The sequence below is a fragment of the Periplaneta americana genome, chromosome 4 (genome assembly GCF_040183065.1).
Source record: "Periplaneta americana isolate PAMFEO1 chromosome 4, P.americana_PAMFEO1_priV1, whole genome shotgun sequence".
NCBI classification, from domain to species: Eukaryota; Metazoa; Arthropoda; class Insecta; order Blattodea; family Blattidae; genus Periplaneta; species Periplaneta americana.
The window spans coordinates 126,555,961-126,700,139 of NC_091120.1; positions in this window are offsets into that span (position 1 = coordinate 126,555,961).

Genomic DNA, 144,179 nt, shown 5'->3' on the forward strand with positions numbered 1-144,179 from the left:
AACAAAAACAAACAGTGTTACATACCCAAAGAACTACTTGACATGTTGATACCAAATATGAATGGAATCGACCACTTACAACAGAGTTACAGCACAAAGAAAACGGCAGACTCGCAGCACTTGCTGAGTAAGCTTAGCCGTCCACTGGCACCGTGAACGGCCGAATATTTGTTAGGCCCTATACGACCGAATACCGGACAACCGGCAGAAGAGCCGATCGATCGTCCACTGGAGCCGACACTTCGGCCGTCAATTACCAGTTGTACGTCCTCGTGCTACATGCTTACACTTAATACATACATACATACATACATACATACATACATACATACATACAGCCACCGGCGTGGCTCAGTCGGTTAAGGCGCTTGCCTGCCGGTCTGAAGTTGCGCTCGAGCGCGGGTTCGATCCTCGCTTGGGCTGATTACCTGGTTGGGCTTTTTCCGAGGTTTTCCCCAACCGTAAGTTGAATGCCAGGTAATATATGGCGAATCCCCGGCTTATCTCGCCAAATATCATCTCCCTATCACCAATGTCATCGACGCTAAATAACTTCGTAGTTGATACAGCGTCGTTAAATAACCAACTAAAAAGTACAGAGGCTATATACAAATGGATTTTAAGGAACCCACAGGTTCATTGTCGCTATCACATAAGCCCGCCATCGGTCCCTATCCTGTGCAAGATTAATCCAGTCTCTATTCTCAAATCCCACCTCCCTCAAATCCTTCAATATTATTCTCCTATTTACGTCTCGGCCTCCCCAAAGGTCTTTTTCCCTCAGGCCTCTCAACTAACACTCAATTTGCATTTCTGAATTCGCCCATACGTGCTACATGCCCTGCCCATCTCAAACGTCTGGGATTTAATGTTCCTAATTATGTAAGGTAAGGAATACTGCGTGCAGTTCTGCGTTGTGTAACTATCTTCATTTTCCTGTAACTTAATCTCTCTTAGCCCCAAATATTTTCCTAAGAACCTTATTCTCAAACATCCTTAACCTCTGTTCCTTTCTCAAAGTGAGAGTTCAAGTTTCACAACCATACAGAACAACCGGTAATATACCCTAACTACTTGATATATATAGGGTGTTTCAAAAATACGGGGCATAATTTCAGGTATGTATTTCCCACATGTAAACAATCAAAATAGTTCATTACAACATGTGTCCGGAAATGCTTCATTTCCGAGTTATGGCCTTCACAACATTGAAATTCACCGGAACGTTTTTCTTTCCGCAGGTCGTTGTCATTACAGAAGATGTTCAAAATGTCCACCTCCTGCTTGAATACAGACCTCACATCGATGTCTCATTGACCTGCGAACACGATCCCAAACTCCAGGAGTATTGCGCATATCCTCAGAACATGCCACAATTCGATTCCGAAGGGATTCCAAATCAGGCACCGGAGACGAATAAACCAATGATTTTAAATGGCCCCACAAGTAGAAATCGAGAGGGTTCAGATCAGGTGAGCGTGGAGGCCAAGCAATTGGGCCACCTCTACCTATCCATCGATCAGGAAACCTTCGATCCAAGTACCGGCGAGCCGTACGACTGAAGTGTGCAGGAGAGCCATCATGCAAGAAGTGAATGTGTTGACGATTGATCAGTGGAGTGACTGTCTTCTAAAACATGAGGTATGGTGTTTTCCAGGAAGTTTGTGTACGCCTGCCCCGTAAGTCTGTTTACAAGTACATGGGGTCCAACTAATCGATCACCAATGATACCGGCCCACATGTTGAGGGAGAACCGCACCTAGTGATGAGATGGAACAGTTACACGTGGGTTTTCATACGCGCATACATGCTGATTGTGGAAATTTGTTATGCCATCTCGTGTGAACTGTGCTTCATCTGTAAATAATACTAAGGCAGGAAAGTTCGGATTTACACCACACTGCTGCAAGAACCACTGACAGAACCTAACTCGTGCAGGGTAATCTGCTGGTGACAGGGCCTGTACACGTTTCAAATGATAAGGATACAATTGATACTCTTTCAACAGTCTCCAGACAGTCGTATGAGGAACATTGACTTGCAACGCTACCCTTCGTGTGCTGATAGGAGGAGTCATGTTCACAGCCTCCAGAATCTCCTCCTGTACTTCTGGAGTTGTAGATCCTGGTCGTCCCCTTCCCAAACCAGGAGAGTTAAATTTTCCATACTCGCACAGACGGTAATGGAGACGTACAAATATCTTCCGATCTGGACATTGTCGCTGTGGGTACCTCTCCTGGTACAAACGACGAGCCAGCGCAGCACTGCCGTCCGCCTTACCGTACGTGAAGTGTATCTCTGCCAGCTCTTGATTTGAATACATGTCGCACAGTCTAACGCCTACACAACACTGAATGTAACCTTCGCCTCGGAATGAACTGTCAGAGTGCCCTCTTAATGTCTCATTTGACGGTAACGACCTGCGGAACGAAAAACGTTCCGGCGAATTTCAATGTTGTGAAGGCCATAACTCGGAAATAAAGCATTTCCGGACACATATTGTAATGAACTATTTTGATTGTCTACATGTGGGAAATACATACCTGAAATTATGTCCCGTATTTTTAAACACCCTGTATATATATATATATATATATATATATATATATATATATATTCTAAGTTCCAGATTTCTTAAGAGCAGTCTGGATGACAAAAGCTTTTCAACCGAATAATAACAGGCATTTCCCATATTTATTCAGCGTTTAATTACCTCCCGAGTGTCATTTATATTTGTTACTGTTGCCCCAGGATATTTGAATTTTTCCACTTCTTCGAAGGATAAATCTCCAATTTTTATATTTCCATTTCGTACAAAATTCTGGTCACGAGACATATATACTTTGTCTTTTCGGAATTTAATTTCAAGTCTATCGCTTTACTTGCTTCAAGTAAAATTTTCCTGTTTTCTCTAATTGTTTGAGGATTTTCTCTTAACATATGTGGGTGGGTGTCGTTATTGAGTTCCCACGTTGGACGCCATTTGAGGGTGAGTGGTTATTGTGACCACACGTTGGGCGCCATTTGAGGGTGGGTGCGTCTCGATGTTGCGTGAGATTCACTCAGGGTAGCCGAGGTACGGTTGTGGTGTAGGTTGATGTCGGGAATAATCCCAAGCCGGCTACTTATATAAAAGGCAGTGTAAATTCCAAAACTATAAGTTTATTGTCGTATTCACTTGGTAAACCCTAGAGTATGTATTTCCGGCTGATTTATACTTCAATCGTTGGTCGCAATTCTGTATCGACTCAGTTGCAGCTCTGAATAAGCTCTATCCGATACTATAAATTCAATACTCTGTCCCGTACACTACGATCGAAGCTCCTAAAAGTTGGCGAGTAGTATCGCCGATGACAAAGTCCAATCTATCGAGTCTTCGCCTGAAGAAAGACTATTAAGTTGGGCCGACGACACAAAAAAAAAAGATGTCGCGCCGTCTACACGAAGAAAAGTAGTTATCCTGTCGACACGATGTGATCTTGTTTTTTCCGCTCCCCGTCACCCTTATTTATAAAAACCTATCCTACGCTAAAACTAACTATTCTATTGGTTAAAAACTACGTCACTAACTGGCCTAAAATCTATTCCCTATTGGTCCAAAGTGACCTCATAAGCTGGGCCAAGATCTCTTCTTATTGGGCGCGAAATATGTCATCTCTAAATTTAAACTTTGGATTTCCCATAACATCTAATTAGTTTGTATATCTCACAAGAATACCCGTTCTTTGGAAAACCCAAGCTTGGCAGTATCTTTCCCACGGGTCTAGTCCGACTCCGGCTTTTATGCTTCATCGAGTCTATACGAAACCCCGCTCAAGGTGGCCCTAAATCTGTCCGATGCTGACAAGTGACGAAACACCTGTGTGAGGAAGCTAATTCTAACGAAGTCGCCAGAACATCCCCGCGAATACATGTAATAAAAATATGGAGATATCACTTCGCTAATAAATCGGTCTCTCCCTCTCCAAATTACTGCTTCAAATGCCCATCTACATAACCATTGGAAATTCCCGAAAGAGTTTCCAATGTTATGAGATGTCCCCGCTTTCTGCCTATAACTAGCCTCATAGTTCCCCCGCGCGATCAGCCGGTAACACATTATTTACAATACAGTGAGATTATAATGTCACTACAAACAATTACAATAAATATTACATATATCTTCACAAGCCTTTCTATGTACACAACTCTCACACAATAAGCACAACAATGTACAATTTATATCCACATTTACATATGTACAATACCATTCATTCACATATTTACATTTATTTATTAATTGATCAATTACACACTCTGCGTGCTTGGTTGTACCAGCCGCCCTGTACAGGTTCACCTAGCTGTACGCGTGAGACTAACCATCCTACTCTTTCTCATTCCTGCCTCCTAGCCTCTCCTGTTTGAAAGGCCGCAAGAGTTGCTTGTGGTACCTTCCAACAGGTTTACTTTTTCCCCTTTCTACCAATTCGAAAGTATGGTCTCCATATCTACTTTTAATTTCGTAGGGCCCTTTGTACAGTAGCTCCATGCGTGAGTAACGTCCTCTAAGGGCGGAAGATAACTTCACGTCCCTTAGCAATACCAAATCGCCGGGTGAGGGCTCCCATTTGTGGCGATATCTTTTAACTTTACCGAGTCTATACTCAGCCTTTTTCCTGATTCGGTCGAAAGCTAGTTTACACAGTAGTTCATCACTAGGAGGCTCACCCTCCTGTATTGCCTGCGGCAAACTCTTTATCATGGGATCGGGATCGATCCCTAACATAAGTTTGATCGGAGCTATTCCGGTCGTTGGATTGATAGAGTGGTTCATGACTCTCTCAATCACCTCACATTGCCTAAACCAGTCCTTATGGTTTCGGTGACACAGAATACGGAGGTACAATGATATATCCCTAAGCGCTCTTTCGCAGGGATTACCGCTGGGAAAGTATGCGGAGCAATTGTACAGCTTCACGCCCGCATCTTCCAGCCTTTTGCAAAACACTTTCGATTTATGTACCGACACATTGTCACTGAGCACCGCTGTTACCGGGCCGTAAGTCGGTATGTAGTCTCTAACCAGCTTATCAGCACACAACTTGCTAGAGATATTTCTTAAAGGGTAAATCTTTACAAATTTTGTGAAGACATCGTACGTAACAAATATGTACCTGTGTCCGAAGGACGATGTGGGCATTGGACCGTGTTCGTCCACTGCTACAAGTTCATTCTTTTTACCCCTGATAATGACTTGTGGTACATTGTCATACCTTACATTTAGAGGTTTCGCCCTCTGGCAGACCTCGCAACGAGATATTACCCTTCTAACCTTCTTTGACAGTTGCTTAATGTAAAATGATTCTGACATAGTTAAAATAATCCTATCACTCCCAGAGTGACACATAGATAGGTGAAAGTTGTTTATAAGTTCATTCTCCATACTCGCAGGTATGTATATCTTCCACTTCTGGATATCCCTACCATGCAATTTATACAAGATACCAGAGCGCAATCCATACACTTCGTCTTTCACCTGTGAGATTTCTCTAGCTTTGTCCATTAAGGCCCTTATCGTGGAATCCTCCTGCTGCAAATCTGCAATTTTCCGAAATTTTCCCGTCAGAGCTCCATTCCTCGTGGAATCAATTTTCATCACGGCAATTTCGTACGCGGGGGCGGTGATAGTTTCCGGTAGCCCCGATTTGGAATTCAAACGAGAGAGACAATCACCAAAGATATTGTCAGCCCCCGGAATATGTCTAATCGTCACATCATGAGCCAAAACCTCGTGCACATATCTAGATATTCTAGAGTTCGTCAATTTGCATCTACTCAGAAACGCTAGGCTTACATGGTCAGTAAATATGATGATCTGCCTATTAAAGATATACTGACGGAACTTCTGTAGTGCGAAGTACACAGCAGAAATCTCTAGTTCCGTGATTGATGCGTTGCTTTCGGTACGCGACAGTCCCCTAGAAGCTGTGGCAATCACATGTCGCTTATTATCTTCATCTGTCTGACATAGAATTGCTCCATATCCATATGAAGACGCATCCGTATAAATCTGAAAAGGTAGGCTGTCGTTAGGCCTTTCCAACAGAATTGAGTCGGCAAAAAGCAGTTTCGTTCGATCGAATGCTTCCTGCTCTGCCGACCCCCACCTGAAGGGTGTATCCTTCTTCAACAATGCTCTGAGTGGGGCTACATGCTTAGCATAATTGACGAGAAACCGATTCTGGTATTGTAGGATACCTAGATATCTACGAACCTGTTTCCGGTTCCGCGGCGGCGGGATCCTCGCAATGCTCTGAATTCTCTCTTGGTCCGGTCTAATTCCGTCAGACGAAATTACGTAACCCAGGAAAACTGTCTCAGCTTTAAAAAATGCTGTTTTCCCCAGCTTGACTGTCATACCAGCCTCTCTCAACTTAGTGAGTACAAAATCAATATCTCTAATATGCCTACCAACATTATTGCCATATATAAGAAAATCGTCAATGTACTGTGCCAGAAAACCTTTCGTCGAATCACCAAAAATTATGTCAAGTGCTCTTAGCAGCGCAGATCCAGAACTCGCGATGCCGAATGGGCATCGGGTATATTGATAAACTTTCCCGTTATGTAGGAACGCTGTGAATTTTCTCGAGTCCTCGTCCAGCGGAATCTGCCAATACGAACTGGTCAAGTCCAAACTAGTGAATATGGAACAGTCACTGATACGGCCTAACAAAGTGTCCACTGACTCCGTCCTGAAATTATCTTTAACTGAAAACGAGTTAACGTGTCGGGCATCGATCGTTACTCTTAAGCTTCCATTGGGCTTCCTAACCCAGCACAATGCATTTACGTAAGGCGAGTCCGATACTTCTATAACTCCGTCTTTTAACATATCATTTATGACTTCGTCTGCCTGATCCCTTAAAGATAGGGGGATGGGTCTACATTTATGCCGAAATTCCTCCATTCCTACCACCTTAATTTTGTGTGTATACACTCTACACAGACCCGGCGCGTCTGAAAAGACATTTAAATGGCTACCTACAACATCCATTAAGCGTTCTCTTTCACTCTCACTCAGGCCGTGTGCCTGGTTAACTTTATCTCTCACTATTTCGAAAGTATCTGTCTTCCTATTGTTATACGCGTCTACCTGCCTAAGATCGCCCGGCGAAATCTCATTACAATATCTGGCCCTACCGCTAATGAGATTACGTCCTATTTGTCTCGCCTGGACTAATTCGCCGATACACAATTCGCATTCTCCGCAGTCTACTTGACACACTCCCCTAGTTACCTCGTTACCTTCCCACGGATTAACCTCTATAATTACATTCTTACAAATTTTGAGGTGCTCTACAAAAAATAACTCTTCCTGTAATCCTATCTCTTCCGCGGTTCTTTCATCTAACTCCGATCTAGCGCTATTGCTACTGAATGGGACATGGCCTACACTGCCGTTACCTGCCGTACCCCTAGTCTGTTTTCCCTGAAATCTAATAGCGCGTGCCATTCATAAAAGCTTTCTACTCCAATAATGATGTCGGTAGTCAACCTTTGTATCACAAGAAAAATAGCATTTAATTTCACGTCTCCGCACTCTAACTCGAACCATACTTGATATTTTACTTTTTCTTTCTTCCTGCTTAGGGCGCCCGCACAGTACAGTGAACATATCGGTAACGTTTGCAGTTTTATTCCTGAATCCCTAACCTTTTGAAAAAATTCCAAGCAGCACACATTATTTGTGGAGCCCGAGTCCAACAACACACAACACTTAATCCCAAATATTTTAGCATCTATATAAGGCAATACATAAGTCCCATTATTTTCTAACTCTGGGTTAGTAATCTCGCTCTGTCTCTTTACGCTTCCCGCGTTGGTGGATTCTTTGGATAGTGACTTATTGCACTTAGCTACAGAAATCTCCGAACCCTTGAGACTTCTGTCTAGCAGTTTCCCGAGTGCGATGCAGTCGGTTCCACTGCTATCTCGTCTCTATTTCTACTATTTATAGGCTCCCGGCCCATACTCATTCTCACCGGACTTTGCTGACGTCCGTTCATGTCTCTATTCCTACTTTGTCCCACGTTACACTGTGTAGGTGGCCTATGGCACCCTTGTGAGGCCATTTCTTGTAGGACGTCTCGCCTATCTCTCTCCTGCTCCTGTCTCCTCCAATCACCTCGATTTTGCGGTCCCCTGCTAAAATTAGGCTGCCAGAATCCCTGTCTGTAATTTCTGTTCCTAAGCCAGTGTGGTTGGGTTCTAAGCCTATTATTTCCATTTTCTTGTCTTCCCGTGTACCATCTTATGTGGTTAACCCTACGCACGGGACCAACACCTCCTCTATCGTTTCTCATCCTGGTATGACTACTCTGGTTATTCCTACTATTATTGTAAGGACCCCCAAAGGGCGGGTCAATCCTTCTCTCCCTGTTGGGACTTTTCCCTCCGTTATGGCCATTATGGTACCGACTATGTGCATTGTTGGGGCTCCTGTCCCCACCCCAGTTACTCTGATTTTGGGCTCCTGTCCTTGGGGATGAAAAGGCCGTACTTGCCCCCTTCCCCGCTTTCTGGTCGGTGGGGCTTGAACCCTTTCCTTTGCCCTGTTCATAATCTGCCTGTCCACTACATTCATAGTGCGTGGCGTCCGAACCATCCAGCGCCGTCAATAAATCTATTGTTTCCCCGAAGTCTCGGGGCCCTGCTACGATCAGATTATATCTTATGTTCTCGGGATACTGCGAAATCACAGTTTGGATCAGCTCTGAATCCGGTATTGGCGGACTGAGGCTTTTCCCTTTCTTAACAATTTCAAGAAAATAGTCTATCATAGAGACGCCTCTTCCCGCGTCAAACCTGCTCTGATTAATTTCCTTCCTAATTCTTTGTTGTTGTCTTTGTCCCCAGTATCTCTCCGAAAATTTTTCTCTGAATTCCTCATAAGTGACATTATCCCCTAGGGCCACTAGCGCCCAGTTGAGTGGTCGGCTCTTTAGGCTCTTTCGTACGACAGTCATTTTTAAGTCATCCGGCACCCCTCTTACTCTAAAGTACGTTTCTAGCTCACTTATGTAGTTATGCGGGTTTGAAAATTCAACCTCATCAAAAATAGGGTAACCAATCTCATTCAAAATGTGAGTGGGGTACTGGGGACGGCCTAAATATGCCTTGTCGTTTACATTTATCAACTCACTACGCACATCATCCCGTGAGGTCTGACATTCCTCACCAACACTATTGTTAACATGTCTTACATTTATGTTGCTACCTGATGCCGGGCTCTCACTTGTGCCCTCTTGTCTAGAAACTGCACGGTCCGAGCTGCTATGTCCGCTTAAATTTGCGGGACTACCCCCATTTAGTACGTCGTTTATTGAGTTTAGTTTACTTCTTAATTCTTCCAAACATTCGTTATCCGCCCTTTCTTTATTCTTTATGGCTCGCTTGAGACCGTCCACTTCCTGATCCATCTCACCTATTTTCTCTTCCACCGAATTCTGAATTTCCCGAACCTTTTCCACTATCGTTTCCTCCACAGCTGATTTTAGATCGCTATTCTCTCTGGTAGCGCTATCTCTAACTCTAACTTCTAAATCCTTCATACTTTCTGACATCCTATCCATAGCTATCTTCAATTGGTTCTCCATTCCGATCCCATTCTCGGTTAATTTCCCCTCTAGCTTCTCTATTTTGTCCTCCATCTTGTTTCCTCTTTCCGCTAATTTTGCAATATGATCTCTAATCTCTCTCGAACTTTCCCCCAATCTATTTTCCATTTGTTTTATTTGTTCTCTACTTTCCCTTGAATTGTTGTCTAATTTATTTTCCATTTGCTTTATTTGTTCTCTACTTTCCCTCGAGTTATTTTCTAATTTAGTTTCCATTTGTTTTATTTGTTCTCTACCTTCCCTCAGAATCTGCTCTCTACTTTCCCTTGAGTTATTCTCTAATTTAGTTTCCATTTGTTTCATTTGTTCTCTACTTTCCCTTGAATTGTTGTCTAATTTATTTTCCATGAATTGTCTCATCTGCTCCCATAACTGTTCTAGCGTCATTTCCCCTTTGCCACTGTCTCTACTCTGTTGCTTTTCCACCGTTCGCTCTCCCTCTATTTCTTGTCCTGCGTTATTTTCGACCTCCTCCCTAATTTCCATAATTTCCTCGTCCTTCCTTTGCTCCATGGTTCCCTTGTTTCTATTTCCTCGTCTTTCTCGTATTTTCCTAACTACCTTACTCCTATGGCTACGTAGTATCATCTATATGCTACTCTGTCATCTATCCGACGCTTGCTTTCCCAATAATAATCTAACTAGGCCTGTATTTGCACTCTACTCACTTCCAACAAATTACGCAATACACTTATTTCACTCTTTCCCCCAAAATATCACACACAAAAAAAAATACATATATATATACACCCGAAATATCACACCAGAAATTGAAACATATACACTTTATAATTATTCCCCCAAAATATCATATACATATATACACATATATTCATCTTCTATTCATACTTGCCACCGCCTCTCCGAGTCGCCTTCTCTGGTGGTCCCCGTGTTGTCTTCTCTAGTGTTGTCGTGATGGCTTGGTTCTGTTCCCGCCTTCCAGCGTCGTTCCTCGGCTATGCAGGGCTGAAATGCTCCGTCCGGTCCTCCGCGTTGTTTGGTGCTGTGTTCGCACCCGGGGCCGGTCACTGGAACAGCTGTCTTCCTTCGAGCCCCACGTTGGAAAGCGCCATTTGTGGGTGGGTGTCGTTATTGAGTTCCCACGTTGGACGCCATTTGAGGGTGAGTGGTTATTGTGACCACACGTTGGGCGCCATTTGAGGGTGGGTGCGTCTCGATGTTGCGTGAGATTCACTCAGGGTAGCCGAGGTACGGTTGTGGTGTAGGTTGATGTCGGGAATAATCCCAAGCCGGCTACTTATATAAAAGGCAGTGTAAATTCCAAAACTATAAGTTTATTGTCGTATTCACTTGGTAAACCCTAGAGTATGTATTTCCGGCTGATTTATACTTCAATCGTTGGTCGCAATTCTGTATCGACTCAGTTGCAGCTCTGAATAAGCTCTATCCGATACTATAAATTCAATACTCTGTCCCGTACACTACGATCGAAGCTCCTAAAAGTTGGCGAGTAGTATCGCCGATGACAAAGTCCAATCTATCGAGTCTTCGCCTGAAGAAAGACTATTAAGTTGGGCCGACGACACAAAAAAAAAAGATGTCGCGCCGTCTACACGAAGAAAAGTAGTTATCCTGTCGACACGATGTGATCTTGTTTTTTCCGCTCCCCGTCACCCTTATTTATAAAAACCTATCCTACGCTAAAACTAACTATTCTATTGGTTAAAAACTACGTCACTAACTGGCCTAAAATCTATTCCCTATTGGTCCAAAGTGACCTCATAAGCTGGGCCAAGATCTCTTCTTATTGGGCGCGAAATATGTCATCTCTAAATTTAAACTTTGGATTTCCCATAACATCTAATTAGTTTGTATATCTCACAAGAATACCCGTTCTTTGGAAAACCCAAGCTTGGCAGTATCTTTCCCACGGGTCTAGTCCGACTCCGGCTTTTATGCTTCATCGAGTCTATACGAAACCCCGCTCAAGGTGGCCCTAAATCTGTCCGATGCTGACAAGTGACGAAACACCTGTGTGAGGAAGCTAATTCTAACGAAGTCGCCAGAACATCCCCGCGAATACATGTAATAAAAATATGGAGATATCACTTCGCTAATAAATCGGTCTCTCCCTCTCCAAATTACTGCTTCACATATTCACGTCATCAGCTTAGACAATACGCTGATGTAACCCGTTCAATTCCAAACCCTCTCTGCTATCCTGAACTTTCCTAATGGCGTATACGGACTCTGCTGTACGTTTCACTAGACACATTTTAATTAATTGAACTAGTTTCTTGGGAATACCAAATTCAATAAGAATATTATATGAAATTTCTCTCTTAACCGAGTCATAAGCCTTTTTGAAATCCACGAATAACTGATGTACTGTACCCTTATCCTTCCATTTTTTCTCCATTATCTGTCGAATACAAAGAATCTGATCAATAGTCGATCTATTAGTCTAAATCCGCACTGTTGATCCCCAATAATTTCATCTACATATGGAGTTAACTTTCTCAAAAGAATATTGGACAAAATTCTGTACGACGTTATCAAAAGTGGTATTCCTCGAAAGTTACTACAGTTAGTCTTGTGCCCTTCTTGAAAATAGATCAAATTATGGGCTCCTTCCATTGTTCTGGTACAATTTAATTCTGCTTATTATTATTATTATTATTATTATTATTATTATTATTATTATTATTATTATTGTTATTATTATTATTATGAATGTGGAGGAGATATTTCCATTATTGGACAATCCTTACCTTATGAGGAGACGGAGGACGGATGGATGTTGATACATTTCAATATATTTTAAATGTAATTCGTCCATCAATCTCAAAATGGTCAAATTTCAGAGAAATTGTACCACCTGAGAAACGTTTGTCAGTGATATTAAAGTTAGTAGTACATGAACAATAATTTGTTAAGCCTTAAAAGTTTTAGTTCACTTGTTTAATGAAAAAAAAAATACAAGATCTAATTAATTTTTCGGCGTTCATGACGAAATTTATGGAAACAGTGACCACGTGTTGCTCTCTTCGGCCGAATGAGAAACACGTGGTCACTGTTTCCATAAATTTCGCCACGAACGCCGAAAAATTAATTACACAGTCCGCTGATGTCTTTGCATCTTAGTAAGCGGAATTTTGAGATAGTCACAGAGTTTCTTTACGTATATGAAAAACACCGATTTGTGTGGGATCTGAACTCTAATCTTTATTTAAAAAAAAAAAAACAGATAGAGATGCCAGAATAGAGGCTTACGAAAACTTGGCAAGGACAATGAAAAGTGATGGATTCGGAATTGCCGAGGTGAAAGCAAAAATAAAATTCATATGAGATGCGTACACTCCGGAGGTACGGAAAGTAACAACAGCATGAAAATTAACGGTGGTTCAGACGACATCAACAAACTTAAAGTAACATGGTTTCCAGTTGCTGAAAGGATTTTGTACCAAGTGGTGCAAATAAGAGAAAGACAGTCTTCAGAAATTTCGAGAACTTTGTATAAAAACATTACAATCTTAATTTATATACAATTTAAAACTGGAAATTCAAAAGGGGCTAAGTGCCATCTACTGAAACATGAGATTTTGACGTATGTGCGTGCTGTTTATCTATGTAAATACTATACTCATTCATTTATTCATAGTTTTCTATCTAAGGGTTGGTCTTTCACTGGAAACCCATCAATCTTCAGTCTTCATTATTTTCAGCCTTCCTCTTAATCTCCTCATATGATCCATACATGTTAATGATGTCTATCACGTGATTTCTTCTTCTGCTCCGAACTCTTCTCCCGTTCACCATTCCTTCCAGTGCATCCTTCAGTTTCTTCTTAGTCAGTGACAAAGACAAATTATTTTTCTCTTCCTCATCAGTTTCAGGACTATTCTTTCGTCACACGCTCCATCCTTCTCCATATTCAATTCCAGTCGCTTCTCTTCATGTCGTCTTAATGTCGATGTTTCTGCCCCATATAATGCCACATTCCACACAAGGCACTTCACTAGTGTCTTCCCTAGTTCTTTTTCCTGAGGTCAGCAGAAAATACTTAATTATCTGTCAAAACCTTCCTTTGCCTTTTGACTTCTTGGCAGCAGCTCATGTTACTACTCATAGTACACCCCAAGTATTTTAAGCTGTCCGCTTGTTCTACTTAGTACAGTGTAGATGATATCTGAACTTCTGGCTAGAAGTTTGATATTGTAAGTTACACTTTGGAACAGAATACAAATAATAATAATAATAATAATAATAATAATAATAATAATAATAATAATAATAATAATAATAATAAATTTATTTATTCTGGTGGTGATAAGGCCCTTCCACGCCACCAGATATAGGCTATGTATACATACAGCGTAAAAACGAAAATTTTATAATGAAGCAAAATAATTTCCAGGTGCTAAATATACCAATGTAATTTCCGATTTCAATTTTGGAAGTAAAGCATCTCTTATGTCGGTAGCAAGCCTTTGAATATAATGATACTATTAGATGTTGTAGTGGTCTAAGGCATCCTGCTTAGGACTCGCGTTACGGAATGCGCGTTGGTTCGGGTCCTCATGGAGGAAGAAATTTTCTCATGAAATTTCGGCCAGTGGATGGAACCGGTTCCCACCAAGCATCGTGATGCAATTTGGGAGTTACGATAGGTAGCGAAATCCGGTTGCGAAAGCCAGCTATAACGACTGGGGAATGTCGTGCTAACCACATGATACATCCATTCTGGTTGGATGATCGTCCACCTCTGCTTCGGCATGTGAACGTGAGGCCAGCAGCCGACTGGTAGTCTGGGCCCTTCATGGGCTGTCGCCACGGATTATTATTATTATTATTATTATTATTATTATTATTATTATTATTATTATTATTATTATTATTATTATCATTACATGTTGTAGTAAATTATTAGAATTGTCTGTTGCCATCTGCAACATTAGCAGGTATCTGTTGAAAATTCTTGTAGAATTCTTTCAGATATATCTACATTCTCCCTTTGAACAATCCACTTTATCACTCATAATATGCAATCTTTTCTTTATTCCAAGTTAGAAATCATCTCCTCATCCAACAAAGTTATTAGACTATTAGGCAAGCGCTATGAACAAGTTCAATTCACTTGACATGTTATGTCCTCGTGCAACATTCAGGTAGTAGCCTCACTTGAAAATGGCACTGGCGAGGCAAAATAAAGAAACCCGTGTAAACCTTTACTGGCGCAAAAGTACGACTGGAGTGTTAACTGGTGCCAGTCTATCCATGCACGTGTAAACCCACCATTATATTCATTCCTTATCGAGGAAATCTAATCAAAACGTACGCGTGCTACTATCTGTAGTGTGTTCCGCTTCCAAGTAAATAAGCGACGAGCGTTATCTGCGTATACTGTATTAACAGGATACTGTCATGAAAATGATGAACTTAATGTTAGACGTCACTGGGCGAGTCCAAATAGATGTAAGTAAATTGAAAATGAATAGTTTATTATTTATACATAAGGGGATAGACTAAAAAATATATTAACTTAGTTAGCACTATACTCTCATGGACGCAAGACAATCAAGAGCAGATTATATGCGTGAGGATCAATATCAATACAATACAAAACAATAAAACAAAGACGTATGCCCGCAATCATCGGAACCCTGTGAATTTCTGTCACTTTTACCTTCTGTTATTATCATTGAAAATATAAAAATGAAATAATTTATTGCACATGAAAATTTTAACAATGTCCAGTTTTTTACTTTCCTCATTATTGTGCACGAAGATCGTGTCATATAATTCCATAAGTAAGACATCTGACTTCATATATACATTTTACAAATTAAATAATCGTAATTCATTTTGCACAGATTCATATGAAACAAATATTCATACTTTGTAGTAAGTTTTTAACACTTTTAGTTTTATTTAGGAAACAAGAGATTTGAAATTGACAGAAATAGTTATCGTTCCAACGGTTTATATTGGGATTCTAATTATTATTACATTGTTTATGAAGCAGCCAATAAGGGAGATTCTGCTAATTCCGCAATATTAAGAAGCAAATCTATCATATTTTTATCAAAATGTTTATTGAAAAATATTATCAAGGTATGTAGACATGGACGATACCTTTCATTACCAAATGAGATGGAGAGACCTATTAAAATGCAAATATATTTAGTTGTACATACATTACAGTTGAAAAAGAGCAACTCTGGTAATTCCGCAACAGTGCGGATAAATCCGCAATAGGACTTGGCTAATTCCGCAGTAGTAAATAACTATGAAATACATTATGACAGTAACATAAAATCCAATATCCTTGATTTTTTTCTATAGCACTGCAAAGGACATGCCTCCTGTTAACAGCCTCCCAAAACTTACGTTCACGATATTGTAAAGCCGCAGTAAAATCATAAATGCACTACTGCGGAATTACCCGTACTGCGGAATTAGCCGTGTTTCCCCTAGTACTTACTATCGACGCGAATGTCTTTTCTTTTCAACTGTGAGAGAGAAAGTTGTGATATTGTAACTATGGTATCAACTAGACGGTGCTCCCAGCACATTTCAGACTTCCCGTACGCCAATTTTTTAGGTAATTGGATTGGAAGGGGTGGTCCAATTGCCTGGCCAGCCCGGTTCCCAGACCTAACACCATTGGACTTCTTTCTCTGGGGCTGCATGTAGGAGAAAGTGTACCAAACGGAGATAGTAAGCAGGGAAGAGTTCGTTGCAAAGATTAACAAGGCTACAATGGAGATACACCAGCACAGATTGGATAATGTGCAGCGAGAGGTCAGACGGCGTGCTAAAGCGTGTGTTCGTGCGAAAGGGGGACATTTTCAGCATCTGCTCTAGACAACTGAAATTAGCCTAACTTCTCTCAAGCAAACAACTCCATTAGGTGTGGAATCAAATGGGGATAGATACAGTACATTATATTCGTATAACTCGGAAACGGGGATGAATATTGAAAAAGTGTATTAGGATTGTTTGTTGCAAATAAGGTCCTGAATACACCCATATATATTATTCCACACCTGTGGAGTAACGGTCAGCACGTCTGGCCGGGAAACAAAGTGGCCCGGGTTCGAATCTCGGTCGGGGCAAGTTACCTGGTTGAGGTTTTTTCCGGGGTTTTCCCTCAACCCAATACGAGCAAATGCTGGGTAACTTTCAGTGCTGGACCCTGGACTCATTTTACCGGCATTATCACCTTCATTTCATTCAGACGCTAAATAACCTCAGATGTTGACACAGCATCGTAAAATAAAGTTTTATTATAGCCATAAGTCTCCAAATATTACATCATTCACCTGAAACAATTATTGTTCTAAAAATTATATTTGTCACTTCATCTAATTCAAGGAAAAAATCTACATGATTAAGTAGAGCCGATTTTAAGTAAACATGTCTTATTTAAATAACGACTTACAGTACTTATAGATTCAGTCAAAATAGCAGAGCTAATTTCTGTGCAAGACCATACAATTATTTTACTAATAATTTTATCATCTAACATTAATTAAATATTTTGCACTCAAAAAGGAAGTGTACAAATTATTTCTGCACAATTTTATTTAACAGAAAAATGAATTCTTAAGGATATTTCCTGGATTTTTATATTATAATTAACCTTATTTCATTTTGTAATGGACGCTGTTGTATATTTGTACTCTTATATTATCTTAATCTGCTTAATGTATATAATTTTACGTTTCCAAGAACACTCCCCAGCAATAAGCTTTGGTTTTTCGGAAGTCAGCTAATTAAAAATCATACATAATTCTGAATTTTGTGTAAAAGATCTTAATACATTTGGTGGTGTTGGTGGTTGTGGTGGTAGTGGTAGCTTCACAGCTAGAATGTGGAACATGTCAAAATAATCTTAATATTACTATAAAGTCTTAATTATAGTCACAGTCTAGTTGAAATATATACAGAAGAATTTTGTAATATAGTCTACTAGTATAACACAAAGGTTTAGTATCAATACTTAATACAAGACAAATATTAATGCAGCGTTGTTGAATGTTATAAATTCACCTACAGAATAGCAGATGTGAGAAATTTGGTACTTCTTCAACTTGGTCCTAAATAATCTTATATTTTGAGTTCGATTTTTTATATCCATAGGGAGGCTTGCAGATAGACTTCCAGATTTAGTATGAAAATAATTTTTGGTGTGAATTTATGCTGTGAACTGTTAAATAAGTTACAAAGTTTTCATGATTACATACGAGGAAGTTTATTAATGAAAAAATATGACAAGTCATTGGCATCATTTGTAGTTTTTTCAAAATGGTCTTACACGGTTCCCTAGATTTGGCAACTACTATTGTTCTAATTACTATATTTTTAGTAGGAATATACTGATACAATCTGTCGAATTTCCCCAGAATATTATTTCAAACCTCATTATCAAGTGGAAGTATGAAAAGTATATTGTTTTTAAGGTATTGATATTTACTATCGCTAGCAAAGATATAATAACAAAACATACTGAATTTAGTTTGGGAGTAATTTCTTTAATATGATTTTTCCAATTTAACACATTATCGATTTGTAAGCCAAGAAATTTGGTTCTTGTTTTTGTTGTTCTTGTTTCAATTAGGGACCTGTTGTTAATTATTGGGCTTGAAATTTGCGAGCTTGAATTTTGGCAGGATTTAATGACTTGGTGTACATATTATAGCGTGAATAGCCGCTTTGAAAGCTCAATTGTACTTGAGTTCAAATCCCGGCGATGGTAGAGTTGTATTTGTGGTGGACAACACCAAGATTGTGAGGATTTTATAAAAGTTATCCCATTTCATCCTCGTCACTTCACCAACATTCTCCACAATTTTCCTTTCATTATTTCCTCTGTCTCCGAAAATAGGGCGCTACTGTGTATGCGTGACGTCGAATCTATTCGCCATAGTCGGTATTTGTCGAAAGATTGATATACGGCAGTGAGTGGATTCTACACAGATCATAAGAGGCACCGTAATCCTCAGGATCTCACTCTTGATGAGGACATGAGGACTCAAATCTGTGGGATACGGCAGACGAACCCAGAGGTAAGATACCGATACAAGAATCAGATGGCTGGAAGGAATAAGTAGTGTGGCAAATGGTGGAGAATGCACAATCGGCAAGCAATTCATTTCCATCAAGGATGCACAAAAGTTTACACGAGCTGAAGTGCTTAGGGATGCGCCATGTCCCAACCGATAACCACCCCAAAAACTCTTAGCCTATAAGCTGAATTGATTAGTGGTTTCTAAATATGAACAAAATCCGTTCAATAGTTATCACAGATACACAGACATATAGATAGGCCTAAGCTTAGGTATATTCTATGCAGAAAATCTCATTTTTCATCAGGAATGCTAAAATCGTGTATTTCTGAGAAAATATGTCAATAGATTCTTTGCAGCGTCATATTTTGTATCGGAAATTGGAGATGTTGCGTAGTTAAATTCAGAAAAATCGTTTGGAGATGTGCAATAAAAGAGAAACACAGAGAAGGAAAGAAACACAAACATTTCTACCTTTAGCGATTGAAAAATTCAATGCCAAAGCAATTTTTAAAATTACAAAGAAATTGACAGAACAAAAGCTTTTTACCCACACCCACATATTCCTTCAGTTCGACCAATCCTTTACTCTGCTTTAATTTTCGTTCTCCATTTTCTTCCTCTTCCTTCCATACTTCCTATGCTCTTTTTTTTTCTTTCTCCTTTCTTTATTTCTTCCCTCCAGTCCATTGTTTTCTTCCTTTTCCTCTTTGTTTTTGTTGTTTCTTTACTATAACTGAATCTTCATTTCTTTTCTCTCACATTATTTTTTATTATCCTGCTTCCAATTCTTTCTCTTCTTCTCTTCATCTAAGTTCTCATTAACATGTTGGCCATAGTCGTTGATGTTACCAAGAAGAACTCATATTCCGAAACCTTTTTTTAAGAAAGGAATTAATTAACGAGTTCCATGTTTTATTTGGTCGCCCGACATTCCTAACAGGCTTATTGCATAGCGATGTGTAAAAGCTCTTTTCTGTTGTCACTTTTCATTTTCTGTATTCCTTGAAACCTTGAAGTGTATCTACTGGCTGTTCAGTTCAAAGATTAGATTAGATTAGATTTATTTATTTAACCTGGTAGAGATAAGGCCGTCAGGCCTTCTCTGCCCCTCTACCAGGGGATTACAACTATAACATGAACAATAAGATTACAATTAATATTAAATTTACAATTACAATTACAATAAAAATTAAAGTACGACAAGAATACCTGATTAATGAAAGCTAGACATTTTATCATAGAAGTTAAGAACAAAGAATATTTTGTATTTACTAAATTACAAATTAAACCTACAATAACAAAATTCTATAGTGATGAAATTACCGGATATTGAGATATTTTGTGGTAGATTAAAAGAACTATTTACAAGAAACCATGTCTGAACGAGTCTCAATTACTGACTAAGTGCCTAGTAAGTTTGCGTTTGAATTGAATTTTATTTCGACAGTCCCTGATGCTAGCAGGTAGCGAATTCCAGAGTCTTGGCAGGGCTATTGTGAAAGAGGATGAGTATGAGGAGGTGCGATGGGATGGTATTGTTAGTATTGTTTCATGGCGAGAGCGTGTGTTCAGATTGTGGTGGGAAGAAAGGTAAGTGAAGCGAGACGACAGGTACGAAGGAATAGAAGAGTTCAAGATTTCGAAGAGAAAGAGAAGTGAATGTAAATTTCTTTTCTTATCTAGTTTAAGCCAACCTATTGCTTCCAGGGATGGGGTAATATGATCATATTTACGAACATTGCTTACAAAACGTACACACAAATTATGAGCACGTTGAAGTTTCATTTTGTTGTCGCTGGAAAGGTCAGTCAGTAAAATGTCAGCATAGTCAAAATAGGGAAATACAAAGGTCTGCACAAGGGACTTTTTTAAGCAAGAGGGAAGATGAACATTTATCCTTTTTAGCACATGAATAATAGAATATACTTTTCTGCAGGTTTCTGTGATTTGCATGTCCCAGTTGAGATTATTATCCATGTGAATGCCAAGATTTTTTACCGAAAAACTGAAAGGGATATGCACTGTACTTACTTTAACGGGGGAAATGTCGAAGTGCTTTACAGCGTCGGTTTGCCGTTTGTGTCCTAATATGATTGCTTGTGTCTTTCCAGGATTGATATTAAGATGGAATTTCTTTGTCCATGTCACAATCGAGTCAATGTCTTTGTTCAATTTATCTATAGCGTCATTTATTCGATCTAAGCGGGAAGAGATGTAGCATTGAAGGTCGTCAGCATACAAGTGATAGTTACAATGCCTTACATGAGATGTAATATCACTGACATATATTGTGAACAACAATGGTCCGAGTACCGAACCCTGTGGTATACCTGATGTTATGTTAAGCCAGGAAGAGCTTCGATTCCCGGATACAACACATTGTTGTCTTTCCCGTAAGTAGGATTCGAACCAACTCACAGCAGTCTCTGACAAATGCAGATTTCTCAATTTATGGGTGAGCAGGTCGAAATTTACAGAGTTGAAAGCTTTGCTAAGGTCAAGAAGTGTTAGTATTGTTACTTTATTAGAGTCGATTGAAGTGTATCATGAATCGCTGTATGCCGTCATATGGCTAGTCGATGAGCCTAGAGAATTCAATCTTCCTACACTTCCGCACAGGTGTATTACCTATGTATCAGAGAAGTTGCATAGCAAGTACGACGTTCATTCTGAAGAGTACTTACTGATATGTACGGTAACGCCGGTAGTGGCAGGAATGTGAACTGTTTAGAAACATGTACTGAGGTGGGTTTTTTTCTTACTGTCAGAATATGGGGAGAGGGTTAAGACGATTTCTTACATATTTGTTGACATTAACTTCGACGGTCAACATGGACACGGAGCATTTGATTTGTATTGTGGAATGTTGCAGTAAGCAAACGATGATAACAAATACCCTGCGTACGATTTGGCCGCGCAAAACACAGTTCGAAAGAGGTAGGACACAGACAGTATAGACCCCCATCTGTTGCTACGTCGTTCAAGTTATACCGTACACGTTCCCAAGTTCAGATTGAACGCCTTGATTAATGGGCAACTTCTCTGACATAAAAGCTGAAACTCGCTTCAAATCGCGGACTCACAACAGTGACGTCATGACACACTTTGAAATGAACACCCAGTATTTGTATCTATCTACGTATATACAGTCATTGCAAACAAAGTGTTTTAGATTTAGTCCAAAATAAAAAAAATACAAATAAATATATATTAAAATTTGCATTAAAATTTACAAATTCTCATATTCGGTATTAAAAAATTCACTAATATTATAAAAAGACTTATCTATGAGCCCACCAGAGATAATTATTTTAAATTCACTCTTGAAATTCATTAAGTCTCTATTCCTCTTATTATCACTTTCTTACGAATATTTTCTCTATAGTTTCTTCTTTTCGTGCTCTTTTTCCTCCCTGTTCTTGCTGTATAAATAAGAAATATACTCATACATTCTTCACATCTAAATTCCTGGGATCTGCAAGTTAGTTTAGGCTGACCGGACGTCCCCGATTTCCGTGGACAGTCCCCGGTTTTCAGTTGCTGTCCCCGGGGAACAAATGTTCCCGTTTTGTCCCCAGAAGCTTTGAATTTGTTTCAATAAAATTGTACACAGAAATATTTAAGGATCGTGATGGAACTGCTCCGATTCGAGCACATTTCTGAACGGTTCTCAGTATGCGACAGAAGAACCAGCGAGCACAGTATGAGATATTCTGCACTCTTTGAAAAGAACGTAGCATCTTTGTCTTTGGTCATCTTAGTATTCGCGTTGCGTGGAAGCATTAGAACTGCCGCAGGGTCCATTTTTAAGTAGTTCAAAAATGAGAAATTTTGTGACAAACCAACAGGTGAAAAGTGGTATGATATTTTGCAACATCTCAAGACAAAATTAATTCCGTTTGAAAATCTTTTCAAAATAGTGTCATTAATCAGTGTCTTCCAGTCAGTAATTCATCAGTTGAAAGACTTTTCTCCACAGTGAACTCAATCTGGACTGATAAAAAGTCAGAAAAAAAAAGTTGAACAGTTAAAGCTTTGTTAGGTCTACAAGTGAAAAAAAACTCATTTCTCATTTGAAAAACTTAGTGTGAAGCTATATAGCAGGCCTGCACAAACAGCGCTCCTAGCGGTGTTTACCGCTCGCCGAAACGGAAAGGAAGATACTGTACGTCAGAATGACATAGACTTGCTATAGGTAGACGAGAGGGAAACGACCATTCAATTATCTAGTGGAGTGCAGTGTGTAGGCCTATTCTCAGTAACTGTTTCACGTTGGTTACCTACTGCTACAGTACAGTATGGAGGAATCCAAAAGACGGAACATAACATTTAACGATTTACAGCTCGAACTTATTGATCTTCAATGTGACCTAAGAGCTAAAGATCGTTTGAATAATAGCTACTAGCCTGTTTGAGTTTTACAAGACCAAACATTAGCAATAATATCCACGACTACACAGGATGGCTGTGAAAATGATTGCTATGTTTGGCTCAACATTTATATTTGTGAGCAACTGTTTTCTATTATCAACTTTAATAAAGGCAGACATCGAATATCTGTAACTGATGTTTCATTATAATCAGTAGGCTACTTTTCCTTTCAGCTACCAACAGCATAAAACCTCGTTTTGATGTACTGATAAATAAAAATATAACAAAATGATATTGTACATTTAAGTAGCTATACAATTTCTAGTATTTCTGTAAAATAAATATTTCTTTATTAATTAATAATAGTCCAAGATAGTTCTGCAAACACTGAACGGGAATTTATTTCATAAGCACTCGTAATAATACTTCCTTTTTTGTGTACATTTTGTACGAGATCACCCCTTCTTCTAGTCCACCCTTATAACAGAGCGCAGCTAATATCTGCATTCCGCTCATGAGCTGTGAACCGGCTCGGACAGCGCAAACCTTGTGCAGGCCTGGTACAAGGAATGAACAGATCCTTACAAGCACTTGTAAAATGTGTGTGTTAGAATTCAGTGTGTACAATAGGTTTATCATGTGGAAGAATTCCATGCATGCATCAGTACTGAAATTGAATTCTTAGTAACTATAATTATCTATATACAGGAGTTACGTGTGTTTATGCATTTAATTCAAACCTTTAAGATACTCTCTAAATTTAATGTGCAAAGTTCTAGCGTATCTATTGTTACATGTATTTTCTTTAACATTTCAATGGAGTGTGATTAGGTAAGCATTTGTGTTTTTTCTTGAAATTGCCGATGTCCACTGCTGGATCATAAAAAATCTGGTCAGCCTAAGTTAGTTGAAGCTGAACGTTGACTGCAGCGGCATGAAGCGGAACAGAGTCAATCCTGATCACTTCATAGTTATAAAAATAAACCAGATCAGAGGCAATAAAACCCCCGCAAGGCCACATCACTCTTCCCGCTCTGTTACACAAGCGACGAAATATAGTTTTCATATTAAATCTCACATGAAAAGCGTTTGAAAAAGGAGCTATCTCAGGAAAGGGGGAAGCGGATTGCGAAAGAAAATGGGGAACTTGACGTACCAAGTGCACGTGGACAGGGACGATGCGAGGAGAGGGGCATGTCGGCCGGGCAGAGCGCCAGAACGGAAGACGGATTCATCTCGTCAAGCGGAGGAATCAGGTCCATGGAGAATCCGAAAGTGAGAGAGGAAGTGCGTCTCTATACCTATGCAGTACAAAGTGTTTCGAAAGCACCCACTACATGCCAGACTACACCAGAAATCACCCGTTGATGTTACTGATAATAATTTTATGTGAAGGCTGTCTTGCCCACTTTTCGATTTCCAAACATTGACATTCAAATTCTCCTGAAAATGTTCCCCTTGCTAAGCAATATATTTTTAGTTTATTACTTTTGCTAAGTTTTATAATTGTATTGTTTTGATAGTTACAATCATAAAATTTCCTAACTATTCAGCGATTTATCCATATTTACAAGTTTCTAAATACACTACATTACAAAGGTTGTTAAAGTGTAGCCATTGCTTAAACTAACACTAATACGCAGACAAATGAAAATAAAGTAGTAATGTAGACTATATCTGTGGTGGCTGAGTGGTCAGACCGCAGGCCAAGGTTCGATCGACGCCCCCGATATGTATCAGATCTGAAGGCTTGATTGGTGACGTCACAACACATGGCCTACCGTGATAGCTGTCACCTCGAGATTACAAGACGATAAGAAGCAAATTGTCACTCAAATACATGCAAATTGATTATTTATTACATTAAAAAAACTATTATTTGTTAATTCAACTTGTTTGTTATTGGGATATATTTATTTGCCAGAGCTTCCTCAAATTAGAGGCTGCCATTAGACAAAGCATACAAAACAAAAAAAGAACAAATAGATGATGAAAGATAACAGAATAAGAAATATGACAAAAAAGTAAACAAACAAACAAACAAATAAACAAACAATGGCAGTTCACAGAATAAGAAAAGTTACAAATAAGTAAAGAAGCAATGAAAGCTAATAAGAAAAAGAAAAATGATAATGGCGCATCAGTTTTTTAGTACACTGACTTATAGTCCATATAGGTGGTTCCGTAAGAATCTGACTGACTCTCTAATTATGGGAGGGCCAGTTCATTTAGAAAAGATTTGTGCAGTCCTAGGGTCTTACAGAATTGAGAATCGAAGTTAGGTATCATTCGTCTTGCTCCAAACATCAATCCCGTGACACTGATATCGTGAAGTTGGTATTTATCTTTATAATATGGGATGGTTGGAACGTAGATTGCTCGTTTCTCCTCGTGTACGTCTTAAGGCTGTCCTTTATATGTTTCAAACCTGATGGTGGGGCAGATGATATATCCTGAGACAGGGATTCCCTAATGGCGATTATGTCAATGCGTCTGTTACTGCCATTGTCGGCAGTTCCGTGGACTTCTTCATAGACGGTGTATTTTAGATTTCTAAGGGCATCGGCCAATTTAGTTCTAATTGCATGGTGCCTATGTATACGCAATGTTTTACCATAAGGGCAGGCTTCCAGGTTATGTCCAAGGGTTACTATCTCACTGAGGCATCGCCTGCAGTTGTTGTTTTGAGACTTAGCAAATGATACTAATTTTATTCAATAATACTTTGTAAATTGAAAATAATTTTCCCTAATGTAATAATTTTTGAAACTACGAATGGAAATTACTTATGAATTATCTGCACCCTTCCTAATTATAAGTCCGTAATTTCCTCTTCTTTTTTCCTTCACTTAGACTGAAAATTCTTTTTTGTATAGGCCTAGTTGTTCAAAAATGTTTGTCGTCACTTTTACATTTGTTTTCACAAAACGTTTGCTTGCACTACAAACATCACACATACAGAAAATATCTTGTACTTGTACATAACTCTAATTCCAATGAAATAATTAATGATTTTTTACTCCTAATACATTCCTTTTTTCATGAATTTCGGAAATGAGGAATAGAAAAGGATCGTATTTAATGACGGCAACGAAACAAAATATCTTAGCTACCTAACATGCCCTCTATATACCAGTCGTAAATAATGATTACATTCATGAGCTAGGGTTTCTATTTCAAATTCATTTACAAGAAAGAATTTAGTTTTATAATAACAATAGCAATTCAATGATTTGCTTACACATGCAGCTGCATAGCCTGCAACGTAACTTAAAGTAATCCTATGTTGTTGTTGTTCAGTCAACTGTCTGAAGACAGGAATGAACCTCACAAATGATACCAACAAGGCACCACGTATGAGGCAACTAGGTCAGGAGATAATAGGGTAGGGTGGCCAGTTCCTTTCCCCCTTCACTGCACACAAACAAGTGTTCTTCCTCCGACACATATCGTCATGCGAGATATACTGTCTAATAACAGATGTACATATCAGCCAGATCCTCAATCAGAGGTAAGTAATCCTATTTGATCACTAATTTCAACTGCTTGACATTCTGAAATTTCATCGGAAAACTGATGTTTTGAACCAGAGTCCATATCTTCTTCACCATCGGTATAAGTTTCTTCATTACAATATCCGAAATCTCTGATATAAAAATTCAGCATGTTGCCGATTTAATTGATGAAGATTCAGTAATTTAATATTCTTTATAGATTTGAATATCTGAGTGAAAGAAGTATGGTAATTTCCTCACTTAGCTGCCTGTACTGTCCAAATCTAGCCTCTAAATCAGGAGTCGTCATCTCAGTGCACTATGGTGCAGGCACAGTTTGCTCGCTAGCTCAGTTCTATCCCTTGAACATCAACTGTGCAGCAGGAGGTAGGGGGAAGGAATCGGGTGATGGCAGTGGCGTCCGTTCACTTGTTCAACCCTTTTAATCAGTCTCTAATAATCATAATAAACACGGAAGAAGCATGTACTTAATTTATTTTAAGAGGAACTGTGTAATAAGTAAACTACTTTTCAGTTTAACACAAGAAACAATATGTATTTTTCCGTTATGTATTGTATCGGTTTTGAAAGTAAATAGTTTTTTTTATATTAAAGTAATTGAGAACTTACAGACCTATAGGCCTAATCCATTTTCACTATTACGAAATATTAAACAAATCGAATCCATTAGTAATATTTAAATCATGTCATCCTGTTCCTTTGTTCAAGTGTCATCAATAAAATAAAATTAATTATCCACTTTTTATCTGACACTATATATCACAAAACCAATTATTTGTTATTATGTATAACATATGAAACGTATTATCGTTTCTGTTACAAGGCTAAAGTAGGCTAAAATTATTTTATTACAATGTAAATAACAAATTATAAAATTTATTTTCGCCGTTCGTTAGCATTGGTTTTCCTGGATTTTTAAATCACTTTTCAGTTTAAGACAACAAGCAAGTTTTTCTTTTTTGTTATGTATTGCAGCGGTTTTGAAAGCAAACAGTTTTTTTTTTTTTTCATATTAAAGTAATTGAGAACTTACAGACCTATAACGCATTTTCACTGTTACAAAATATTAAACAAATTGAATCCATTACTAATATTTAAATCCTGTCATCCTATTCCTTTGTTTAAGTGTCCTCAATAAAATAAAATAAATTATCTATTTTTTATCTGACACTATACATCACAAAACCAATTATTCGTTATTTTGTATAACATATGAAACATATTGTCGTTTCTGTTACAAGACTGAAGTAGGCCTAAATTATTTTATTACAAAGTAAATAACAAATGATACAAATTATTTTCGCCGATCATTAGCATTGGTTTTCCTGGATTTTTTAATTCGTTTTTCCCTCACTAACTGGTTTATGTCAGGTGTCAATGCTCGTGTAGAACACAATCGAAAAAGACATTGTAAATTATGGTCCGAAAGTAGGCTTCTGTGATGGGATGCGTTGGCTTGGCTCGACACACTGCATAGTACTACCTCCTCAGCCAGCGTCTCGGCGCTCCAAACTAGTATGCAGGCCAGTTGACGATGGCTGCTCTAAATGATCCGTTAGAAATTTACCCAGAGGATTATATTTTAAATCCCATGTCAGATAAAAGACATTTTGCAATTAAAAATTGAAGTTTTTTTTTCTAATATGGTATGGTATAGGGTATCTTTTACATCATTTGAAAGTTTTCACATTTATTTTTCGGCGATTCCTTTGTTTCTAATCCTTCCCATTTTAACCAAATACCAATAATAATGTAACAACTCCATACTTTTAAAATTTGTATAATCTAATGTGTTCTAGAAGTTCTACATTAGTAATTTTCCATCAATCATATACACTGCAAATATGGCACAATTTCTTTAACATAATGTAAGGAAACTCTGAGAGCTGCAACATTTTTATTCGTCGAAAAAGACTCGAGTTTTGTCTAAAGAACAAGAACAATTCCTTTACAGAGTATCCACTTATAGAAATATGTTTTTTTTTTTGTGTGGAACTTGAATGAAAAATTGACTAGTTTTAGTGATATTATGTTCAGAATATACTTAGTTTGTATCAATTTTAACAGTAGGGTATAGTGCATTTCCATTTTCAGTTTTTATGAACTCTTTAATTTCGGCATTATGGATCCTATCTTTGTATTCCTCAAAGCTTCTTTTATCATATCATCTTCGCACCATTTTCTAAAGTTTTCTTCGCCCCTACAAACTGATTTTTCTGATCTCTTCTCCAGGTTTTGATGATGGTTAAAAGGAAAAATGAGTTGATTAAGAAATAAGTAGAGTAAGTACAACAAGCTCATTGACAACGTTCCTTGTAGCACGTTCTTCCCTAATTATAAATTCTTCCGGAAAATTATTGATACAAACTACAGCGGAATTTCCAGGTTAAAAATTATCCCTATGTATCACCTGTCACCACTACTGTTCTACAAGTACTGCGACCATTTTTTCGAATCCAGAACACAGCTACATATATTTTATCTGTTAATGTAGGCCTATCTATTGTGATGTTGTATACCACTATTATACATTTTCCCTTTCCCCGACATCTTTCCGGCAGTTTAGTACTTCAAAATTTGTACGCAGTTTGGCAATAGGCGGAAGTTACGTGATCATTGTGAGGCATAGTTGAGAAAGTTCTAGATCGCAAAGACATAATTTATACATGAACAGAGTTTGGTTATATGGGAATAGATTGATTAGCTGGTTTCATAGTATGGGTATTCTTTCCTCCTCTCATTACTATATGCCAGAATTGTAATAATATACTGTATGGATGTGAGGACATAGTTTATTAATGCCCGAAGTTAAATTGTATATATGACTTTTTTTAGTAGGTTATTTTACGACATTTTATGAACACCTTAGGTTATTTAGCGTCTGAATGAGATGAAGGGATAATATCGGTGAAATGAGTTAGAGGTCCAGCACCGAAAGTTACCCAGCATTTGCTCATATTGGGTTGAGGGAAAACCCCGAAAAAAACCTCAACCAGGTAATTTGCTGCGACCGGGAAACGAACCCGGGCCAGCTGGTTTCGCGGCCAGACGTGATAATCGTTACTCCACAGGTGTGGACTTGTATATATGACATTCTACAGGAAGTAGCCTAAATATTGTAAGAAGAGGCGGCCATTAAGAGTATTAGATTCAGCAACTATTATGTGATGTCATTGTCATTGTTTTTCCATAATAGGGTGAGTCCATGAAAAAGAGGAAATTTTGTCTGTGGAAAATTTTTTTTCTCTCTTTTTAAAACCATGATTAATGTGTTCTTAAAACATCAAAGAATTCAAATTTTGAAGATAAGTTGGTATTTTCAAGTTAATAAGTTGGCAGTATTGCCGTAAACATGGCTGACATCAGCTGCTTTTTACATGGTTACAGTTGTGAATGTTTGAAGACACATTGCTAGTAAGTTCATATTATAATGATGTTTTTTCTCTTATAATGCAATATTTCAGAGTATGATAGTTTAATTCCAGGTAGTTTCAAGATTTCAATCAAATTAAGAATACTTAAAATTGTTTTAAAAAAATGTAGTAGATAATGTCCCGTACGTGACACAAATGAGGTTAAGTTTAATTTTTTCCAGTTTCAGTTGCTTCCATTGTTTAACACTTTGTATGTTAACAGTATTACATGGAATCTTTGCTTTACCACAACTTTCAAATTATTTTAGCTTTTTATAATTTTATTATTAAAAATTACTTACTGTCCCGTACGTGACATCACATATGGGACGGTGTGTGTACCTTACTTACATATAGGAGTACACATGCTTTTAATGTACTGAAATCTATAGATACTTATTTTATCTTGTAACGTTCCTTTGCAGATTTAATCAACTGAAATAAAGGGGATTGCACACAATCTTTGAAGGATAGCAATATCTTAACAAGATAAGTGTAGGTCTTTTTGAAAAATTAAATTAAGATCTTGTTTGAAGTTATTCATTTTGTATTTACTGTTAAACTATGTTACTTGTATTATTATATTAAAATAAGAATGATTTTAAGAGGCAAGATAGGTTCAACAAACTGTATTTTTATAGCGTTATGGAGGAGTCTGCAAAGTCACCCAGTGCGTCGCGTATGGCAAAGATGAGAGCTCGACTGAAGACAGAAGATGCAGCAGGTTTTCTTGAAAAAGAACGCAAAAGAATTTCTGAATTACGAAAAAGGAAAAAGTCAAAATTAACAGCAAACCAAAAAGAACAATGTAGGACATATTAAAGGGACAGGAAAAGGCTGCAAAGATCAAAATTAAAAGAAAAACCAATGAGAAAGGAGAATCAGAATAAAAGTGGCAGTACTAAACCAACCTCAAGTACATCATCAGTATAAAGATGTAAGCAAACCTATGCAAAAGCTATTCATAAAACAGCACATTCACTTCCTAAATCACCAAGGAAACAAAAGGCTGTTGTGGAAGGATTAGCTACACGTGTTGGCGTGGAATTGATGAAGATAAGTGAGGCCAATTTGGATGGAGTAGGTTATTGTGAAGATAACATATTAGTAAACCAGTTTTTCTTTCGTCCAGACATTGTTTACACTTGTCCCGGAATAAAAGATGTGATGACAGTCTGGAAAGATGGAAGGAAGGAAAATCTACAAAAGTATTACTTAACTATGTTTTTGAGAGAAGCATTTCAGATATTCAGAGAGGAATACCCTTGCTTCAAAATTGGTTTTTCTAAGTTTAGAAGCCTACGACCGACAAATGTTCTATTGCTGAAGGACACACCAACAGAGCAGTGTAGGTGTCTGATCCATGAGAATTTCATATTTAAACTTAAAGCTTTGAAATATAACAAATGAATATAACAAATATACAAATGAATTTTGGAAGAGTATTCTATGTGATGACAATCTCAATTCATCATGCTGGCACAACCAATGTGAAAAATGTTCAAATGGAAAATTAATGTTGCTTCCAAGTGAGCCAGCATCCCAGTTAATTGGAAAGAATGGGAAAAAAATGAGGATGGCAGACTTACAATTAAAATGAGAGAAAACTGCCTCGGTGACATCCATGACCGACTGCTGACGGATTTTCCAAAAATTATTAAACATGTCAATACGAAAAGGATTCAACAGAAAGAATTTGAAATGGACAAAGCAAGTGACTCCAAACGCGTTCTTCAAATAGATTTCGCAATGTCCTTCAGTTGTGAATATCAGAATGAGGTACAGAGTGCTCTTTGGTCTCGTGCAAGTGTTTTGTTGTTTACAGGTGCTCTGTTTTATGCTGGTGAGTGTAAAGTATTTATTTCCTCAGACACTGTGAAAAAGGACAAGAATACAGTCTTTTCATTTTTAGATTTGATTTATAGGGACATTGTTAAGGTGAAAAGTACAGATCTCTGTGAGGAGATTATTTGGAGCGATGGACCATCATCTGAATTTAAGAACAAGTTCATGGTGAAAGTTCTCCAAATTCTTTCTGAAAAGTACAATAAGAATTTCACATGGAAGTATTTTGGGACATCCCATGGTAAAGGGATCGTCGATGGTGCTGGTGGAAACATTAAACGACTGGTAAGAAGTAAGATGATGGGCCAAAATGGACTTGTGATACAGTCAGCAAAGGATTTCGCTCAAGTTGCTGCATCTCTGAACATAAGAACCCAAATATGGTATGCTGAAGCAGATCACATTGAAGGGGATATTCTATAAAAAAAATCCATGGCAAAATGTGAAGCCGATTCCAGGGATTACAGAAATGCATGTAATAATGTGTATTTCACATGGTAATATGTTCGGCAAAAAGAATGCTTTGGCCAAATCAATTATTAGGATATGTTAAAAATGCTCATTATGATTGGTCAAAACTTCATGTTTTATTTCTTGTAACAGATAGACAGTCTATTTCCGACTGTGTCGAAAACAGAGATCTTTAAAATTTAATTTCAGTTTCATTCAGAAAATGAAGTGTAAAACTCAATATTTTAGATATTTAAGTATTACTTTCCAATAAAATATTCGCTTAATATATTTCTTAAGTGTTACTTTGTAATAAAACTTTGTTTTCAACCCTAAAGAAATGGTTTTTAATTATATTATAATGACTAAAGTAAACAGCTCATTCATTAAAAGTGTACAAGTCCCATACGTGACAACCCTTATCCCGTACGTGACAGAGATCTTTTTTTCTCTCAAATCTGATAGATGTTTTGGAGAAAAATTGAATACACTTTACTTTAGCTTGGAACTTGTAGTGTATTTGAAAAAAGGTTTAACTGTTTGATATCAATTAGATGAGCTGAATTTTGAAAATTAATTATTCTCTTGCAAGCAATGGTAGACATCTCCTTTCCCGTACGTGACATTTATAATTACTTCGAATCTATCAAAACTTTCGCATTTAGGTATTTACTAAGTACCTCAAAAATAACTAATTTTATGTATATAATACCCAAATAAACCTTTCTTGAGAAATGAGTTTTTCATTTTCATTTACATAAAAAGCTACTTTATTATATTCTGTACAATTGTCCCGTACGAGACAATGGATTTATCAGCCGTAAGTAATAGGCTTAGAAATTATAGCAGGAAAGATTATGTGGTAAATGGTAAAGACGGTATGATGGTAAAATGGTAACGGTAAGTACTACTACTCCTTCCTCGTGTGTCATTCATAATTGATTTATGCCCACAAATTGCTTGCCAAGAATGAGTTCTAATGATTTATGCAGTTTCAATTCAAGAAGCCACTATTTAAATCAAACGGTTTGTTAAAAGTCACTGTTAGGTTGGAAACCTCCTCTATTTTCCACCAGTTACTATCAAAATGTTTTCATTTATAAAAGTTGATATAGAGGATTTTGAATCTATAGGATTCATATAACAAACAAATAAACAACAAACAAAGACTCATTGGACACACTGTATAAGTGGTTCACTGGGAGAAACAAATTAAAAGTAAGCATTTAACAAACCATCCGTGTCACGGGTCAAAGCATTTAGTGGGCGACACCTTCCCGCGCCAAGTTGTGCCAAGTCCTACGTTGTGCAGACGTCGCTACTTTTAATAAACTTGTGGTGGGAGAAGATGGGTTAACAGAGGGCGTTACCGAACAAACAATGAATGTCATTAGAAGCTTTAATACTAGGTACAGTAAGGGCCACAAGGTTCACCGTTGTGGAGTAACGGTTAGCACGTCTGACCATGAAACAAGCGGGCCCGAGTTCAAATCCTAGTTGAGACAAGTTACCTGGCTAGATTTTTTCTGGGATTTTCCCTCAACCAATTGAGGCAGAATTGCTGGGTAACTTTCAGCGTTGGACCTGGGACTCATTTCGCCATCATTAATTCATATTATCATCATCATCCATACCATAGTCCGGGTTAAATTCACGGTGTGACGTGCTATACTTGTACAAAAGCGCGGCCGTTCGGATATGCAATCATTCACATAACAGTAGTGTTAAGCACAATAAGCCTTCACGCTGCAGTGTAAGCCTTCGGTCAATCCGTACAAGAGAAAAAAAAAGCCACAAGAACAAGCATTGGAAGCATAACCATAACTTTAATAGAGCTCTCGCAATTACCTCCAAATCAATAAACTGTCAAACTATCAGATTTTTCTCACAGCTATGAATTAGCTGTTAATCTAGTTATCACCATTTTTTCTATTCTCTTAAATTGTGGTAGCTACCCACGCACCCATGATATTCCTATATATTTAAAGAACTTGGTATACAGGGCTTTAATTTCAAAACTACCCAGTATAAGTAATTATTTATTTCAGTTAAATTTAATTTATTTCAATGAAATTAAATTTAATTTAAATAAACAACATGTCAATTTAGATATTGAGCGGGAAGTTATAACAAGTGTTAATAGCATATTTTTAGGTTTCACACTCTCAACCCTAACCCCTTTGAAATTTCAAATGATATCCACATATTTTGACACATTTGAAAGAGTATTTAATTGTTGCAACATTTCATTCATTTGTTTTACAGTTTTTGTGTTCTATCGACGCCTGACAATCTGGATTGTTGTTATGGTGAATTGGTTGTAGAATGAAAACAGTTTATTTTGGGTAATTTTTTTAAATTTAATTAATTAAATTTACTAGACTGAATGTCCAAAATGTGCTCCATTGTTGGCTAAACAGTAATACAGCCTATTTCGGCACTCTTCTACATAGCATTGCCATAGTATCAAAGGTAAAGGTATCCCCTTCACATGCCTTGAAGACACTTACCATACATAATTTTTTTATGGCTGCTCATTTACAATCTGTTATTTTAAGAACATTCAGTAAATGTGATGAAATGTAAGTCACGTGAAACTAAGAATTAAAACATAAGTTTTCTATTACTGGAAGCGAAATATTAAGTCTAAGAAATGATGACGATGAAGTCGATGTGTTTAGTCGGTGTTGATAACGTTTACTGTAAGAGAAGGTTTCTTCTTTTATGTTTGAAATTTGTAAGTCTGGATGTAATGTGAAGTTAGATAAAAAAAACCATAGTACGTTGGCTATACTGCGAATGAATTTTGATTCAAATCTTCTAAGAATATCAATGTTGGAGCTACTGGCAGAGCTCCACAACTGTATTCCATACGTCCAGATTGGCCTGATGGCTGATTTATATAATAGGATTTTATTCTCCAGAAAGAGTGGAGGGTGCTTGTTTAAGTGTTAATTAAGTTGCAATAATTTGAGTTTGTCTTCCTTTTTTTTTAGTTATAATATGTTGTGTCCAGGCTAGATGTTCATCTAAGTATAGGGGAGAATTGGGCAGTATCGGACATCGGGTAATATCGGATAGTGCGTTTCTTTCATCTACCACAGATGGTAGTACCTGAATGACATGGTTACGTAACTGTATGCGGCATCACAGCAACGTAACGATGTCATTCAGGTATTATCATCTGGTTGTAGATGAAAGAAACTCACTGTCCGATATTACCTGATGTCCGATACTACCCAACTCTCCCCTAGTCCTAGGTATTTCACATGAGTGTCTAGTGGTAATTCTTAATTTATCTTAACGTTAGGGCATTTTTCTCTATGTAACGTAAACGTAATATGTTGACATTTAGATCAGTTTGTCTGGACACCCCATTGCAGTAGCCATTGTTATAAGTAGTCAAGAGAGATTGTAGATATTGCGAAGCCTAACGAAGACATTCATATGAGGCAAGCATAGCAGTGTCACCAGAAAATGTTCCAATAGTGGTGTTATCTATTACTGGCAGATCATATGTATATAGTAGATAGAGAACAGGTCCTTGAGGAACACCTGAGCTAATGCGATGAAGGGACAGAAGTTCATCGTTATACTTCACTTGGAAGTAGCAGTCATTGAGGTAAGATTTAAGCAGAAGATAAAATGAATGAGGAAGCAGCAATTTAATTTTATATAGAAGACCATCATGCCAGACCATTAAACTTGTTTTAAATCAAGAAAAGCAGCTGAGTAGTAGCGTCGTGATTCAGAGTCTTGTGAGATGATGTTGACTATACGATGATCTTGTTCCAATGTTGAATGACCTTCACGGAAACCAAACTGTAAGTCTGGAATTATTTAATTTAATATTGGTTTCAGGCGTTGCAGTAGCAATTTTTTCAAATACCTTAAATAGAATAGGTAACAAACTTACTGAAAGATAACAAGATGGATCAGTAGGTAGCTTCTCTGGCTTAAGTGTGTTAATTATTTCCGCTACTTACTTTCCTCTGGCTTGGAAATTTAGTAACATTTAGAATAGCATTGAAAATTAAAGCAATAAATGCGTACTCTTTTCTGGGTAGTTCTTGTAGCACGTTTCTTGTGATTAAGTCATATCCAAGACTTTTGATTGAGTTACAGTAAGTATGGTTCATAATAGTGATTTTGACTTCAGATGATGAGAAAGATTTTATGGAAGGTGAAGTCTGGAATGGAGTATCCAAATATTTTAGTATTTTTTCTTCAGTTGTACTCCTTTGTTCTATGGGTTCAAAGACAGTAGAAAATATTCTGCAAAACATTCGAATTTTTCTTGAGCACTTCTTGCCCATGTATCGTCTGTTTTTTTCGAATTGGCGGAATATGAGACTGAGGTCTTTTTAACCTCCTTGTTGCGTTCCAAAGTGTACAATATAAAGCAACATCTGGATAGAGAGTTTGAACATACTGAGTAAAAGAATCAGTGGAGTAAATTTTTAATTGCCTTTTCAGCTGCTGAACAGCTCTATTAAACAAATCTTTGTCCTCAGGATATCTCGAGCATTACCATAAGCGATGTAGTCTAAGTTTTCTTCTAATTTTGTCATTATGACAGCCGAATACTTGCTTCTTTTAGTAACATAAAAGGGAGGAGTTGATTCTCATGTCGCAACTAATATGATGTTAAAAATATATAGGTCTGTATATGAACAGAAAATGAGTTGCAATGTATAAAATACGAGCACATCGCTTTCTCCATGGACTAGAACTAGAACACCCTCGCAACCGAGATCATCTCCTTAGCCCACTGTTTAACCAACTGAGATATTTCAGTATGTTGGAAAGTAGTGTGGTATTCACATCTAGTTCTGGTTGACGGCGGGCACTTTAAAAGTAATGCCATAATTACTCGCCTCAAGTTGACCTATTATTTGAAGCGATATTTTATAAACATAGTAATCACGCCTTACGAAATATTCGGCGCTATTGCTGACTTCGCACCATATATATATATATATATATATATATATATATATATATATATATATATTACATGTCACAATGCAGAAACTAAATGTTAGTACAGAGAAGGAACCGAAAGACTAGCAGCAGTTTCTAGTGGGCTTATTGTGTCTTACCGTAACCATAGTTGGAATGATTTCTGAATCCGAACAGTTCGATCTTGTACAGCTGTCAAAAGAAAAAGTGGCCGCTCTCCTGAAACAAAGTTCCCTTCGGGTATCTTCGCTACAATTCGGAGACAGGCGATGTTACATGTTCTTGGACCACGTTGCCTGATATCTACAGTTATAATTGAAGTATACTGTGTGTTATTCGATAGCATAATGGTAGCATTCAGGCCTCTTATTCATGAGGTCCTGCGTTCGACTACCACCTCCTGCTTTTATGTCCTTTTTTGTTCTGTTTTTGAGAGAGACAAACTAGACATAATGGCTCCTTTCTCTTTTATGATTATTTTAGTAATTAACATCAGGTTCATTAATATATTATGCCATGACTTTACCATTATCATTATGATATTGTGGCTGCAAATGGAAAGAAAAAAGATTTTATTCTCAATAAAATATCTTTCGTGGCATAAACATAACAAATTTACTGGCGTCGGCCTTAAAACATTCAAACAATTAAGCGTTCAAAAAACAAAACAAAAAGCCACAATTCAATATTTAGTCTATCTTCCTCTTATCTCGATCATCTTGTAGTCGAGTGGGCATGGAATTGACTAGTCTTTGCAAATAGCGACTGTTCTTAGACACGATATTCCAGGCATTCTGAACATACATACATAAATGTTCTGTCCATGGGCAGGTCTTTCATTGCAAACCCAGCAATCTGCAATCTTTCCTATTTTCTGCCTTCCTCTTAGTCTCCGCACATGATCCACATATCCTAATGTCATCTATTATTCTTTTCAACCAGAGACCCAACCAATTCCTTTTTCTCTTTCTAATCAGTTTCAGCATCATTCTTTCTTCACTCACTTTTTCAAACACAATTTTATTTCTTATTCTGTCTCTCCACTTCACACGCACCGTTCTTCTCCACATCCACATTTCAAATGCTTCAATTCGTTTCCCTTCATTTCGTCGTAATGTCCATGTTCTTTCCCCATACAATGCCACACTCCACACAAAGCACTTCACTAGTCTCTTCCTTAGTTCTTTTTCCAGAGGTCCGCAGAAAATCCTTCTTCTTCTATTAAAAGCTTCCTTTGTTCATGTTTGCAGTTTTCTTGGGAAGGATAGGCCTAAATGCGGTAACATCCCGTTGCTTTCCGCACACCACTATCTCTTTCGCATCTTATTAAATTCCAGGGGGCCCAAGCGTGGAGATGAGGAGAGTGGATTTGACTAATTGGGCCCTCCGGACTTCACCGAAAGTCACGGCAAGGGTTAAATATTAATTCTATCAGGATGTTTGACCCGGTCAGAAACCGGGAAATCTCAATTAGCCTTTGCTCCTCGCATCCTGGACTAGCTTCTACGAATCATCAGAAAATCTTAGAGTGTGATTGGGCCAATTTTTCCGAAAATGTTTCCACACTTTTGCTCTCGTAGCTCAGCGGACGAACGTCGGAATTCAGATGTCAACGTCTCAGGTTCAATTCCTCGTTACTCCTTTTCATTTTATTGTGGTTCAAGATAGTATAATGTAATAATACAAAAAGAAAAACTAATACCAGTATTATGCAACTGGATTTTTCCAAACCTAATATTAAATTTATGTTATTTATATCGCTAAAGAACGATTACAATATAAATAACTTGAATATTATTTATACAGTATCACTAAAGAACGATAACAGAATATAAATGATACATATCGGTTTGTTTAATTAATATATTGGGAAAGAACAATAACAATATAAATAACTTGAATATTGTTTTATAATGCTAATGAAGGAAAACAGAATATAAATGATAACTTGAATATTATTTAAATCGCTAAAGAACGATAACAATATAAAAAACGTGAATATTATTCATATCGGAATTTCACAGATTTATTACAGATGTATTTAAGAAATTGTAGAAGAATAGTAATTAGTAACAGTGTCCTATTTATTCTTCTTGGAGCCAAATTTGCAACTTTTAAAAGTGTGGTTACTATGTTGAAGTGTATGTGTTGTAACGGATGCTTGATTTGTTATGTATGTGAGTCAGTTATGGGATGCTTGATGTCGTCGCAATATCGTAATTATAGTTTGATTGTGTTTGTGTGACTATTGTGTATTAATTTATGATGTATGGTACGGAAAGCTGCATATTTGTGTTATAGAAGTGTTACATATGTGTGTTGTTAATGTTTTTGTATGTTTCAAATTGATACCTGATATTTGTTTTGCAATCGCAATGCCTAATTTACGGATTGTTTATGTTTTGTTTAAATCGCGTAAGCTAATTTAATTTTCTTTTCCATTTCTCTTTATGCTTATCTTTTTTGTGTATAAAACTATAGCCCTAACATACATATGTAAAATAGGGCTAACCCCCATTGGAGATACAATAATAATTATTATTCATATCGTTATAATACGATAACAGAATACAAATGATGACCTGAATTGTATTCATATCTCTAAAGAACGATAACAAAATATAAATAACGTGATATCCATAAAGAACGATAACTGGATATAAATGATAATTTGAATATCACTTACATCGCTAAAGAACGATTAAAAAATAAAATGAAAACTTGAAGAAGGCCCGAACCCACGACCTTTGAATCATTAAACAAGCACTCTACCGCTGGTCTACGAGGCGCAGATATGGAACACTTTCATAGTTCCGGAACTCCTTGTACAAGCACATGCCTCGTCTAACATCGCCGCGACCCGAAGTGGACTTTGAAAATATTCGCTGTTCACGAGTGCGGCCACTTTTTTTTTTTTTTGACAGCTGTACATATCGTGATTCAACTGTGTGAAGCCATTATGTGGATTCAGCCAGCACAACTTACCCCCTAGTCTAGAGTGTACTTCTACCCTCCCTCAAATTGATGCTAGCTGTACGCCAGTAAGAATACATCACGCCACACTGTTTTGGGTAAATACTATTGAAGTGATAATGAAATGGAGAGTGATGGCAGAATGATAGAGGAAAATGGGAGAACCCCAAGATAAAAGCTCAGGAACCTTAGCTTTGACCTCCACAAATACGACTTCACCCTCACCGAGATTCGAGCCGAAGTCTACAGTCATCGAAAACTCGTGCTCTGTACTCTGCCAACTGAGCTACCAAGAAGGCTAAATAACTTATTAAAAAAGTGCATTGCTTGTATGAAAAAAATCTTCCTTCACGAAGACTCGACTTAGAACTCATTCCGTAACGCTAGACCAAGGAATAACGCCTCAGACCACGAAGTTACGATGCGGGACATGAATATATTAGCCATAAGTAATTTTATTCATTACAAATGACACAATATTTAATAGAGATTGAATTACAGTATACTACACTGCCTTCCCTTTAGCGAGAAAAAACAGCTACCAGGCTATTTGATCGAAAGAATGTCTGTTCTGTATTACAAACGTCGATTCGTTCATGACATGAGTACCCGGGAACTGTAGTTTCCTATCTCGCAACAGTTCGTCCCATTAAACTCCTAGCAAGTCATTTCGCATTTTCCTCTGCAGATCATGCACAAGTATTCATTCACGCTTTTATAAATCTCGCCAGTACGACTTGTTCGTGCGGTTTGAGATCGTGCTATGCATGTCTACGGGCTGTGAATTGCAAATGGAATAAATGCTGCATTGGTTTTCGTTTACAGAAGCTTGGGTGTAGTAGGCCTATAAGAATATTTTCAGCACAGTATTGCTCATTTGTAGAAACTGCACAGCCATTTGGTTGAATATTTCAGTAAATTAAATGTACAAAGTGAATCTAAAATAACATTACAATACTTTATGATGTGTTCTCTTTTCTTCTCCTAATTTTTTTAAGTCTATCGGCCTGTGTTACAGAAAAAGCTGCAGAGTGGGCTGGCTGGCTGACTGGCTTTACGAGGACTGGTCCCGGGACGGTTATGATGTGTTCTCTTTTCTTCTCCTAATTTTTTTAAGTCTATCGGCCTGTGTTACAGAAAAAGCTGCAGAGTGGGCTGACTGGCTTTACGAGGACTGGTCCCGGGACGGTTCCCCATTGTGCGCTCAGTGATTGTCCAAGTCCAACATAAGGCTCGGGTGGCATTCGTGAATCTAACGCTGACAGGTGGACCATTATTCCTCAGCCACTGACAGATCCAGGCCTTGTTTCGCGGACGAGTAGCCTTATAAGACCTAGGGGCTCCGAGCCCAAAGCCCTTCCTGATCAGTCGACGCTGACTGGTGGGCCATCCTGCCTCAGCTCCTTATAGAGCCAGGTCCCATCCACATACGAGTAGCCTAATAAGCCCCAGGGACCCGGAGCGCCAAACTCTTTCTATATCTGCATCCCTGACTACTCCCAGACCTCACTCTAGCCTATCTATACTATTGCAGATGATAGGTAAAATAAGGGGGAGATAGAGTGTTGGTGGAATGATACAGGGGAAACATGAATACCCCGAGAAAAACTCCCTGCAACACCTGCTTTGTCCACCATAAATTCCTTCACGATCTCGCCGGGGATCGAACCCAAGCCGCCTGGATGGAAGACCATCGAGCTAGCACTTGAGCCACAGATGCGGCCTACGGAGTGGGCATATAAAGCTTGCGACAGTGGCCCCAACTACGAATACTTTTAGACTTTATAATATGTATTCCATTTTTGTATAAACTCTAATTGCTGTTGTAGGCAAGAACAAAAATCGATTCTTAAAGTATGGGACATACGAGGAAAAAACAACGATTTCGTCCTCCTAATAGTAAAAGTCTGCATTTTAGTTCCCAATGCAGTGATGATCAAAACGGTAGAGAAACTGATGAAGGTAATCATCAATAGGCTACTTAAGCTACAGTTTGTGGTGAAAAAGAGGTCCACACTAGATATAAGAAATTAATCCCAGTGTTGTGAGAAGGCAGATAATTTTTCACGGGGAGCAAAGTGAAAATAAAAATAGATTAAACAAACAATAAAAGCAAATAAGTGGGTGGGTGGATGGGTGGAATTCGTTAGCAGCCATTTCCCTGTGATGAGTTCTGAGTTGATGTAGCCTGTACTATAGTTGAATCCATAGTTTCATAAAATACATTAGTCCAAAGAAGTAAATTTTGCAGGAGAGACGTAAAACAATTTTGACCTAAACTGTGAATGCATGGGTAACACGAAACTGCTATTTTAAAATAAATAATATGATGTGAAAATCGCTTGCCTCAAATTGTGGTTTCAAAAATGACTAAGCCTATCTGCGTCTACATAGTGAACATCGTAATAGTTTAGCATTTTTCTTTGGCGGAAGTTGGATACTCTGTTAAATGCGTTTAGCGGCAGTGTTGCCTACTGTACCGGAATTACTATACTCCGCATTGCCATAATTTGAGCAGTCTTGCTCTTGGCTATATTTTTTCTATACAGAATGGAAGTGAAATAATCTTGCAGATTGAAAGGGACGATAGGGTACACTGAAATGAATAGAAAACCTATATGACGGTTTGTGATTAAATTCACGGTTAATTATAAAATTAAGTTTGAAGTTTCAGCAGTCAGGTATCTTCGCCGCTAACACACTCTACTCGTAAGAGATGTAAGAGGTCGACGAACTCGGTGTCTCGGTAGGTGAGCTGCTCTCTGTCTCGATGTTAATACTTCCTCGCAACGTACAGTGGCTTGAAATTAGAGGTTTTCAAAATTAAATTTACACGAAAACAGTCCATGCTATTGAAATACGTTAGATGAATCAATTATTCTTTATTAGATTTCCTATCGATATGAATAAAAATCACGATCCTACTCGCAATAGTTACCGAATAAGAGTTTGTTAAACATTCGGGAAAAAATATTTTCTTCCGAAAAAAACTATGAACTGTTGACCGATATGATAGAATACATTGACAGGAAAAGAAAAAACGGAACACTCTGAAATCTTTAGCATAAACTAAATCAATTGTACATTCATCAACAGTTGTGGTAAAAAAAATTATCTGAGTCAATTTTAAACTTCTAGAATACAAAAACTTTAAGTTCAACTTTAATACCGATGTTTGCTACGTAATAACATTAAAAACTTGTTTCTGCGCAGATGTTAAATTGAAGATCTATGGAAAAAAATGAATAACGCAAAATTTATGAGTCCATTGTTGCGTTTTCAATTTGATATAAGACAGTCATTTTGTGTTTTTATCAAATATGCCTCTCTCATCTTATGAAGTAGCAGCTGTAGTGGTATTGGTGGAAAACGGCCACAATCTTCGACACGTTGCCCGGACGTTGAATGTATGCTGCATAGGGTACTGCATCGCCTTTGGGAAACTCAGCAGTACACTAGGAGACTGGGCTCAGGCCGTAAGAGAAAAACTTCAGTCAGAGATGATCGATTTTTGGTGCATCAGATCTTGCAGGACCGGCACACTACCGCTGTCGAAGCCCGTCAATTGGCTACGCACATCAACATCAGTGAACGGACAGTTAGAAGAAGGCTTGATGAAGCAAATCTGAGATCTCGGCGGCCCGCAACTGGTTCGCTGCTGTCTGCAGAACAACTCAGAAATCGCCTTGCATTTGCAAGGAACCACCAACATTGAACACATGAAGATTGGAGTCATGTACTCTTTGCATATGAGTCCAGATTCTGTGTAAGAGGACTCGATAGAAGGGAACGAGTATGAAGGAGACCAGGAGAACGCTATCTTGACTGCATGATCTCTAAACGCACACCATTTGGAGGTGGTTCCATTATGGTCTGGGCGGGAATATTTACCAACGAGAAAATGGAGCTTGTCCTCATCGAAAATAGATCTCTGACGGCAGGACGATATATTGATGAGGTTCTTCGTTTTCATGTGGTTCCGTTCTCGATATTTGCAGGATAAAATTTCATCTTTATGTATGATAATGCCCGTCCTCAAGCTGCTCGGTGTGGTCAGATTTTTTGGATGAAGTTAGTATCGTGTCTCTCGGGTGGCCTTCATGCAACCCGGACTTAAATCCGATAGAGCACGTATGGAATAATCTAGGAAGACGTGTTCGAGGCAAAGATCACCCTCCAGAAACAATACAACAATTGAGGGAAGCTTTACGGCAGGAATAAGAAAACATTGGGCAAGAATGCATTAATACTGTGGTAAGGAGCATGCCAAGCCGAATGGAAGCTATCATTAGAGCAAGGTTGTGTCCCTGATGCGGTTTACTCTATCAGCAACAAATTGTTTTAATGTGTGGACAGGTATTAATTCACACTTATTAATTCAAACCTTAATTTTATAATATTTTGTTTTTAATTTTACGATATTTCCTATCATAGACTTATTTAATTTACCTCAAAAATCAATTTCGTTTCATAATAATTCATGAAATTTCCATAATTAAATGTTACATGGAAATATTCAAGGTGTTCCTTTTTTTTTTTTTTTTTTTTTTTTTTTTTTTTGCCAGACAATGTAGTTTTTTGTTACATACAACATGAGCTATTCGCTTTGAAAATCTGCAAGGCTATTTCAATTCCAACCTGTATAGTTGCTAGTCTAGCATTCCTAGTTATTAGAATGAATGTTAACTAATGTTAATCTGGTTTCGCCATTACTAATCGGATTTAACATACGGTTGTAATATGATGTAAGAGTAATGGAACGGAGAAAAATTCTCTCCGGCGCCGGGATTTGAACCCGGGTTTTCAGCTCTACGTGCTGATGCTTTATCCACTAAGCCACACCGGATACCACCCCGGCGTCGGACAGAATCGTCTCAGATTAAGCTCCAACTCTTGGGTTCCCTCTAGTGGCCGCCCTCTGCACTACGTCATAGATGTCTATGAACGTAGGACCGAAGTCCACACATGTGCTGAGGTGCACTCGTTATGAGTGACTAGTTGGCCGGGATCCGACGGAGTAAGCGCCTCTGCATGGAAATATCATATGTACTTCGGTACATTAAAATAATATATATGATATGCGTAAATCACTTCGTGATTTAAGACGGCGCTTATTCCGTCGGATCCCGGCCAACTAGTCACTCATAACGAGTGCACTTCAGCACATGTGTGGACTTCGGTCCTACGTTCATAGACATCTATGACGTCCAGACGTGCAGAGGGCGGCCACTAGAGGGAACCCAAGAGTTGGAGCTTAATCTGAGACGATTCTGTCCGACGCCGGGGTGGTATCCGGTGTGGCTTAGTGGATAAAGCATCAGCACGTAGAGCTGAAAACCCGGGTTCAAATCCCGGCGCCGGAGAGAATTTTTCTCCGTTCCATTACTCTCACATCATATGATGACGCAGAATATCTGCATGGAAATATCATATGTGCTTCGGTACATTAAAATAATATATACGGTTGTAAGCCTACTTTTAGAGTCAATATGACCCGAATTTATATTTCTTGCTAGAAATATATAAATTAATTTCTAAAATGCTTATTTATGTTTACAAGAGTGTAAAAGCATTGTTTATTGCACTTTAATATAAATTAGGATAGTGTCGCATATTTAGGCCTATTTTGCATTTAAAACATTATATACTCAGTGGGAAAATAACACAACAATTAATTAATATCCTACAAGGAAAATTATAAATGTTATTATTTACAATTTCGGCAAAAGTTAAAGGCGTGAACTTTGCAAATATGTTTATGACAATAAAACTTACACATAGTTACTTTTGTTATCATTGCTAGATGGAGAAAATTTGCTTTTGGAGAATGCGATCCCGAAGCTACATATTCATTACGTTGTTGAAGTTTGACAATTCTACTATATCTGGGAGAAAAGTAGGCCTACTAAACTCATTTTCTTCCAATTTTACCAATACTTTTTCCGTAATTTATTATTTCATATAATATTTCAATCTACCGAGGATTTTTTTGTTTCACTTATCCATAATTGTTTTACAGATACCGGTGCGTTATATAAAATATAAAACACTAAAGAAAGGAACTTTCCATAACTTAATCAGAATTGACTTTCAGTCGACTGTTTTATCGTCCACTTTGTATTATTCAGATATCGACACAGGTATCGGCTTGGTTGGCGGAGTTGGTATAGCGCTGGCCTTCTATGCCCGAGGTTGCGGGTTCGATCCCGGGCCAGGTCGATGGCATTTAAGTGTGCTTAAATGCGACAGGCTCATGTCAGTAGATTTACTGGCATGTAAAAAAATTCCTGCGGGACAAAATTCCGGCACACCGGCGAAACTGATATAACTTCGGTAGTTGCGAGCGTCGTTAAATAAAACATAACTTTCAGCTAGGTTGACAACTACAAATAAAATATAAAACAAGAATTTATATTTTCACAGATTATTTTAATAGTTCATTTTTTTTTTGTAATTCAATTCACTATCCATAATTTTCACAAATAATGAGAGCCTCATTGTGATAAAAGACAAAAAAAAAAAAAAATGAACTCAGTCGTCAGGTAAAAGACGCAATAATTGTGTCACTGTCCGTGGGAAACTGGTCACTGTATTGACTGTCACGCGTCTGGCCTTACGTGACTGTTGGGTTTCTTGAGACAGAGTACATCACATGATCTCTGGTCAAATGAAAACATTCTGCCAGAAATGTAGGGTATAAATACATCTTAAGGTAGGATATTTGGCGGGATTGTAAAAATAAGTAATAACAAAGAGTACTGCGAGCGTCGTTAAATAAAACATAACATTTGTTAACAAGTACTAGCGTACTAAATAAATGAAAAAAAGTACTAGACCCAGTACTAACGTACTGGATACCTGAGTGAACATGCTCCAACGTCACAAACTCATAACATGCCTACCACTGTTCTAGAGGGTCAATTTTTTTGTGCGAAATGTTTGTACCATTATGCAACATTTGCGAACCCTGAAATTTAATTTCGAGGGGAAAAAATTTCAGCCTTCTTCGGTACGGCCTACAATATATTCTGCAGCATTTTAAAATTAAAATGTCAACACTAGAAAGCACGTACTGATTATGCCTTTACATATTAAATTACAATACTTACACCGCGCTGACCACATATCGCGGGTCTTATACTATAAGTAGATAAATTGATATTTGTTTTGTTATCTACTTCGGTGGGTTATTTAAATAGTAAGCTTAGATATCCATTATGGTTTCTTAAGTTAAATAATTTATTTTAAAAATCTGCTATACAGCATTAGTACACGAGGAGACAATAGGCTGGATGCGCAAAAGCTATTTCCTAATTATCTCAAAACAATAAATTTGCATTCATCTAGTTATACAGTAATACGAGACCCGCGATATATATAGATATTAGGGTTACGTTTCTAAGATTAAGTATTATGAATTTATGATTGGATTTCCTAGTCACTTCCAAGGAAAGGGGCTAATAAAAATGGTCCACCTCATACCTTTTAAATCTACAAGTTACGGTATTTGTGCATTCAATGCAGTGTGGAAATGTGTGCGGCCACGAACAGATGGGGCGAGGTCTCAGTAAATGGATACCTGTGTAACGACTGAAACTTGCTCTATGGATACAAAACTTGTAATGGAAGCGTCCGCTCTCCACAACCTTGCGAAAGTTTGTTACGGATCGAAGAGCAGTGACCCTCCAAAACAGCTCAATCTCTGAATGCATGTTAAAAGCATACTTCAAAGACCAGGTTAAAGATTAACAAAGCGTTAATGCATAGGATCCCTATCTATGGTCCATACCACTGGTAAAATGACCTTATCTCAATAAGAAAATTTCTCTCGTAACAATCGAATTCCGATAGTAGGCCTACTGGAAGTCAATCTTCCTTAAGAAATGATCGAGTGATGTCATTTATGATTACATAATTAGCTATTTGTTTTTCAATTGTTTCCAACAAAAGTGACCAATGAGGTAAAGGTAAAATGAATTTGACATTGCAAAAGTAAAAGGAACGTTATTGGAGGTCACAAGCGTTCCAATGTGGCGAAATGGTACAACGGGCATTAGTAAAACTCGAATTATCAGTTCTCAATTTCACCCACAAGTAATCCCTAGCATTCCTTTTTGTTAAAGAGGCTGATTGAATCACGGGACACAAAGCCGCAGGATAAATTAGTTCAACTGGGCAAACCTAATGACCCCATTACAAATCGAATCCGCAATCTCCGACTTTGGACGTAGCGCCTTAACCATTTTGTTATCGCTAAGTCCGAAGATTTAGTACGAATGCAGCCCGTAACGTGTAGGAAGAGGTAGCACTGTTTACTGCTACACCGTGCAGGTACTTACAGTCAACTCAAAACACTCATGCAGCTGTCAGTCTAATACGATTTGTCTCTACGTAATAATTACCATGCGTAAAGCAAAAGATTCAAAACATAAATTATATAAGTTGGTGCAAGAATTCGGAAGTGCTGTAAATATTTCACAACAAACGGCGAATATATTGCGCACAGAGTATATGAAATACAGATAAGAGGAAGTAAAACAAATATATGCAACAACACTGCGGCACACAAAAGAAAACAAAATGAAATTATATTTAATTAAACAGGATAACGAAATGTCATTATGCGAAGAGTCTCCTTCAAGCAGCATACAGTCTCAATTTTTTATGGATTTGAGTGATATAATTTACATTAATACAACATTTAATGAGGCAAACAATAGACAGACCTATTTTAAACAATTCTTGGAAACATACACTGGCAAACACGTTCCTAATGATATAACATTGCGCACAACCTATTTACGCACATGCTATGAAAAGATTTTAAATGTTGTAAGATTGTGGCTGAGAATAACATTTGGGTGTCTATGGATGAAACCACCGATGTCTGTGATAGATACACAGCACATGTGACTGTAGAAACTCTACTTCAGAACAGTCCAGGAAAAACATTTTACTTACAAGTTACATCTGAACGTCTCGAGAAAGTAAATTATTCTACAGTTGCAGCCCTATTTTATCATGCAATGCCTATTTGGGTGGCCACAAGCTATACCATCTGAAAACCCCCTTCTGTTTATGACCGATAGTGCTTCCTATATGGTTAAGGCAACCAAAGAATTAAGAACGAAGTATTCAATAACGATACATCTCACTTGTTTAGCACATGGACTGCATAGGCTAGCAGTGGCAGTAAGAACATCTTCCGATGATGTCGACAATTTTGTATCTCAAATGAAAAGGTTATTCCTAAAAGTTCCTCCTACAACTAGAACATTTAGAGATTGCACCTGAACTTCCTCTACCCCCTCAACCTATTTTTACGCGATGGGGAACTTGGCTAGAAGCAGGAAATTATTATGCCAAGCACTACGATCAAGATTGTCAACGTTCTAGCTAATCTTGAAAGCCAAGGCAGTTCTGCCATTAAAATAGCCAAATCTCCTATAGCTGATCAAATTTTAAAAATATGACTATTATTAACAATCTTTGAGTTATTTCTGAAGCTATCACCATTTTAGAATCATCGCAGTTGCCAATGACTGAAGTACCAAAACAAGTCGACAATATCACACATATTCATAATGGATTACCTAATTTTCCAATTATCACAAACTTAAAACAATTTTAATTTTAGTCGGTTATTTAACTACGCTGTATTCCAGACTCCGGAAGCGCTCATAACTTCTTCCAATGTTAGCCTCTATTCCATATCTTTCACCCTTGTCGCAATCCTGACTTCCATTCTCCTATGTTCATCCCGGCTTGCTCGATCCCAGTTCCTCCCTCGAACCCCTCTGCTGTCGAAAAGTCGCGTAGCTAGGTTCGTTGATCCCTCGACAAGTAGAGTGCACCCGTTTCCCTGCTCCTGACGTCGAAAAATCGCGAAGCTAGGCTCGTTTGATCCATAACGCCTATAGAGGTTTTTCTCGCTGTTGAAAAGTCGCTAACCTACGCCAGCTCGATCCCTCGATTGCGAGCAAAGACGTTATAATAGTATACTAGACTCACACAGAGCGCTGGTGTGCTGTCCAAAATTGAAACCAGTCTGCGCACGTTTACGCCGCCATGCTACTGGTAGAAATAGAGCGGTAAACACGATTGTCATACTTGTCCTTTGTTTTATCTCGGGTGTTTTTAGTGAATAGTGTGAAAGTAATGGCAATATAATTTTGAAATATGATATATTATCGCCGCGGACTCATGCTTAACATGTCGGCATCATACAATAACGTGCGGTGTGGTTTAAAAAAATAATTTTGCCGACCGATTGTTGCTCTGTAGGTTTCACTCTAAGCCTCACGTTGTCACGTCTACTTTCTCGATAAGAATAAGCACTAGTTTGTTATATTGTTAAATGGCTATTATTATTATTATTATTATTATTATTATTATTATTATTATTATTATTATTATTATTATTATTTCATATACGAGTACGTTGGCTTTCTTAACTCTTAATAATAACTCTTTAATAATAATTTTTAATCACATACCTTAATGTTCGTCCTCAGCACAAGACATTGCAACCTCGGGTTTAGTCTACGTGGATTAGACAAGTAAGTGTCATTTAATAATAATTGAAGCAGCTTATTGGTTGCATTATTGAAATTGAGGCGAGTGATTGGAGCGGCGACACAAGAAATTGAAAACAATAATACAATTAAATTTCAAAGACCTGCCGAACGCATGAGGCCGCTCAAAGACCTGCCGAATGTTAACCCTGAGAGCGCGGCGATAATACCATCCCTGTTTAATTTTCCAAGCTATTTGCAAAAGGTACGATATAATATTATCTCTGTTGTTACAATATCAATATCATTAAAAATCAATCAGTAGTTTACGATAATAAAGAATACTTAATTGTTAGTACAGGTATATCAGACTAGAGAAATCCCACTGAGTGAATTATTTAGACTTACACATCAGATGTTAAAACATTAGTGGAAAGATAATTTTTTGTTTTTATTATGTAAATGAATTTATCTGCAAGATAATAAACTTTCATTCAAGATCCATATATGGATAAATAAATATACAGATAATAAATAAATAAATAGCTATAATAGCTAAGCCTCCTTTGTGAATTTATGATTCAGAGTTCACCTATAAATAACTCTTTTACATTTTGCCGGATATATTTTATTAACAAAAGCAAGGAATGGCATCTTATTGATATTGCATATGTGCATAAAAATTATGTACCATCACTCCGCAAGCAATGATAATATATCTATTTTATTTATTTAAAATAAAAATACAATATGTAAAAAATCCACACATAAAAAGTATGTGTTTTTTTTATCTTGCATAAAGTGATTGTTTAGTTTTTAGGTCTTCACGTTACCTATTGTTTGCAATGTATTAGGTACCGATACTTTTTATAATTGATAGCATTCCCTTTATTAATTGAAGAATGAATTCAATGTAATTTGGCTACCTTAGCATATTATATTTTGCCAGATTACCTATGTCCTGTGGTCTAAAAGTACCGGTAATATAATTTATTTTTGTTTCTCTAAAACTTAACAACAAGTCTATACTGATTATCGCATATTTATTTCACTTAGGAATTTGATTATAACAAGAACTTGTGTAATCAAGGTGCATATATTTATGTCTTGTGATCTAAGAGTTAGTATGGTAATATAATTTTAGATTCTCTGAAACCTAACAATTTGCTGATTATCGTAAAATTATACAATCTATAATGTGTATTGTGTAGGCCTATTTATGGATGTATCGGTATGTTTTCTATAAATTGCTGCATACGTATTTTCTTTTCTTTAATGTTCTAACACATATCAATGAAAGTTTGAATATGTTTATTTCGTCCTAATTTTACGTTAAACGTCGAAAATGGCCATAATATGTCAATTTTAGATCATCACAGCGTTAAATTGCGTGATTTACGTACTGCTATTATTTGTCTGGTCTCCAACAATATGGCGGCAAGCGCAGCGTTCAATTTGCCCCGGTTTCCTCGTTTCGCGCAGCCGAGACTGTAGGGGCTTGATTGCGAGAACTAACCTCGACCCTAGTTTCCCCTCTCTCTCTCTCTCTCTCTCTCTCTCTCTCTCTCTCTCTCTCTCTCTTGTTTTCCTACCCTACGTCGTATTCTCTAGGCAACTCTTCTATTTAAGCACTTCCGTTACTCCTGTCTCCCTTACACACAAATTCTACGTCATTATCATAACTCTTCACGCATCATCGTCTCAGGATGAACTTCTAAATTACCAATTTAAGCTTCGGCCCTCTTGTCCCATCACTCCCGTTTCTCCTTTCCCCACCTCGACGACACGCCAGAGCGACGTTACCGGAGACCGGCGCACGACAGAAGAAAGGTAGGACTTCTATACATCCTCTCAGCAAGTTAACTACAGTAAATAACGTTATTCTGTTTTACGACACTGAAACAATCTTGGAATTTGCTATACTAACGTACGTAAACAAAACTCTACAACAGTATATGGTGCAGACAGATAATATTTTTTAATTTTCTATTCTCTACTCCGGATGCGCTGTCACAACAGTTCAATTAGTATGACCAGTATAACAGATCGCTGGAAGAAATCCATATTTTGCCAATAGCGAATGTAGTATTGTTAGTTGTCGCAGACGGATAAGACCCATTGTTTCTTGCTTGCTTGCTTCCAAGGTCAACTAAGACCACTCAAAGAAAGGACAGTTGGCAAAACTCGAAAATTGCTTTTTACAACTACTTTTTTATCTCCTATGTACACTTAAAGGCAAAAAAAAAAAAAAAAAAAAAACGAGCCGCCGACAATTCCTAAGTTCTAGATACATAACATTGTGCATGCTTGTCTCCAGTAACACATAAGCAAACCATTTAAATTTGCTGTATTTTGTTCAATAGTCTAAGATATGTTATAAAATCGAATGTAAGGTTGATTTTGGAAACATCAGGGCCTCTGAAGAGTGAACTAATAATAATAATAATAATAATAATAATAATAATAATAATAATAATTATAATAATAATAATAATAATAATAATAATAATAATAATAATAAAATTGATAAATACAAAATGAACCGAAGCTAATATGAAAAGGAAAAGCACGTATTATGCCAAAACAACATTAACTGTCACAGTAGCGTAAGTCGTTACGGGATTGGTTTATTGAACAAGTTGATAGTAGTAGCGCAAGGTTCGAATCTTCCACAGTCCTTTTTTTTTTATTACAAATTTGTCATCATATATGTCTCGCAAAGCTAGAATTATGTGGCGATATTTCTTAGAACATGCCCAAACTCTTATAAATAATAAACCTCCCTCTCTCTTCTGAGCAATACTCCTGTCTGTTAAACGTTCTGTCTCGTCATTACGCTTGAAGATAGCAGAGAGACAACAACTTATTGTCCTGGTTCGCTTAACTTACTCTGTGTCGATGGCGGCCAGAGAGATTGGTGTCCCATTGTCAACTGCTAAGTGGTGAGCTAAATTGTTTATCGAGAATGGTGAAGATGTGAATGAATGTCCCATTCCTGGTCGACCGCGCATCTCTACAAGGGAAGAGGTCGCCATGTTATTGAGTGAAGTTCAGAACCACCCCTTTAGAACTACCTCTCAACTCAAGATGGCGACCAACTTTTCTGGTTTCCCACACACCGTGAGGAGAGGTTTTAGACAGCGTGGCATACGGTGTCGTCGAGCTGTGAGGAGAGAATATTTGACGATAGAGCATGCCGTGGACCGTCTAGGTCTAGCGTATGCTACTCTCCGACAGGACTTCGATTGAAGAAATGTCATTTTCTCCAACGAGGTAATTGGCTCGAGTAGTAACGATGGTCCTGCCTAGTTTATCGTATGGATGGCCACCGATACGATGAACGCTTCGTGAGACAATTTAACAGGTCGTGTCGCGTGAACATCTCATGTTGGGGTGGATGTCATACGGGCAGGACTTCTGGAACGCATCCACAGGCGGTTTACGGCAGAAGTCTACGAACACATTTTGGTAAATGTAATGATCCCTTCCGCCCGAAAACGATATCTAGAAGGACCACTTTTCTTCCAGCAGGATAATCATCCGATACACACCGCCAACGGGATTCAAAGATGGTTTACGAGGAGGCGTGATGTCGACCCAGTCGAATGGCCTCCAAATTCACCAGATATCAACCCGATTCAAATTTTGTGGGCTGCAGTCAAAAGGATCCTACGCTCTAATTGGGCAGAACAACCACCCGTTCGGACACCTGAGGAATTGTGGGACAGAGTTCTAGATGCGTGGGAGGAGATGGCCAAGAATTTAGACCTGTTCCATAATATTGTGGACTCCATGCCTTGCAGAATGAGTGCAGTTGTTGACGCAGGTGGTTTGTGGACGAGATACTTGTCCCCACCACAGGCCTTTTTTTGTTAATATATTAAAAATTGTTTGTTCTTGTTAATTTAATTATTTATTTGTGTTTGATATGCGTCCGGTTTTTAGGATGTGAAACAAGTATTTTTGTTTATACAGGCCAGGTCTCGCCTATTAATAGCCCACAGGTGATGGGCAATAATACGTTAACAAGGCAGGCATACCGAAGTTTATTAACAAATGCCATTTTACATTTAAACTAATAAATTAATTAAAATATAAAATAAAAAAGTTATTTTACTGTAACGGGAGGCGATCTCACAACCTCGGGAACGAATGGCAGACATTTTACCACTGGGCCACACACAGCTCGCAAGATTGGATACATTGTAGACGGATGACTTTCAATGAAGAGACACCACATTAATGCCTTGATACGCTGTGCGTTTGCACGAGTGAACCGCGCGATAGAACTTACTAGTATTTCTATTGACCAAGGGTCGGCCCATTCTTTCTGCCGTTAAGTGTACATATATATTCCAATTTTCCAGAAACGATCGTTCTTGGAGACTTTCGAACTATAACGTTTCACTTGCCATTTTACCATTTGCAAGATAGGAATTTCAAAATAAATTATTTTCAGTAACGAAATTCAAAAGAAAATCGTTTCAGTTACGTTCATATCGCAATTGTAATCGATTATGGCGCCCAAGAATTTAAATTGTTTAACTATTTCAAACGTCATATCTCCTACGGATATGTTTTGAGGACTGTTTCTAGTTTTGGCGGTAGGTATTACCATATAATTAGTTTTCTCTTGATTAATCATTAATCCCATTAGTTAAACTGCATTAGAAAGTTCTGTAGTTAATCGTTTAAGATTTGCCAGGTTCCTAGTGATATAGGTAATATCATCTGTGTATGCACATATTTGACTTGACTTCAGGAATATATTGCCTTTTTGGTCGACTTTTTCTATGGCCTGAGTATTGCCAAGTTAAATAATGTTGTGGATAATTCGTCTCCCTGTTTCACCGCAGCATTAAAAGAGATGCTATTACTGAGTTTGTTCCCGAGACTAACTTTTGCCTCAGTATTACACATGGTCATTTGTATGAGTGTAATTAACTTTCAGGTTCTCAATGAGCAAGCAATCGAGTAAGACGTGATTGACTGCGAGCCTGCTAAGTGCAGTAGTGCAGTAGTATACGGAAGCCGTTTCATAGTGAGTAATAAGTGAGGTGAAAAATCTGTGGAGAATGGATACCACAAGTCTAAAGGCGACCATCGATAGTATTAACAAAAAATTGGAAGATCTACAAAAGGAAAACAATATATTAAAAAAGAAGGTGAAATACTTAGAAGAAGAGAAAAGGAGGAACAACTTAATTTTCTTTGGTATCGAAGAACAGGTGGAAGAACAGTCTATGGACACGTATGAAGTGATAGTAAATGTGTGCTGGGAATGGTTAGGCATTGACATTGGGAATGGTCAAGTGAAAGAGGTGTATAGAATGGGGCATGAGGAAAATAGGTCCATATTGGTCCGACTAGCAAACCATCCGGTTTGGATTGTAAGAAAGCATTGAAAGACTCGACCATTAGTGTAGATGAAGATTTTGAATACGAGGTGAGGTGTAGAAGGAAGGTGTTAGTGCCGTTTACGAAAGCAGCTAGGAATAATGGGCATTATAAAAATTCAATTAAGGACAAATTGAAAATTAACGGGAAGTTATTTGATGTTGAATTTTATTTGGAAAACTTGAATGCGTCGGAAAATGGAGAGAATATTGACGAAAGGAAAAGATTAGAGATAAAGGAGAGAGTTAGAAAGATTGTTAATAATAGTGGAAGAAATAGAAAAGGTAAAGTTGCGCAAGACATGAGGACAGTGACTCAGAAGACTGCGAGGCAAAAATGTCGAAAGAACCCATCGTCAGCAAATTCCACTCAGGCGGTGAACTCTAAGGCAACGGCTGCACCATCTAGTAGACGACCAAGCCCAACCCAGCGGAACAAGCATAGTATCAGATGGCAACAGAATTGGAGAAAGACAGAAGGGGAGAGAGAGTAATGCTGAGACTGGTGAACGAGGAAGCGAGATAAGTGCGGGGAATAGAAGGGAAAGTATTGAGTGTGTAAAGCGTGCCAGGAGTGCGAAAAGATGGGGCAATAGTGGAGAAAAACCTGTCTATAATCTAAGGAAATGGTGCATCAGTGGGTTGAAATAATAGTAGGTTCAGCTAGGTAATGGATAAATGGAAGTGAACTGTTGTACTTTTTTCAGTGTTAAATAGTGTTATAAATAAAGTGTTGCTAGGATACGAGCGCTAATGTGTTGTGTGAGAAGAGTTTAGACAGTGAATATAATAATAGTTCAAGTTTTTAGTGAAATAGTCAACAAGGGTTAGGTCTTATATATTAAATAAGTTATATGTATTGTTATTTAAAGTATTAAGTTACTTATAAAGGTAGGAATGATTTTTAAGGGAAATGAGAATAAGAGAAGGGAAGTAGAATAGTAGTGGATAAAGTAAAAGGATGGTCAAGTGAAAGTGAAGGAACATGAAATACATAGCAAGAAGAGGCTTCGAATGTCAAAATACGTCTTGTTTAAAGTTGTAAATAGTGCAAGTAAGGGAATGCTGGCCCGAATAGAGAAATGTGAAGGCCAGCAGGACCGAAGATTTTGACAAATATGTGTCATGTCATGTCATGTCATATGTCATATCATATCATATCATATCATATCATATCATATCATATCATATCATATCATATCATATCATATCATATCATATCACATCACATCATATCATATCAATTAACTTTCCAGGGATACCTAAGTCTCCTAGTGCTTCGTAGAATGCGTTTCTGCACACTGTCAAATGCTTGTCTAAAATCAATAAACAGCAGATGTAATTCTTTACCCCATTCGTGAAATTTTTCCATTATTTGTCTTATGATGAATATTTGGTCTATTGTATACTTAGCGGCAAAAAGAATGAGCCGGCCGACAATTTCTAAGTTCCAGAGACATAACATTGCGCATGCTTGTCTCGTCAAAGTCATAGTTCACCAAGTAACACATAATTAAACCATTTAAATTTGCTGTATTTTGTTTAAGAGTCTAAAATATGTAATAAAATCGAATGGCGGATTGATTCTAGATACATCAGGGCCCTTGAAGAGTGAAATAATAATAAAATTCCTAATTCCTAAATTCCTAATTCATTCCTAAATACGCCACCATTCAAATACGCAACAAATCCGCAGTAGCCCAAAGAACTAAACGCTTTTCGCAGTTATATTGGGTCAGAAATGAAATAAAATTCCAATATGTTAAGAAAGAGCACCTTAACAACAAATTGTATGACCTTCACTTACAGCTTAACAAAAATTTAGGTCAGCTCGCAGATATTGCTTATTGCACTTGCACTGAGAGGGTTAATGCCCTACTAGAGAAAAAGTATTCCACATTAAACAAGAAATTAAATGAATTAATTCGTGATCAAAAGCCTGCAATAGTTCAGACAACTGATACCACACAACAAAATAATATTGTCAATTTAACAACTCTTCAACTAACACCGGAAGAAACTCAAATCTTGAACAGGGGTTATAAACATAACTATGCTACCCATGATGTTAAGAAGGTCATAGACGATCTCATTATCGAAACGGAGTCCCCTATCCAAAGTAGCTCGCATCATAACAAGGACTATTTAAGAGACCAAGCAGCCAAAATTATCGAAAATTATTCTAAAAGCCAATCTTCAAATATACATACTCAACAAGCAAAATCAGTCAATAACAAAATTAGAAAACTAGGAAAAAGATTAAAAGAAAATAATATAATCCATGTCAAGGCAGATAAAAATAATGCCATTGTTTTAATGACTAAAGACGATTACATTAATACAACCAACGACTTCATTAATAAAAATGATGTAATAGAATTAAAAAGTGATCCTACAGATTCATTTCAGAAACAGATCAAACAAGCCATTAAATCAGCTTCAACAATTATCCCGAATTCCAATGCGCATAAATATATGGTACAAAATCCTTGTGCACCATTTTTAAGAACCCTCCCGAAAACACATAAAAGTGTACTTTCCATGAGAACAGTGGTGAATAGCGTTAGGGCCCGTAATCACAAAATTAACAAATTCTTGCATAATTTCTTAAAAAATACCTTGCAGCTTGAAAATAAATACTCTTTAAATAATTCGTTACATCTCATTGATAACTTGAAATCAATTAAGTTAAACAAGAATACCAAATTAATATCTTTGGACATTGAAAACCTATATTCCAATATTCCCATTAAGGAAACAATAGATATCGTAAAAGATAAATTAAGATCGAAGAACATAGATCACAACATCATAGAACAAATTGCCAACTTACTTTCCGTTTCCTTAAAACAGAATTATTTTTCTTTCAATGACAAAATTTTTCAACAAACTAAAGGCTTAGCCATGGGCGATCCCCTATCTGGTCTCCTTTCGGAAGTGTTCTTACAAAGTTTGGAATGTAAACAAGTCCCCAAGTTAACTACTCAGTATAACATACTCTTCTATGCCCGTTACGTAGATGATACCCTCATACTTTACAATAGTAGTAGTGCAATCCACGAAGGTGTTCTCAAAAGTTTTAATAACCTGCATCCTAATTTAAAATTTACTTGTGAGACAGAACATAATAGATCTATAAACTTTTTGGATTTGAACATAACCATTCGAGGCTCCACTGTTTGTTATAATATTTATAGGAAACCTACAACCACCAGTCATTCCATCCAATTTGATTCCAATCACCCCTACACACATAAGATTAGTAATTTCCGTTTTCTAGTTGACCGGTTGCTCAAAGTCCCTCTAAACAGAAACAATTATCAGGCTGAATATAGATACATTGTAAATTTAGCACAAATCAATGGCTTTAATAAGAATTTAATTAACAATTTGATAAGAAAACGCTTAAATAAATTTAAAGCAGAAACCAAAACTAATAGCACTTTAATAAGTTCTGTCAAAAAGACTAAAACCATTCACTGGAAACCCATGACATTTTTCGGTAATGTGTCGTACAAATTAGGTAACCTTTTTAGAAAAGAACAAATTAACGTAGCATCCCGTACCAACAACAAACTTAATAATATAATTCCCAATAACATTCAAAATTACAATAAATTTGCCAATAGCGGTATCTATTACAATGTAAAAACTGTCCCAGTAAATACGTTGGCCAAACAAAAAGGAATTTTCGCACGCGTTACAAAGAGCACGTCTCTGACTTCAAATTCAATAGGAATAAATCGAAGTTTGCCACGCATCTCATTTCCCTTAATCACGAACTTACTGGCATAGAAGAAGCCCTTCAGGTCTTAAAGACTATTAACAATCATAATTATATTAATGCTGCGGAGGAACTATATATTACCACCTTTTCTAATAATAATGATAGCCCGCTCCTTAACGAACAATATCCAAATTCAAATAACCCGCTGTTTAAAATCACACGCAAGTAACGGTCATTCATCCACTAGTCGTGCAACGTATACAGTTTTCGTCATACGCTACCACTTAATGTAAAGATCAGTAGTGTCGCCGTCCTCATGGATTTCAAGACGTTCTTCCATTTTTTGTAAGTATTGTTTTAGAAGATTTAAATAATACTTAAATGCTTCTAAATATTCTTTCATTCTAACCTTACAATTTACAGGACTTTTCCTCCTCTCCATAACGGCCACACGACCGACCTGTTCGTAGCATCTTCAAATCTATCTTGAAAACTGTATCTGCAATGACAGAAGAGTTTTGCTGTTTCCTTGGTTCACACACGCCTCTTTCAACACAGTGATTCTACACACATCGTGGAGGCTTTTTGCTATATTCTATTCTCTGTTTTTAAGTGATATTACAGTTGTAACTTTGGTTTTTAACGTCATATACCAAGTGTTCACTTTTTATAACATGTTCCATTCGACCTACACGACCTGAAGATGCCAATCAAAATTGGCGAAAACGTTTGTTTTTAAAATCTGTGTAAATGTTATTATAATATGTTTTATTGTGTTTATGTTGAGTATTGACTGAATAGAACTCATTTTTCAATTAACATTGAACTTAACGGAACCAATATGCCTTTGAAAATAATAAAATTGATAAAAAACAAAATCAACCGGAGCGAATATGAACAGGAAAACCACGTATTATGCGGAACCGATATTAACAGTCACAGTAGCATTCGTCGTTACGGCATTGGTCTATTGAACAAGTTGGTAGTAGTAGCTCAAGGTTCGAATCTCCCCCAATCTCCTTTTTTTATTACAAATTTGCCATCATATGCCTCGCAAAGCTATAATTATGTGGCGATATCTCTTAGAATATGCCCAAACTCTAATAAATAATAAACCTCCCTCTCTCTTTCAAGCAAAACTGCTATCTGTTAATACAACGTTCTGTCTCGTCATTACGCTTGAAGATGGCACCGAAACAATAACTCATTGCCCCGGTTCGCATAGGTTATTCTGCGTATGCTACTCTCCGACATGACTTCGATTGGAGAAATGTCAATTTATCCGACCAGGTAATTGTCTCCAGTAGCATTCTGCGTATGCTACTCTCCGACAGGACTTCGATTGGAGAAATGTCATTTTCTCCGATGAGGTAATTATCTCCAATAGAAACGATAGTACTGTCCTAGTTTATTGTATGAATGGCCACCGATACGATGAACGCTTCGTGAGACGATTTAACAGGTCGGGTCGCGTGAACATCTCGTGTTGGGGTGGATGTCATACGATGGGGCAGGACCTCTGGAACTCATCCACGGGCGGTTTACGGCAGAAGTCTACGAACACATTTTGGCAATTGTAATGATCCCTTCCGCCCGAAAACGATATCTAGAAGGAACACTTTTCTTCCAGCAGGATAATCATCCGATACACACCGCCAACGGGATTCAAAGATGGTTTACGAGGAGGCGTGATGTCGACCCAGTCGACTGGCCTCCAAATTCACCAGATATGAATCTGATTCAAAATTTGTGGGCTGCAGTCAAAAGGATCCTAAGCTCTAATTGGACAGAACAACCACCCGTTCGGACACCTGAGGAATTGTGGGACAGAGTTCTAGATGCGTGGGAGGAGATGGCCAAGAATTTAGACCTGTTCCATAATCTTGTGGACTCCATGCCTTGCAGAATGAGTGCAGTTGTTGACGCAGGTGGTTTGTGGACGAGATACTTGTCCCTACCACAGGCCTTTTTTGTTAATATATTAAAAAATTGTTTGTTTTTGTTAATTTAATTATTTATTTGTGCTTGATATGTGTCCGGTTTTTAGGATGTGAAACAAGTATTTTTGTTTATAAGGCTAGGTCTCACCTATTAATAGCCCACATGTGATGGGCAATAATATTTTTTCAAGGCAGGCTTAACGAAGTTTGTTAACAAATGCCATTTTACATTTAAACTAATAAATTAAGTAAAAGTTAAAATAAAAAAAAATAATAATTTTACCGAACTGGGAGGCGAACTCACAACCTCTGCTACGGATGTCAGACTTCTTACCACTGGGCCACACACTGCTCTTAAGGTTTACTACATTATAGACGGACGACTTTCAATGAAGGGACACCACAGCAATGCCTTGCAGTGGGTTACATTTACACGAGTGAACCGCGCGACAGAACTTAGCATTTCTATCGACCAAGAGTCGGCCCATTCTTTTTGCCGCTAAGTGTACTTCTCTTTGGGCGGAATCCACATTGGTTTTCTCCCAAGAGTTGCTGGGTATACTTCTTCATTCTATTATTTAAGATCCCTGAAAGTACCTTATAGACATTAAATAGTGTTATTCCCCTATAGCTGACACATGACAGTCTATCTCCCTTTTTGAAAATTGGGTATATTATCCCTGTTCTCCATTCCATTAGCATGTCATTTTCCCATATCTTTGCTATCAGTTTATGAATTAACAATAATAAATTATGTCCTCCATTTTTAACAAGTTCTATGGTTATCTGATCATTTCCTGGAGCCTTATTGTTTTTCATTCTTGCGAAAGGTATATACTAGGCCCGCACAAATGGCGCTCATTGAGCGCGGCCACTCCTTCGGAGTGGGAGAGCCATCTAACAGCTCGTCGGAATTACGTAGGCCTGCTATAGGTAGAGGATAGTCCTCACAGCTATCTGGTGTAGTGTGTATTATCAGTAGCTATTTCACGTTGTCTATCTACGGCTACATAATGAAGGAATCTAAAAGACGGAAAAGTGATAATCAGGCAAATTCTTCAATATTGCATGGGAAAATGCTTATTTTTTTCACAGCAACTGGAGTCAAAATTTACCTGCCACAACGTTTGAAAGAAAGAGGAAAACATAATATAATGCGTCATTGTTGAAAGTTTCATTATTACATGAGGTAGGTACCTTAGAATTTATTAACCTTCAACAATTTAAATAGCTCTCTTCAGGGAAAAGGCCAGCTCTTTGTTGATATGTTGAATAAATTACGGGATTTCAGTCGTAAACTTACACTTTTCGTAAGTCAGTTTCGGGAAGGTAATATGGCTCACTTTCCAACGATAGAAACTGCTCGTGATGAAGCCATGTGCAAATATTAATTAAAATTCAAAATGAATTTAATTGTAAATTCTAAGATCTTGTCTTAATTTTAAAAAAAGTTTAAAGTTATCATAATAAATTCTTTCAACACCAATTGAAACAGTGACATATGATTTACAGCTTGAACTTATTGATCTTCAATGTGGTCTAAGGGCTAAAGACCGTTTGAATAATACTACTAGTCTGACTGAGTTTTACAAGACTAAACCTCAGCAACAATATCCACGATTACACAAGCTGGGTGTGAAAATGATTGCTATGTTTGGCTCAACATATATTTGTGAGCAACTGTTTTCTATTATCAACTTTAATAAAGACAGACATCGAACATCTGTAACTGATGTTTCATTACGATCAGTACTCTTCCTTTCAGCTTCCAACAGCATAAAAACCCGTTTTGATGTAGGCCTATTGATAAATACAAATATAACAAAATGATACTGTATATTTAAGTAGCTGTAGAGTTTCTATTATTTCTGTAAAACAAATATTTCTTTATTAATTAATAATAGTCCAAGATAGTTTTGTAAACACTGAACGGGAATTCATTTCATGAACCAGTACTTTTGTGTACATTTTGTACGAGATCACCCATTCTTCCAGTCCACCCTGTTAGAGCGCAGCCAATATCTGCATTCCACTCTCGAACTGTGAGCCGACTCGGAGAGTGCAAACCTTGTGCAGACCTGGAGATAAGTGTTACAGACTTCATTGAGAGACACACTAAAGGGGATTGCATTTGGTTTCAACAAGACGGGGCAACTCAGAGTACTTCTTAGAGTACCACTATTCATTGTTTTTCAAAATTCTACCAACCATTCTATTTGATTAACTGAGCCAGAGAAACAATTCACGATAAAACCGGAAAACATCCCTTTGTAATAATTTTACCTGATCAGAGGAGTTCTCTTTATCAACTTTTGCTATAACAAACCGAAACCGAACATCTTTCTGCAACTCACGCCAGCCCTTCTCTTTCTACGAAATCTTAAATAATTCCCTAAGTGAATAACATTATTTCATCCTAAAATCAAAATATGTAACCTTCGTGATTTTTTATAAATATTTCTATATATTTCAACAAATTAAGTCAAATTACGCATGTTGTTATTTGTGGAATAATAATGAAACTATTCGCATTTTAGTAGGTTAATTTGTCACTACGCAAACGAATGAACTTCATTAAAATTTGTCAAAAGAGGCAAATATGGGCCAATTTTCCATTTAAGATCATAAAGTAAAAATGTTGGGCAACACATCGGCTAAATAAATAATACCTGGCAACGCCGGGCAATTTTTGGTATGTATAAAAAATAAACTTAAAAATCTCAAATTACGAACATACATCCCATAATAATATATCCTTATACATCCTATAGGCCTAATATAGCCTTAAGACACAAAACAGGCCTATTTCAGTGGATCAAAACAGCTATAATAGCTATATAAATAGCAAAACTAAGTTTTACACAATCAATAAAAATACTTGCCTCTTAATTCACAACAAGGGCACAAAAACAATATTTGAAACTCTTTATGAAAAAGATGCAACCACAACACTGAAACCACGACACTTCATCCATTAACTTTACAGGCTCAATAACAAAATGAGTAAAGGAAGTTCTGCTAAGAGGGTAACAATTTTATGACTGCCACACGATAAGGAACACTATAAAACTAAAAATTAAATCAACATTTTGGCCAGCTTTTGTGCCTCTAGGAAGCACTGTACGACGGTCCATACTGCCAGAGATTCACTGAGGTAGTTGAGAAATATTTTCCCTGGACGCCTAATTTCTCGACTTGGCGATATGAACTGGCCGACTCGATCACCAGATCTTACAGCTGTTTTTTTTTTTCTATGGGGATATCTCAAACAAAAGGTGTTTCAAACCAGACCATACTGTATCCAGGATCTGAAGAACAGGATACAGGAAGTTCAAGAAATCAACGAAACCCCAGGTTTTATGCCATTTTCAGGAAACATTAACATGCAAATAAATTGCAATGTTCAATCCATCCTGTGTAATTTTGATGTTTAAACAGTACAGTCACTTTAGATCAGTGGTGCTCATTACGCGGCCCCCGGGCAGCATGCGGCTCTCAAAGACATTTATTGCTGAGAATTATTTTTTAATATCTGTAATAATGTGCAACAGGAGAAAACTTTGGTTACCCTGCATCATTGCTGGCAATGAAAGTGTTCAACAACAAGTAGGCGTATTTGTTTTCTTTAAAGAAAGTGGTGTCATTCTCATGTGCTTATTATGTCTTGATATAGTAATGGGTCATAAATGTTTTATGTCTGTATATATTATAATAGAATGCAGTCAAATTTTGATAACAAGTATCGAAAACATTCTCAATCAAGGATAGAAAAACTGAAAATGTTAAAATTGTTCTTAATGTCTGTACAAAAAGTAATGTATTCTACTCTATATCATATTTCAGAAGCAAAAAAAAAAAAAAAAAAAAAAAAAAGGGCATTATACCACGTAGCAGAAATTGAGCCATTTAAAGATGCCGACATTGTTAAGTAATGCCTTTCAGATGTATGTGGCATCTTATTTTATAAATTTCAAAATGTAAAGCAGATTACAAGTCAAATAAAACAACAGATCAATCTACTCGCATTGATATGATTTTGCAGAGTCCACCCTTCAGCCTTCAGCTTCAAAATGCCAGTAATATATGAGTCGTTCAGAGTAGAAGTGGTGTAAGTCAAAAATGAGTAATGAGAGTTAAAGTAAACATTCTGTAAAATACAGCGCAAAGTCGCAATTAATATTAAATTTATTTAAACCATTAGTAGTCAGTGAATAGCACGAAGGACATATTAAATGCTACTTTGCGTTGTATTTTACAGAATTTTTACTTTAAACCTCATTACCCAATTTTGACTTACACCACTTTTGCTCTGAACGGCTCATATGTGTTCGTTCTGTTCCTTCATATTAAAATAATAATAATAATAATAATAATAATAATAATAATAATAATAATAATAATAATAATAATAATAATAGGTCAAATAATTTAATGATTAAAGATCAGCGCCTTTTGTTAAGCTTCAATACTGTGAAATGCATCGTAGCTCTCGGCAAATTACTTTTTCCACTTCTTTAATTTCTAGTGAGTACCACTGCTTTAGATCATGTTGAAATTCGTGAGAATTAACTGCCGGACAATGTACATAGGGTCACCAAACGTCCAGATTTTGCAGGACATGTTCGAGTTTTTAAGGTGATTGGAGAAGTCAGAGAAGATTTTCGGATATTATGTAGTCTTTTCAACATATAATATGTCTTCTAGAAATGCAGACTGACCCATTTATTTATAGCTACCAAATACACAATAAAGTCGGTAATATTCTTGCAATACAACTACCGGTTGCGATTGTTGCGTCAGAAGGTAAAACGGAAACACTACAGACGTAATACTTTTTATATAGTATATGTATAATTTGCTTATAATAAGTACAGCATATTTGCGCGGAAAGAAACATGCATGTCTACTAAAATATTTTTGCGACACTTTTTTTCTAAGCACAAAATGTCGTTTTAATACCGTCGATGTCATAGGTTTCTGATTTTTAACCAGATAACCCTAACCGTTATACTTTCTCTGCATCGATTCCAGATGAACTTGTAGGTACTGAAAATGAACAAAAGAGTGCCATTATTTTAAGAGAAATCATTGTACACAGACGGACAGACAAAAGAGCTATTGCAAAACCTCTAAAATCTTGAAATCGATTTACAATATTTTCTCTCCCCACCTCCCATAATGGAAAGGTAAAAATAAGACAAGTAAATTCTTCATTAATCAAACTCAACGCGACACAGGCATTTGAATACACTCTGTTTCTTCCGGGGCTTCGATATCTAGAGCCGGAGTCTGCAGTCCGGAAGCGCTCGAGAGCCTGGAAGGCATTGCATGTGATACGGCTCGCCGCGCCTGTCTAGGTTGTGTTAATGCACACTGCTGTGGGTTTTATAGGCAGTGAAGTAATGACAGCTTGTCACAGCAAGTGCAGGTTTTAAAAATAAAACACGAGTCCAGGACGTGCTACATAATGGAAGCAATTCACACCCCAGCAATTACACTCCGGCTACTAAAGGCGAAATGTGTCTAATTTGTGTTTCATATAGACTAGTAGCTATTGACTGCTTGAACTCAAAATTCAACAAATAATTTGGTTACAATAGAAGCGTGATACGTATTATTACCCAAAGAAAGACGGCTAATATTCAAAGTCCCAGATACAAGACACTATGCATGATCGGAGATCCAGAGCACAGAATACACAAGATAACGCGTAACAGTTAATGGATTAAATTCACTCTACTTGGTTTATTACTGGAACTTGTTCCTAAACTCATTTGAAAAGTGCAAGAAAAATGTTAATTTGTTGTAAATAATACATAAATATTCTACAAATGTATCCTTATTTTTTAATTTTTATTTGTTTAATACGGAGGAAATGTACTGACCAGAGACGATTTGCTTAAATTTTATTTATCCATGACCATAACGAAAAGCATGCCTTTACTAAATACTTTTGCGTTTGTAAAGTAGGCTTTTATTCAACATTACTTTATTCCACTAGTGAGGTATAGTAATATGCGTTACAAGAGCGGTATGTTTAAGTTTTCATGTTCGAGGAAAAGTTTTAAAAAGCGAAACGTAGTTGAAATGAAATCTCCATCTTGGTTTCTGTTCAATGACGGCAAATTTGCAAAACAAAAATATCTATCTTCAACGTTGTTGCTTTAAAATGTTTTCTGTGTTTACTATACTCCAGCAGGCCGTCATATACGTCTGTCTTTTTTTTTCCCCCAGTCTATAATTGCGAACTTAAAACAAACGGCTTCCTTAATGTTACATGCATCACGAATGCAGTAACTTTAGTGGAGTTGTAGAGTTTACTTAATTTTTGCAAATATTTAAAAACAATAATTAACAGTGCAATTTAGGTGAAATTGCAGTGGTAAGTTTCCAATTTATAACTATTACTATATTGAACGTCTCTAAAAATAATATGTTAAAAGCCTAAAGCAGTAAAATCAATATGTCACTTAAGCGGTAAGAAGAGGAAAATTGTTGTGTGTGTTAGGTTGTGAATACTGAATGTGGAATTTTAGACTTACCGCGGATTGGTTTTGTGCGGAAACCAAGCAAATACGCACGATCTCGCACAAAAGACAGTTTGAACTTTATCTCACAGTTCATTAGTATTTTCCTAGCACCCGGGCACACACGTATACTTTTCCATTGAACTATTCTATTACCACGGCCGACTTGATGTTCCCTTCGCTTTTTGTATACGGCCTTGACAATAGTAATATTTTCCTGAAATTGGATAATTTCTCAATTCCACCACGAGGCGCTGTCTGCCAAGGTATGGTGTCCACAGAAGAAATACTCAATATAAATTAAAATAAATGATTAAAGAGTAATAATAACACTTATAAATAATAAATAAGAAAATAATAAGTATTATTATGTTTAGTTCTGTTAATTATGGTAAAAGCGTGAGTTTAAAAGCAGGTAAGGTACCACATAGTAACCTGTTCAGTTTAAGTAACGTGATGACAGAGGCGTAATTTTGTAGTTCATTCGCTGAGTAGCACCCCTAGGCTAAACTGCGATGTTTCAAAGTAATCACTTGGGTAATTATTTACCATAATTTGTACTGAGTTTTATAATTTCACTCACTGCACTGATACATTTCACTTGATATTGCAGATTCGAGAATCATAGTTTCAAGATTTTGCGACTCAGTGGATTATAAGCCGCATTCTTCGAAGGAACAAGTTTTTCAGTTAAAGCTACTGCAATGTTATCTAGAAGCAGCCTAACAAATTTCACAGTACTGATATTAGCAAATCGATTTTGGCCGTCTTCATCACAAATTGGCATTGCAAGAGAGGGCATCTACACAGTAACGGCTCAATTTCTGAACACAAATTTCTGAATCAATTTTGCATGAATACTGCCTTCATCGGCCTCATTCCATGCATTTTCCTGTTCTTTATGTAACGGATCTCTTTCAATTAGTTGGAGTTTTTCGGTTGTTTTCGTTATCTCATTTTGCTTCTCTTGTAACACCTGATTAAGTTGTGTAATTTTCACATGCAATCTGTTAATTATTTCTTTTTAGCTCCACAAAGTTGACAACGTCTGTTTGCCTTGCTTTACGGTCATTTTCAACTGGCAAAAAGGGAATGTCATTAACTGATGCTGAGCCACTCTGAACATCTTGTTCAAATAGTGAAAAATCAGTATTACTAAAAGATTTGCGATTCTTGGGTGGAGGGAGATCAGTTTTAGTAACTGTTCGTCATGATCTTCTGATATCTGTCACTTTATACCTAGGATAATGAGGGAATATTGTTGGCATAGCATTTGGTTTTAATAGTATAAATTTCCCATTATTAAAATAATCTTCTTCCCTGAAATGTAAACTACAAACGACTGAAGATGGGGAGTTGCTTTAGGAACAAAGTCTCGGCGTGAAATCACTTTAAGCCATTTCCGCATCTTTCCCTTACTTACTTGCTTATGGCTTTTAAAGAACACGGAGGTTCATTGCCGCCCTCACATAAGCCCGCCATTGGTCCCTATCCTGTGCAAGATCAATCCAGTCCCTATCATCATATCCCACCTCCCTCAAATCCATTTCAATATTATCCTCCCATCTACGTGTCGGCCTCCCCAAAGGTCTTATTTCCTCTGGCCTTCCAACTAACACTCTATATGCATACATGCCCTGTCCATTTCAAACGTCTGGATTTAATGTTCCTAATTATGTCAGGTGAAGAATACAATGCGTGCAGTTCTGCGTTATGTAACTTCCTCCATTCTCCTCTAATTCCATCGCTCTTAGCCCCAAATATTTTTCTATGAACCTTATTCTGAAACACCCTTAATCTCTGTTCCTCTCTCAAAATGAGAGTCTAAGTTTCACAACTATACAGAACAACCAGCAATATAACTGTTTTTATAGATACTAACTTTCCGATTTTTTGACAGCAGACTGGATGACAAAAGGTTCTCAACCGAATAATAAGAGGCATTCCCATATTTATTCTGCGGTTAATTTTCTCCCGAGTGTCATTTATATTTGTCACTGTTGCTCCAAGATATTTGAATTTTTGTCCACACCTCTGGAGTAACGGTTAGCGCGTCTAGCAGCAAAACCAGGTGGCCCGAGTTCGATTCCCGGTCGGTGCAAGTTACCTGGTTGAGGTTTTTCCGGGGTTTTCCCCTCAACCCAATATGAGCAAATGCTGGGTAACTTTCGGTGTTAGACCTTGGACTCACTTCACCGGCATTATCACCTTCATCTCATTCAGACGCTAAATAGCCTAAGATGTTGATAAAGCGTCGTAAAATAACCTACTAAATAAAATAAAATATTTGAATTCTTCCACCTCTTCGAAGGATACAACACCAATTTTTATATTTCCATTTCGTACAATATTATGGTCACGAAATATAATCATCTTTCTCCGTCACTCGGAAATTCGTGGAATGATATTGCTCCTCCACTCTTTTTTTCTATTCGAAGTACACAATAGTACACAACAATACGTCATTTTGAATCATATCACAATAAACTCTCATACCAGTAGAAAGAAGCGCAATGTTACTAATTATAATCGTACAAAAAACCATACACACATTCCACAGTGAACCTTGGGAGTCACTGTCATCTGGCGGGAATTTAATATTTTCTCGAATACAGCTTTAACATAGGGATCAAAATGAATTGTCAAGGCCGGTAAAGGAGAAGCGAAGCGAGCATCAAGTCGGCCGTGCTATTACTCAAGAAGTTAATATATTAGTTACTAGATGTCACTACCTCTACTTATTTATTACCATTTCTTTTAATATACATAAACCCAATCTCTTTCTCTTTTCTCTATCTACTACGTCGTAATTTGTGCATTGCATCCATATCTAATATATATATATATATATATATATATATATATATATATATATATATATATATATATATATTTTTTTTTTTTTTTTTAAATTTGTAATAAGTTACCTTTTGGGAGGCGAGAAGACTGAAACCTGCGAAGTTGGATTTATAGGATTGTATTAGAACCCGCGTTAACCAACTGAGCTAAACAGACACGATGACTAATTACGTTTTAAAATTCCTCTTAAGTTTACAGAAGTAAAATGTGAAATTATTTTAATGACATTAGTCCCGTGAACACTTCTAAATAATCCCTGAAACTTCAAAAAGATGAAAATACACGTTCAAATTAAATGAAAAATATACATTAAAATTATATAATTAATTATAATTTGTTATTTATCCAACGCCTTAGATACCATTCTTCATTAATCATGGCCTCCTACATAATGACCTACCTAGTACACGTATCAATTCTAAAATCCATGCCGTGATAAATGTGATTATATGAGGACTTATTTTCAACATATTTTCTTTTATAAAACAGAATATTTCGTTATGGTTGTGGAAAAATTACGTATGGTACTTGTACTTTTATTTTCCTTTTCCTTTCTTTCTTTTCTTTCTATCCTTATCATTATTATTTCATTTTTGTATTAGTTTACCTCACTCTTCATAGATGGCTTTACTTCTTCTCCATTTTCAGTCTTACTTTCTCCTTTGGATAAATTGTTTCCTTTCTTCCATTATAGCTCATTTATTCCTCACGTATAAGGAGCGACCTTTAGTGATCACGTGACTTGGGTTTGGTTTGTGATTAGTTATTTCGAGGGAGCATTAACATACAGTTTTACTTTGAGGGAGAATTTCAATTTGTGTGTCTGTTACGAGGAGACCTTGTTGGAAGAAGGTTGGGCGACGGTTGAGAAAAGTTCGGTGGGAATTGTGGGTGCGTGTGTTGAGCACCAAACGACTAGCTGTGATGTGATACCGGAGCAACCGGGAGTCGAACAGGGATTGTGATTTATCGCCCGTAATAGTTGTTTCCAGTCTGTGGAGCGATGTACGGTGTGAGAGTGGAAATATAAGAGTGAAAGAGAGAGGTCATTGTTGGGCTGGATGCGCGACCGATTCAGCAGGATTGTAACAGGTTTTTTTGGTATTATGATAGAGTTGGTTATGTGTGAATTATAGTAACAGTCTGGTATCTTAAAGAGTGAGGAATTAGAACTTGGCTTTCCTCAAACAGTGCTATATTAGATATAGTGGGTTTGGTAACTGAGATTTATTCAATGTCAGACAAGCTAGGACTTGTCGAATTAATTACTCATGATTCCAGCTAGGGAAAACAGATGGCATTACTAGTGCATGATTTGACGAATGCCAGGTCAGTGAATTGAAATTATCAACAAGTTTCTTGAAGGGCGAATTATGAGTGATTGCACGTTTTTGTGAGACATTGGTTCATAGCTATTTTTCTTACTGGTTGTTAATAAATGTTCTTGAAGTGAGTTTAAGTTTACATTAAGTGTTTTCTTGTATCACCTTGTCAAAGAGCTTGTCATCCCGATCATAACGTTCTACGGCAGGGCAAAGATTTATTATTGAAGTGCTGGTTACTCGATACTTTTTTATCAACTATTCAGAGTACACAGTGTCCGACCGTTCCAGTGGTAGCCAGTCGCGTGGTTATGATCGGCGCTTGTAGTCTCAGAGGCGAGGTGATTGATATTGTGGTTTTGTGTTTTATCATGTGTTTCATGATGAACACTGAAGTGGTGGCGTGGCACACACTCCGTAAAGACGAGCTGTTGTACGAGCTGAGAGCACGTGGGGCGGAGGTGGACTCCAACGCGGATGTTACTACGTGGCTTGCCAAAGCTAGAGAACCTGGATTCGTGTCTAAGCAGACCCCGCGTAAATACCTCCCATATTGTATTGCTAACGAACTGTTTAAGTGCACAGAGACGGTAGAGTTTTTTTTTTTTTTGGAAGCACTGGAAGATTTGAAGTCGGATTTCAATAAAGACCGTTATAGAAGGATATGGAATAGAGTGTTACATTGGGAATGGCGCCTTAAAGATATACTCGCGGTTAAGTTGGAATCCGTTGACAAAGAAAAATTTTGAGAAGGAAATGCAGAGGTTGGCGAATAAGTTGGCAGGGTTGAAAAAGGGTAGGAGCCAAGAGAGTCAGACATCATCTCAGGATATTACTAGAGAGCAGACACAGGGTACAGGAGGGGCCGGTCATGGTCAGACCTCTGTCAAAGCTTCAAATTTGGACAGTAAGAGGGATTATCTTAGTTTGGTGTTTTCGAATATGCCTAATCCGTTCGACTCGGTGTTAAAGAAGGGGATGTTTTTCTCAGTCAATAGTGTACAGGCAGTTATGGAATTTTTGAGGGTATTGGTGCAACTTGGCGATATTTGTCGGTCTTTTCGCCTGGACGGGGTCTCGTTGTTGCATCTTATTTTCCCTTTCGCGAACGGCGTGCTAACTAAGAGAGTTTTGACAGCCATCGAAGATGAAAAAAACCTTACTAGATTTTTATAAGTGTATTTTGAGCGAGATTATACCTGACAAGACTCGTCATCTTCTGTTCCGGGAGTATTTTTACCGCAAACAAAGTGATAGTGAGACTCTGCTTGAATACGCCGAAGAGTTAAAGCTCATTGAAAAGGTTTTTGTAGCGGGGCTTTCGGAGAGACAAATAGTGGATGCTGTGTTGTCGGGTGCTCGCGATCCCGAGGTCAGGCTCAATACCTGGGGGCCGGCCGGCCGCAGAATTTTGTTCAGCTAGACGCGCTATGTGTGCGGAGTCAGGCGATATTAGATGGTTGTGTTTTGGCGGGAGCCACCCCAAGTAGATCAACCGGCTCTGAAGAAGTCAATAGGTGTTTTGTTTGTAACAGAGCAGGGCATTTTGCCCGTGAGTGTAGACAGCGGGGCAGAGCCATGCAATGTAAGAGGACGAGTGAAGATACTGTTTCTTCATCACAATGACTAAGGTCGGGTTTTAAGAACCCGAATAACACTAAACGTAGAAATTTCTCTCTCGCGATGATGTCTAGTGGTATATGTGCAGCTACTCATGGTCAGTGTCCGGTTACCGTTGTGCAGCTAGGCAAGGAGCTTGTCGAGGTGTTGTTGGACACGGGTAGTGTGCTCTCTTTAGTCAGAGCGGAATTAGCACGTAAGAAAGGATGGGAAATTACTCCTGGGGCGGTGAAATTGTTTTCGGGTATTTCCCAGTCTTTTTCTTTATCTGGTAGTGTCAATTTGAGGGTACAGATCGTACAATTCGTGTGGAAAATTAATTTAGGTGTGGTTGAAGATTTGGTTTACCCTGCCATTTTAGGTACTGATTTCATGGTTAAGACGGGTCTTATGGTGGATATCTCTCAGAAGGAATTTTTTTAAGTTCTCACCGTTGGACAAGTTCCCCTTTGGCGGTCAGTTGAAGCTACCCGAGCTACTCCCAGTCAGAGCGTCGGCTGACCCCTTTTTTCAATTGGGTGAAGTGGATAGTCAAGAGGTTGAATTGGGTCATTTAAGTGAAGATCAGGTTGATCAGGTGCGCCTACTTGTCGCTGAATATTCAGATGTTCTGTGTAATCGATTGGGGTTGACTACCATAATAGAGCATGAAATTATTTTGACTGATCATGAACCGGTTCGTCTACCTCCTTACCGCCTTTCTCCACCTCGCATGCTGTCTATGAAAAAGAAGATTCAAGAAATGCTGGGTAAGGGGATCATTAGGCTTTCCAAATCCAACTATTCGTCGCCTATATTTCTAGTCCCGAAAAAGGAAGGGGATTTCCGGCCGGTTGTTGATTTTCGAGTGCTTAATAGTAAGATGAGTATCGAATCGGTCCCCCCCTCCCTGACATACATGCTGCTTTTCATTGGTTTATCGGGGCCAAATACTTCACTACTTTTGACCTCAATAGTGCTTATCATCAGATACCGCTCAAGGAGAAGTCACGTCGTTATACAGCTTTCGCTACTGATTGGAATTTATATGAATTTTGTAGGGTACCTTTTGGTATTTCTACGGATGCTCAAGTCTTAACGCGTTTGCTAGACTCAATCTTTTCTGATGTTAAATTTAAACATTTGTACCATTACTTGGACTTGGTTGTCTATTCTGAGGGTTTCGAAGAGCATTTGAGTCATATCAAGGAAGTGTTGGATAGGCTCAGGTCGGCAGGTCTTACCGTTAAGCCTACTAAGGTGGTTTTTGCCAAGAGTACCTTAAAGTTTCTTGGGCATTTGGCCAAGCAAGAGAGAGTTATTATCGATCATGAAAGTTACCTTGGCTATTAGGGATTTTCCCCCTCCCATGAATGTTAAGGCAGTTGCTCGTTTTGTGGGAATGGTAAATTTTTTTCTAAGTTTATTCCAAAGTTTTCGGAGTTGGCAGAACCGTTGAATCGGTTGCGTAAAAAAGGAGTCAAATTTCGTTGGGATCAGGAACAGGGGGTTGCCTTTCTGGCTCTTAAGCAAGCTATTGCTAGTCCCCCGGTATTGGCTATGGCGGATTTCCGTAAGGTTTTTGTGTTACAGACGGATGCGTGCGGTAGTGCTGTGGCCGCCGTTTTGTTGTAGGATTTTGGGGATGGTTTGCGTGCGGTTGCCTATGCGTCTCGTACTTTGATCAGGAAAGGAAGTATTCGGTGTACGAATTGGAAGCTTTGGCTGTGTTATTCGGGGTGGAAAAGTTTAGGATGCATTTGGAACACAGTGAGTTTGTTTTGCAGACTGATAATCAGGCTTTATGTTGGGTTTTGGCTCGTCCACGTAAGTCTGGGCGTTTTGACAGGTGGGCTTCGAGGATTTCCGCGTTTCGCTTTAGTGTCGAACATGTTAGGGGAACGCAAAATGTGGTGGCTGACACCCTATCCAGGATGTTTGGCGAACAGGCTAGTGCTGTTCCGTTGGTACAGAGTGCTCCTCCGGTTGCTCTTCCGGTGTTATGTGAAGTGCCTCTTTTGTTTCAAGGGGTTCGAGAGGCTCAATGCCGAGATCCTGAATTTGGTTCCATTCGCGAACGCATTCTGCAAGCACTTGATATGACACCTTATAAGTTGAGGGAAGGTATTCTCTGTTATGTTACTAAAAGTGATCAGAAGTTGAAGGTAGTAGTACCTAACGAATTGGTCCCCGCTGTTTTGAAGTATTACCATGATTCGCCCCCTGGGGAACATTTAGGTATTTATAAAACTCTGGGGAAAGTCAGGGAACAGTTTACCTGGAAAGGCATGGCTAATCAAGTGTCCTAATATGTTAATATGTGAAGGCGTGCAACATTTGCGATTTGAGTAAACCGGCCTTGAGGACCAAATATGGACAACTTGCTTCATCTTTCGCGGATCAACCTATGCAGAAATTGTTTGTCGATTTTGTGAGCAGTTTCCCCTGTTCTAAATTTGGCAATACTTACATTTTGACAGTGGTCGATGCTTTCTCGAAATTTTGTTGGCTATTTCCCCTGCGGGAAGCTAGTACGAGAGCTTTGCTATCCGTGTTGAAGCATATTATTGCGTCTTTTGGGTGTCCGGTGTTTTTGGTTTCTGATAATGGTCCTCAATTTGTGTCTAGAGAATTTAAGAAGTTTTGTTTCGATGCGGGTATTTCTCATATTACCACTGTCCCGTACTATCCCAATCCTTCTCAAGCTGAAAGAGTTAATAGGAATTTGCGGTCGGCTTTGATTGCTTATCATGCACGTCATGAGGCACACAAACAGGTACCATTTGTTTTGATGACGGGTTTATACGCCCAATTCTCCTCTTAGTAATTTGTGGTGCCTCAGCGACCTGTTGCCAGATTCTCCTGATCCCTTCTCCTTGCGACGCTTGTGGAATAAGGCTAGACGCAACCTACGGTTGGATTTTCTGAATCGGGCTGATAGGTACAATCGCTCTCGTTTACTAGTTCCTTTTGCGGTAGGGGATGAGGTGTATTTACAGGACCAACCTATTAGTAGTCGTGCTAAAGGTTTCTCAGACAAATTAGCATACAGATATAGGGGGCCTTTCCGAATCTCTTCCTTCGATTCTCCTGTCACTGTTAAATTGTGTGGTCCTCAGGTAGACCCTCTCCGTGCCCACGTCTCTCAGCTGAAGAAAGTGGGGGGTGCTCGCCACCAGCCACATGGTTAGGGGTTATTCCCCGTGATGTAATACCTGTGTGGTGACCGGGTCAGAATAGCGCCACTGCAGTTCATGCATGAAGTAAGAGTCTTCTAAAATGGACACCTTTTCTCCCTTAGGATTTGTAAAAAGGGGGAAAGGATTTTTTTTTTTTTTTTGGTTGTGTGTGATGTGTCTGGTCGGGTTCGCCGTTCCAGGGATTTGACAGCAGCGAACGGCGTTCCGACAGTGCAGACGGTTTGGTGTGAGACCTGATCCGATTAGTCGTCAGGTCACTTTACTATGACAGACGATTTTTTCCAGATAGATTTATGTGATCTACTACTGTGTAACAGCTTATATTCCACGTAAGGAAGACTAAAAAGCTAGTGAATATTGTAAAGGTTAATGAAGAAGTGTGTACATCTTGTATGATGTGTAGACAGTATATGAAGACTGAAAAACTGGCGTAACTAGTGAAGAAGTGTCAACATTGTTGCAATATGAGAATTGATATGTGTTAAAGCAAGTTAAGAAGCATTACTTAGAGTATCGTATTGTTCATTTACTTTCACTCACTTTTGGGGTTTTGAAGTTTGTTTTCACATTTATGAATTCCCGGTCGGGGCAAGTTGCCTGGTTGAGGTTTTTTTCCGGGGTTTTCCCTCAACCCAATATGAGCAAATGCTGGGTAACTTTCGGTGCTAGACTCATTTCACCGGCATTATCACCTTCATCTCATTCAGACGCTAAATAACCTAAGATGTTGATAAAGCGTCGTAAAATAACCTACTAAAATAAAAATTCACATTTATGTATGGTTGTGTATTTATTCTTTTCTGTTTCTGTATCATTATGTGTGTATTTCATTCTAGGTTGGCTTTTCTGTACCATCACAGCTCGGGCTATTTATTTTGCGGGGCGGGGGGCCGTTTACCCGCAAAATTATCTTTACCTTTTCCTTCTCGCTCCTCATATGTTTCATCTTCTTCTCCTCCATGACCTTTTTTCTTGTAGTTTCCATTGTCCCTAATTTCTTTTCTTTTCCTTTTTCTTCTTCCTTCCTGTCTCTTTTAGGATGTTACTGCTTATGTGTGGATTATTTCCACCGATTACGTTTTGTGTGTATATCTCTACTGATTGCGCCATGTGTGGAAGCGAGCTGTGACTACTACCCAGAGGTCTGTGGATCGAAGGAGATTGGTTGCTTTGGGTGACTACGACGGACTGTAGCCATACGAAAAGGTCAAGTGGGTCGTGGGGGAGCACGGTGAGGTACCAGCTCAGCTCGCGAACGCTGGAGACCTAGACCATTTACGTTCGACCGTCTGGATTTTACAGCAGTGGCGTCAGTGCTGGTTGTGCACTTGGATGATGCTTATACCCAGGGCATGTGATGGGACATGTCCGGGGGGGTTGGTTTTCTTTGGTAGCTCACCTTGTCCACGCAGTATTAGTGGTTCTGGGTTTGGCGCTGTTCAGAAACTGCGCCAGTTTCGGGGGGGAGTCTGTGCCGTTTTATTTCGGCACACTACTTTTATTTTCCTTTTCCTTTCTTTCTATCATCATCATCATCATTATTATTATTATTATTATTATTATTATTATTATTTCATTTTTGTATTAGTTTACCTCACTCTTCATAGATGGTTTGACTTCTTCTCCATTTTCAGTCTTACTTTCTCCTTTAGATAACTTGTTTCCTTTCTTCCATTATAGCTCATTTATTCCTCACGTATAAGGAGCGAACTTTAGTGATCACGTGACTTGGTTTGGTTTGTGATTAGTTATTTCGAGGGAGCATTAACATACAGTTTTACTTTGAGGGAGAATTTCAATTTGTGTGTCTGTTACGAGGAGACCTTGTTAGAAGAAGGTTGGGCGAAGGTTGAGAAAAGTTCGGTGGGAATTGTGGGTGCGTGTGTTGAGCACCAAACGACTAGCTGTGATGTGATACCGGAGCAACCGGGAGTCGAACAGGGATTATGATTTATCGCCCGTAATAGTTGTTTCCAGTCTGTGGAGCGATGTACGGTGTGAGAGTGGAAATATAAGAGTGAAAGAGAGAGGTCATTGTTGGGCTGGATGCGCGACCGATTCAGCAGGATTGTAACAGGTTTTTTTGGTATTATGATAGAGTTGGTTATGTGTGAATTATAGTAACAGTCTGGTAAATTAAAGAGTGAGGAATTAGAACTTGGCTTTTCTCAAACAGTGCTATATTAGATATAGTGGGTTTGGTAACTGAGATTTATTCAATGTCAGACAAGCTAGGACTTGTCGAATTAATTACTCATGATTTCAGCTAGGGAAAACAAATGGCATTACTAGTGCATGATTTGACGAATGCCAGGTCAGTGAATTGAAATTATCAACAAGTTTCTTGAAGGGGAATTATGAGTGATTGCACGTTTTTGTGAGACATTGGTTCATAGCTATTTTTCTTACTGGTTGTTAATAAATGTTCCTGAAGTGAGTTTAAGTTTACATTAAGTGTTTTCTTGTATCATCTTGTCAAAGAGATTGTCATCCCGATCATAACGTTCTACCGCAGGGCAAAGATTTATTATTGAAATACTGGTTACTCGATACTTTTTATCAACTATTCAGAGCACACAGTGTCCGACCGTTCCACTTGTGAGCGTGATCTTTATTGCGCGAGTGGAAAGTTTTGAGCACGAGGCGTCAGCCGAGTGCTTAAATTACACGAGCGCAATAAAGATGCACTTACCTCACAAATACCATAAATAACTATTTTATTCTCTTCCTAACCGTAAATCAAATGTAATAAGTTTTCAATTCACGACTATTTTAACAATACGTTCTAACCAATATAATTTAGATCTTACAATGACATTGTTATCTCTGACTGAAGTTCCGACATTTCTTGCTTATGTGTTACAGATACGGAATTAAAATTTGGAGCGTATGTTGATGGGAGTCCAGATATACGTAGGCAATAGTTTCGAACGACTGTCCATAAGTAGTATATATACAGGTGCTCTTTATGCACACGCGCAGTATGAAACTTATACAATAAGGAAGCTCCAAATTTTATTTCCATATCTGTACATCTATTATCAGAGAGTACATCTCATTTGACGATGTGTCAGAGAGACAACAATTGTTTGTATACATCCTAAATCTCATTAGTGAAATATGTTAATTGTGTAACACAGGCTTGCAGAACCCGTAAGTAGGGGAAATATGACGTCAGCCTCACTCCACTTCTATTGGGGTTGATCGACTTCAGCGTAGAGTTGTTTACATTCTCTGCCTTTGGCGGCACTGTAATTTCGAAAAGGATTGTAATAAATTCATTGTATTTTAAATGCGTTATCTCGTTTTAAGGTTTACAGTTATGCTAGATTTCCTGTCGGTAGTTTCTTTAAGATTACTTTGCACCTAACCTGCTTTAGATTTTCGAAAACTTTCCTCCTATCATCACTACGGAAACATAAATATATAGCATTTAAGTAATGAACCTTGAAAGTCAATATTAATTTCAATTCAAAATGAACACAACAAATGACGTCCTTAATTTATTTACCCGAAAGTTTGTGCATTCCATAATTCTGAATATGGGCTTTGTTGAAATGTGGTTCAATATTGAAATGACGAGTAGAAATAAATTGGATGGGACACAGTAAACAAGCAATTCTTTCGTCTTCTTTAACAACTAAATAATCATATTCCCATTTCCTTTGGGAGTAGTATTTCTCCACGGGTTTAGATTTTGCCATGTTCCAGTTCTCTTTAAACTGCAGTACGCGTATTGTGTATTTATTTATATATTTATTTATTCATTTATTTATTAATTATTTATATATTTATTTAACTGGAGTGCGTTACAATGTTGAATGACATCATTGACATCCGGTCATATAGCTATCACTCACTTATAAACGTACAATTTATTTATTGTCCTATTACTAGTAAACCCAGTTAAGGGAACCGGGTAGTGAGTAGGGATAAAAAATTCGAATTTCTATTTTGTTTAAAAAAAGTACAAAACTTGCTCTTTAAAACAATATACAGATTGTGGGAGTATCTCTGCAAATAAGTCCTTTAAATGGCCTCTTTGACTTTAGCGGTACATGTAATTCATACATCTTTTTTTTTTAATGCAGTTTTCCGTAAGTAGATATTTTTCAAACCTGAGTCCATTTTTCTCTGAAACTACTGAATCAATTTACATTAAAAATTTACAGTGTTTTCTGCAGCTTGTGTTCTACAAAGTAGACCTACGGGTTTATAAATATCCTACACATAACACTAGGAAAAAAATATATGCATTGAAAAAATGGCGAAAATTGTCAATCAAAGTTCAATTTTTTTTTCTGTTTCACTAAGGGTGAAATATTTAACTAAATTTTGCTTTAGAATTTACTATATATATATATATATATATATATATATATATATATATATATATATATATATTACTTGATAACTTAAAAAAATAGAAGGCATGTGAGTGAAGATCGTAGCAAGTTATATGCACCTGAAGACTGAGATACATTTAGCAAAATGGGAAAACAGATTTTCAGTTAGGGCTTTTCTTTTGCACTTAAACACCACTGAATTCAGAATGATTGATTGTATAACCATGAAAATATTTATTCCACTCTGAACACTAAAAGCCTAGAAATAATGAACTAAACTTTTGTACTGAAATTCTTTAATCGTACTGGCATCACTACCCAGTCCCATTAAGACCAGTAATGCAAGTTTTGTAAAAGAAGGAATTAACTTTATTAATGCACGAAAAATCATAATAAGTTCTTCAAATAAAGTCATTGGTTTGTTGCCTGCATGCAACATTTCGGACATTTCATTTTAGTAGAATACAGAGCACGGAAAGACAAGTCGAGGGCTGTACTTAACTTATTTTAAACAAAAAGTGGACTTAATCGGCTTTACTAGTAATAGGACGATATATACATAGGTAGACCTTCTTACATTATATGCACACATACATATTAAAATTTATTTTACATGTCTTTTAACTTATTTATTTCCCTCGTTCATTTTTCTCTTATTTTCTTAAGGTATGTTCCTAAGGATTTTATTATCTGTTCATTTGTAATTCTTGATAGCGTACTGTATACTGCCGCCGCAAGAATGAATGTTGATGCAGCCGAGCGTAACTAGAACGTATGACCGCAATGGTAAAAAAGATGGGTGGGGTAAGGAGGGGTGGTAAAGCAGTCGTTCTGAGTAGCTACAGTTCTGCCGGTCTGGTATAACATCTTAAGTCTGATTAGTGAAGTATGTTATCAGTCAGCGGAGTGGAAAGGAACTGGCCATCCTACCTCATTACCTCCTGGCTTAGTTGCTTCATGAATGATGTCTTATTGGCGTCACTTATGTGGTTGCAACCTTTTTTCGGACAATTGACTAAAGCCTTGGTGCATGCGACGTGCGAAGTGCGTGGCCCGCCTCGCACAAATCCGGACTGCACGAGAGATAGTGAGTGGTTTCTATGACTGTGAGATGCGAGGTCTACGCTACGCACCTCGCAAATGACTGTGAGATGCGAGGTCTACGCTACGCACCTCGCAACTAGGCTATAAAAACCACTCCACTATCTCTCGTGTAGTCCGGATTTGTGCGAGGTCCGTTCAGAAAAACCAAGGCTTTATACTCGCAATGTGTTCAATGAGGGCTGTGATTCGTGCTCAAGTGCGCAGATACATACCGAGAATTATAAAACATTGTTATTTAGAGAAAAAAAAAGGATGTTCGGTATCACACGATAAACCTACGGAACGAGCCATTCGTATGTTAGGTATTGTAAACGAACCACATGCAAAATATAAAAGGAAGGCAAGCAAGTCGAACAAAACGTAGTCATTCATTTCTACTCCGAAAAAAGTAAAGTCATACCTTTAAATAAAATAGTGGTTGATGAATTACACGAATGTTAAGGAGAAAAATTTTGCAGTACTATGAATACCATAAAGAAATACCTACAATACGCAAACTATTAAGTTTCTGCAAATAAATCAATTTTACTTGGTGTAAGGAAACTCTTAGAACAATACTGAAAACGTTCGGTTTCGTTTTGCTAGATACAAATACAACATGTGTCGTACTATGGTTGAACGACCTAACAATGTGATTAAAAGAGCGCGATACCTGCAGAACGACAGAGTTCCTGGTGCGTATACTAACAGTAGTGAGGGGCAGAATTTATTATTGTTCACGGAGGAGGAAGAATAGGATTTATAAAAGGTGCATTGGAGCTACGTGATGCGGGAGTGATGCATCAATTGTCATCATAAGGTGAGTATACCACCTGTTGGTTGTTTAACCTTGTTTTCCGCAACAGTGGTGCCAGATGCGTGGTGCATGCTGCGTGCGCTTGGCCAAGTTATAAATCGGGTGATTTTTCTCTTTTTAACAACAATAACATTTAAAATGACTTCACCAAAAAACTCATATTACATTAAAAACGCGCAACCGTATGAGCCACAGAGACGAGATGGGAAGACACATATTTATCCAGCCTTTTGGTCCCACAGCAGATAGGTGACGTTTCAAAATACTGGCAAAGAATGATATCGCATGAATCGCTCTATAGACCTAGACTCTCCATCATCAAGAGTTGGCCCATCCTTTCCTTGGGGAATGGCACCTTTGAGGCCTGCACAGGTCAAACTTTTAAAGCTCGTCCTGACCCAGCTCATTCATCTTTGAATCCAAATGCAACCTGAGTCCGAAATTCCATATTCAGCCTTAAGGTTGTTGATAAAAGTAATCGAAGCTTGTCCAGGCTAACCACATTAGACGCTTCTAATGCCCACATTTCTAGAAGCCAATAGTGAACTACAGGATCCATAAACCCTTGGCCTACCAAATTGTGACAGTACATACTCTTTAAAAATAAATTAATTGTGACAGCCTGTATCCTGAAGTTAGCTTGGTCTTGCCTTTTACTAGTCACATAATTTAAAATTAGCTTGTAATTTGATTTACTTCCGATGCCCTTATGACTTTAGTCAGATGTGTATATTGTTCAGTTCCACTTTGCTTTGATCACTTCATTGAAATCCCACACCTCCTCTTTAAAGATTGAACAGCTGTCCAACACTATCAGCCAGTAGAAAAAAGTTTGTTGTTCAGGTATCGTAATTATTTTAAGCAGAGGTTTTATGACACGTTTGATGCGAAATGTAGCAATGTAGTCACGACATTGAAATACGTGTGTTTGGTCTTAATATACTGGTATTTTTTTTCTTTACGTTACCAGAATTATTCTGTTAGATTCTAAATAGGTAATCATTGGAATGTATCTTGTGGTAAGACGCACAGTTTTACATGGGAATACTCATACCATTGTTTTTGTGATAAGCAATGTATATTATAAGCATCCTTTTGTGCCGTTCTAAGCATTCGAGATCAAGTACATCCCTTGTTAGTAAACTTGGGTAGTGTCCTATAACTTAATGCATATTACTATTGCGATAAGTGTTCTCTTAACGTAAAAAGCACTGCTTGGTCACTTCTTAATCCGACAAAATAATTGAATTCTTGAGCCTCACAATCTCTCCAGCCTGCATCTGTAGGTACGCCTATAACGGCGTTAAAAATACACAACAGAGAAAATAAGCCAATGACATCATTAAAATATACGTTATATGACACACATAAAAAAGGTCAATTTTCTTAAAAAAATAAGTACTTTACAACTGTTGTTCCAAATAGACACTTCTAATTGCCCGAAGAGTCAAGGCATTCAATACCTTCACATTCTGTATATTAAAACTCAACTTGACACATGAATGTAACAAAATCTGTCTAAAATGTGTACATTAATAATATATTATGGAACAAGTATAATGTTGTACTTTATAGTATGAGTCAATGTTTAGGAAACGAACGAAGCAAGTTTCCTAATTGTGACGAATGCATTAACTGTATAACATTATAAACGTGTTTAATGCGTTGTGGTTTTGTACGACAGCATTATAAAATAATTAATAAAGAAATAACATATCAAATTTGTATAGTCTGATATCAAAGTTATGAAGGGATTGCTATGAAAGTAATGATGAATTCAAATCGCTTCATAACATTAAGTTTATGGCACAAGTTATGCCGTCATAATACAAACCATGACGTTTTAGTTAGCATGGTAATATTTTACGGCTCTGGTACAATAATGCGGCATATTACGCACGATTTTCACCAACGATAAAGTCTGTCTATAATACAAGTGAACAAAACATTTACATAGGTACCTAATAATGTCAATTTTTTATGCAAGAAATAAAGAAAAAAAAAACCGTTTGGGCAGGTTTTAGTTATACAATTTCAAATAAAGACGTATTAACTGTTAATACAAATTACAATATTTCATGTGCATTAGTTCCGACTAAATTTATTCGTAGACATTAATATAAATAAATTGGGCCTATGCATAATACTTTTTCATAAATCGCAAGTCAGTAACAATTTAAAAAGTCCGTGATATGGAAAGTAAACTCAATAGTCTTTAGTGAATGTACGGCACATGTGGCGCAAAGAAAATTGAAAGAAATGTTTGGAAAAAAAGAGAGTGAGAGAGTGAGTGAGTGAGTGAGTGAGACAGAGAGAGAGAGAGAGAGTGAAGTTATAAATTTTTCAGTCTGGCTTCTTGTGACGTGGAACGGTCATTTTCCAGTATAAGACTGTGTTCATCGATAAAATTGACAATGAATAAGAAAATGAAAATTAGGTACACCTATCTACAACTCTTCAGCAGTTAACGAGCAATAATACGAACTCCTGGTAAAAAAGAGCACATTATTTATATTAACATTAGATAATTAAAATGTATTACATATTTTATTACAGAAACTACGGCTTCACCTTACTCGACGGCGCTGTTTTAATACAAATATTGTTTTATATACAACGCGTGGATTAGAGCAGCTGGAAGCGGAGTTGTCGCATCTTGCAGAAGAAAATAAATATTATCGATACTAAGAGGAAGAAAGAGTCTGAAAAGAGACATATAATCCAATTATATGATTCGTGTTGTATTCACAGCTGCCTGTTATGCATCAGAATCAATTACTGTTACAGAAAACCTAACCCTTTCCTTCGCCTTATATCAAAGTTTCATGAGTCCTCTCTTTCTGTAACGAAGTATAGAGGACGGCAAACAAGACTTGACTCTGGTAACTTACATAGCAGCCCCTCACCGCCGTCATTCTATTTCTCTGACGGACGGCATACTGACACTTTATTTATACGGATAAATGTTTGTTTATATTACCATGCATAGGTAGTATCTGGCACCTAGAACTTCAAGCAAGACAGCTATTGATTACACTCTATAGTCCACGCCTGTAGAGTAACGGTTAGCACGTCTAGCCGCGAAACAGGTGGCCCGGGTTCAATTCCCGGTCGGACAAGTTGCCTGGTTGAGGTTTTTTCTGGGGTTTTCCCTCAACCCAATATGAGCAAATGCTGGGTAACTTTCGGTGTTGGACCCCGGACTCATTTCACCGGCATTATCACCTTCATCTCATTCAGACGCTAAATAACCAAAGCTGTTGATAAAGCGTCGTAAAATAACCTACTAAAATAAATAAAAAAATACACTCTATATCAGATGTCTTTGGAGCAGATCATAACAAGGGTCTCGACGCACCTCATGTTATCGCTGCGCTCCCATTGGTTGGCGAGTCATTACTTAGCGTTGTAGACACTAGCTGACTAGCGCGTGCATATCCTGGTTACGAGACGGTATTCAGAGATGCGTCCACTACTACAGTTCTATTGCGTCTAGCATCTATGCGGTGTATGAGCAGATGACAGCAGTACAACTAGTGACTGATGCAAGAAGGTATGTTCAAAGACACATTACTTTAATTTTCACTTTTCGTTATATGAACGTAGTCGGTCACTTAATTCATACACAGACATTTAGTATCGTGTGAACCGCGCTCTCTTGCATTTCGTTCCGTTGTTTATATCTGCTCCAAAAACATCTGGTATAGAGTGGAGTACGTCGTTCATGAGAGTATTCATACGTAGTGTAGCATATTCGATCATCTACGATTTTGCACGGTCCGCCAACATGTGGGATTCTTGTCAAGAATATTTGTCTGATACGCTATGTTAGGAATGTGACAGAAAGCAGCAATACGTTCAGCACGAATGGGCCTCCGTCCAGTTCAGTCACGATCAAGCGCATTGTCACTATGGGTAACGAGGTTTAGTGAGGGGACGATCCAGTAATTCTGTGTCAAGTCCAATATTCTCCTTACGTTTTCCTCTTTTTTTTTTTTGATGGAAAATCGTTTACATTTACTTTTGTCATTATTCCGAATATCCTCTTCCTCATCTTCTTCTTCTAGTAGAATTGAAATTGCACACAAATCAGTAGTCAGATGTAAATGTTTTTTACAAGTCGCTATACTGCTGGATTGGTATTTTGTATGATGATATGAAAGCCCGCAGAAATGATGTGCACGAAACGCTACGTACCACTAAACGATTTATGTATAATATGAACAGATCTTTAAGCTTAACCAATTTCAATCCTTGTAAAACAGATCGATGCGACGTAATTGATGAGCTAACCTCTTGAAGATCTGATTTTGGATTTCGCATCAATCTTGTTCGCATATCAATATTTTCTGTAGGGGGCTCTCTTTGCATAATGTATTTTTTATTGTTTAAAACGGGGTCCTTTCATGCCACTTCTGAAACAGTGAAGGACTGTTGTGTTGCTTTCATTTGTGCTCCTTGCGGAACTCACCTCGAATGTTGTAACTTTATGTGGTTCAAGTAGAGAACGGCCAGCTGCAGCCTGTGGGGGGGGGCCCCTCTGTAGGTCTACTTGAGAGGGTGGCCACGCAGAGCTCGCCGTCTAGTCTTGCAAAGGGTCGGTTCCGCTATCTCTGTCGCCTAGCATCAACCTGCCAGTGCACGCCCCCACACTTAGTTCAATTTTAAACCTGCAAGGGGACGCTGTCACCGAAGCTTTCTCCCACTTCAACTGCCCGACGTGACGTTACTAGTCACGTGACGGGAAGGAACCAGAGCCATCCCTAACAAACGGCAAGCTTCTACAGCGCTACAGACAGAACTTCTCTCACCTTCAAACCAATCACTTCTTTTCTCTCCTGACGCTTCAATCCCTCACCATTCTCTCTTACAACACTCCCGCCTTCGATTTCCTCCCGTTTAGCTAGGCTTGCTTGGTCACCAGCTATCCTTGATTTCCCTCTCTGTGGAAGCCCATCGCCGGCCATTTGTCTTTAGCAGAGTATCCCTCTCCCTTCAGAGGTCGTCAAATCGCGGGCCATGTTTGCAGAGCTTCGATAGACGAGAACCCCCCTCCAACCTACTTCCCGTCTCTTAGTTCTCTTACCCAAAAAATTCGCCCCCTTTCCGAGCAAGCCCTCTTCAGTTCTCCCTAGGCACTCCCGTTTCCCCTCTCCTCCTTTTTCATACTAGCCCCATCGCTACCTTCCCCTTTGTCTTGTCTTCACTTTTCTCCAGGCACTCCCGTTACCTTTCTCTTATATGTTTAGTTCTAGCATCAGCACACCTTCGAGTTAGCTTCAATCAGAGTTCTAGGACCAACCATTTCAACATTTTAGATTTTCTCAAAGGCACTCCCGTTTCCCCTGCCCACGGACTAGTGAAGAACGTAAATTATTTAAATTACTATATCTGTAACCTGAGTTTTTACTTTCTACAATATCGTAACATCATCCTCCCCAACACACATTTCGGCCCACCTTGCCTCGTCACTTCCGTATCCCCTCTCTCAACCTGTCACAACAGAGTCAGCAGAGGAACGTCAACGGAGTCCGTTACACGATAGCACATTAACCTAGCCATGGTTATTTTACGACTATGGCCTCGTTGTAAGAACATAAACGAAGCTAGCTACTGTTTGGTAGTCTGACTTGTTTTCCGTGCTCTGTAGAAATATCAAATGGATTTGTTTAAATTAATGGCCTGGTTAAAATATTGGTAATGAAGGAAATAGGAACTTTGTCTAATTGTCTTTATTTAGAATATGAGAATTTTAAAAACTTTCTTTGAATGATACCTGTTGTTATCTAGAATTATAACACATTTTCAATTATCAGGAATAGGCCTAATATAAAAATCAACTTAAAAGTAGAACATTAATATCGTCATAACAATCAGCCTTTGCATCACCAATATTGTTTGCAGGCAGATGCAAGCGATTTGGTAGCAATACTTCCTGACAAATATTAATTATATAAATCTATAAACTTTTTATCTCATTAAAATAAAACTTTCAACGGACATTTATAATGTACGCCACCCACTTTCTACCGTCACCAGTGTCGTACTACCTTTCATCTAAATATTATCTGGTATTCTTTCTAACGCAAATTGATAAACTTATAAAAACATTCTTATCGCCAAGTAGTAATTCTTGCATTTTCCATTATATAATATATTTCATTATTTAACGTTTTAAATCTGAATCCTAATGAAGTCATTAGTTAACGTAGTAATTTCCTAGAGACATGGGCGTAAACTTGGTCAACTAGGAGCAATAATAATTGTTCTGATCTTAGCAGAAGGTAAAAGTATTAATACAACCACGAAGTCTGTTACTGTATGTCATTCTTTCACATAAGAAAAGCTGATAACAGGAGCAAAAAAATCATGAGCCAGATCTTGAGGTATCGGTGGACATTGCACAATTTCTCTGCAGACACGCCAAGTGTCTCTACCCTAGAAGCGAGCGACGAAAAAATCCCTATCTTCCCAACCCCTACTCCTTGCCAAACAAAGAGACAGCTGTTTTCCGATATCGACGGCAAACACAGCGTGGATCGTAGTTGGGAGCATTGCCTGTTTGCAAGACGTCTTTCATTCTGTGACCAAAACACGTACGTATATAGCCTACACTGATCTGAGCCATATTGCACAATGCTTACGAAAGAAATAACTGACAGACACGAAGAAAATCACGTTTTAAGTCAATACAATTATCATCTTATAATATGTGCATTTAAACTCGAAACAAAAAGCAAACAGTACAGAACATTTTTCTGCAAGTACACTTGATTATAAAAATCTTTAATATGGTATGATATATTATTAATTCCACATTAAATCTCAGACTGTAGTGTAAGTCTTCGGGTCCCTCCTCCGTACAAGAGGAAAAACTATAACTATAGTGTTTCTCTATAAAACAAATGAAATATTACACAAAAATATATGTTCTTTCAGATGTTAAAAAAATAGGGTATAATTTAAAAATATTTTCTCTCCATAAAAATATTCCTTTCTAATTGCAAGGTTTGATGTGTCCAAGCTTGTTTCCCAAAATCCGCTCATTCAATTTTAATTACAATCATGCATTACTTTTGAAAAGCCCTGTACATACAGACAATTGTGTACAAATATGTTTGTAATATTAGAGCTCTGTCGCCCTGGCAAAAGGACAAGTTAGTGCTGGAAAAACACTTCTGAGTGGGGATATGAGAAGTGCATTTTCATACTCCAGACAGAGCGGGTAGAAGAGAAAGTGACGTTACCTCCTCTAGTTTAGTGGTACGTCGCAGAGTGGCGCTAGCTCTGTTTTCCGTCCCCAGTTTCAGGATCGCTATTCGAGCGAATGCAAATGGTTTTAAAAAATAACGCATTAGATAGAATGCATTGTAGAGTACTTTGTTACAATATTTTACTTGTTCAAAAATATAATATTACTACATTAACAAATTGTGAGTTTTATAACACAACCCTGGATAGTAAATATAATAATTAATCGAAAATTGGAACATTGTGCCGCCTTCAGCCAGAAATACGCAAAAAAGTACAGTTTCGCAAAACTGAACATTTTTATGGCATTATAAAGTACGCATTGACATGAAATTATAGTTTTTATACACAAGAAAGAATGTTATATACTAAAGGAGACACTTCATTTTCACCAATAGTTTTTATCTACTATTTAGTCATTAGTTGCAGTTGTATCTGGTTTATACGTAATTCAGGGGAACAAAAAATATTACTGCAACTTAGACTCATAAATTAAGCTTCGATATTATATGTATGCTAATGTAAGTTTGATCTTTTGAAATATCTAGGTTATTTTGTGTTTTGTAAAATTAAAACAATTTAGAGTACTGTTTTAACTAGTTGTATGCTACTTACTGGAGAAAATTAAATTAAGGACTTTTCCATGAGATCTATTACTTTCTTATATGCTCGATTAGAAACCTCTTATGATGTGGAAACGTAATAAACAAATGTAATAAAATTGTAAAGCAGATTAAGTTGTAGCCTAGATGCAAAGTAGAATTATACTGTACTTTTATTACCGAAATAACTTTTACGTTAATTACGACTAAAGTGCCATTATTGAAAATAAAATAATTAATAATTAAACATGTATATTTAATGAAGTAGAAGCTAGGTGCTTGGATTCAATTAGGAGTTCACAATTAGCACTTGAATACAGCACATTTTTTAACCGGCATATAGATTGAAAAATGTTCAGATGTAGAAAGTCTATGGTGATCATCACAAGATAATCATTTTCTAATTCCAAAATGTCGCTCTAGAGGATCCTGATTTAATTTGTTCTGTCAGAATATATTTAAATCTGCTATCCCACAAGAATTAATACCTATATTTCGTGAGCGCTCTGAATTGTCAGTCTAAATAATTCAAGGGTTCTTTCTTAGGCAAACGTGTTCTTTGCATTGACAATTACGTGTAATATATTTTCTAAAATCGTGTAATGCTAGGATCATTTGTACAGGGCAGAGGAGGAAGTCTTTGAGTTCAGTGTAACTGCAAGGACGTTCATTCACCTTCTGAATTCTTTTGTATTTTCACTTCCCTCGAAACCCTAAAAAACGTATCGATTTTGAAAAACTCACACTAAACAGCTGAAATGCTGAGCTGGGGTTCATTCTCTGGAAGGAATTACGGTCAATGCAACTAGACATAATTTTGGGCGTTCAGGTGTGAAGTAATGGCACATAAATGCACACAAGCGCAAGATCAGCTAAAGTGTTCTTCTGATTTTCGGATGTCACATCCAATTATTTTTTTACTCTGATATTTCACGATGCTGTATCAACTACTGTGTTATTTAGCGTCAGTGGAATTGGTCATAGCCAGATGGTATTTGGTAAGGGTACATTGTTATGAGAAAGGATTGATGTCCTCTTCGTTGGATATTTTCTCTTCTTTTCTTTTTTTTTAAGATATCGAGGCAAGTTTGGGAAAATGTGTGTTATGGCATATGGTTTTGGTCGCCAGTTCTTGCGTAGAAGTTCTACTTCTTTACCGGCAATAATAAATTTATCGGCTCTTACAATCAAAACCGCAGAAAAATGGATATGACAGATATAATAACGAGCATACAGTTTTCTATCTTCGTGGAATTGCTCTACACCAGTCTGAAAAATAGTCTAGTCTTTGGGTGGATAAAAGAAACGTCTCTACCTTACAGATTATATAATCGGATTTACATCAAGAACAAAACAATTAGGCTTATTACTACTCGCTCACATAAACGGCACAATAAAAATCACCCGCTCTGTCCACAGTAATAAGAGGGAAACTGCAGTCCATGGATGAATATATAATTTATCCATGTGCAGTCTTAGAACGATCGCCACGCCAATGTTTCGCTCAGTTGCCGTGAAGACACTAGAGAGAGTTTAAAAGTCCCATTAGACCCTTGAGGAGTTACCAAACTTTTTATTCTAAACGCTCTGCTCCACAGCTAAAAGTTGTGTAGTACAGGTACCTGCCGAAAAAAAAGGTGAATCTTTCTTATGTCTCAGCCACTATAGAAACTTCATAAAATACCTTGAAAATGTCTTCGATTTATAGTATTGGTTAATAGAAATTGATGTGATCACTGGGAGAGCTATAAGCCCACCCAACCCGCCCTAAATATGTAGGCCTACCTTATTTATACACGAAAATCGTCGTGCGTGAACGAAGAATACCGCCATATTTATTTAATGTAACAGTGGGTTTCAGTGTTGCCAACATAGTAATAATACTACATACCTAATCAAACCTAACCTAACCTTTCTCATAATACACACCTAATCAAATCTAATCTGTCACATAATACTACACACCTGTTTTAACATTCCTCACATTTAACATCATTTCGTTTTCATGTATTGCCGGCTCTGCCAATCGTGTCGGTTTCCATCTAGTGGAAGTGGATCGTACTAATACTACTAATTCGAAGAAGACGCTATGGCGACTTTCATAATAATTACATTTTACATGTTTCGTGATATAATAAATGTGTTAATGTAGTAATAATTCTATATGTATGATACAATAAGATGTGAAATGTGTTGTGGTTGTGATAAAAGTATTGAAAATTGGCTTATAGCACCACACTGGCAGTGATAGGAGTGTGCAATATTCGTTCAGTGGCTGGTGGATGCTCTAAATTGACCAAAAATAGTTTATCAGCTCAATTAATCTTCATTATCTGGAATTAGTAATATTACTGGTAAATAGTACAATAGAAGAAACTTCTTTTTAAACGTAACAAGGGAGTACGTGATCTCAGAGTCACAATGTAAAATTCTTTTCAGGGTTGCACAAACCAGTAAGAAACAGTATTTATTTTTCTCACTCTTCAATTACTAAGTCACCATCACCACAATCCTCGAAATGTTAAATAGTGAATTGTGCTTGTACTTACCCCGTTCAGATGTCGAAGCAAGGCTTGGTCCGCGGCAGAAACCAGAGAGGACAGCCCGAAAACGTAATCCAATTTATTGTTGCTTCTTGGACTATGAGGCTCCACAGCACGAAATAAAAAAGTATCACACTTCACATGATCACTTCTCAGTGAAACACGCACAAACATCTCACTTCACATTATGGATACACACGGATTTTTTTCATAACATACTGATACACTATGAGCGTAATATTGTCCAATAAAATAAATAAATTCTGAGAAACTGTTACGCATATATAATGGCGACAGCATAATCACACGAGTGTAAATGTAATTTCAATTGACAAACGTGTTTCGTCTTCTGTATTTATATTGTGTAGTTCACTGTTGTTGAAATACTTTCTTCAAAGCCATTTTTCGTCGTCACAATACCTGAAAATTATATTATTATTATTATTATTATTATTATTATTATTATTATTATTATTATTATTATTATTATTTATCAGTCTTTCTAGCACCATTAAAGATTATCTTATTGGGTTACAGTGTGAGTGATAAAGAAATGAATATTTCACAGTGCAAAAATATATTCAAATAAATTGCCATCTTAAAAAATAAGAAACGTGTTTCTTAAGTGGTATTTATTCACTGTGCAACAAAATAAACGTTAATATGACTTCTTAGTTTAAGATCAAATTGGCTAACAATTTTTGTCAGTTCCTGTACGTGTGCTTAGTAAATAGGCCTATGCGCTTTCGATTTTTTTTCAATCACACGGTTCCGTTCACAATCCAACCTTGAATTTCCTTCCATATAAAAAATTTAAACCTTACTTCTGTCCAACAAACACGAACTGTACATCAGCTGACTTTGTTAATGAGAAATTCCACACATTACGTAAACACAGAATCATCGACGAACCAAAGTACATGTGTTCAACGAAATATAAATCATGACCAAAGGTAATAAATTAAATTAAATATTATTTCGAATTTATAAAGCAGATATATTGTAACATAAACTAGCTTAATTTTGATGCAAGGGCTGATCACCCGTTCACCAACGAAAATGCGAACGTCTTCATTGCAACAGCACCTGAAAGAAACAAGAAAAAAATAATTCGTTCATATTCAAGTAGGTAATTAAAAAAATGTTATAAATTCAACATAAAGAAAGAACTGTATTTGAAATCTTGTAAAATTATTCACCGCTGAAAAGTGTCAACAGTTTTTAAAAGAAAATACGTTAAATAGAAATACTTCAACGGCATGTCTATATTGCAATTTACAGAAAGTAATGAGAATATTATAGGCTACTTCGTGTTCTGTTTAAGGCTCAACTCACACGGACCACAACTTTGCGATTATTTTGCAGTTTTTGTTCAGCAGAACCGACCACACGCGGACTTCTTTTTTGCGGTCGCTTGAAGTACATATCGACCACACACAACCACATCACAAACTTGCTATTTCCCAAGAATGCGTCTGTCGTTTCCAAGGATACGGTATCGGCGGCGTGTGGTTGGCGTGTCGCACTGTGTAAAAGCCATTCACACGGGGATAGTTTACAGGAGTCAAGTGCTTGAAGTAACTCGACTTTCCTTCGACTTTTCCCGTGTGATATGGTCGAGACAGTCAAGTTGTGACTTGGCGGTCAAGCAGAATTTGAGTTGACGGCTCGTCAACTTTTGTGTGCACTTTCCCATCTAAACTTGACCAACTTGATTCCATCACTTTCCTCGTGTGAATGCTAACTTGTAGCAAGTAGCAACTTGCAAGCAGATATTGTGGAAAGTGTGATTGTTTAAATTAATAGCTAATTAATTTAGGTATCTAATTTGAGACTAATGTAACTTTCAAACCCCACATTTTAACAATTACTAATTCTGCTTACAAATCACTTGGATTTGTAGTTCGACATTATTCAAGCAACCACCTGTTTTTAGGTTAGGTCTACACCTGGTTAGAAGCAAGTGGAATGTGCTACAATAATATGGAACCCTCGTTGCAAAAACAACGTTCATTCTATCGAATTGATACGAAATAAATTCCTTTGGTTCCTATATTATAAGATATTCAAAATACTTGTCCATTCCAGATCCCAACTTACTTAGATTATTGAGATGAATTTTTGGTTTCCATATGTTCACTGACAGAAGAACGACTTACTCGATGATATTTCTCAGAAAATTATGAACAAAAATAATATCGATTCCGCAGAAATACTCAAACTAATTCCAGTTTATATCCCTCCGGATATATGTAGAATAAATTTGGTATTTAATATCACTAGATCGAAAAAAAAATATCACAACTTTTCCCTTGTTTTGGTCCTACAATTTATTATCAATTTATAATTTTTTTGGTCAATACTGAATAATTATAAGCTACATCTCTTTCATGTTTTCATTTCTATTGCTAATGAGTTGCATATAGGTACCTATTTTATAATTGCTACTCATGTGAATCATTATCAATAATAAATTATAAGTTAAATTGTTCACGTATATTTATGTGAAGAAGGAGCTTTAATGGGCATTTAGCCTGTGTACTTTAAGTCATAATAAATAAATAAAATATATATACAGTATATATACATCTTATTGTAACATTTTTAGAATTGCATGAGATGTACGAACTTCTATGAAATATATAGCCTACAGCACGAGAAATACTTAAATAATAATAAAAATTAAAATTAAACAAGAGGGAATTATATCAGAAACTTGTTACGAAACTTAAAGAACAAGGTGTCCATAACATTATTGTAGAAGTGGTTCCATAAAAAAAAAAAAAAACTTTAAAACATTGTACCTCCAAGCATACAACATTCAGAGCGCGTTTTTTTTTACATGTGGAACATCGTTTCAAGTTTAGTGTCTCCGTGTGATCACAAATATGTCAAGTTTAGAGACTTCAAGCACTTGACTCCTATAAACTATCCCCGTGTGAATCAGGTATAAGTTGCACTCGACCACCGACACCGACAATTCTGTAGTTGTTCTGTGGGCGATACCGACCATTCACGACCACAGACGTCGACAATGATTTCAGTTTGTGGTCCGTGTGAGTTGCTAACATCTGTTTCCATATTAATTCCTGACCGCCCACAAGTGGACCACCGTTTTGTGGTTGTTGTGTGGTCCGTGTGAGTTGAGCCTACGGACAGTATGCTAGACCGCTCCCTGTTTTCCCCTTCTCTATTTATCTATCTTTAATTCAATTCCTCTGTTGCTTTGTCTACTTTTCAGTTCGGACGAGACCTGTATCACGAGACGTTCATGCGGGTTATCTCATTTTTTTCCTCAAGCAATGTTACCAACTGGACGGAAATTCCGTCAAAACTGAAATTTCAAAGTAGCGGATGGGGAAAAAAATGGCTTTGACGGGTGACGGATTTTCTGGCGGAAATTACGATTTACTTCGCTTTTGACTCTTTTAGCTGCTGTCATTTTTAACTGTTTAATTTTTTGGAGGATTTTACTTTTCCTTCGAACAGCCCTGCAGATGATGTGGATGAATTTTTACTTTAATCAAGATTGGTAAGTAAGTTTATTTGCTTTTTACTTGTATATATAATATCGAGTGGTTCCTTTTTATTTTGACAGATTCTGACGGATTTCCAGGTGTTAGACTGACGGGAACACAATTTGTGTTAGCAACAACACTGTTCTCAATGATATTTTGTCTGAGATGATAAAAAGAAAGGAGAGAGCGATCCAAGAGAAAATGCTTGAAAGCGATGGGACGAATGTGACGTCAAACTACTCCTTTTATGCCCCATAATACTCCGCGAAATACCTCCAAGTTGCTATAGGCTGCTATATCACATGGCGAAATTTAAATGTCTAATTAAAATGTTAATCATGGTTATTTGTTGCGTGTGTGGTGTAACAGCTAAACCAAAATCTTCAGGAAATGCCGTGACCTTCCATATGTAAGCATTATATTGTTATATTTATGTATAATGAATGGAGTTCATATAATAGTATGCAGGCCTAACCATTATGGCTTACGTTCTTTACAGTTTTTTGAAAGATTTAAGTCGTAAAAATGAATGGCTAAAATTTATAAATACGCCAAATTGGCAGCCAGCGGCAAGAAGCGTTCGCAACATTTCCTGGAAGAATGTTTTTACAGGTCCTCCTCCTCCTCCTCTAATGTTAGATTGAAACCAAATGCAGTTCCAACTTCGCATGTGGAAATACTTAAATATGTAAAAAAAAAAAAAAAAACACACAGATACAGACACAGACACAGACAGACACACACACACACACACACACAAAACAGTCATTTATTTCGGAAACTAGTGCATTAAAATTTTCGAGACAAAAAATTTATTACTAAAGCACATGTGACCTTTCACTTGAGCTTGATTTCGTCAATCAGCCTTAACAGGAAGTAGGGTCAATGGCGTATTACTTTAAAATTTCAAATGGGAGTCGTGGTCAAATAAGGTACCATTTGATAGAACTCTTCAAAACAAACAACTTTCATAGGAAACGTTTTCATTAATTCTTACTCTTTCAATGAGAAAACGTACGAAAAGGCAATGCCATCAATATTGAGAAATGTTACAATACGAAAATGTAAACAAAACAATTACTGTTGACAGATGTTACTAAAAGACTGGACAATGCCATTAATTTTTACAAATGTTCAAACTGTCTGCCGCTCTGAGCAGCACACATCCGTAATCTTCTTCTAACACTGTCAGCGATTCCTAACACTTCGGCGTGGCCAATGACTGGAAGGTCTCTAGAATTCGCTGCTTCATGTCATCCTTTGTTGTGGGACGATCTTGATAGACGATGTTTGTTAACCGTCCCCAAAGATAAAAATCCAAAGATCAAGTCAGGAGATCGTGCTGGCCATGCCACAGGATCGCATCTGTTTGTAGTACGTAGGAGGTATTTGTAATCACTCTTAACTTTTAGGTAATTATTTTATTAGTCACAAACGTAATTGCAAAACTAGAAAAATGTACATACGTAGGTAAAGATATAATAAAACACTTCCTTCTTATTGTACATTGTTGGGCAAGGCCACCTGATCTTATTACCTGGCTAAGTGCAGTGTACATGTAGACCTGGCCGTAGATACTGTATTACGATGACTAAAGAAAACACTGCTGAGCGAGTAAAAGAAGGGTAGTTTACTTGTATTCACCCCTCGACGGTGCTGCCGGCCACCAGGTCTACACTCAGCCGGTAATTGTGCGTGTGTACTAGCCTATGTCAACATTAAATGTACTTATCTAGTTTACATTTTCTTCTCGTAACATTTCTCAGTATTAATGAGATTATCTTTTCGTACGTTTTCTCATTGAAAGAATAGGAATTGATAAAAACGTTTCCTATGAAAGTTGTTTGTTTTGAAGAGCTGTATCAAATGGTACCCTATTTGACCCCGACTTCCATTTGAAGTTTTAAAGTAATATGCCACTGACCCTACTTCCTGTTTAGGATGATTGATGAAATAAAGCACAAGTGAAAGTTACACATCTGCTTTAGTTACAAATATTTTTATCTCGAAAATTTTACTGCATTAGGTTCCGAAATAAATGACAAGGGTGGTCTGAATCACCCATTGCCTTTTCGTATGTTTTCTCATTAAAGGATTAGGAATTAATAAAAACGTTTCCTATTAAAGCTGTTTGTTTTGAAGAGCTCTATTAAATGGTACCATATATGACCACGACTCTCATTTGAAATTTTAAAGTAATACTTCCTGTTAAGGCTGATTGATGAAATCAAGCTCAAGTAAAAGTTCACATGTGCTTTAGTGATAAATATTTTTGTCTCGAAAATTTTAATGCAATAGTTTCCGAAATAAATGACTGTTAAGGGTGGTCTGAATCACCCTGATATTTCAACTGCCATCAAACTCTGACACACCAAGGAAAACTGCTCTTAAAAGAGCAATTCTAGAACTAGGTACTATTAAAAAAAACTAATTTTACGGCGTTAGAACTGGCGTTTAAAGAAGAAAGTCACAAATTTAAAAGATATGATTAATGAATTAGAAGGAAAAAATTTTCTTCAGGGTGAAATCAGTGAGGTAACATTGAATAATTTTGTAAATAATCAGGACCTCATTGAAAGGTTATATCACAAACATAGAGGCAAACCAGTACCCAAAAAGTATCCCGACAGTATAAAGAAATTTGCACTCACGCTGAATTTCTTTTCCCCAAGGGCCAACAAATATGTACGCAATGTGTGTTAGAAGATTGTTTACCTCACGAGAAAACTTTGGGTAAATGGTACAGCAATATTAATGCCAAACCTGGGTTACAACAGAGAGCATAGAAAAAGTACAGAATTCTGAGAAGCCTGTAGTATGTTCTTTAGTCATGGATGAAATGGCTATAAGAAGACACGTTGAATGGGATGGGAGTAATTACCATGGTCTAGTTAATTTTGGAATTTCCTTTGATGACTGAGGTCTAGAAGAAGCATCTCAGGCCATACTTTTTATGATTGTATCGGTCAATTAAATTTGGAAAATCCCAGTCAGTTATTTTTTCATTAATTCAGTTTCAAGTTCACAAAAAGCAGAACTAGTGAAGCAATGTTTGAATATCCTTTCAGAATGTGGTTTCAAATTAATTAACCTAACTTTTGATGGTGCTCCTACAAACATTTCTATGTCTCAGACCTTGGGTGGATGTTTAAACATTCATAACATAGAAACAAAAATTATTTCAAATAATGCATCCATATATATCATCCCTGATCCGTCTCACATGATGAAATTGATTAGAAATTCCTTTACAGAAATAAAGATATTTTATAATGGAAGAAACGAGAAAATCGATTTCATCTATCTCGAGAAACTCAATGAGCTTCAGGAGAAGGAGGGATTACATTTAAGTAACAAGTTAAAAAGGCAGCATATTAATTTCTTAAAAATAAAAATACCTTTTCCAAAGCCTCCTTAGTACTGTACCATGTTACAAAATATCTGTAGATGCAGTAACTAATGTTTGTGTTCATTATGACAGTTATCTTTAAATAACTTGAAAACGATTAGAGTCATCTCATAACAGATTGCACCATTGTTTTGCTCAGAAAATTTCACATGATTTTGAGTACCTGCATGCCTTTCCATTTAAAATTTCAAAGTTGCATTCAAAATGGCGGCTTTTGAGATAGCTGAGAGCTAGAATCGAATGTGTCACTGGTAGAGCATTTGATCTTACAAATATTGAGAATACCTATAGTAATCGAAAATCAAGCATATGGAAGATATTTATATGGTTCCAGACTTTTGATTCAGCCCTGTACTATAAAGAATGTACTTTTCTGTATAGTACGGTATTTTAGAAAGCCAGGTATTTAAAAACTTAGACTCAACAGCATATGTCTACCTATGCTCTAACATATGAAGCTCCAAAAATTACATTTTGTTATACGCAAATGGCTTAGAATGGATGTGGAGATAACAGGAGTAAATTAGTAGATTATTATATCAATGCACATTTCACTGTAGCTTTATTAAATGTGTTATGGTTGTTACATTTTCATTTCTACTTTCTTTTATTACTGTTCACTATATTCACCAACTTGTCCACCTTTGCTTCGGCAGTTGGCGTGAGGCCAACAGCTGGCTGGTCGGTTTAGGTCCCTCACAGGCTGTAGCACCATGGATTATTATTGTTATTGTTATTATTATTATTGTTATTATTATTATTATTATTATTATTATTATTATTATTATTATTATTATTATATTCACCAACAGAAAAGAAAAGCTTTTATAAAAAATAACACCTGCTGAATTTTACTAGACTTTCAAAATATTCATAACACAAAACCGAATTCGTAATCGTAATAATACAAACACATCGGAAAAATAGATTAACTATGGATAATTTGACGGCCATCCTATTCTAGTACACCTTTTTAGTTCCACAGTTTCAAGCTTATGGCCCAGGGTTGTATTCAGTTCAGTTTGGTTGAAGCGGTCTCACAGACGTACAGCAATTGCGTGCGTTTATTTCATATACAGTGCATGTTTTTATTAATTTCATTTAATTTTTCGAATTGTTAAGTGGTATAACCGCAGTCTAGTATATACAGTCGCGAAGCTTGAGTTGATGAGAATACTAGGAACAATATACTGTGCCGATACTATTTCGCATTGTCTATGATAAAGGGCCATTCACAATGAAAATTAAACATAATCGTAACATAAACACAGAAGTTTGTGCCCAGGCTACCAAATGGGATCATTCACAATTATTCACATAAGCACTGACATAAACATTACCGTAAGACGTTAACAGGAAAGTTTGCAAACTCCAAACTTTCATCCTTATGCTTACGTGATTTGCAAACAGAACACAATCATGGAGCACTGAAGTATACGACAGAATATGAGGAAATGGCGTCGTTCTTATGTTTCCATGGTTACCAAGTATGTTTGCTGTTATGTTTATGTTCCCATCGTGAATGATGGTATGACTTCTTGATTTTACTGTAACGTTAAGTTAACGCTTACGTTATGTTTAATTTTCATTGTGAATGAGCCTTAAGGCGATAGTAGCGATCCTAGTGCTTAGCAACTATCTGTGGATGCATATTTCCTAAGTATTGAGCTTCTGACCGTATATACTAGACTGTGGTATAACCAGCCAATAGGGATTATATAGAATGGACAATGAGCGAATTTTCCTGTTTTGTATCTCTGTGCGCAGGCGTTTAGTTCCACTTTCAAATACTAGAGGTTAGTGTAATTGAGCACACGCTAAGATAATAATTGAGTATAGACTTGAGGCACAGGATCCAAACATCGCATAATCCAGTAACGCATTGCTTCAAATAAATTCAAATTAACAGCTTTTCCTTAATTCTCAGTCACAAACTAGTTATAATAATATTTTTTTTATGTTTCATATATAATAAATTATATTATGAAATAATATAATACATTATGAAATTATGTATCAAATTCGTTTAATATTTATATACAGTATAATATAGGTAAAAATAATAATATAGGAGTAAAAAGAGAGATTACTTGAAGGAAAAACTGAATGAGGTAGAAACAAATAGTAAAAATAAAAACATTAGAGATTTATATAAGGGCATAAAGGAATTCAAGAATGGATATCAGGCAAGGGTAAACGTGATCAAGGATGACAATGGTGACTTGCTTGCAGACGCTCATTCAATCCTGAACAAATGGAAAAACTATTTTGGACAACTACTAAATATACATAGGCCAAATAGAAATGATCGGGACGAAATTCAAATACAAACTGCTGAGCCATTTATACCCGAACACACACTTTCTGAAGTCGAAATTGCGATAGGAAATCTGGAAAATTATAAGTCTCCAGATATCGATCACATTCCAGCAAAACTAATACAAGCGCATTATCTAACGAAATTTATAAACTTATACTTGCTATTTGGGAAAAGGAAATTGTACCAAAACAATGGAAGGAGTCCATAATCGTACCTATCTTTAAGAAGGGGGACAAGACTAACTGTAGTAACTTTCGAGGAATATCACTTTTGTTGACATCGTACAAAATTTTGTCCAATATTGCTTTGAGAAGATTAACTCCATATGTAGATGAAATTATTGGAGATCATCAGTGTGGTTTTAGGCGTAATAGATTAACTATTGACCAGATATTTTGTATTCGACAGATAATGGAGAAAAAATGGGATTATAAGGGTACAGTGCATCAGTTATTCATAGATTTCAAAAAGGCATATGACACGGTTAAGAGAGAAGTTTTATATGATATTCTTATTGAATTTGGTATTCCCAAGAAATTAGTTCGATTAATTAAAATGTGTCTCAGTGAAACGTATAGCAGAGTTCGTATAGGTCAATTTCTGTCAGATGCGTTTCCAATTCACGTGGGCTAAAGCACAGAGATGCACTATCAACTTTACCTTTTAATTTTGCTCTAGAGTATGCCATTAGGAAAGTCCAGGATAACAGAGAGGGTTTGGAATTGAACGGGTTACATCAGCTTCTTGTCTATGCGGATGACGTGAATATGTTAACAGGAAATCCACAAACGATTAGGGAAAACACGGGAGTTTTACTGGAAGCAAGTAAAGAGATAGGTTTGGAAGTAAATCCCGAAAAGACAAAGTATATGATTATGTCTCGTGACCAGAATATTGTACGAAATGGAAATATAAAAATTGGAAATTTATCTTTTGAAGAGGTGGAGAAGTTCAAATATCTTGGAGCAACAGTAACAAATATAAATGATACTCGGGAGGAAATTAAACACAGAATAAATCTGGTAAATGCCTGTTATTATTCGGTTGAAAGCTTTTATCATCCAGTCTTCTGTCCGAAAATCTGAAAGTTAGAATTTATAAAACAGTTATATTACCGGTTGTTATTTATGGTTGTGAAACTTCGACTCTCACTTTGAGAGAGGAACATAGGTTAAGGGTGTTTGAGAATAAGGTGCTTAGGAAAATATTTGGGGCTAAAAGGGATGAAGTTACAGGAGAATGGAGAAAGTTACACAACACAGAACTGCACGCATTGTATTCTTCACCTGACATAATTAGGAACTTCAAATCCAGACGTTTGAGATGGGCAGGGCATGTAGCACGTATGGGAGAATCCAGAAATACATATAGAGTGTTAGTTGGGAGGCCGGAGGGAAAAAGACCTTTAGGGAGGCCGAAACGTAGATGGGAAGATAATATTAAAATGGATTTGAGGGAGATGGGATATGATGATAGAGACTGGATTAATCTTGCTCAGGATAGGAACCAATGGCGGGCTTATGTGAGGGCGGCAATGAACCTCTGGGTTCCTTAAAAGCCAATAAGTAAGTAAGTATAATATAGGTATATGGTTTTACTTCTCATAGGAGTTTTTATTTTTTTTTATTTATTTATTTTTTTTTTTTCAGCTATCAACGCTAGGGTTAACGTCTCAACTCTCATTATAAAGGAACTCTAGAGTCTATACATTACAGTTAATGACGGATTTATTATTTCATCGGTCCAATTTATATTATTTGAGTACAAAATGTATCTAGATTTATTAATTGTATGTGTTATATTTCTGCTATGTCGACTGCTAGCTGATGTGATGTCAGTGCCAACTCCTGGGAGAAAGCAGAATCTCACGCTCAAACTGGTTTGAAGGTCATTGAAATCAGTCGTGCTATATCAAAGGTATATACTAGACTGTGATTCCAGTATTTTCCTTATCGAATTCAATAGGTATTATACACTTCATTGAACGTCACAGAATATGGTGTGATGGATACAAGTCTGTTTGGATGAAGGTGGAGGGCATTTCCAACATTTCCTGTAACATGGAAGGAGATAAAAGTGATTCTCTCACAATTACTCTATGCTTCAGAAGTGAATTTACGGGTTTTCTGTTTTTATTCGGAAGTTGTAGATGATTAAACTGGTAAAGGAGTATATGGATTGCCCGGTAGCTACTATTCTTACCAAATAAAATTTCCCCCAACTTCAAATTCTGTGCAGGGGCTAATCGCAGCCAACGGAGATTACATTCGGGAAAGTAATTCGCATGTCAAACAGCAAATAATGTATGGTGGACAAGATATAAGACAAAGGTCCAAGTATAATTTGTGTTGGACCAAAAACGATGTTGGGGATGGTTTCTTTCAGTGTATTTCTGCTTTCCTCCAGTTACACTATTTCTTCATTAATTATTGTCGATAAAAAGAAATACACAAGCAAAGTTGTACTGCAATTAATTCATAATTTTCCCTCGGATTTGATGATGGATGGTAGACGTCACAATAAGTTACTCTATAGCTATGCACTTGGTCCACAGGATCTAGGAATATGTGTCGCACACATACAGCGACTTTGCGTTTTGCATCCATAATTGACTCACCTTGGATCAATAATTCTTTCGTCGTGGTTGAACTACATATCCCCCTGTTATCAATGTTTATAGTATCTCTCAGACGTTCACTTGTTTTATTCAGCCACTATAAAAGTGATGAACGCGAGGCCTTTATAAATAATTTATGAAGCAACCATTATTCTCTAAAGGTTAACAGTTCCCCAGAATGGCTTCTAAAACTCCTGCAATAATAAATTCAACATATATAACAGAATTTCGATAATAAAGCCTGCTTGCTGACCACAACATTCAATACCGGGTGTTAACCTTCAAACATCTATAACTTACATACTGTCTGATCTAATTGAGGAATTCAAGACGCTCCATAGACAGAATATTCTGAGATCGAAACAAGCGTCCATTTCTGACACACATCGACCGGTGAGATGGGTCGATTTTCCATGCTGCAGACCCGGAAGCAAACCCAGTGAATTCAACTAGATATTGTGATGGACAAAACGGTGCGGGACCGTTTGATCGAGATATTCGTGTTTTATTTGTCGTTATATGCATTTCTCCAAGTATATGGTCTTGTCACCTAGCATTGTAACATATCTTTTTTTTTTTCCTTGGGAAATATGAAGTTTATACGTATTATTGGAGAAAAATTCTATCCGGCACCGGGAATCGAACCCAGGACCTCTCAACTTTGCGCGCAGAGCGCTCTTTCCATCTGAGCCATGTCGAGACCCGACTACCCGGTGACCATTGATACAAAAGAAAGGGAATTCGGCCAGCGCCGCCGTGAATCGGGTCTCGGCATAGCTCAGATGGCAAGTGCGCTCAATGTGAAAAGCTGAGAGATCCTGGGTTCGATTCCCGGTACCGGATCGAATTTTTCTCCAATAATACATATCTATATGTATGACTACTTATAGTCATTGATTATTCAGTGAAGATGGCGAGGTCCTCATATATGAATATTGAAAGTTTTACAGTGGTTCAAAAACTGTTGTTAATATGGTCATAAAGTTATTTGAATATGCACTCCTGCTTATATGACTGAAATGCAAGTAATAGGCCATTTATGACTTGGACTCTTACTTTGAGAGAGGAACATAGGTTAAGGGTGTTTGAGAATAAGGTGTTTAGGAAAATATTTCGGGCTAAGAGGGATGACGTTACAGGAGAATGGAGAAAGTTACACAACACAGAACTGCACGCATTCTATTCTTCACATGACATAATTAGGAACATTAAATCCAGACGTTTGAGATGGGCAGGGCATGTAGCACGTATGGGCGAATCCAGAAATGCATATAGAGTGTGAGTTGAGAGGCCGGAGGGAAAAAGACCTTTAGGGAGGCCGAGACGTAGATGGGAAGATAATATTAAAATGGATTTGAGGGAGGTGGGCTACTATGATAAGATTAATCTTGCTTAGGATAGGGACCAATGGCGGGCTTATGTGAGGGCGAAAATGAACCTCCGGCGTCCTTAAAAGCCAGTAAGTAAGTAAGGCCATTAATGATACAAATTGGAGGGGAATCGGATAGCTCAGAAGGAAAGAGCGGTCAGCGCGCAAACTGAGAGGTCCTGCGTTCGATTCCCGGTGCCGGATCGAATTTTTCTCCAATAATATGTATTTACATGTGTAACTACACTCAGGGACAAAAAAAAACGGACACTTTAATATTTGCTGGTATTTTGCAAAATATTATCTTTTCATACAATATTATGGTAGCCATCTGTTGTTATGGAGACGTGTATACATTGTTGATTTTTTTTTATTTTTTTATTTTTATTTTTTTATTTTATTTTATTTTTTTTTGTTTTATAAACAAGCCATTACAACCAAATATTCCAATTTTGCTTTCGGAGTCTCAGCTATAACAATTTTGTCTCAACCATTTTGTGCTTCATTATCGTTATCATTCGTTATTTCTTTATTTTTACATTTTCTGAGTTTAAGTGGGGTTGTAACATTTGTCTTAAAACAAGATGCGGCCTGAAGATGTGGCTCGAGCTGTAGCCCTTTACGATGATGGACGCAGTGTACGTTACATTGCAAATGTTATGAATATGGCTAGAAGCACAACCCATGATACCATAAAACGGTATAGAAAGACCCTAGAATATCCCTGAAGACCAGGTTCGGGTCGTCCAAGAGCTACAAATCCAAATGAAGACAGGTATATGGTCTTGAGAGTTCTTAGGGAGCGCAACCTGCCAGCTACTAGTGTAGCCCAGCAATTTGTTAACATGCATGGACGCCCAATTTCGGCCAAAACAGTTAGAAGGAGGTTGAAAGCAAGTGGACTGATATCAAGTAGACCTGCAACTGTCCCAGACTTCTCAGGATGTATCGAGTTGAACGACTGCGTTTTGCAAATGATCACAGGGATTGGAGAAATGGACAGTGGAGCTGTGTTCTGTTCACCGATGAGTCCCGTTTCAATCTGTGCTCACCTGATGGACGTCCCGTTTCAATCTGTGCTCACCTGATGGACGTGAAAGAGTTTGGAGAAGGAGGGGAGAACGATTTTCACAGTGTTGCATTTCCGAAAATGTGCCGTATGGAGGTGGTGGAGTGATGCTTTGGACAGGAGTGTGTACGGATGCTCGTACAGAGTTGTTTTTTGTTGAAAATGGAAGACTAACAGCTGATAGGTATATAAATGAATGTTTGGCTGATCATGTTGTGCCATTTGGCCAATTTGTAGGCGATAATTTTGTTTTAATGCATGATAATGCACGGCCGCATATTGCCCATGCGGTCGGAGATTATCTCCAAGAAGTGGGAATCCATGTTCTTCCATGGCCAGCAAGGAGTCCAGACATGAACCGAATTGTACACGTGTGGGACATGCTGGAACGGCGTGTTAAGAATAGACGACCGAGACCAGAATCGTTACAAGAGTTGAGGCGAGCACTTGGCGAAGAATGGGAACTTATTCCTCAAGAAGACATTGCTAACCAAATTGAGAGCATGCCAAAACGTATGAATGCAGTTATTCAAGCCAGAGGGGGGTAATACCCGTTACTAAAAAGAGTTTTTAATGTTTAAGGCACCATAAAATGAAAAAAACAGTTAGACCAAACGATGCCATAGTTATACGCCCTTTGTAATTTTTTGTAAATTTTCTCATCAGAGATTTTTTTTCAAATGTTGTCGTATAAGGTGCTAAATGGAACATTATTTTGTTTAAATGGGTTTTGTTTCATTTTGAAATAATTGGCAACAAAATACAAGCAAATATAGTAGTGTCCGGTTTTTTTTTGTCCCTGAGTGTATTTATGGTCATTGATTATTCAGTGAAGACGGCGAGGTCCTCATATAATGAATAAGAAAAAGTTTATTTAAAAACTAAATTATTGCCTCTAGAAGCCTTTATAAGGGACAGGTTCTTTTGCGTGATCGAAATCTACGACAAGGAACCTACTGCTTTATTTCCTTCTCGCAGAAAGCCATGCTAGGAACTTAAATCATCCTTTAAAATCATTTCCCGCAAACCTCGGATGCAACCTCGGTCAGGTAACCGAGGAGCATGTAGAACGCCTCGATATACTTATGGTCATTCATTCATTCATTCATTCATTCATTCATTCATTCATTCATTCATTCAGTGTTCTACCCAAAGGGCAGGTCTTTCACTGCAAATCAGCATTCTCCAATGTTTCTTATTTTGTGTCTTCTTCTTAATCTCCGCATATGATCCATATAATTATCTTAATGTCGTCTATCATCCGATATCTTCTTCTGCCCCGAACTCTTCTCCCGTTCACCATTCCTTCCAGTGCATTCTTCAGGAGGCAATTTTTTCTGAGACAGTGACCCAACCAATTCTTTTCTCTTCCTGATCAGTTTCAGCATTATTTTTTCTTCACCCACTCTTTCCAACACAGCTTCATTTCTTTTTCTCTCTGTCCACTTCACACGTTCCATTTTTCTTCATATCCACATTTCAAATACTTCTATTCGCTTCTCTTCACTTCGTAATATCCATGTCTCTGCTCCATACAATGCCACACTGCATACAAAGCACTTCACTAGTCTCTTCCTTAGTTCTGTGATCTGTGAAACTGTTTGTTATGAAATTCGACACAAGTACAGGGTATCAGAGAATCATATCACCATTCGCTAGATATTTCACAGTTGAAGCCGATCTGTTTTAAATAATAGATACAGGTTTTTACTTTCTTGTTATGCGAAGTAAAAGGGTAACGGTATCCCCTATGTACGCCATGAATGCGCTTGAGGGGCATGAAGGTAAGGCTCCATGCTTTCTTGACCTCACCACTACAATGATGTCTCCCACGGGAGACTCGGTAATTAATTTGATTGGAGGCTGGGTGAAACTTGGGGCCGTTCTGAAAGTTTTGTTAACAAGAAAAATCTCGTCCGCTACCACCCGGGATTGGACCCAGGACCTTGCAGTCCGTAGCCAGTTACTCTACCAAGTGAACCAACAGGACGCTGTTAAACGATGAATAAAGATAAAATACTGTATTATGATATTGCAAAAAATTGATTTAGGGATTTTCAAGAGAGCTATAGTTTGCAGTAGTCCAGACACCAAAAACGAGGTTGCGGTCATGCTGTCTATTCTAGTGCACAGCGATTTCCCTTGATCTGTTGTCAAGTTTTGTTCATTAGTATAGACAATCAATTTATCCAACAATGGTACATTTGAGATACATGTTTATTAAAACGAAGGGGATTTATTGGAAATAATAATAATTTATGTAACTAGGCCTATAACGGTTTCAGAATAAGAAGGCATATGCCCTAAGCCAATACAGTGCTCGCTGCTATACAGCGTTGGCACATGTTGCGTGAACCGTGAAAGACAATCAACAGATAGTACGTGTGACAAGAACGGAAAATATCTGCTAGAGCAGCGAGCGTCTTCCATCATTTTGTCTTATGTTTAAATACTCTTATTGAAGTCATTTTTATCTCAATTTTCGTTATTTAGTCGCTTTAAAAATCAGTAAATCTTGGAGTCACTAGCTTGCGAGATAAAGCGACAGATATGTAGAAATGTAGTGCACTTTGTTGCTCGCAATGAGAGAGAAACAGTGACTTAATTTTAAAAAATTGAAGGCTGTATTGCACTATCTGGCATGTGGATATTCTCGTCTGATAAACTGTAAGCGAGATAGTGCATTCAAATGTCCAAACTTCCTAGTACAACAATTTATTAACTCTTCGTATCTCCGAAGGAAACAGAACGTTACAGTTAAGCGTATTTTTTGTAAGGGCGGACTATGTACCGTACAACGTATGCATACCTTTAAATACGTAATTTAATATCCATATTGGAAATGAAGATTCTTTTCCTCGTCTCTGTTAAAATTAGGCATACCATACCTATTTAGTTTAATTTAATTTAATCTCTAGTTTATACCTACCTAGAGGTCTATCACTGTGGTCTATGACAGTATCAGCCTACGAGTGAAAGTATAATATGTAAAGAAGTGAATATAAACCGCAACCCAATACAATCGTATTGGAAATATTGACGGTAAACATTCTATAGCAGGCCTGGACAAGGTTTGCGCTCTCCGAGTCGGCTCACAGCTCGCACGCGGAATGGAAATATTAGCTGCGCTCTGAATAAGGGTGGACTGGAAGAAGGGGTGATCTCGTACAAAATGTACACAAAAGGAAGTACTAGTACGAGTGTTCATGAAATGAATTCCCGTTCAGTGTTTGCAAAACTATCTTTGACTATTATTAATTAATAAATAAATATTTATTTTACAAAAATAATAAAAATTCTATAGCTACTTTAAATACACAATATCATTTTGTTATATTTGTATTTATCAGTACATCAAAACGGAGTTTTATGCTGTTGGGAGCCGAAAGGAACAGTACTGATCGTAATGAAGCATCAGTTACAGATGTTCGATGCCTGCTTTTATTAAAGTTGATTATAGAAAACAGTTGCTCACAAATATAAATGTTGAGCCAAACATAGCAATCATTTTCACAGCCAGCCTGTGTAGTCGTGGATATTATTGCTGAGGTTTGTCTTGTAAAACTCAACCACGCTAGCAGCATTATTCAAACGGTCTTTAGCCTTTAGGCCCAATGAAGATCAATAAGTTCGAGCTGTAAATCGTATGACGCTGTTTCAACTGGTGCTGAAGGAATTTATTATAACTTTAAACTTCTTTCCTTAGAACCTAGAATTAAATTCATTTTGAATTTCAATAATTAATATTTGCACATAATCGTTTAACATGGCTTCATCACGAACAGTTTCTATTGTTGGAAAGTGAGCCATATTACCTTCCCGAAACTGACTTACGAAAAGTGTAAGTTTACGACTGAAATACCGTAATTTATTCAACATAATCAATAATGAGCTGGCCTTTCCCTGAAGAGATATATGTAAATAGTTGAAGATTTTAATAAATTCTAACGTACCCTACCTCATGTAATAATGGAACTTTCAACTTCTGAACAGTGGCGGCTGATTGACTGAGGCAAGTGAGGCCGGGCCTCAGTCACTTGGCTTAACTGAAATCAAATTTTGTGTTTTTATATAATATATTAGTTATTTGAATGAAGCATATATCGCTGTAGAAGCATTTGAAAACTTTGATGTAGGCCTATATAGAACTGTTTTGCAGTAAAATTTGTTCCTGAGGCCGGGATCGCTCGTGCCGGGTCTGGCTTGTGATGTATGTAGACCTGTTTTGCAGTAAAATTTGTTCCTGAGGCCAGAATCGTTCGTGCCGGGTCTGTCAATGCATTTTATGTCCTTTCGCGGGCTTTGAGTTTACGCTTAAAACGTTGTAGCTGAGGCACAATTCGGCTGGCCTGGTCAGGTTTCACTCGTCCCATCCATGGGCCGGCCTCAAGGGTAGAGTGGGGTGGGAATAGCAGTGGTGACTTGTTTTACTAACTAGGCCATAAATAACAAAATTCCAGCTCTTTGGCAGGCAGAGACCCACTCTATTCTCTTCCCTTATGTCCTAGTTTATGACATAAGCGAGGGTGTTCTACTATTGTACTTCGTAGTACAGTAGTGAATCTGGGCCAATGTTATATATTTCGGGAAAATATAAACAGAAACAAATGAGAGAAATAATGCTGGAGAAGTTAATTCATTGTTAGAGTGTCCTTTTTCGAGAAGAAATAATACAGAAAGAAAGGAAGTTTTAAATAAAGAGAGAGAGAGAGAGTACCGAGATACCTACGACATCGCTGATAATTTTTCTGACACATAATCTTAAAACGCGAGTTTCTATTGCATCCTGGTAGGGGCAACATAAATGGTTATGTGGTAATGTGAGGCAAAATAGACTTCTCTTGGCCTTGTTTGTTGCTGTCAAAGGAAAAAAATAAAAAGAAAAGAAAGAAAGGGGAATTTCAACACATAATATGGGTTGCTTCATCACACTGAAACAATCACTGAAACTCACAGCATAACAGCTTATTTGGTGAGTGAAATTATTATTTTTCATTGATAGTAATAAGAATAGACTAATAATAGTAATAATAATAATAATAATAATAATAATAATAATAACAATAATACAGTAATAATGATATTAGTAATATAATAACAATAATAATTAATATCATAAACAAATATTTCCTATCGGAAGCACTTAAACTATGTAGTTGCATCTGGCCTCACCGAGGATTTTGATCACCGGCCGCTACTGCTTCTGAACCTTTTTACTGCTATCTTTACCAACAAAATCATATTTGTATCTGTGTACTAGTAATAACGCATTATATTATGTTTTCCTTTTTCTTTCAAACTTTTGTGGCAGGTATGGCACTGAGTATTGACTCCAGCTGCTGTGAAAAAATAAGCATTTTCCCATGCAATATTGAAAGAATTTGCCTAATGATCACTTTTCCGTCTTTTAGATTCCTCCATTATGTAGTCGTAGATAGGCAAAGTGAAATAGCTACTGATAATTACAGCTAGGATTCGTATGTAGTAAAAGCTAATATTTTTAGTCGGTATAGTTTATAAACATGCAAGCCATGCCCTCCACTACTTATACTTGCCATTCTTGTCATTCAGTACTTCCATTAGTTAGCGCTAAGGGTCTTTAATCCCCTCAACCACCACTTACAAAACAGCGGGGGGTTTAAAAGCTTCATTGTCTAGTCTTCGTGCCTTTTCTTGCATTTCGAGTCATGTCAACCGGGCTTAAAACCTTCTTAACCAGCATCACATCGATTCAACTATACTCGGCATCATTCTTTACACTTACTACATATAAATCCTAGTTCTACTGATAATACACTACACCAGATAGCTAGGTGAACTATTCTCTACCTATGGCGGGCCTACGGCATTCCCACGTACCTTTCTGTCGAGCTGTTAGACGATTCTCCCGCGGCCGCGCTCAATGAGGGCCGTTTGTTCAGGCCTGTTCTATAGCCTATTAGAAAAAAGTGTACCCTGTATTGAATATAATAGATGTACCGTAAATCAAGGATTTTAAAATGCAAACTGAATTTTGGAATTATAAAATCTCCTCGATTCTAGCATGCCAATATATATATTTTATAAGTGAAATGTGCAGTGGCGCAACAGTGTAATTTGTTTGGGGGGGGGGGGAGTAAGAATTTTGTTGTGTACAATTTTCATGACAATTCTTACCATCATTGTAATGGGAGGGGAGATCTCCTCGATCCTAGCATGCCAATATATATTTTATAAGTCAAATGTGCAGTGGCGCAACAACGTAATTTGTTTGGGGAAGGGGGAGTAAGAATTTTGTCGTGTGCAATTTTCATAACAATTCTTATCATCATTGTGATGGGAGGCGAGATTAACAATGCTATATTATCAACTAACTTGCAACTGTTTTTATTCGTCACAATGACAAACAATCCAAAAGCCAACAGACTATCATATCAAAACTTTGAACAGAGACTGAATAATGAGCAAATCTGAATTATGAAAAAAGCAATAGTTACATATTATGCAGTTTGTTTGAAATAAATACTTTTTAAACATTCGTTACATGTTAATTTTTATAAAGTTTATACAGTAGTAAACAAGCTATACCAATAATAAATATGTAGCCAAAATTTTTCTGGTAATTTTCGATTTTCCAAAAATAATTGCTGTTAACATGTATAATTAACCACCCTGAGACCGAAAATCGCTTTTTTGAAATTTTTGTTTCTATGTCTGTCTGTCTGTCTAGATGTTTGTTACCTTTTCACGCGATAATGGCTGAACCGATTTATATGAAAATTGGAATATAAATTAAATTCATTGTAACTTAGATTATAGGCTATATGCCATGCAAATTACTCTATTTAAAAGGGGAGTTATAAGGGAGCCTGAATTAAATAAATCGCTTATTATTGATTTTTATTAAAAATATTACATAACAAAAGTTTCTTTAAAAACTATTTCCGATAAGTTTTATTCTATGCAAAATTTTGATACCGTAGGACTAATATTACTATGATGCACTGAAGTACATAATATTACCGTGCAGAAATTCTGCATTACCCTGTTTTAAAATAACAATGCTTTTTATATCATGACCACGGCACATTAATATACGATAAACATGAAACAAATGACTCTGCCTTTATTTAAGGCGGCCTTGGAGTCCTTGGACAACAATCGGATTAATATATGGATGATATGATATATGTGTTTATAATATACTAAATATTATTATAACATAAAGAGAGAAAGTTTGTATGCTTGTATGAGGCAATCTCAAGAAACTATTTAACAGATTTAATTTCTTTCATCACTGGAAAGTGTAGTTCCTTTAGATGGACGTAGGTTTTATGTCACTACAGAATCTCATGAGTGAATCGAGGACTGGGCACAAATGCATGTAAGGTAGGACTAAACAGAACCTTACGCACAGAAAATTTTATATAATATCGAAACTAATAATTAGATATATGTACTGCAGTTAAATTTAATGCTATTTGGAGGTACCGTACTGAAATTTGATGTCTGATTTGAGATGCGTTTTTATATAAAAGAATGAAAACCAGAGATGAAATAATTTTACAAATATACACGCGGCACATATTAATTATTAATTATTCAGTAACATAACTACAAATGTGTATTACTTAACTAGCCGAAAGCACCCGGCGTTGCCCGGGTTTTCTTTTCTGCTTCTATTTTTAATTAAACTGGTTATTAAATTTTCGGAAATCTCGGAAACCTAACTATACACAACCAAAACCATTTGTCTTTACTAAGCTTTCCTCGCCCATAAAGATGAATCTTTACTTAACGTCACTTACATGAACTAATGAACTCCTTAGCCAAATGCCTGCCAGGGTTAACTCAATTTAAAACAGTTGTAAATCAAGAACCGAAAAGAAAACATATCATGTGCCTGACGTTAAACTGTTGTTTTAAATTTATTTATTTACTTGTTTTTATTTATTTATTATTTATTTATTCTGGTGTAGTTAAGGCCATTAGGCCTTCTCTTCCATAGCGCCAGAAATACAAATAAAGTAATAGAAATATCAAACTATAAACAAAGTAAAACCCAACGAAAATATAATTCCTTCTCCTCTTTCTGATCAGTTTCAGCATCGAATCAATATACAGTACACACACACACATATATATATATATATATATATATATATATATATATATATATAATTTATATTGGAAGATTTTTTTACCTCCTCACTGCTGTACACCCACTTATATCATACCCAGTTCTTTTTTTTAATATAACTTGAAACTATATCTCATAAATTCAGAACATATTACATTTTTTCTAATTTTATACACAGAATACAGATATAATATAAACTCGCAATAAGTCATTTTTTAACATAAAGACTAATATTCTGAGAAAGGTATAGGCTTACCGATATTTTAGAAATTAAGAGATTTTTATTTCCACAACGCTTAACATACTAAATTTGCAATGTGAACATCAATATTTTGAGAATTAATACGTTATTTTCAGTGGGCTTATGTACATTTACATACTACATTAGCAACATGACAAAAGTATCATTGAATTGGTTATTGATATGTGTCAAATCTTTTTTTTTCACTTCTTTGTATAAAATATAGGCCCTAGTTGAGGATGTGAAAAACACGCAGTTTTTAAGTTAACGTCTGCAACTTCGAGCGACTGTCCTTGAGCTTCATTTTAATATGGCCATTACAAATGCTAGTGGCATTGAAATTGCAGTTGCTTAAAATTGAATGAGTATCCTAGCAATACGTGGAATAAAAACATCTCCTTTTATTTTTGCAGTTAATATTGCCAATTGTATTACGTTTCGTAAGAGTTTTTCACACCAATTCTTATTCGTGCATAATTTTGGTGGGTCAATATTTCGCAATAGTACTATTGGTTATTCATTATTAAGTAAATTATGTGATAGCAATCCTTGTAGTTTCAAAGAATTCTACAATTCAGTTGTATAAAACAGTTTGCTCACTATCTACAAAACTGCATCTAGGAATTCATAATACGGTCCTGGACTGCGTAAAGATACTTATTGCATGAATGGTCTAGTTTTAGCCTTCGCGATCTGTAACAACAATGTAATTTAATTTCGTGTTAAAATTTCCAAGGCCTCGTGAAAGTCGATGTTGAATACAACAGACAATAATAAAGAACAATTGACTGTAGAAGATTTTGTATTTTAATATTATACATGAAGATTTGATCTATTTATTTTTATATTTTACTAGCTGAAAGCACCCGGCGTTGCCTAGGTTTTCCTTCCTACTTCTATTTTCAATTAAACTGGTTATTAAATTTTCGGAAATCTCGGAAACCTAACTATACACAACCAAAACGAATTGTCTTTACTAAGCTTTCCTCGCCTATAAAGATGAATCTTTACTTAACGTCACTTACATGAATTAATTAACTCCTTAGCCAAATGCCTGCCAGGGTTAACTCAATTTAAAACAGTTGTAAATCAGGCACCGAAAAGAAAACATTTCATCATGTGCCTGACGTTAAACTGCCGTTTTAAATTTATATATTTATTTGCTTTTATTTATTTATATATTTGTTCTGGTGCAGTTAAGGCCATTAGGCCTTCTCTTCCACACCTTCAGAAATACAAATAAAGCAATAGAAAAATCAAACTATAAACGAAGTAAAACCCAACGAAAATATAATTCCTTCTCCTCTTTCTGATCAGTTTCAGCATCGAATCAGTATATACATATATAATTTAATTTATATTGGAAGATTTTTTACCTCTTGACCGCTATACACCAACTTATATCATACCCAGTTTTTTTTAGTATAACTTGAAACTATATCTCATAAATTCAGAACATATTATATCAATTCTAAATTTATACACAGAATATAGATACAATATAAACTCACAATAAGTCATTTTTTAACATACAGACTAAGGACCGTATTCATAGACATTCTTAGCGCGGGCTTCCGGTGAATTATCAGCGAACTAACGTTTTTCGTATTCATAAACCAGTGTTAGCGATATGATATGAATCCCGTACAAGTAACCAGTCGATAGCTGGGATTAGTTTAGCACGCTCGTAGCGCACGCTAGTGAAATGTCTATGAATAGCACCTTAATATTCTGAGAAACGTATAGGCCTACTGGTATTTTAGGAATTAAGAGATTTTTATTTCCACAACGCTTAACATACTAAATTTCCAATGTGATTATACAGATATAATTTCGCAGCAACACATTTTCGGACGTGAACAACAATATTTTGAGAATTAATACAATGTTATTTTCAGTGGGCTTATGTACATTCACGTACTACATTCACAACATGACAAAAGTATCATTGAATTGGTTATTGATATGTGTCAAATCTTTTTTTTCACTTCTTTGTATAAAATATAGTTGAGAATGTGAAAAACACGCAGTTTTTAAGTTAATGTCTGCAACTTTGAGCGACTGTCCTTGAGCTTCATTTTAATATGGCCATTACAAATGCTAGTGGCATTGAAATTGCAGTTGCTTAAAATTGAATGAGTATCCTAGCAATACGTGGAATAAAAACATATCCTTTTATTTTTGCAGTTAATATTGCCAATTCTTTTACGCTTCGTATGAGTTTTTCACACCAATTCTTATTCGTGCATAATTTTGGTGGGTTAATATTTCGCAATAGTACTATTGGTTATTCAATATTAAGTAAATTATGTGGTAGCAATCCTTGTAGTTTCAAAGAATTCTACAATTCAGTTGTATAAAACAGTTTGCTCACTATATACAAAACTGCATCGAGGAATTCATAATACGGTCCTGGACTGCGTAAAGATACTTATTGCATGAATTACCTAGTTTTAGTCTTCATGATGTGTAACAACAATGTAATTTAATTTCGTGTTAAAATTTCCAAGGCCTCGTGAAAGTCGATGTTGAATACAACAGACAATAATAAAGAACAATTGACTGTAGAAGATTTTGCATTTTAATATTATACATGAATATTTGATCTATTTATTTTTGCTTTTTATATTTTTAATTAATCTAACTTCCATTTGCACAATTTTAATGTAGCCTATGTTCTTCTCCTGGTTATGAAGGTTAAATGAGCAAACTTTGGCACATATCGGTCAAAGCGTGTAGATTTGTATAGAGAACATACACACACATACATACCCACATTCAATTTTATATATTAAGATAATTTTAATTAATTTAACTTCCATTTGCACAATTTTAATGTAGCCTATGTTCTTCTCCTGGTTATGAAGGTTAAATGTGCAAACTTTGGCACATATTGGTCAAAGCGTGTAGATTTGTATAGAGAACATACATACATACATACATACATACATACATACATACATACATACATACATACATACATACATACATACATACATACAACATACATACATACACACCTACATACCCACATTCAATTTTATATATTAAGATTACATATTTGAGTGAGCTACGGTGATGTATACTTAATAGGTAACAGTTCTATGTAGTGCACAATACTCCATATTGAATAATTAACAAACCAACATCTTTAGCATGACTTCTTGTGGTTTGTAGGCCATCTCAAACTCCAAACTCCACCCCTCTGAGCGCGAGATCTTATATACTCGGCCAGTTATGGCCGAATGTTACAATTAAAACAATTAACAACATAGGTATTTCAGTCGTAACGTCATACAACACCAGATGAAGTAATAATTGAAATAAGACTATTTGGTCTAGGGAGCATCAGTTTTCGTTGGCAAGAATAATTCGTTTAACATGTTTGTAAATTAGTCTTGAATACGTTACACTGCTGGAAAAGTTTTTCTTCCTGAGATTTAAGAGCCTCCACAACCAATTAAAAACTTAGGTAGGTACTTATAGTAGTACATCCGTTATCAAAACACGTTTTAAATAATATAGGACAGTACAACACCTTATTTCAAATGGTATCGTTTGGTGACTTATGCCTCAGGGCTAAAGAGCGCCCTGTAGCATGATTTCCTGTGGAGTATTAAATTTGAAACAGGAACAGTGTCAGCGGAATACATGGTCAAGAAGCGCAATACAATCCCAGCTTGCGAAGTTATATAAGTTAAAGTTATATAATTAAATTCACAAAGTAACTGATTATACTAATTCGATTAATTAAAATGTGTCTCAGTGAAACGTACAGCAGAGTTCGTATAGGTCAGTTTCTGTCAGATGCGTTTCCAATTCACTGTGGGCTGAAGCAAGGAGATGCACTATCACCTTTACTTTTTAACTTTGCTCTAGATTCTAGAATATGCCATTAGGAAAGTCCAAGATAACAGAGAGGGTTTGGAATTGAACGGGTTACATCAGCTGCTTGTCTATGCGGATGACGTGAATATGTTAGGAGAAAATCCACAAATGATTAGGGAAAACACGGGAATTTTACTGGAACCAAGTAAAGAGACAGGTTTGGAAGTAAATCCCGAAAAGACGAAGTATATGATTATGTCTCGTGACAAGAATATTGTACGAAATGGAAATATAAAAATTGGAACAACAGTAACAAATATAAATGATACTCGGGAAGAAATTAAACACAGAATAAATATGGGAAATGCGTGTTATTATTCGGTTGAGAAACTTTTATCATCCAGTCTGCTGTCAAAAAATCTGAAAGTTAGAATTTATAAAAGAGTTATATTACCGGTTGTTCTATATGGTTGTGAAACTTGGACTCTCACTTTGAGAGAGGAACATAGGTTAAGGGTGTTTGAGAATAAGGTGGTTAGGAAAATATTTGGGGCTAAGAGGGATGAAGTTACAGGAGAATGGAGAAAGTTACACAAAACAGAACTGCACGCATTGTATTCTTCACCTGACATAATTAGGAACATTAAATCCACCAGACGTTTGAAATGGGCAGGGCATGTAGCACGTATGGGCGAATGCAGAAATGCATATAGAGTGTTAGTTGGGAGGCCGGAGGGAAAAAGACCTTTAGGGAGGCCGAGACGTAGATGGGAAGATAATATTAAAATGGATTTGAGGGAGGTGAGATATGATGATAGAGACTGGATAATCTTGCTCAGGATAAGGACCAATGGCGGGCTTATGTGAGGGTGGCAATGAACCTCCGGGTTCCTTAAAAGCCAGTAAGTAAGTAAGTAAGTAGCTGATTATATTTCAAGAATTTATAAAAATTTCAAGAATATATTTATAAAATATGTATGCTTATTGCTTTTCTAAGTACATCAAAGATACTGTATTTTTTCTAGATCATATACTTAAAATTTGTACGATTTAATTTAATTGTAATTTATTCTAATTCTAATTTATTCACAATTTACATTTGAAATGATACATGTGAATTGATACCCGAAATGAGCATATGCTCGTGCTCGGGTATAGTCCAGTAGTCTACATAAAAAGTAAATAAGATGCTTAGCCAACGTTATAGAGTTTGTCGCGCGTGTGGTAAATCACTGGCTACGATAAACGTATTCTTACGCCATAGATCATTGGTGGACCAATCGCACTGGTCCAGTAGAACAAAGCATGCATTTTAATTGGTTAAATTATATCACGCATTGTTCGAACTCTTTTCTTACGCGTAGTCTCATTAAAGCGACTTATCACTATATTGCATTGAATCGGATTAAATATAATAGATGTTTGATTAAGACGACATCTATAAGCACGTAAACTCAAAAGGGGTTTTAAGCCTATCTCACCTGGTGGATGGCGTGGTCGGTACCCCGGGCGGGAAACCGATAACGAAACATAAAAAGTGTTGGTGAGGAGATTCTGAAGTAGTTGAGACTTACGGAGAGTGTTAATCAGGTCTTTGAAGTGAAGAAGCAGACGGTAGCGTTATGGCGTCAGCGTCAGCGTCAGCCCATGAAATATCTTGTAACTTATATGTACCTTTTGCAAATACATAATAAATCAAGTAGAGTTTTCATTTGTAATCAATTCAGACTAAGTTTAATAACCATATAGTTATCCTATAGTATCCTGAGAGCTCCAGCTCTTCCAGTAAAATCCTTTCCATTGTTGGGTAAAATGGTGGTGTCAGAAATCCTGATGAGTGTGAGCAGAAGTCGAACGCAGTAGCCATCCGGTTAGCAATTAATGCGACCTAAGTGACGGTCGCACAACAGTGACAACCTTCTTCCAGCTGAGAGTAACAACCTTCAGTTCTTACAAATATATTCTATTTCAGACGCTGTTAGGTCTAACATAATATCAAGCTTAAAAGGAGAATTAATCGAACAACTCCAGAAACTATTGTATGATAATAACAGTTACATTCATAGTTCTAAATACAACTTTGAAAGTAATTCAGGAGCAAACGATTTATAATTGATAATAAATTAATTATTCACTAACAATAACAAAGCTGAATTTGGAAATATAACAGATTTAAGTCAATGATATTTATTTATAACAAGTGCAGCGAATTGCGCGGGTACGGCTAGTGGCAAAAATAAATTTAAACGATGATGATAAAACTCATATTTTACCTCCTTCGCACTTCTCATAAATAATAGCTTTGGTAATTGTGACTGTAATCGTGTAATCAATTACAAAATGTTCACCTCTGATAAGAACAAAGTGAAGAGCACATAGCCTATATATATATATATATATATATATATATATATATATATATATATAGCCTATACATAATAATAATGATAATAATAATAATAATGTTTTATTTTCGCTGGCAGAGTTAAGGCCATAAGGCCTTCTCTTCCACTCAACCAGCCTTAATCAATACAATACATATTTAAATTACGAATATTTACACTACACTTAAAAGGTTCTCCAGCAATATTCTTCAGTTAAGTTTTAACGACTAGTAGACTTCATATTTATTTAAGTTTAGATAAACCTATAAGATAAAGTAGTAACTTAATTTATGAGGTAATTTAATTCAATCAATTATAATTAATTTGAGATTTGAGATAGCTAGTAAAATGATGAAAATTAATTTAATATAAGCTTACTATAACTATGTTACAGGGAGAAAAAAAAAAATATATATATATATAAATCTAAAATATATTTCTATAATGAGAATATTAATGTAATTGCCATTAGAGGTTTTGTAAATCTATTTAGAGAAATTAATGATAATAAGAATAGACAGATGTCCGTTGTACTTAGCTGATGATATGCGGATAAATTTTGAAAACGAGAAGCCAAATAGATTGGGGTAGCGGTGCGCAGAATTTGAAATAAGAGAACAAGAGAACGCAGGGCTCGTCGATCGCTTAGCCTTAGCCAAGACAGAGTTTGGAAAGACGGGGAAACATGATCATAGTTACGAATATTACAAATATAACGGACGCACGCATACACATATACATACATACATACATACATACATACATACATACATACATACATACATACATACATACATACATACATACATACATACATACATACATACATATATTATTGTATGATCTTACTGTTCTCTTCCATTGGTCGCTTTCTTTTGAAAAAGATCTTGAAATAATTAGCGACAGACCTTTTCATAACAACAGCTTAATATTACTAATACTTCGATCGATAAATAAAAAACCAAAACCCAGCACTTACAAAAAATCAACTGCTGGTCTGATATTAAAAATCGGTTAGCCTTTTCTTATATTTTTTTGGGTATTTTTTAATAGTATGAGTATTACAATACTTCTTGTGTAAAATGTTTAATAAATAACCAGATTTACTTCAATGGACAATATCTCGAAAACAGGTTTCTGTCGCTTGGTCTCTTATTGAAACCCTGTCCAATTCGTTGTTGTGATGTTTGATATGTCATTGCCTCAATGTAATGGTTCGAATTTTGTTATTTTTGTTCCTATAGTAAAATGACTTCGAAGTTCTTCCAATTATTAAAATAAATTAAACTTCAAATTTCGGCTACAACTATACTATAAAGCTCTTTAATATTTTAGGACTGTAAAAACTATACTATTTACTATATTTAAATTGCTTTGTGAATTCAGAAAAATGACAGAGGATGAAATTAAAAAATGTTCTGATTTAGATGTTACCCTTCAAATTAATAAAGAAAGTGCAAATCTTAAACTTAACCAATGAGCTGATAACATTCAGAACTTTGAGCAATGGCAATGATGGCGTTTCAGGAACTGATATAATAAAAAAACTTGACCTATATTGCACAAAATAACTTGACGTCATCATTTGCTAATCTGTTTATAGCTTCGAGAATTTTTCTCACATTACCTGTGAATGTAGCATCAGGTGAAAGGGGTTTTTCAAACTCAAACTTATTAAAACATATTTAAGAAAAACAATGACTCAAGAAATGATTTAGCATTACTTACTTACTTACTTACTTACAAATGGCTTTTAAGGAACCCGAAGGTTCATTGCCGCCCTCACATAAGCCCGCCAGCGGTCCCTATCCTGTGCAAGATTAATCCAGTCTCTATCATCATACCCCACCGCCCTCAAATCCATTTTAATATTATCCTCCCATCTACGTCTCGGCCTCCCTAAAGGTCTTTTTCCCTCCGGTCTCCCAACTAACACTCTATATGCATTTCTGGATTCGCCCATACGTGCTACATGCCCTGTCCATCTCAAACGTCTGGATTTTAAGTTCCTAATTATGTCAGGTGAAGAATACAATGCGTGCAGTTCTGTGTTGTGTAACTTTCTCCATTCTCCTGTAACTTCATCCCGCTTAGCCCCAAATATTTTCCTAAGCACCTTATTCTCAAACACCCTTAACCTATGTTCCTCTCTCAGAGTGAGAGTCCGAGTTTCACAACCATATAGAAGAACCGGTAATATAACTGTTTTATAAATTCTTTCAGATTTTTGGACAGCAGACTGGATGATAAGAGCTTCTCAACCGAATAATAACACGCATTTCCCATATTTATTCTGCGTTTAATTTCCTCCCGAGTGTCATTTATATTTGTTACTGTTGCTCCAAGATATTTGAATTTTTCCACCCCTTCGAAGGATAAATCTCCAATTTTTATATTTCCATTTCGTACAATATTCTCGTCACGATACATAATCATATACTTTGTCTTTTCGGGATTTACTTCCAAACCGACCGCTTTACTTGCTTCAAGTAAAATTTCCGTGTTTTCCCTAATCGTTTGTGTATTTTCTCCTAACATATTCACGTCATCCGCATAGACAAGAAGCTGATGTAACCCGTTATAGAAAATGAGTTGTGCGACTTATTAGACTTATCAGATTTGATTGATGAACTGGGAAAATAGAAAGCAAGAAGAGCGCTGTTCTAATGTACTAATTAACAGTTGCTTCTGTTTGATAAATGTTTTACATTTTCTATTTTTATAACTTCAAATATAGTAAATAGTGTATGTACAACTATTTATGGATTTTTCTTGGTCAATTAACATGATTGTCACAAAAAAACATACTAATAGGCTTCCATGAGTTGGGTTAAGCTGTGAATGTACTCGCGATGTGCATCGTTTAGGATTGCCAATTATATCTAGCACGCAGGCGTGCAATACCTAACCCAGAACCGGCCTTGTATGTATGTATGTATGTATGTATGTATGTATGTATGTATGTATGCGTTCGCACATAAGGTTCTTTGTAGCTATGTGTATTTGTGTGCAGTATTGTGTAGGCCTACATTGTGTCGATCAATACTTCGGAGGTAGGTAGGGTAGAGCCTACCTACATTGTTGAGCAGAAATATATATTTGTGTCCTTGTTTTGTCTGTACGTGTAAACTTGGAAGTGAATCTATGCTGGCCACCTCAACAAACTGAACTGACTGGACTTCGTGGACTCGCTATTGGGTCAATCTCACTCCTCAGTGACAGGGGAGAGATAACATAATAAAGAGAAAGACACGATTAATTAGAGCAAACCCTTCTCAACTAACTGCCTCTTGTTCCCACGGGTCACCCTGCCTTCTCCCTGCTTGCTTATGTAATGCGCTTGCACATCTCCAGAGTTGCTCCAGGCAATAATACACTCCAAACTGATCCTTCCAACAGGGGTGTGCAATGTGGAGTAACAGTAGTCAGCTTGGCGCAGAATTCTTGAATATTTTAAATAAATCTGACGTCATTTGTCTCATTTTATTCAACAATTACATCTTATACCTCTATTGAGGTTCTGGCTGATATGCATGCACATGTACCCAGGCAGTACATCTCAGTTGACGATATGTCTTAGAGGAAAAACAATTGTTTGTACACATCTGAAGTCTGATTAGTGTAGTACTAGTCAGCGATGTATGCAATGTAGGGGAAAAGCAACTGGCCACTCTATCTCATTATCTCCTGACTTAGTTGCCTCATGAGTGATGCCTTATTGGTATCATGAGGTTGAAACCTGTATTCGTACAGCTAACTAAAGCAGGCCTCCAGAACTGCAGCTCCTGAGAGCACTGCTATACTCCCTTTTCTTACCCCACCCACCTTTTCTACCAGCGCCATCATTACGTTCTAGTTACGCTCGGCTGCATTAACATTCATTCGCGGCGGCAGATATACAATACGCTATCAAGAATTTACAGATGAACAGATAATAAAATCCTTAGGAACATAACTTTAGAAAGTGAGAGAAAAATGAATGAGGGAAATGAATAAATTAAAAGATATGTAAAATAAATTTTAAAATGTATGTGTGCTAATAATGTAAGAAGATGTATCTATGTGTATCGTCCTATTACTAGTAAAGCCGATTAAATCCACTTTTTGTGTAAAATAAGTTAAGTACAGTCCCTGACATGTCTTTCCGTACTCTGTATTCTACTAAAATGAAATAAGTCCGAAATGTTGCATGCAGGCAACAAATCAATTACTTTATTTGAAGAATTTATTATGATTTTTCGTGCATTAATAAAGTTTTAATTCCTGTTTTTACAAAACTTGTATTACTGGTCTTAACTGGTTTTACTGATAATAGGACGATAAATAAATTGTACGTTGATAAGTGAGTGATAGCTATATGACCGGATGTCAATGCTGTCATTCAACAATGTAACGCACTCCAGCCAAATAAATAAATCTATACTAATAATAAATCTGTAGCCAAAATTTTTTCTGGTAATTTTCGATTTTCTAAAAATAATTGGTGTTAACATGTATAATTAACCATCCTGAAACCGAAAATCGCTTTTTCTTAATTTTTGTTTGTATGTCTGTCTGTCTGTCTGTCTGTCTGTCTGTCTGTCTGTCTGTCTGTCTGTCTGTCTGCATGTTTGTTACCTTTTCACGCGACAATGGCTGAACGGATTTCAATGAAAATTGGAATATAAATTAAGTTCGTTGTAACTTAGATTATAGGCTATATGGCATTCAAAATACGTTATTTAAAAGGGGGTTATAAGGGGGCCTGAATTAAATAAATCGAAATATCTCGCTTATTATTGATTTTTGTGAAATATGTTACATAACAAAAGTTTCTTTAAAAAAGATTTCTGATAAGTTTTATTCTCTAAAAAATTTGATAGGACTGATATTTAATGAGATAAATGAGTTTTAAAATTAAAATAACTGCCATCTAAGGCGGTGTATTGAAATAAAAAACAAATGACTTCGTCTATAAGGGGCCTTGGACACAACAATGGAAAGCTATGAAACATAGCCTACAGACAATGTTTCTGTGTTTGTATGAAGTAATATCAGAAGCTAAATTAACCGATTTGTATAATTAATCATTATTTCATCATTGGAAAGTGTAGTTTCTCTGGATGGACATAATGCTATAATGTTATTACAGTAACTTGTGAGTGAATTGAGGACAGGTAAGATTAAAATAGCTTCTTATACACAGAAAACTTGATAGGATATTCTGTATATTCATTTCCTGTATTTCTTAAAATAATGTTTATGAACATATTCATTTTTATCTTAGAGAATTAACGAACAACGAGAGTGTATTGATTTAGTATGCAGTAATAGTACGTTAGCTTAGCAATCCATTATTTTATAATTCAAATTTTAACTATGCTCAATTGAATCGTGTTAAAATACATAAAATATATATGCAATAAATGCAATGCAAAAAAATTTGGTAATGAGCCAAGCAGATTATGTTGCGCTGTTGTAAAAGCTGTTCCTCCTGAGATTCAAGAGCTCCCACAACAAATTAAAAACTTTCTAATTCGAGTACATCCGTTATCAACACACTTTTTACATAAAATAATATAATATAATATAAACATAATAATAAATCTGTAGCCAAAATTTTTCTGTAAATTTTCGCTTTTCCAAAAATAATTGGTAATAACAATTAATAACATGTTAAGGGAATTGTCATTGCACCAAATGAGTGGTCTCTGGATCAAAATGATCGCATTTTAATATTTTAAATACAATTTAAATTAAGTAACATATTAAACGATTTATCCTTCTATCAAACACGAATGTTCCCTGGATCAAACGTCCTATTTTAATTATGTAATTACTTTATATTTATTTCTAACGGGTGCAGCGGAGCGAACGGCTACGGCTAGTAAGTAAATAAGTAAGTAAGAAAGTAAGAAATTAAGTAAGTAAATAAATAAATAAATAAATAAGTAAATAAATCAGTAAATAAATACCACCTCGGAAAGTTTCATTAACTCCTATAAAAAAAGGATACCTTGAGAAACTTTCATTTCTCTCCTATATGTTGAATCTTGCAACATACAAACCATAGGCAAGCAGCTTTATTGCATTGTCACTATTGTTATGTATTTATTTATTGTTTTATTAGTGGCTCAAGTTACCCAGGAAATGGGTATACTTGAGCCACCCATTTAGAAATGCTATGTGGTGCAAGTTAAACTTCATATGAGGTTACTTGAGTTTTTTTTATTGGGTTATTTTACGACGCTGTATCAACATCTAGGTTATTTAGCGTCTGGATGAAATGAAGGTGATAATGCCGGTGAAATGAGTCCGGGGTCCAGCACCGAAAGTTACCCAGCATTTGCTCGTATTGGGTTGAGGGAAAACCCCGGAAAAAACCTCAACCAGGTAACTTTCCCCGACCGGGATTCGAACCCGGGCCACCTGGTTTCGCAGCCAGACGCGCTGACCGTTACTCCACAGGTGTGGACGATTACTTGAGTTAATAAAACCTTAAATGATAACATTTTATAGATTTGGGTACAGTATATATGTAGTTTATTATCTTTAGCTATATTCTATAATTCACTGAGATAATATGCACACATGATTTTCTTTTCTTTAATTCCAAAATTTGAATAAAAAAATTACAAAAATCACAGAAACGAAAACATCTAAACACCTGACTTACGGGAAATAAATCCTAACTAAATAACTTATAGGTAAGAATTACTGCAACATCACAGATGATGAAATATGTGTGAATCGGTGTCTTCCCCTGACAACAACTGGATCTTGCAAAACTTCCACAATGTCTTTCCCTTCAAAGTTCCATACATCATCAATAGCAGGGAACAGGAAAGTTTTGGCACACTTGCAACTTTTCCTCATTAATTTACAAAGGTATGTATCATCGTTCACTGACTGTATGAGTCCAACATAAAACTTATTTACTGCCTTCTTTGATGGAGCTGAAAATGAAATTTTTCCCACACTGAAGTCTCCAACCTTCAAATTCATGGTTTCAGTGCTTAGAGCATTTTGGATGTATACTTCTCTATCTACTTCATTATTCTCAGTTTCAGCTCCATTTTCTGATGCTGGATCAGAATCACTCTTTGCCTGAAAGCACGTTTCATTTACACTCTTTCCAGCTTCGACATTGAGTCTCTTTTTCTCTTCTTTGAAGTTGAAGATTCAAATCTTATCTCCCTAAGATACTTCTCAAATGAATCAGACAGTCGATGAGCAATGTGTTCTGTTGAACCTGGTAGTCGCTTCAGTACTTCTTCTGGATTTAGTGGAAAGATGCCAGTGCCTCGAAAACCTGACTGTAAGTTTTTTGCTATTGCAGGTTCGAGTTTTTTCAGCGTCTGATTGAGAAGTCGTGGGAAAACACTTTTCGGGATTGTACCCTTATTCTTTGTCTTCACTCCTGAAGGCACTGACGCCAGCAAATCTTCAAAGGCCTGAAGAATGCTACATCTAGGGGTTGACACATGTGGGTACTGTTAGGTGGAAGGAGAATAAAATGGTTCTGAATGTGTTACTTGCGAAAGAACATGATGATTAAAGGTGGAGGAGAAAACACATATACATTCTAGAATTTGGAAAGGCAGCTGTCTTGAGAGTATAGGTATTGCTTAGTTGTTTTCGTCGAATGTGTAATGGCACTTCACCAGCTGATATAAGTATGCTGGTGGTGGGACTAGTTCTATATGCTCCCAAAGCTATACGTAGAACTGAAGTCTGTATTGCTCTCTTGCTATCATAATATTAATACTCGATCACAACGCGATAACACGCTAGAAATTCCACTTCACACATCATCTCTGTATTCCTCATCTTTCACTGTTGCTACCTCTCATCACTGGAACTCTCTGCCGCCTGAATTCAAGGGCTGCCGAACATTGAAATCTTTCAAATCCAAGTTAGAAAATTATCTTATGACGAGTTACCAAACTAACTTACTATTATGACAAGTGTTGTATTGCATGTTTCCAACACCTGTGGAGTAACGGTCAGCGCGTCTGGCTGCGAAACCAGGTGGTCCGGGTTCGATTCCTGGTCGGGGCAAGTTACCTGGTTGAGGTTTTTTCCGGGGTTTTCCCTCAACCCAATACGAGCAAATGCTGGGTAACTTTAGGTGCTGGACCCCGGACTCATTTCACCGGCATTATCACCTTCATATCATTCAGACGCTAAATAACCTAGATGTTGATTCAGCGTCGTAAAATAACCCAATAAAATAAAAATAAAAAAAATAAAAAAGCATGTTTCCAAGTATTCACTTTTTTATGTTCTAGTGATATTTAACTTATTTTATATTTTTGTTTTCATATTTTCCGATAATGGTATATCTCTAATGTGATAAGTTGAGCTATATATAATCCTAATTTTCCTTACTGTGTGTACTTAAAATATTGTATCCATTGTATGCTTTGTACTGCACTATTTTATTACTACTATTAGTATTATTATTACTATTAGGCCTATTATTATTATTATTACTATTCTTATTTTTATCATTATTATTATTATCATTATTATTATCAATAATTGTCTTATTTTTTAAATACTTTGTATGCCTCATTTATTTTGATCTGCTGTTCATATTTTATTATGCTTTTTTCTTTCTTTCTGTATGTTATGTCTGATTTCTTCTTACTTGTTGTTTACATTTTACTACTATTATCTTATTCAGTTTTGTGTGAAATTGTAGTGTACTTTGTAAATTTGTAGTTTTTTTGTAACACAGTTTTTACTTCTGGTTGAGTGTTAGAGAAGGCCGTGTGGCCTTAACTCTGCCAGGTTAAATAAATCATTATTATTATTATTATTATTATTATTATTATTATTATTATTATAAATGCTACGCTGCGCTGCAACTCGGTTCAGTAGGTTCTCCATTAAAAAAAATGATTGAATGGAAAATGTAATACAGATATTCTTTCAATTCTTCGTATAAGGCAACCGAAAATACGGTAGTTTAATTGATTCGTTATTGACATAAATAATATGGTCGAGTTAGACGTTCCTGGATTCTCTTCGTGTGAAGCATGAAGAATGACATTTCAGAGGTAAGAGTACATTTAAACTGTAACACATAAGAAGATACAGTTTGGTATGGAGGAAAAGGATTGGTACAATTTGTGTGGAATCCTACCATGCTAAATCCGTGCCCCAACAGTTCACCGAGGGTCGAGGCTGTCCAGCGGACCGCTGGCCTCATGTTCATATACCTCAGAAAAGGTGAACGAGTGGGGGCAAGTGTGATTAGTATGATCCTCTAAAAACGTTATAACTGGCTTTCGAAACCAGGTTTTGCTACTCACCATCTCCAAACTCATCAGATGCTGGGTGAGCACCAGTCGCATACTTTGATCGAAATTACATGAGATAATTCCTTCCCTCATGAAGATTCGACCCAGTACTCATTCCTTATCGCTAATCTAGAGTACGGCCGAGGTGCAGGCAGACTCCGTCTCACAAGCAAACATTCTCATTGGTTAATGTTTTTCTTCCACCCTGTTAATAACGTCAAAACAAGTGCTTATACAAATTTTGGCCACTCGAGCGCAATTACGAAGGCCATCCAAAAGGTAAGTTTCTCTGGGGCCATTTACAGAAAGAAAAAAAAACAATTTCATGCAAAAATGTATCGTCGTTGTTCCTGCAATAACTCCTATGTGCAAAATATAAAATTTCTGAGTAGGAATGAAAAACACATTTATTCATTATATGGCAGTGGCAGTGTGAATTTTTACATTTTCCAAACAAAGAAATATAATTACATATAGGAGATTTTATTATTTGCTGTAACACTATTTAAGTTATTTAATACAGCAAATAGACACACCAATTGTTGAGCTATTTTTCAAAATATTCCCCACCGGAATTGAGACATTTGTCATAACGTGAGATTAACAGACAGGTGCAGACGGCTGTCACACACTGGTTCCGATCCCAGGGGGCAGATTTCTACGACACAGGGATACATAAGTTGATCCCACCTCAATTACTAATACCAAAAACATTAATCAAAATCTATAATAATCAGTTACAAAAACATAATCCATAATCCACACACAAGAGAAACAGGAACTCAACAAGAGTAAAAACGGCCTACTGGTATACACATACATTCTAAACACTCGACATGGCTCTTCACATTTCTGTATTCGGGCCAGCATTCCCTTACTTGCACTATTTACAATTTTAAACAAGACGTATTTTGACACTTGAAGACTTTTCTTGCTATGTCTTTCATGTCCCTTCACTTTCACTTGACCATCCTTTTACTTTATCCACTACTATTCTACTTCCCTTCTCTTATTCTCAGTTCCCTTAAACATAATTCCTACCTTCATAACTAACTTAATACTTTAAATAATAATACATATAACTTATTTAATATATAAGACCTAACCCTTGTTGACTATTTCACTAAAAACTTGAACTATTATTATATTCACTGTCTAAACTCTTCTCACACAACACATTAGCGCTCGTATCCCAGCAACATTGCTTTCACTTTATTTATAACACTATTTAACACTGAAAAAGTACAACAGCTCACTTCCATTTATCCATTACCTAGCTAACCTACTATTATTTCAGCCCACTGATGCACCATTTCATCAGATTATAGACAGGTTTTTCTCCACCACTGCCCCTTCTTTTCTCACTCCTGGCACGCTTTACACACTCACTACTTCCCTTCTATTCCCCGCACTTATTTCGCTTCCTCGTTCACCAGTCTCTTCTTTTGTCGGTTCAGCATTCCTCTCTCTCCCCTTCTGCCTTTCTCCAATTCTGTTGCCATCTGATACTATGCTTGTTCCGCTGGGTTGGCCTTGGGGTGACGTCATTACTGGTCGTCTACTAGATGGTGCAGCCGCTGCCTTAGATTTCACCGCCTGAGTGGAATTTGCTGACGATGGGTTCTTTCGACATTCTTCCCTCGCAATCTCCTGAGTCACTGCCCTCATGTCTTGCGCAACTTTACCTTTTCTATTTCTTCCACTATTATTAACAATCTTTCTAACTCTCTCCTTCATCTCTAATCTTTTCCTTTCGTCAATATTCTCTCCATTTTCCGACGCATTCAAGTTTTCCAAACAAAATTCAACATCAAATAACTCCCCGTTAATTTTCAATTTGTCCTTAATTGAATTTTCATAATGCCCATTATTCCTAGCTGCTTTCATAACGGCACTAACACCTACCTTCTACACCTCACCTCGTATTCAAAATCTTCATCTACACTAATGGTCGAGTCTTTCAATGCTTTCTTACAATCCATGAATTTCTCTTTAATCATCCGGTTTGCTAGTCGGACCAATATGGGCCTATTTTCCCCATGCCCCATTCTATACACCTCTTTCACTTGACCATTCCCAATGTCAATGCCTAACCATTCCCAGCACACATTTACTATCACTTCATACGTGTCCATAGACTGTTCTTTCACCTGTTCTTCGATACCAAAGAAAATTAAGTTGTTCCTCCTTTTCTCTTCTTCTAAGTATTTCACCTTCTTTTTTAATATACTGTTTTCCTTTTGTAGATCTTCCAATTTTTTGTTAATGCTATCGATGGTCGCCTTTAGACTTGTGGTATCCATTCTCCACAGATCTTTCACCTCACTTATGACTCACTATGAAACGGCTTCCGTATACTACTGCACTTTGCTAAGTTAGCAGACTCACGGTCAATCACGTCTTACTCTGTTGCTTGCTCAATGAGAACTGTAAAGCGTGTATAAATAAACTTAACAAAGAAAAAAAGATGGCATTAATTTGGAGTGATTTATTAAAGGATGTATTCAAGACTAATTTAGAAAAATGTTGAACGAATTATCCTTGCACCAAAAAACGGATGTTCCCTGAACCAAATGATCCTATTTTAACTATTTGCATATAATAACAATTAAGAAACATGTTAAAGGAAATCTCCTTGCACCAAATGAGTGCACCCTGGACCAAAAGAGTGTATTTTAATTATTTAAGTACAATTTCAATTAAGTAATATATTAAACGATTTATCCTTCTATCAAACAGTGTGGTGAAATGTGTATGTACCATAGGTAAACGCAAGATAACTGCATAAAAACGTATTTGTAAAGTCTAATCATGTCAATTGATGTAGTAAGCTAGTATAATGCATCATGTTAAATTAGGAAGTAAGATGGAGCACGCAGTTAAAGCAACCCTCAGAATAGTTTCATGCAGGAAATATCCGTTTTGCTTCACGGTACATATGTGGTGAGAGAGGGTGGCATAGCCTCTCACACGACCCTAAGCATACCTAATTCCCCTCGAGACAGTCGCCCCTTGAGAAAACATTTTATTTTTCAAAGAAGTAATTAAAGGGTCGAAAGTTATATCATATCCTGGCCCAATATTATAAAAGAGGAGGGGCATTGTATCCCGTGTGTGATTTCTCTCTGGATCTTGCTTAAGGCAAGTCCACTTAAAACTGTAACATTTATACCACAATAAAACATCTATCTACTGACTATTGATTCTTGTTACAGCTGTTCGTCGACGCTAGGACCTAAGGGTTAACACACGTGACTAAAAAGTAAAGACTGTTCTACATTACACCACAACATGGATGTTCTTTGGACCAAAATGTCCTATTTTAATTATGTAATTACTTTATATAATATAATATAATATAATATAATATAATATAATATAATATAATATAATATAATATCTATACTTACTTACTTATGGCTTTTAAGGAACCCGGAGGTTCATTGCCGCCCTCACATAAGCCCGCCATCAGTCCCTATCAATATAATATCTATACTTACTTACTTACTGGCTTTTAAGGAACCAGGAGGTTCATTGCCGCCCTCACATAAGCCCGCCATTGCTCCCTATCCTGAGCAAGATTAATCCAGTCTCTATCATCATATGCCACCTCCCTCAAATCCATTTTAATATTATCTTCCCACCTACGTCTCGGCCTCCCCAAAGCTCTTTTTCTCTCCGTCCTCCCAACTAACACTCTATATGCATTTCTGGATTCGCCCATACGTGCTACATGTCCTGCCCATCTCAAACGTCTGGATTTTATGTTCCTAATTATGTCAGGTGAAGAATACAATGCGTGCAGCTCTGCGTTGTGTAACTTTCTCCATTCTCCTGTAACTTCTTCCCTCTTAGCCCCAAATATTTTCCTAAGAACCTTATTCTCAAACACCCTTAACCTACGTTCCTCTCTCAAAGTGAGAGTCCAAGTTTCACAACCATACAGAACAACCGGTAATATAACTGTTTTATAAATTCTAACTTTCAGATTTTTTGACAGAAGACTAGATGATAAAAGCTTCTCAACCGAATAATAACACGCATTTCCCATATTTATTCTGCGCTTAATTTCCTCCCGAGTGTCAATTATACTTGTTACTGTTGCTCCAAGATATTTTAATTTTTCCACCTCTTCGAAAGATAAATCTCCAATTTTTATAGTTCCATTTCGTACAATATTCTGGTCACGAGACATAATCATATACTTAGTGTTTTCGGGATTTACTTCCAGCCTTATCGCTTTACTTGCTTCAACTAGAATTTCCGCGTTTTCCCTAATCGTTTGTGGATTTTCTCCTAGCATATTCACGTCATCAGCATAGGCAAGAAGCTGATGTAACCCATTCAACTCCAAACCCTGTCTATTATCCTGAACTTTCCTAATGGCATATTCTAAAGCGAAGTTAAAAAGTAAAGGTGATAGTGCATCTCCCTGCTTTAGCCCGCAGTGAATTGGAAAAGCATCAGATAGAAACTGGCCTATACGGACTCTGATGTAAGTTTCACTAAGACACATTTTAATTAATCGAACTAGTTTCTTGGGAATACCAAATTCAATAAGAATATTAAATACAACTTCTCTCTTAACCGAGTCATACGCCTTTTTGAAATCTATGAATAATAGATGTACTGTACCTTTATACTCCCTTTTTCTCTCGAATATCTGTCGAATACAAAAAATCTGATCAATAGTCGATCTATTACGCCGAAAACCACACTGATGATCCCCAATAATTTCATCTACATATGGAGTTAATCTCCTCAAAAGGATATTCGACAAAATTTTGTACGACGTCAACAAAAGTGATATTTCTCGAAAGTTACTATAGTTAGTCTTGCCCGCCTTCTTAAAGATAGGTACGATTATGGACTCCTCCCATTGTTCTGGTACAATTTCCTTTTCCCAAATTGCAAGTACAAGTTTATAAATTTCGCTAGATAATGCCCTTCCACCCTCTTGTATTAATTCTGCTGGAATTTGATCTATACCTGGAGACTTGTACTTTTTCAGATTTTCTATCGCAATTTCGACTTCAGAAAGTGTGGGTTCCGGTATGAATGGCTCAGCAGTTTGTATTTGAATTTCGTCCTGGTCATTTCTATTTGGCCTATGTATATTTAGTAGTTGTGCAAAATAGTTTTTCCATCTGCGTAGGATTGAATGAGAGTCTGCAAGTAAGTCACCATTCTCATCCTTGATCACGTTTACCCTTGCCTGATATCCGTTTTTAAATTCCTTTATACCCTTATATAAATCTCGAATGTTTTTATTCTTACTATTTGTTTCTACCTCATTCAGTTTTTCCTTCAAGTAATCTCTCTTTTTATTCCTAATTGTACGACTTGCTTCCCGTCTTTCATTGAAATAATTATTTCTATTCTCCACAATTGGATCCTGTAAGAATTTCAATTTTGCCTGTTTCCTTCTATCTACTACAATGGACTACTACAATGGAACAATCTTCATCAAACCATGGTTTCTTTTTCTTAGTTTCAAGATAACCTATGCTCTGCTCAGCTGCAATTTTGATATTATCTCGGATATTTCCCACACGCTATTAACATCTAACTCTTCCTCAGCTTCGTCAGCAGTTGCTAAAGCAGCAAACCTATTTGAAATTTTAACCTGATAACGTTGCTTAGTTTCCTGGTCCTTTAATTTCAAAATATTGAATCTACTAATATTAGCTTCTTGCTCTACTCGCTTGGCTACTGATAGTCTTTCTTTTAATTCTCCAATTATCAAATAATGGTCAGAATTACAGTCTGCCCCCCTGAAAGTTCGAATGTCTACTATACTAGTGTGCCTTCTTTTTATCTACCAAGATGTGATCTATCTGGTTATATGTCATTCCGTCGGGAGAAGTCCAAGTATATTTATGTATATCCTTATGGGGGAATGTTGTACTCTTGACAATTAATTTTTTGATGTGGCAAAGTTGACTAACCTAACTCCATTGTCATTACTACTTACGTGTAGGCTCTCTTTCCAATTGTTGGTTTAATAATATCCTCCCGTCCTACTTTAGCATTGAAATCCCCCAATAAAACTTTCATGTGATATCTAGGTAACTGATCAAAAGTTTGTTCCAATTCCTCATACAAGCTATCATATATATCAGGCCTGCACAAGGTTTCCGCTCTCCTAGCCGGCTCACAGCTCATGAGCGGAATGCAGATATTAGCTGCGCTCAGTATAGGGTGGACTGGAAAAAGGGATGATCTCGTACAAAATATACACAAAAGGGAAGTACTAGTACCAGTGTTTATGAAATGAATTCCCGTTCAGTGTTTGCAAAACTATCTTGGACTTATTAATTAATACAGAAATATTTATTTTGCAGAAATAATAGACATTTTATACTTACTTAAATGTACAATATCATTTTGTTATATTTGTATTTATCAGTACATGAAAACGAGGTTTTATGCTGTTGGCAGCTGAAAGGAACAGTAGCCTACTGATCGTAATGATCGTTACAGATGTTCGATGCCTGCCTTTATTAAAGTTGATTATAGAAAACAGTTGCTCACAAATATAAATGTTGAGCCAAACATAGCAATCATTTTCACAGCCAGCCTGTGTAGTCGTGGATATTATTGCTAATGTTTAGTCTTGTAAAACTCAACCAGGCTAGTAGTATTATTCAAACGATCTTTAGCCCTTAGGCCACATAGAATATCAAAAAGTCTGAGCTGTAAATCGTTAAATCTTATGTTTTATTTAACGACGGTCGCAACTGCCGAGGTTATACGTGCACACTTAAATGCAATCGACGTGGCCCGGAATCGAACCCGCAACCTCGGGCATAGAATGCCAGCACTATACCAACTGCGCCAACCAGGTCCACCTGTAACTTATATGGCATTGTTTCAACTAGTGCTGTAGAATTTATTATGGTAACTTTAAACTTCTTTCCAATTAAGACAAGATTTTTAGTAGGTTATTTTACGACGGTTTATCAACAGCTTATGTTATTTAGCGTCTGAATGAGAAGGTGATAATGCCGGTGAAATGAGTCCGGGGTCCAACACCGAAAGTTACTCAGCGTTTGCTCATACTGAGTTGAGGGAAAACCCCGGAAAAACCTCAACCAGGTAACTTGGCCCGGGAATCGAACCCGTGCCACCTGGTTTCGCGGCTAGATGCGCTAACCGTTACTCCACAGGTGTGGACCTTAAGACAAGATCTTGGAACCTAGAATTAAATTCATTTTGAATTTCAATTAATATTTGCACATAATCGTTTAACATGGCTTCATCACGAGCAGTTTCTATCGTTCGAAAGTAAGTCATATTACCTTCCCGAAACTGACTTACGAAAAGTGTAAGTTTACGACTGAAATCCCGTAATGTATTCAACATATCAACACTGAGCTGGCCTTTTCCCTGAAGAGAGATATTAAAATTGTTGAAGATTAATATCTTTAGTACCTTTATGTCTGGACTCGTAATGACGCATTATGTTACGTTTCTTTCTACCTTTCAAAATGTTGTGGTAGATAAAGCACTGAGTATTTACTCCAGCAGCTATGAAAAAATAAGCATTTTCCCATGCAACATTGAAAGAATTTGCCTGATCACTACGTTTCTGTCTTTTAGATTCCTCCATACCGTACTGTAGCAGTAGGTAAGCAACGTGAAACAGTTACTGAGCTGAGTGGTCGTTTCCCTCTCCTCTCTCTATGTCATTCTGACGTATCTTCCTCTCCGATTCGGCGAGCGGTAAACACAGCTCTCCCGCTCGGAAAGAGCGCGCGCGCTCGTTGAGCGCTGTTTGTGCAGGTATGCTTTATATGGTCGTCTTTCTCTTCTGTAGGGGCGTGAGCATTTATAACTATGATATCGCACCATCTACCCTTAAGTACTAAATACGATAGCCTGTCACTGATAAATTTGACCTTTTTTACTGCTGATTTTATTCTTTTATGTACAAAGAATCCTGTTCCTAATTGGTGATTATCGTTTCCTTCCCCATAATACAGTAAGTAATAGCCTATTTTTGATATGCCATTCCCATCTAACCTAACCTCTTGTACTTCCAGGAAGTCTATTCTATATCTAGCTAGTTCTTTTGTTACTAATGTTACCCCTCCTGTTCTATAAAGACTAGTTACGTTCCATGTACCAAATCTTATAACCTTTTTCCTTTGCTGTGGTCGTGCCGGAGAATCAGTCCCATTCCGTGGCCTACTGTTAGGTTTCGTAACAAGCTGTTTTTTACGGTGAAGGGTTGTTAGCCCTTCGCCCAACCCCCAAGCTGGAGGACCACCCCTTATCGGCTGTCCACGACTGCTTATTCAATATATTCGCAGCTACCCTCCATATCTGGAGGCCGTCTCCTCTATCCGCAACCTGAGGACGCGCCATGCCGTGGTGATAGGGACCCACAATACATGGATATAATATCTATACTAATAATAAATCTGTAACCAAAATTTTTCTGGTAATTTTCGATTTTCCAAAAATAATTGCTGTTAACATGTACCGGGACATCACTTTATTTTTACTTGCATTTTTATTGTACCTGCATTTTTTAATGTACTTGAATCCTACCCCTTTCACTAATGTCCTTGCTCCCGTCAGCCAAACAAACTTACGGCCGCTGTTGCATTCGAAGTCTGCTAGCAATGAAGTAAACGGTACACAGTATAGTGTGTTTCAGAAATATAGTTGCGGTTTTCCATAGAAGGAAGAGCCTATATTATTGAAGCTTATTTCCAGGGGCAGGTATTTATGGAGATTAATTTTATCATTTGTGTTTTTTAATATTGGTGTCGACGGAGATTGTTGGAGATTGATTTGTGCTCTTATTGGATATTAATGTAAATTTTGGAAAATACAATTATTTTGAAATTGGAGTATTAACTCAGTATGAATATTACTTTCCAAATAATTAACATTGAAAGTTCATTGGATTCTGGTAAAGGTGCGGTATGGCCAATAGACAATATTTGTTGGATTGAGGCTGTATTTAACACACATTCATTAAAAACGAAAAAAAAAAAAAAAAAAAAACCTGCAGCCCTCAAATTAATACTTTCAAATTATTAGTGAAATGTTGAATTATCCGTCCTTTGAGTTCACTAATGTAATCAGAACACCTGGAATACCATGTAATGAAGCCTACTTGAATGTGCAACAAATTCAAATGAAAAAAAGTCCGAAAAAAGAACTCAGAATATTAAATTCGCTATAAAACGACACAATAATAATAATTCGTGAATGTGTCCATATTTCGCTATTAGAACTTTATTTCGCGATTTGTCGTGATTGTTTTATCCGCATATTATTAATCAGAATCACTTAATTCGTAAATATTAGTAAAAATCTATTGTATATCTATTTCAATGTCGTGATTTTCGCAAACTCCGTAAATACCCGCCCCTGCTTATTTCGCACAGGTACGGTGTGTAGCATGACTGAATAACTTTATCTGTGTGGACTGAGCAGAAGTGAAGTTTAGAGTTACCGAAAGTACGGTAATATGCTGAACAAAGTAGCCATTATGTAATGAATAAAACCACCTGAAGAGTTGAGTTTGTGAAAAAAAATGTTTCTACTCTACTGTATTTTGATAAAATACCGTAAAAGTAATGATCAAACTGAAAATCCTAATATCGTATTTCTCTGTAACATAAATGGATACATTAGTTTTCTCTCCTCCTATAGCTAGTAACATGATTTGTTTACATATTGCACTAGTAACACCAAACTCCTGGAATGGAAGGGGGCAACAGTGTTTCCGAGTATAGCCACGTTAATGTTAAAAATGTTGGTAAAAATAAAGTGATGTCCCTGTATAATTAACCATCCTGAGACCGAAATTTTTGTATGTCTGTCTGTCTGTCTGTCTGTCTAGATGTTTGTTACCTTTTCACGCGATAATGACTGAATCGATTTATATGAAAACTAGCTGTACCCGTGCGCTCCGCTGCACTTATTACAAATAAATATAAAGTAATTACATAATTAAAATAGAACATTGGGTCCAGGGAACATTCGTGTTTGATAGAAGAATAAATCGTTTACTATGCTACTTAATTTAAATTATATTTAAATAATTAAAATGCTATCATTTTGGTCCAGAGACCACTCATTTGGTACAGTCACGGAAGAAAAATCTGGCCGATGAGCAGCAAAACTCGTAATGTTACTTACGCCGGTTTTGTTGTAATTATCACAGTACAGAGTATCTAAGAGGGATACTGTTTACTCCCACTGACGTTGCTGGTCTCGGAAGGAGAGGCTTTCGGACTGTTTCTGTTCACATTCCATAAGGTTGAAACTCTTGTGTTCCTGTCGACACATGCCTACAAAAATTTTCTTAGTAAGCATTGTAGTAGTAATTTTCAGATAAGTCAATATACAATACAATATAATATAAATATTTATTTGTTATTCAGTCTAAATGACTTATCAGTGTTTTAAAAAAAGATCAATAAAATTTATAAATATAAATATTCATTGAAGTTAAAGATTAAAATAAAGCTAACGTTTTCGCCTATTAGCATCTTTAGGCAGTTGAGCAATATTTTATATTTGTTACTTACAATACGTATATATTATAGAACGAATTGCATCATGAACAGCTCAACTTCCTGTTGAAAGTCATACCTGCATTCTACGTTTCAACCATCTGAAATTATTTCGACGTCCGCTCAATATGAAGTTTAATATTGGAATCAATAAGAACCATAAGATTCTATCATTGTAATACATATAATTACATCAATAACAACGGCACAAGCCAGTAATTGGTATAAATATACGACCAAATGTATACATTAATAAGACATTATAGAAGTAATCAATTTTTATTACAAGGTAATATTTTATTTAATTTGAATCCATTTCAAATCTACAATTTAATCTTTGTGTCCTATAGTTGTTTTAATTATTGTCGTAAATTTAAGTAGAGATGAGGATAATTAATTCAACTATCACACATATCAAAACAATAATTAACTCAACTATAGTTTATCATTTAATTTGCACAAATGATTTTAATATGTTAGTTTTAAGATTGATTAATGTATATATTCAACAGTTATGCCTTTTACTGTAAATTAATGTATCACATGATATTGTTGGCTCAAGTGCCTGAAGATGCCAATAGGCGCAAAACGTTAGCATTATTTTAACCTCAACTTCAATGAATATATATTTTATAAATTTTATTGATCTTCTTTAAAATACTGATAAGTCATTTAGACTGAATAACAAATAAATATTTATGTTATATTATATTCTACAGAAATTTGTTATTTCATTATTTTTACCATTGCGGGTATGAGAAATGTTACTGATTTCATTATCATTAAAGCACGGTCTTCGTTGCCCGCGTTCATAAGTTACCTGCGCTCGGATAGTATGGTGTATGCCTAGCTTGATGTGTGATGGGAGGGGAAGATACGGACGTTCCCTCCGTTGTACAGGTTCAGTGCGGTGAAAGACAAAGTTGCACCTTCTTTACATGACAGCGTTGTAAATAAATGCATTGTAACACATCCTTAGAACTTTAATAACATTATATTATTAATAGAATGCAATACTGTACAACAGTTTTCATTTATGATTCACCTATTGATGCGTCCACAGTTCCATTACAATAAAGAACAATACATTTCCGTAAAGTGTCGAAAGAAAAACCTCTTCGCCTATCACTTAGAAACATTTTGAACTGAGAAAATGTGCGTTCCACATCGCAAGGCGTGAGTGGTTCGAAACGAAAATATGAGCTGTCCCACATATCATCTGAGGGCTCGCCATTAACCGACAAAATATCTCTTATTTCACACATTGCCTGAAAATTCACAGTTATTTTTCAACAAGGTCCCAAATTTCGTCTTAACCGGTTCCAAACTTCGATGTGGTTTTGCTTCACACAGATTTTGGTACAAATGTTCTACGAGTTGGAGGCCACTGAACATTTCGAGGGTTGACGATTCTAGTTGTTTTATTGTTGTGGGAACATCTTTGTAAACATCTTTTATGTACAACAAATCTTCATAGAGTGCTTCCGAAAACAACGACTTTGCAACCTTTATTGACGCAGTCGCTTCATCA